Below are 122131 nucleotides of genomic sequence, written 5' to 3'. Positions count from 1 at the left end.
TATTTTTCTATATTTTTATCAACCAATTACATGTTGACACGTGTGCAAAAAAAATAATTCACAAATTTTTACCTGATTTACCGGTTGCAAGTCATTTGGGTGCAATAGAAATTAATACCCCCTAAAGTTGGGAGTGATAGATAATAAACGAAAGTTGGGATTAATTTAGGCGGACGATGCAAAATTCAGATTAATGGGAGCAATTTTTCCAATTCTAAATGGTTTTATTATTTTAATCTCTTTTGTAAGTAGTATAATAGTGTTGGGGAAAATGAATTACCGGGTCACAAAAATGACACGAAATTGGATAAATTAACACTTCGAGGCCTGAACAAAATCAGTTTTCCATAGTAATATTTCGACCCTGATTAAACACACCAGGTATCACGAAATTACTAGGAGATACAACGAAGACAACCACAATAGTGTGTAGTATATTTGTGGTTAAAATGTAAAACAAAATTAAGAAATTATGATGATGACAAATTTGTCTTGCAATACGGTTTTGAGAAAGAAAATAAAGGAAATAAGTTTTTCATTTCTCAAAAAACTTCCTGACAACTATGTTCCCCCATGAACATATTTATACTAAAGCAAATATAAACCACAACCCATGCAAAATAACTGCCATGTTGAAGGAATAACCGTCTATAGATTAACTGCCATATCATACAACATATGGAAAACCGTCATATATGGAATAATTGCCATATTTTGCCAAGCAAAACCGTCATATGGCAATAACTGCCATATTAACATAACTGCTATTTTAACGTTTAATGGGTTTCTCGCTGCCGAGAACAATCTTAAACTTCCTTCAACATATTATTTGCTTTAATAATCTTTTATTAATTAATTTACAACACCTTTGCCTAAGTAAACTAATTAATTAACATGAATTTTGTCTAAATTCTCAAAATTATTCAACAATCCTCCTCCATTTTGAGAATTAAACTAGACACATTGCAACTACATCATCATCATAAAAAACAATCTCGTGCATAAATGAAAGTGTACAAAGACTTGAACTTCCACTTAGTGCAATACACATTTCAAGAATCTGTATCCATTCGGTGTCGTAAAACGATTGAACCAAAAGCAATACATATTAAATTCATGAAGATATTACACACACAAGATAAATTACTTGATTACATTTATACTTGACACGTAAAGCCATGTGTCCCTATCTTTTCATAAGTACTTCAAAACTATGCCCAAATAGCTTCTTGAAGCGGCTAAACTTTGTACTTATATAGGTAGACTTCCAACATGCTCCTGTGACCAAATCACTTTATCAGGAATTCTATTAAGTTTAAAACAACCTCTTTACATCACAGTAAACCGGAACTTTACCTTGGATGATTAAATAAATTCCTAATTACCAAATAAGAAAGTTAATCTTATTGAACTTAAGACCCAACGTCTTATTGGGCGTTAAGTTAAGACTCCCTCATTGGTAATTAATTAGGGCTCTAATCCCAAATTGATTGCCATCCTATTATTCACATCTCTAGCCAATGCCTTGGTGAAACAATCGGCTAGAATGAAATCTGTTCGAACATAATCAATAGTGATCACACAATTCTTGATAAGCCCTTGGATGTAGCTATGCCGCACTCCAATATGCCTTAACTTACCATTATAAACTTGGCTATATGCCTTAGCCAATGTAGCATTATTATCGCAATAATGTATCACAATTGGCGATATTGGCTTTTGCAACAATGGTAACTCATGCATTAAATACCTGAACCATTCTGCTTCTTTACCAGCGGAATGTAATGCAATAAACTCCGATGTCATTGTAGAATCAGCGATGCAAGTTTGCTTCTTAGATGCCCATGAAATGGCACCTCCCCCATATAGGAATACCCATCCACTTGTGGATGAATGATCTCTATTTGAGATCCAACTTGCATCCGAATAACCTTCAACAACCGAAGGGTATCCAGTATAGTACAAACCATAATCCATGGTTTTCTTCAAGTATTTTAACAAACGACGAATCGCTTGCCAATGGAGCATACTAGGATTACCAGTGAACCTACTCAATTGACCAACCGCATAAGCGATATCCGGCCTAGTACTTGTCATGGAATACATCAAACATCCTATAACTCTAGCATATTCCAGATGTGAAACTGCATTACCTTCATTAGGTACCAACTTTATGCTAGGATCCATAGGTGTTGAATAAAGAAAGGTTAAACTTTCACTAACATTGAACTTCTTGAGCACTTTCTCAATGTAATGAGATTGTGACAAGATTAACTTCCCTTATTCTCTCTTTATTCTTATGCCCAAGATGACATCTGCTTCTCCCATGTCTTTCATGGAAAATTGAGAACTAAGGAAGGATTTTGTCATCTCAACTTGTGACAAATCCGTTCCAAAGATCAACATGTCATCTACATATAGACAAATTATGACACCTTGACCGTTGTCATCAAATTTGCTATACACACATTTGTTAGAATTATTCAACTTAGATCCATTAGACAACACAACCTCATCAAACTTTTAATGACATTGCTTAGGTGCTTGTTGTTTTAGCCCATACAGTGATTTAATTAACTTGCAAACTTTTGCCTCTTGGCCTTCCACAACAAACCCTTCAGATTGTCGCATATAAACCTCTTCTTCCAAATCTCTATTCAAGAAAGATGTCTTGACATCCATTTGATGGATCACTAGATTCTTAATTGCCGCAAGTGCAATTAACAATCTTATAGTTGAGAATCTTGTTACCGGTGCATATGTATCAAAATAATCAATACCAGGTTTTTGTGTAAAACCCTGTGCCACTAACCGGGCCTTGAACTTTTCAACAGTTCCGTCATTCCTCAATTTATTTTTAAAGATCCACCTGCACCCTATTGGTTTAAAATTAGGCGGTAAATTAGCTAAAACCCAAGTGTTGTTTCCCATGATTGAATCCATCTCATCATTAATTGCTTCCTTCCAAAATGGAGCATCCTGAGACTTCATAGCCTCTTCATATGTTCAAGGATCATCTTCCACATTAAAAATGTATGGATGTTGTATTGGAACTTCATACCTTGATCCTTCAACCAAGTACACATGAAAATCCGGGCCAAAAGATTTTTCTTTCCTTGGCCTCTTACTTCTCCTTGGTTGTGATGATGATGTAGATGCCTCCTCTAAATGAGTTTGGTCATCCACCTCTTGATAAATGAAACCTTGATCAGAACTTTGAGCATTGGTATTTGGAGTTATATCCTTTGGTCTAGGAATTGAAGAAAATCGATTTTCATCAAACAATGCATCCCTTGACTCAATGGTGGTGTAAACCGACCAAAAGTCATTTTGCTCTATTACATAGAATTTATAGGATTTGTTATGATCCCCATATCTTATACATTCAACTCCTTTTTCACTTAACTTTTTACGTTTAGGTTCCGGCACTTTTACAATTGTCCTACAATCCCAAACTTTGAGATGACTCAAGTTTGGTTTCCTTTTGTACCATAGCTCATATGGAGTAATATCTTTCCCTTTCATGGGAACATGATTTAACACGTAACAAGTCGTTAAAATGGCTTCACCCCAAAATCCATCACTCAAACCTGAATATGACAACATAGAATTTATCATTTCTTCTAGTGTCCTATTCTTCCTTTCCGCTACACCATTTTTTTGTGGTGTATATGTCGCGGTAGTTTTATGTACTAAACCTAAAGATTGGAAATAACTTGGGTCAAAGTATTCACCTCCTTTGTCGGTTCTTAACTTTTTAATCTTTCCATTATTTTGCAATTCTACTTCATTTTTGTAGATTTTAAATTTGTCAAGGGTTTCATCTTTAGAGAATAATAAATAAATGTAAAAAAATCTTAAAAAATCATCAATAAAAGTTACCAAATATTTCTTATTCCCTAAATAAGGTGTGTTGTGAAAATCACACAAGTCACTATGCACTAAATCAAGCAATGAAGTATTTTTCTCAACAACTTTAAGAAATGGTTTACTTGTGATTTTGGTTAACATGCATGTCTTACACTTCTCTATTCTTGGATCAAACATGTGTATCAAATCATGCTTAGACATAAAATATAACTTTTTATAATACACATGACCAAGTCGCAAATGCCATAGAGAAGAATTGTCATTAACAACATACACAACATCATTCAAAGTATTACAAATACTTAACCTAAACATACCATTACACAAATAACCAAGTCCTACAAATTTACCTCCTTTAGACAAAATAAACTTATTTGACTCAAACACCATTTTAAAACCTAATCGATTCAAGATCGCACCGGATACAAGATTCCTCCTAAGTTTGGGAGCAAACAACACATCTCTTAAAATAAGAGACTTTCCCGAACTTAAGACTAGCTCCACTTGACCCTTTCCAAGCACCTTAGCGGTAGAGTCATTGCCCATATAGAGAATTTCTCCATCAACAACCTCCAAGAAGGTCATGAACAAAGATCTATCCTTAAACACATGCCTCGATGCGCCCGAATCGATATACCACGAACAATCAGCCCGTACACAATTGATTTCATAAATCATACACACATAATCCATAAATGAATTAAATGAAATTTGTGCGCAAGATTTACCTTGTTTGTCTTGAGATTGGATTGCATTTCCATTCCCATCTTTAGCCTTCTTCTTGCTCAATTTTTTCTTCCAGATTGTGCAATCCTTCTTGAAATGTCCGGGTTTTCCACAAACCCAACCAGCACGTGACTTTGTACCATCACCGCTAAAATTAGGCTTCTTTCCCTTATTTTTGTTTGAGTCATTACCTCTCTTCCTCTCATTTAGCTTGACATCCTCCACTACATTTACCGTAATGGAACTTGGATTTGCATCCTTACTTCCCTCTTGTACCCGGATTTCTTCCTCAATCCGAATGTGAGAAGCCAAACCCTCAAGATTTACATCATCCTTTCTATGCTTTAAACCGTTTTTGAAGTCTTTCCAAGAGGAAGGCAGTTTGTCAATAATAGATGACACTATAAAGGTCTCATCAAGATTTATGTCATGTTGTCTAAGACTTCCTTTTTTTTTTCCTTTATTTTTCTATGCTACCCCTAGTTAGAATTCCTGGATCCGCCACTGTACAATATGCTTTTGTACACTAGTGTACCCTTAGCTTTTACCATCATAAAATAGTTTATTTGCTAGACATACTTATATTTCAGAACTTTTTTTTTTGTCTTTTTTTTGTTATTTTTTTTTCATGTACTGAATTGAATGTTAATGCTTAAGTTTCTAAATTGTTAGTTATAAATACGAGTACGCTTCAATTAAATAACAACTACCTCTACAAGCTAGAAATATTTTATCACATATAACAAAAAACTAGTACCTCAATTTTTTTTTTCTACACACTGCATATGGACAAAGTATGAAAAGAGTTTGATCATCATTATATAAGTTTGTAAAACAAATATTATCATGGGAGATTTTGCTGGATCCTTTTCAATATAAATGATAATATACTTTATATATATATATATATATATATATATATATATATATATATATATATATAATTTTACTATTGTATAATTAAATATATTAATGGTTAATAAATGGTGTGCATTGTAGACCATGTAAAATGCAAGTGAAATAAACAGAGTCAGTCTTAGACATATTCCAAATTAACTTCAAGCTAATTATCGATGTTTCTTTTTTGTAGTTACAAGTGCTGAATTCCCAAGTGTAGCACTCAAAATGATGCAAGAACGGGCAAATGAGTTTAACCTAGATAGTCATTGCTACAATGGACATGCTAGAAATGGACGGCTTTAAATTCCTTAAAATTGCGAAAATGGTTTCAAACCACCCTGTTGTTTTGAAGTTTAGACTTTCTAAAGTTTTAGTTCAATTAACAGATAACATAATTAGAAATGGGTATTGCAATGAACTTCGTCTTAAAATTTCATTGTTTGTAGTGACCAACAGAAGCATGATCCATGGCTTTTGAAGCTATGGAACAAGGAGCTTACGAGCTTTGCACAAAACCTATAAAGCGGGAAACTGCTCAATATTTCAGGCAATATGTGTGTTCAGAAAAGATAGAAATAAGACTCAAACTGATATCAGGAAAACTATAAAAGAGTTATCTCTTAATGAGAAACTAACAGGCATATCTATAAGAAAAGGCAAAGAGATCACGATTGAGCTCCTTTGAGTAATTTAGCAGTTGCAGTTGGAGCTAGGCATACAGAGAACAAAAAAAAACACCCAGAAGAGGAAAAGAGTACAGTATGGTAATTAGAATGCATTGAACAACAATACATGAAACTCGATAGGTAGATCAATACAGTACAAGAAAATTATCAGGTGGAATACTGGGATTCATGCTAAGTTTATGGAAGCACTTATAAAGGGAATTGAAGAAGATAACACACAAAATATGTATTAGCTATAGAATTTACTTAATAAAGACTTACATTCACTTGATATAGACAATATCCTAACTTTTAATTTTTTAAAGGCGATTATACTAGCACAACCAGGGCAAGAATTGCATACTTAGTTACTTTAGCTAAGGTAACAAGCCATCTTTTTTTTTATTTTCACTCATTCATTCTTTGGAAAATTAAAATGACATAGTTAGTCATTGATTTTTGATAATGTTATATCTACAATCAACCATGAATGATCCTTAATTATGAACAATTCAAATAGTTTTCACTCACTAAAACTTGCAGCTGTCAATCCCATATAGTTATCTATTTCAAGTATCCTTGAATCGGCCAATATTATAACACATGTTGAAGTTCAAACTGCATTCTCCTTTCCCATCTCCTCTACCCCCCCCCCCCCATTTTTTTTTACATGTTATCGTTAATCCTCTATGTTCTCTTGTTTTTAAGAACTTGTAGAGTAGTTAAGGATTTTTATTATTATTATTATTACCTCCCTTAGAAAAACAAAGAACGTGGTGATAATCCTTCTACCAATATAGTAGCAACTCCAACAAGTGCTTCTGATACAATACAAGTTCAAAGTCTTTCGACTTCTACCAATATAGCAACTCCTATAAATGCTATTAATACAATACAAGCTCTACCAGATGCAAGTTATGCTATCATCAATGCTTAAAGGTCAGGAGCTACTCCAAGGTAACAACCACAAAATGCACTCAGCAATGTTGCTGCTATATCACTTTCTTCAAAATCATGGTTAAAGTCTACTGAGTACTAGAGTTTTAAGCGGCTTTAGAATTAGACAACGACTCTATGGAACCACTAAACTTAACCTTAGGAATAATGTCAGCCAAATTGGAATAATGAATGGAACAAGCTCTATGAACAAAACTTCACATTTATTCAACACCAATAACAATTGGCAGTTAATGAGAACACTAGCAATCAGTCGCTTCTTAGAGGAAGGATTGATTAAATTCGACAAGCATATATGATTAAATTCGACAAGCATATATGACTAATATTGGCACAGGTGTGTTTACATATTAAAAGCATATATAAGTGTTTTGAGTTGTAAGATCGAGTACATAACAAGTATAAATTTGGATATGAAATAGAGAATACAAGTTCCATACCAAACTTATAGACTAAAATAGTTGTGCTTTCACCATCAAGCTACAACAGAAATGCGGCCTCTTAGTCTGAAAATTTTAGCAATGGATCTTTTAGAAGTATAGGCAAGTTGGTGAGCAGACAGGCTAATGTTGAGGGGAATAACACTGTTTTGAATTATGGATATAATGGATCAAGCATTATTAATCCAGGGTCTTCTCTTTTACTAATTTCTTGAGCACCATACCTTAACCAATTTCCAAATTCATCATCAGAGAGTTATATTGAATCTTTTATGCAAAATCCTAGTAACTTACACAACTTACAGGTTGAAACAATAGGATTCCTTCATACTCCAAAATCTCCCAATTTAAACAGTAATAACAACAACCTTTTTCCGTCTTGTAGTTTAGAAAATCGGGCTATACAACCTACAAATGATTTAGTTGAGAATATCCTTCAAGATGCTATAGTTATAGGTTCTGTTGAAGAGATCCCGAATATTGCAAACCCAAGCCGCACTTATCAGCTTATTGATGAAGACAAATATCTTTAAAACATTTTAAGCCGAGGTTAAACATCTTATTAAAACTTCCCATTGCTTATATATATATATTTTTAAGAGCAGTAATATATTTTTTTAGTGATTCATTCATTTAATTTGTATAACTTATCAATTGTTACTGTTGGGTGTTTATGGATAAACAACAATCCAGGGTAGTGATTTCATGAGCTTGGGCTTCAACACTTGCAATGATGCATGAAGTGGAAGATACTTCATTGGGATAGAATTGATATAAACCTTGATGATACATGCTTAAAGAATAGTTGGACTTTTTCTTTATTTGTTTTGATTGTTTAACTTTATTTTGCGCATTCAGAAATGTGCACCACAATCTTGACTTGTTATTGAGACAATATAATTAGACCAGTTTATTTACTGTATTTGGTGCTGATGAACCTTGTGCTTATTCTCAAGTCGACGATGCATTTACTACTTCATTATATTGTGCTGCAGATTGTTCTACAAAATAATCATCTATCTCCAGACCAATCCAATATAAACTAGTTACCTAAAAATAAATTAACAATAGATCTTACAAAGTTATCTTCTTCTTTCACATATAGGATGTTGAACAATAATATAACCAATCTAATGGACCTTTAATGAAAGATGATGCAAAAAGAAATAAGAGAAATTGTATATTTTCAAATTTATTACTACATATGTATATTTTCATATTTATCACTCTAAAATAAAGAATGAATGTCACCTTTATACCTTGCAGGTCCAACAATGCTGGTTAGGTTATTCTAAGAATGATGCTCTAGATCTCAGATGGCTATAACACTCCATTTGCTATTAGAAATTCAACATTTGATATTATAAGGCTCATTTGGTTATATCATCTTTCATTGGCGGTGGGCTATCACATCTAGTGTGGATTTATCTCTGGTAAAGCTGATTTAAGTTACCATTCTACTTAGCATGGTGGGAAAAATGGTGGTGGTTATGAGGCATCCAAATACGGTGTAATTGGTTTCCATGACAGAGTTTTACTTTTACATGCTATCTTGAACAACCTTCCTATTTCATGGTTATCATTCTTGGGGCAGCTTGCAGTAGCATGGAATTTTTCTTTCTTTCCTTGTTCTTCTTTATCTCTTCTTATGTTCTCTTCTTTTTTCTCCTCAACTAAATTTTTTTCCTTCTTTTGCACCTTTGTACTCTTACCAACATTCCCAGCCTTAATAATAGGGTATGATACTCCACTTAACACAACTTGACCATAATTTCCTTTTTCAAGGCTTATTCTTTTTTTTATTAACTCATCAGTCCAACACCCAATCAATGGCAATGAACTATCCAGTACATTGCCTTGAATTTGAACCCTATGGAAATAATAAATCTGAAGAAACAGTACACACCCAGCAACATATCTCACTGAATCATTGTAACTTGACAACTTATCACATAGATCGTCCAAAACATATTGACACCAATTATACCTACCGATTTTCTGAACATCCTCTAAAGCTAAAACTAGTTTCAAATCAGCTTGTCTATTTGTTGTGGGAGCAAGTAATGTAATCATGGCAAACATCACAAAACATCTTTTGAATTCATCATTGCCTTTTAACATACCCTTATCACTTTTCATCTTGTTAACCAAAAGTGGAACAGTGATGTCTCTATTACCACCGGTATACTTTTTCCTCCAAGAAACCTTCAACTCAGAATCTTGTCGTCTACCAGAAATGGGAACAGAAAAAGGACCCATGGGTATATTAAAAACATCATGGACATCAACAGCTGTTAACTTATAAGTTTGTCCAGAAGGTAGCTTAAAAGAACAAGACTTTGCATCAAAGTGTTCACAAAGCCAGCGAATCATTTGCCTTGGAAATATTTGTAACTTGATTGATGCCAAACTACCAAACCCAATAGATTCAATAGCTGTCTTTTGTTTATCGGTTGTCTTTTTCATAAATTGAACAACACCAGCTGGTCTACATCGCACGACAACTTCATCATCCCTGAACCAATGCAAAAAACAAATCCAAAATAGAAAAAATAAACAAGTCAGCCCTAAACCAAAACATACCCAAATATTAGCACAAAAACAAGTATCCCTTAATTTCAAGTAACTCCCCCTAATTTCAAGTATCCCGTAATTTCAAGTAACCCCTAATTTCAAGTAAACAATATTACAATTATCTAACCCCTAATTGTAAGTAACCCCTAATTTCAAGTAACCTATATTATTGGTAACCCCTAATTTCAAGTAACCCATTTTATAACACACCAAAACAGAATACAAAAACAAGGAACCTATATTACAAGTAATCCCTAATTTTAAGTAACCCATATTAAAAATCTTCACTAATTTCAAGTAACCAATATAATAAGTAACCCCTTAGAACTAACCCCACAATGAAAAAAGTAACACATAAACAAGTAATTCAAAGCACAATAATTAGTATAAAAGAAAACAAGAACAAGTAAACTAAAGAAAGGTAAAAAAGCACGATAAATATGAAAGAAGAAATGTAAACATACCATTCTTGGCCTTTCCGTTCAACGTTTACAACTTCAACTACTTGACTAGAATCAGCAGCAGCTTTACGACCTCTTTGTTTCTTTGCAACGACAGTCACATCCTCAACATAAGGCTTTACATCAGCTTCTTGACTAGAATCAGCAACAGCTCTATGACCTCTTCGTTTCTTTTCATTAACAGATTTGACAACTTCAGCTGGAATATCCTCAGTAGATTTGACATCTTCAATAGGAATATTCTCGGTAAATCTAACATCTTCAGCAGGAATATCCTCAGCAGATTTGACATCTTTAGCAGGAATATCCTCAATAGATTTCAAATCCTTAGTAGATAGCAAATCATTCAAATCCTTAGTAGATTGCAAATCATTCAAATCCTTAACATCTTCATTATCCTTTTCTATTTTCTGCTTTTTTCTAGAACGAGCAACATCCTGAGATACATCAACAACATCATCCTTCGATTTGTTTTTTAGCTTTTTACTAGTCTCAACAACACGCTCATTCCCTAATGATAATCAGATTTTAGATTTAAATCATTAGATTCATTATGTGCTGTAATAGATATAGAATTAAGTAAATTCAAATAACCTAACCTTGAGTGCCCGATATACAACTAAATAAGCCTATAAATACTACTCTCTCCGTATTTTTTATTTGCATCACTTGAGAATGCACAAAGTTTTAAGAGGGTAATAAAATATTGTAAGTGGGTGAATAAATTATTATAGTAAAAGTGAGATAGTGACCATGAAAGAGAAGGTATGTGAGAGAAGATAGATATTTTTATAATTTAAGTGGGGCTATGGAAGAGAGAGGAATGCTAAAATAATTTGAGTGGGGTTTAAAGTAAGAGAGAGAAATGACAAAATATAGTATAAAGTTACTAAATATAGAAATGATGCATTTTTAAAAAAATACCCATAAAAGGAAAGTGATGCAAATAAAAAAAACAAAAGGAGTAATTATATACAAAGAAACTAACCCTAAAAACCATTAAACAAATAAAAAAACCTTAATTAACTATGTTACTCTAATCAGCAACCACAACCATAACAACAACGTAGCTTAAACCAAAACTATGTTACTTTAAAAAGAACAAATTCACCCTAAGAAAACCATCACATGGGTAACACCTACATAAACAAGTACAAAAAAAAAAAAAAAAAAAAAATAAATAAAACTACAAAATAGGTAACCCCTACATAAACTAGTGCTAATAATACATAAAAAAAATTATGAGAAACTACATATATTTACTAAGATTGACAAGACTAAATTAAAATAATTCACACTCAACAAAGGAATCAAAGTAAATAAAGAAATATAAGCTGAAAATTAACAACAACAAAAAAAACAGCAAAATAATGTAAAAATTACAAAAAAAACATCAAATATAATGAAGAAAATCATTAAAACACCAAAAAGTAGAGATAAATTCAAGTAAAGAAAGAAGGGTCATAAAAAAATTGTTAAAACGAAAAAAATAGGGTTTCAAAAGTACCTGAATCGTCAGCAATTATACATGTAGACAACCCTTCCTTTCCCTTGCGACTGATTTTCTTGATTTTAACCATTGTTGGCACAATTGAAATGAAAAAAGAAGCAATTTAGAGGAGAGAGAACGAATGAAATTGCAAAGAGAAAATTAAAGAAAAAGTGAGAAGAAATAGAATTGCAGAGAGCAAATTAAAGGAAAATAAAGAGTCGAAGTGAGAGAAGTAATGGCGATTTTGAAAAAGATGAAGGAAACTGCTATGAAAAACAAGTTTGAGAAATTCAATTCAAATCAAATGGTTATTTTAAAACACTTTAGATCTCGAAATCCCAGCCCACCACTTGCTTTGGGTCGACATAAAAGCTCCCACCTTTGCCAATGCATTTTGCTAATCCTATTTTGTTTCGTTTTCTTATCTTATATTTAGCGTGCGAGTAATACTCTAGCCCATAGTGTTGCAAGATGGGACGTTAGAGATTGAAAAGAATTTGTATCTCTTGGTTCTTTTCCCCAAAGCTTGATTACTTCGCAGAAATTGACATCATTTAATGAATATCCCGCAACTTGTTTTAAAAATAAATGGTTATTTTAAAATAGCATAAAACGGAATTAGAAGAAATTGGGGTCTGTTATGTTTTTGGGCCTTATTGAAGGTCGTTGGATCATGAATGTAAGATGGCCACATCATGTGGCCAGCCACATACAACAAACTGTGATTGTGAAATCAACACCACCCATACAAATATAGCACTAAATCATTAATCTCATTACATTTCGTGAGATGAGATAACTTATCACCATCGGCAAACGTATATCTTTCCTAACAATACATGGGGTATAATTTTACGGATTTGATCCATTGTCAGACCCAAATAAGAAAATTAAAAAGATTGAGATATTTTCAGTCATGAGATTGAGATACAATAAATTGATTACAAAGGTTCTAGCCTTCTAGGAAATAAAGTGATCATAAAAGAAGGTATATATGATATATATTACCTCCGTGTTTTTTAGTTGACACGTTTTGACTTTAGCACTATTTGCACACTTCTTTTTTACCGTGTTTTGTGATTTATAAGTAATGAAAAATATAATCATGTGGGGTCTACTTAGATTCATCATGTTCTATATTTTCAAAATATCAACTTTTTATAATTTTTGGTAATCGATAATTAAAGATATTAACGATTGAATTTGTGCATTGGCTAACGTGACTAAAGATACGTATCAACTAAAAAGAAACGGATGAAGTATATAGTTAGGTGGCAGTAGAAAAGATGAAGTAGCTGGTTAATCTGACATTAAACTATTCATAGAGATACGACGTTAGGTAGCAAAGGCATTAAAGCAAGATATTAGTGCAATTTCTATTATGCTCCCGAAGTACCGTACACATGGTATTCCGGGTTAATTATACAACTTTTTATTAAAATTTAAAAAATATAAAGGGGAAAAAAAAAGAGTGCGTGCGATAGAAATTAGGGAAAACAGAGCAAGAAACTTAAAAATCATATTTCAATATCATTAATGATGGCTAATTGAAAATTATGTTGAAGTTCTGGAAAAAAATACTGAAAACGACGAGATTGCTAGATTGTGATGAAGAAAACTGAAAGAAGAGGTGAAACAGTAAAATAAAGCAAACAAAAATTTGACAAATTAAAATAACTTAATTTTTAAACAAAATAATACAAGCTTTAAGTAAAATAACACAATTTTTCAAAAAAAAAAAATGATATATATATATATATATATATATATATATATATATATATATATATATATATATATATAACAATATGTAAACAAAAATAACATTATATTTGAGCAAAATAACAGAAGGTATATATAATCTAAAATAACACCATGCTTAAACAAAATAACAAAGGAAATAAATAGCACTATTTTGAAGCACAGTAACATTAAATCATAAGAAGATTAATATAAGGTTATATACTAATAACATAGCATAAAAATAAAAATAACACAATTATAGTAAACATAATTCAAATTTTATTAAAATAACAAATCCAAATTAGTTTTTGTAAGATAACACATGGTTTTAACAAAATAACACAAGGTGAAAGTAAAAATAACATTATATTTGAGAAAAATAACATAAGGTATAATCTAAGCTCAACAATAGCAGATCAGATTCAGTACCACTACTTTAACAGTATATTTGAGTAAATTAAATGCAACAATTCAAAATTTAACAAAAATTAAACCCTAACTAACAAAATAATTTACAATTCTTCATATACTTCTCTTGATGCCATTGAAAGTATTTTAGTTTAATTTTGGACATGCTTGAGGAGAAATTTTATCTTAAAAGGATGCAATTGAAGAATTTTCAACCATTTCAAATGGTGAAATACAGAGAGAAAAAAGAAGAGTGAATTTCGTCATCTTGTTTTTGCAATTGAAGAGTTGATCTATTTTTCATCCTTTATATATATGTATATGTGTGTGTGTGTATGTGTGTGTGTGTGTGGAAAAATTGACTGGAACAACACCAACTGTGACAAAGGTGCGTGTAGCAGCACAACCATTTGAGGGTGCACTCAACATCACAAACTATGCACTTGGGTGCACATAACAGCGTAAATGACATTGGCAAAATTTAGATTTCTTATGAAAGTGAAATCTTGCTATTAAAAAAAAAAAAAAAGTGAAATAATCTTAAACATTTTTAATGCTTTTTTGTTTAAATATATTTTTGTTTAATTCCATTATACTTAATTTTCCATCTCATGTAATTAAGTAACCATTAAATCGAATTATTTCAAAAAACAAGTTTTTGCCATTATTTTCTATCGTTCGTTTCTTCAATTTATTTACATCTCATGTGATGATTGACTTAGTTTCTCTTCCATTATAACTAATTTTTACCTTTTAAATTATTCTTTCTCAACCTCCACAATTTAAGTGTTGTACATCAAAAACAAGAAAATCAATTTGGCATATCCTAAAATCCAATTCTAAAATTATTTTTTGAATTAAATTTTTAAAATTATTTTGTGGGGTTTGGTAATAGAAAGTTACCTATGTATCTTGAAATCTTATAGAATAAAGGTATTCAAATGATTTTTTTTTAAAATTATCAATAGTATTTAACTAAGTGAAAAGGGAAAGGAAACTAAGTCAATCATGTGAGATCAATATTAGAAAAAGTAATTGGAGAATCGAATAAAGGAAAATAATAGCACAATTTTTTTTTTGAAGGAATCCGCTAAATAAAATGGTGGAGGTTAAGAAATGCTTAAAAGAAAAAAAAAATAGAAGGTAAGACTAATTTAGTCACACATGATGGAAAATCATATAAGTTTAAATAATGTTTAAACAAAATAATAAAGATTACACTTTTTCTATGGAACCTTAGTTCATTAGTGTCATTTATGCTAATATGTGCATCCAATTACATAGTTAATAGTTTGTGTTGTAGACCGCACCCTTGAAAGGTTGTGCTGCTACACACACCTTCATCATAGTTGGTGTTGTTGCAACCAATTTTTCATATATATATATATATATATATATGTGTGTGTGTGTGTGTGTGTATATTACATTCTGCTTACTTGTTATTTCATGAAATAAATCTTAGCGCACTTTTTTAATTTGGGTTTCTAGCCCATTAATTGGATTGGGCCTGGAGTACAATACTAGATAAGAAAGGATTACCTAATGTTTGGGTCCAATTTAGTCAAAATTGGGCCTGAGCACTAAATGATCCAATTAAAAGCCCAAGGTCAAGGTTCAACTCTCCAATTGCTCAAAAGTCAAAAGTCAGCCCACAAAGTAAGCCAATTGGGCTAAAGCCCAACCTCTCCAAGTATGATGAGGTATAAAAGCCCTCATATTAACACATTCAAGGAGAGAGGAGATACATTATCACATATGATCAGTCTTATTCCAATTCGTATGCTCATTCTTGCATTCAGAAATATTCCACAAAAGCCTCAAGCTACAAACTCTCTTGCATAGTGTCTTCCTTTTACACATTATACTGACTTTAGCATCGGAGGGGCCTTCCTCGGAAACACCCCCGAGGCTAGTTTACGTGTGTTCACTGTGCAGGAAACCTTCGGCCCAACACAGCTTGGATCGAATCCAGTCTTCTCCATTTCAGTGGACCTTCGGCAAGGTCCCATTGTTTTCAACCGAAACAATTTGGCGCCGTCTGTGGGGAAGACTTTCAAAAATCTTTAAGCCGAATTCCTAACCAAGATCATCTTGCAATTATCTTAGCAGCCATGGCTAAGAACCGCAAGAGCAAAAGCCTCCGTCAAGGAGCGGGCGAAAAGCCTAAAACCCCTACACCATCGCCCACGCCGGACCGGAACTCTCCCAAGGGTGCCGGCTCGGGGGGAGGATCACACAAGGAGGATTCCCTATCTCCTATAATGCATGACTCTCAATATAGGCCGGACCACTCTCGGTCTAGCAGGGGTCAGTCTGATCATAGGACATATTCAGTGTCCCGAAGCCAACCATCGGCTGCACGGCCTCATGCCCACACTCGGCCGGGGACCCCTTTGACGGGGCCCAGTTCGGAAGAGGTGGCAAGAGCGCTGGCAGTACTCATGGAGGCAATGAGGGCACAGAATATGCCACCGCCTCGTGATCGAACTCCTCCGCATACCCGGCATCAGCGGAGGAAGTTAGACCATGACGGTGGGAAGCTTCCTTCCTTCCGGGAACTGGAAGAGTGGGAGGAGGATTCTTGGAAAAATGAAAAACAGAGGAAAAAGAACTCTCAATTATTTAAAGGATCCTCATCCTCAAGACCAGCAGCGCATAAGAGCAGCAGCTCAGCTTCTCGGCCAGAATCTACTCGCCGGGAACCTGAGACTGCTCGCAGAAGCGTCCTTGACCGACTCGGCGGCCAGGAACCGAGCGTGCGTAGTCGCCTCTCGTTCCCTGCAGCCGAGGCCCAGACTTCCCAGCCAGGGACGAAAACCACTCCTACCTCTCTAAGAGGGCGGAGCGCGGTCCCTTCGGCCAGGAACAAGGGCAAGGCCATTATGCTTCCCGCTAGTTCACCATTCGAGCAATGGATACTGGAAGAGCGCGTACCCACGGTTAAAATACCGTCGCATATCACATATGACGGGACCACGGATCCGAAGGACCACGTGGCCTCGTATGAGACTCATATGCATCTTTGCCCCAGATCCGAGGCGACTTGGTGCAAATATTTCCCAACCACTCTCAAGGGGGTCGCGCAAGCGTGGATCTCCAAGGGAGTAAGGCAAGGCTCCATAACAGGTTGGGATGATCTGTCCTCCAAGTTCAGGAGCAAGTTTTCCACGGCAAACCGCCGAGAGAAGACTACCGCAGAGCTCATGGGTCTGCAACAGGGGGAAACTGAAAGCCTCCGAGACTACCTGACCCGTTTCAGTAACGAGTCATCAAGCGTCTCCCAGCTGGACCAGGGGCTAGCTGTTTTTGCAATGCAGAATGGCCTTCAGCCAGGAAAATTCCTAGACTTTATGGTCATGCATACCCCGCAGACCTTGGAGAAAGCTCTTAGTGCTTCGGATAAGTTCATCCGAGCCGAAGAATGGAATAAAGCAAAAACCCAACCTCAATCCGGGGGAGGGAAACAGAGGCAAATACCCTTGTCTGAAGGCCAAGGCCATAAGGCAAAGGGAAAATCAAAGGCCTCGGAGCCATCTTCGGCCAGCGACCTAAAGAAGGACAGGTTTGCCTCATACACAGGCAGATATGAGTCCTACACTCCGCTCTCTCTTCCACGCGCCAAAATTTACAGTGTGACGAAGGAGGAGCAGAGTTACCGAAAGCCGAGACCACTCCCAGAGTGGTATCAGCGAAAAAATAAAAATCAGTGGTGTGAGTTCCACGATTCTTCGGGCCACAACACTGAGGAGTGTATCCAGCTGAAGGACCAGATAGAAGACATGGTCCGGAAGGGATACTTGAAAAAATACATCGCGGATCACCGCGAGAAAAAAGAATCCGAAAGGTTAGCAAAGGACCCTCGGCAGGACCTTGATTTCCCTCGGAAAAACAGTAAAAAACCGGAGGGGAAATTCCCTCCGATCAATGTTATCTCGGGAGGAATATACTCTCGGAGGGAGCACAAGCGTCACCTTAGAGCTTTGACTCACCAGGTGAACAACGCTGACATTCAATCTCCCCAGTCGCCGGTGCCGAACATGACGTTCACAGCCGCCGACTGCCGGGGGATTACGTTTCCTCACGAGGATCCGTTGGTGATCATCGCCACGGTGGCCAACCACGACGTCAGTAAGGTCCTTGTTGACGGTGGCAGCGGAGCAAACATTCTGTTCCGAAAGGCCTACAACCAAATTAAGCTGAAGCCCAAGCACCTTACGCCGGTACCCTATCCGGTATCCGGGTTCAATGGGGCTTCAACTTATCCAGATGGGAAGGTGACACTTCCTGTCACCATCGGTTGCGATGAGGCAGCCCGGAACGTCATGATTGAGTTTTTGGTCATCGACGCTCCTTCAGTGTACAACGTGATTTTGGGGAGACCCATAATTCACGAGATCCAAGGGGTCGTCTCAACTTATCATCAGCTGATGATTTACGTCTCAGACGCCGGCTTCCCCGAAAGGATACAGGGCAACCAGAAGGACGCCCGAAGGTGCAACTACCTCAAGCCATCCAGTAGTCGCCCAGATAACGACAAGGATGAGGAGGAGAAAGAAAAAGAAAGAGAGCCAAGCACAAAAAAGCCGAAAGGCCTAAGTGCTTCGGCCCAAGGATCAGTGCCCAGAGAAAAAGGTCCCGAAAGGGAAAAGGTTGACTCTTCATCTGAGCCGAAAGACTCAGAGAGCCAGCCGAAGAACACAAAGACTGGGACACCTGCTGACATTGGCAGCAGACCAGATTCTGAAGAGTCCAGTCCATCGGCAATGGACATGGACCAACAGACTGAAACAGCAGAGTTGGCCGAAGGAGATGCTGAGAAATGTGTAACAATCGGGATGGACCTTGATCCTAACACCCGTTGTGAACTTATTCAGCTCCTGCGGGATAACAGAGATGTGTTTGCTTTCTCGGCAGCTGATATGCCCGGGATAAGTTCAGACCTCATCTCCCATAACCGAAGGGTCCATGCAAGGCCTCTCAAAATTGGGGATCTTGTCCTTCGGAATGCTGCTGCAGTTCAGAAAGGCCGAATCCATGGGAAGCTCTCAGCTACATGGGAGGGACCTTATGAAATTTATGATGAGCTTCAGCCAGGGACATACCGACTTCGGCAGTTGGATGGAACTGAGTTGAAGAATCACTGGAATGCTGATGTACTGAAAAAATACCATGTGTAAACCCTTCGGGGCAGAACAATCTTTGTAAGTACATTTTGAACTAATGACAGGCCTTGGAGCCGCCATTTATATAAAATTTACAACTTTTTATCCTTTCAAAATTTTCTTTGTTCTATCTACTCTTTGAGGGTTTTTTTATTCAGCCTCGTCTGAAGCCTTCGCCTTCGGGTAACTGGGTTTCAGATTGCTGACAAAACCTGTCTTTTTAAAGAACACCGGTCTTTCAGCTGAAGTCAAACTTCAGTAAGACTTGTTCTCCAAAGACATGAGTCCATGGACAATTCTGGGATATTGCCTTAACTGAGCCTTGTATCCCAGAGAGCCATTATCCGAAACATTGCCTTAAGTTGGCCCTGTGTTTCGGGTATCCATTTTTCAAAGATAGACAGAAAATCAAGGATAACAGCAACAGTTGAAAATTTTTAAATCAGCCTCGTCTGAAACCTTCGCCTTCGGGTAACTGGGTTTCAGATGGCTTACAAAACTCAGTCTTTTTAAAGAACACTGGTCTTTCAGCTGAAGTCAAACTTCAGTAAGACTTGTTCTCCAAAGACATGAGTCCATGGACAATTCTGGGATATTGCCTTAACTGAGCCTTGTATCCCAGAGAGCCATTATCCGAAACATTGCCTTAAGTTGGCCCTGTGTTTCGGGTATCCATTTTTCAAAGATAGACAGAAAATCAAGGATAACAGCCTTTTTAAATCAGCCTCGTCTGAAACCTTCGCCTTCGGGTAACTGGGTTTCAGATGGCTTACAAAACTCAGTCTTTTTAAAGAACACTGGTCTTTCAGCTGAAATCAAACATCAGTAAGACCTGTTCTCCAAAGACATGAGTCCATGGACAATTCTGGGATATTGCCTTAACTGAGCCTTGTATCCCAGAGAGCCATTATCCGAAACATTGCCTTAAGTTGGCCCTGTGTTTCGGATATGCGTCTTCTTTAAGAACGCTGGTCTTTCAGCTGAAGTCAAATTTCAGTAAGACTTGTTCTAAAGAGGTTAGTCCCAGAAAGCTAATATCCCAAGCATTGCCTTCAGTTGGCCCTGTGTTTCGGATATCCAACTTTCAGACAGTCAATCTTCAGTAAGACTTGTATCCCAGAAGCATTGCCTTCAGTTGGCCCTGTGTTTCGGATATCCATTTTGAAGAAGTTCAGAAATTGCTTATTCAACTAAAGTCATACTTCAATTTCTGTGGGGGCAAGAAGCACGCAGTGCAGCTATGTTCGGCAGAGTTGAAGAAAAGAAACAGTAAAGCATTCAAAAATAAAGCAACTGAAGAAAAAAAATTGAGCTACAAGTTCAATAATTCAGTATCGGCAGCCGCCCACAAGCGGAAAATAACAGCTGCCGAAATACGTACATAAGCAAAAAAATAAAACTGCTGTACGACAAGGCAAGCTGAAGCAAAAAACAAGGCAAAAAACTCAGAAAGCGGCAAGTCTAAAGTTAAGCACATGATGAACCGCAAGATTCTGAAGACGACTGCCCGAGTTCCTATGCTTCAGCCGGCGGATCAGACTGATCAGCGTTGAGTCCCATGGTGGCCTCAGCCCCAGCAGCAGAAGAGGCGGGCTTTGCACTTTGCCGAGCCTCCCTTTCCCTCTGCTCAGCTTCCAACTCCAGTCTTTCAGCTTCCTCTTCGGCTTCCTCAGCCTTAAGAATTTCAGCTTCAGCTGGAGTTGCAAACTTCATGTGAGGGTCTTCGGGATTCTGGACCCACTCAGCACATTTAGACCAGTCCAGCTTCGGCTCAGCATGAAGGCAGACTCTTCGGCATACTCGGAATCCGTTTCTGAAACCCATCTCATATTCCTCTTGGGTATAAACACGGACCTTGAGTAAAGCCTCAGCATCAGCCAGCTTCTTCTGGGTCTCCTCCAAGTCTTCCTTGGATTTCTTCAGCTCATCAGCGACTTTGGAGGAGGAACCCTTCAGCTCATTCAGCTCTTGCTGAATTTGGAAAGCCTTTGTCTGAGCTTGGGCCACTTCAACTTTCTGGATCAGCAGTTGATCCTCAGCCTTTTGGAACTTAGCTCTTTGAGCTCCAGCAGCAGCAGCAGCCTCTGAGAGTTGGACGTCTTTGGCCAGGAGCAACTCTTCAGCAGCCATTCGGCTGGCTTCAAGAGCCTCTAGACGCTGCTGTACTTCAGCTTGTGCAGCAGTTCCTTCTTGAATTCGGCTCTCAATAGCAGCCTTGAATTTGGAGACGTCCACTCCCATATGCTCCTGGAGGAATTTTTCCCCTTCCATCAGTGGGGGAAAAACCTCCATCTCCATAGCATCGCAGAAGGTTTTCAGAGCTTCGGCAGCTTTTTTACCGTACTCCTCAACCTCCTGCTGCTTCTCTTCAGCTGCTGCTTGCTTCAGCTTAGCAAGCTTAACTTCCTCTTCAGCCACCTTCCTTTCGTGCACAGCAGCGTCTACCCTATCTTGTAGGGTATCTATCAGCTCTACAGTGAGAGTCTGATTGTGCACGAACTGAAAACAGGAAGACAAAAAAAAAATAAGTAATAAGAAAAAAATAGAGCTGAATTTCGGAGGAAATGAAGGAAAATTACCTGCATCATCAGCAGTTGGTTAGACCTGGCTGGGTCAGGAACTGATCTACTGGATTCGCCCATCCCAGCAGTGGCCTTCAGCGACCAGATCCTTGCCCTGTCTACTTCGGACATGCCAGCAAAATTGCCGAAGTAGGCTGCAGCTCCTTCTCGGTTTTGACCCCATATGAGGTCCCAGATGTGATCTGGGATTGGAATTCGGGGGGCCGAGAAACCCATTTCTCCAGAATGCAGAGTCTGGAAAGAAGGGAAGGACGACGATGGAGCTTGATTAGCCTTGGTTGTCTCAGCATCGTCCTTCTCAGAGGAGTCAAGTACTATGACCTCCTCTTCTTCAGGGGTGAGGACGAAAGCCTCAACCTCTCTTGCGATATCTGCCGTGAAGCCTTCAGCACTTGACATCACGACATCTTTATTTTCGTGCTCAGCAGCACTCTCCTTGATTTCTTCTTGGACCCCTCCCTTAGGTTCGGGAGTTCTCTGATCCACCTCCATCTCAGGAGGTGGCGGAGGGGTCTTTTGAGGAGATTGGGGTGTTGGCTGGGGAACCCTCGGCGATCCATTGCCTTCCTCAGGTTCCCTTATTGCGACGCCGATGGTCATCGGCCTCTGCTGAAAATCATGAGGGCCGATGATGGCCATCCTTCGGCGCCTTTTCAGAAGGGGCTGCTCGTCCATATCTGAGTCTGAAGACTCTTGTATTTGATCTTCGGGACGAACAGGAGCTTTGCCTTCTCTGTGTCTGTTACTCTCTTCAGACTGTAACAGACAGGGGGGAAGAAGAGTGTGAGTAAAAAAAAAAAAAAAAAAAAAAAAAAAAAAAAAAAAAAAAAAAAGAAAAAGAAGAAATGAAAAAAAAAAAAAAAAAAAAAAAAAAAAAAAAAAAAACTCACCGAGGTTTTCAGCAAAGCCTCGTCTTCTTCAGCTGCTCTAGCTGCAGCTTCGGCTTCAGCAGCTCTGGAGGACCCTTCTCCTCCTTCACAAGCCTCAAGTACCCGTGCAACCTCTTCGGCTGTGCGGGCAGCTTCAGCTTCTTCGTTCAGCAGCTGAAACCAAGGGTCTCTCTTCTTCCACCAAGGCTTCTGCCTCTGATACAGAGCAACAGCCTCAATTTGGAAGTGGGAAGAGTCCAGATGAACTTCCCTATGCCTCGGCTCAGTGATAGACGGGGCCCGTTCAGTTACAACTCGCTCTCGGTTAACACCAAGACGAGCGTAGTTAATACCAACGTTGGTCTCGTCCCGCTCTGAAAAAAGGAAAGGGAAAAAGTTTAGCTCAGATATGTTGGCACAGCATAAAAAAGCAAAGCGAGAGAAGAAAAAGAGGTAGTTAAAAGCCTCGGCCCCAGCCGAAGAAGCTTACCATCCTTAAATTTTCGGCTGAGGCCAACAGCTGCTAGCATATTCTCTTGGAAAACGTAATGCGTATCGGGGAGCCAAGTCTCCGGGATATGCTGCATTCGACCACTCCCCCCCGGGTTCGGCAGCTTGCCGAAGATATGTTGCTGATCCAGGTTCGGATCCGCCCCGTTATCTGCGGGGGGACCTAGACTTCCCATTTCGGGATCAGGCTCAGCTAAGTACCGGGGAGCGCTGAAGACGCAAGGGTGGCCCGGATCTATGGGTGCCCTAACCCAAATCCATTGACCTCTCCAGTCCTTGTCTGAAGAGTCATTTGGCCACATGGTCAAGTATTGGGGCCGGGACTCAATCCGATACCACCCAGAACCATGGCTTCCGTGCCCACTCTGAATATTTGGCACTAGCCGATGGAGCTTTCTGAAGCAGTGCAGGTTCGGCACGTATTTGAAGAACTTGCAGACCCATAAGTATGTCATCACCCTTCGGATGCTGGTGGGGGTTAGCTGACATAGGGAAATGTTGTAATGGATCAGCAAGTCTCGGACGAAAACGTCCAAAGGGAACCTCAGCCCATACTGAAGCTGTCTCGTGTACACCCCCACATACCCCGGGGGTGGACGATGGATTCTATCGGATGCTGAGGGCATTCGGCACCAATATCCATCAGCTTCAAAAATGCCGTAGTGCAACTCAATTTGCTCAGCAAATCGATATTGATCGGCGTTCTCTACCCACCATGAGTAGGGGCGGTTCTTTATCATGGCCGAAGCGACTTCGGCATTCTCCCACTCTGAAAACCCAGGGAGGATATCCCAAAGGACAGCGGGAATTTCATCGTCCAGTCCAGAAGCACTCGGCTCATCCGTTCTTTGAGGAGGAGCCGAGGAAAGGGGAGTCGCCCTAATCCCTTCAGCAGGGTCAGACTCCGGCCTTTGACCATTCCAGGTCCCAATCCTATTCCTAGGATCGGGAATCGGCCTTGCTCTTCTTGGAGCACGGGCTCTACCTCTAACTCCTCTTGCCATGGATTATTTCGAAGAGAAAAGTCGAAAGAAAAGGGGAAGGAGTTCGAATTCGAAGAAAAATAAACTGAAATCAAAGGAATTTACCTTAATCTGAAGCGAAAGTTGCCGATTTACGAGTTCGTAGTGGCAAGTCTCAGTTTCTAAGCTCAATGCTCGGGGGAATTTGCGAAGTTTTGATGCGGGTTCTTGGTTTCTCTCTCGAAGAATTCTGGGTTTGTGTTGGTGAATAAGTGAGGAGAATGACGCGCCTCTGTTTATATCTCCAGGTACGGGATACGAAGAGTCTGTGCTTTAATTTCTCTTAAGTACCCACTAAGTAACCATTAAACACATGTCTTGTGATTAAACTGCCCATTATCCGTCCAACTTCCGCAAATCATTAACCGTTGTTATCTCATTAATTACGGTTTAAATTCAAATTTTTGGATCAATTAAATCATTTACTTCCCTCCTTTTCTGAGTTAAATCAAACCCGACCCGTCATTCTTCCAAATCGGGTCTGGGGGGCAAGTTGTTTGGGTCCAATTTAGTCAAAATTGGGCCTGAGCACTAAATGATCCAATTAAAAGCCCAAGGTCAAGGTTCAACTCTCCAATTGCTCAAAAGTCAAAAGTCAGCCCACAAAGTAAGCCAATTGGGCTAAAGCCCAACCTCTCCAAGTATGATGAGGTATAAAAGCCCTCATATTAACACATTCAAGGAGAGAGGAGATACATTATCACATATGATCAGTCATATTCCAATTCGTATGCTCATTCTTGCATTCAGAAATATTCCACAAAAGCCTCAAGCTACAAACTCTCTTGCATAGTGTCTTCCTTTTACACATTATACTGACTTTAGCATCGGAGGGGCCTTCCTCGGAAACACCCCCGAGGCTAGTTTACGTGTGTTCACTGTGCAGGAAACCTTCGGCCCAACACAGCTTGGATCGAATCCAGTCTTCTCCATTTCAGTGGACCTTCGGCAAGGTCCCATTGTTTTCAACCGAAACACCTAATACCAATTGGATATTAGATAGCAAAGGCATTCCATAATCGTTTCAATGGACGTCCCCTCAAAATAATGAGCAACTATGATAATTAAATAAAATAAAATGTAAAACAAGGGCTAAGTTTAATTTTCAGCTTCTATAATAAAACATAGAATCACCATAACGAGGACTCATATATATATATATATATATATATATATATATATATATATATATATATATATATATATATATATATATATATATATATATATATATATATATATATATATATATATATATATATATATTTTATTTCCTCCTAACCGGCTAGTCCCTCCTTATCTTCTCAGTCATCCCCTACCAAAAGATCCTTTCACTGATCTATTCATGTGCACAGATAGCGCACACGCACACACACATATGTATTTTATACTACTCCCTCCATTTTTAGATTTTTGCTCCATTTCCCCATGCGCGGAGTTTTAAGAGAAATTAGATAAAGTAATAAAATATGAAGGTAATGGGGTTGGTGGAAGAATAAAAAATTATAGAAAACAAAAGTAGTGAAGAGAATTAGAGGAATGGGAATATATGTTGGGACCAATAGGTGAGAGTAATTGATTAAATATTATAAAAGCTTTCCAAATAAGAAATTAGAGCAAGTATTTAAAAACGGCCGCAAATGAAAAAGTGGACCAAGTATTTAAAAACGGAGGGAGTACTAGAGTAAGTTGTTTTAGTAGTATTATTTATTAGTCATTAAATACAATGGTACAATATTTGTACAACTAGAAAAAATAATTCATTATTTTTTTGTTTTATAGCTGCTATTTACTTCCCATATAAATAATAGTTATAATCAACCTATCTTTGTCAAACTCTCTTTACCAAACAACACCAATGGAGTGCATACTCAAATCTTGCTACTCTACTAGGATATTCAATAAAATAAATTAATAAAAAATATTCTAGGAAACAATTTGACCATTAAAGAAGGTATATATAATTAGGTGGAAGTAGAAAAGATGAAGATGTTAATTTGACATTAAATTATTCACCCTCCAAACCTTACTCTACCGACTATCGGAAACAAACGAAGCAAGGAACGTATTGCTTCTTTCAATAGTAGTAGTTGGTCATCCAAAAGACCAAAATGATCCTTAGTCCCCAATCCACCTCTCTTACGGAAAAAAGGATGACTTCACAAGTACGTAACCTTACCCTAATATAACATTGACAGCTAACAACCTTACCCTATACGGCACCGTTCCACGTACTTTTCCACTTCTCTTCCAAAATAAAAATCCTATGAGAGAGTAAGAGATAACTCAAGTGGTTAGAGCTCCCCTTTTAATTCCAAGAGATATTGAAATTGATTCTCATAGCTAAAAAAAAAAAAACTCATTAGATTTGTTACTATCAACATGAAAGCAGTAAAACCGATTCAAAAATTTCATTAACCTTTTTTTTTTCCGTATAGAAATTTCACTAACCAGAAGTTAATACAGTATATGCCAATGCCAATATGCTATTAATCAGATAATTTCTACAATTAAGTGAGCACAAAAGTATAAAGTTTGAAATACTTACAGATGGAGTAATTTGACATTTAAGCCCTTCATAGCCATTATCCAAAGCATTCATTGATTCATCATCCTCATGATCACAGAGCCAGAGGTCTTCATCCAATCTGCTATAATCACCCAATAATTGCCCAAATTGATTAATAACACCCAAATCCAACAATTGCCCAAATGAAACATGGGTATTGGGAATTGGATCAACCCCATTTTTCTCATTCCCAGAAATTGCAACACCCTTATTTTCAGGGGTAGCCATTATTATAAATCAAAACTTTGATATAAAATCAGATTCAAAATGCTCACATAGAGCTTTAATGGGGTTGATGCAAGATCAAATGAAGATTTTGGATTGCTCCTTAAATCCAAAATCTATTTTCGCCGGAAAAACTCTCGTCTTCACCAAATCCTACTTTCAGCACCCAAGACAGAGGAAACAGAGCATCGACTAAATCCGACCTTCCGTGAACCTCATCTTCGATAAAATCTATCTTGCTTTTTCTTTCTTTTTGCTTTTTGAGTAGTTACTTGGTGGTTTTGTAATGGAATGTGATCCTATCTTTACTCTTTCGGTGGTTTTTCTCAAAATATTTCCAACCCTATGATAGGTGGAGTAAAATACTGGTTCATGACTGAATTGGTATATCAGGGGATATATATCATTTTACTCATTAGATTAGGGATAAAGAGTGAAGCTCACAACAGTCATCGAACCTTGAACCACTTGTCAATATTCTTCACTGAGCATTGAGCTACCTACAAAGATTCTCAATAATAATGCTAGCTTATTTGTTATATTCTTAAATTGATATGAGGCCCTATTAACTTTTGGGCCCTGTGCAATTGCTCACCGTGCACACCCTAAGGGTCGGGCCTGTCCTTCAATAGGATGTACCAAGACTACCACCATAGCTATATGGCTTTCTTTCTCCACACAAACAAACTGCACACCACACCACTATCATAGGTGGTGGTTAAAATTGCTACCGCAAAAGAGATGCTTCTCCTAGGGGTTAATTGACAAGCGGTCGCACACCTAACAAAAATAATAAAAACCTAACTAATCCTCTTAAGGTAGTATCAATATTGGGTTCCTATGAATTATAAATAGTTGAGTCAATCAAAGGGTTGAAACTATTTCTTGAATAATTTTGAGAATTTAGAAAAAATTCATGTTAATTAATTAGTTTACTTAGACAAAGGTGTTGTAAATTAATTAATAAAAGATTATTAAAGCAAATAATATGTTGAAGGAAGTTTAAGATTGTTCTCGGCAACGAGAAACCCTTTAAACGTTAAAATGGCAGTTATGTAACTATGTTAATATGGCAGTTATTGCCATATGACGGTTTTGCTTGGTAAAATATGGCAGTTATTCCATATGACGGTTTTCCATATGTTGTATGATATGGCAGTTAATCCATAGACGGTTATTCCTTCAACATGGCAGTTATTTTGCATGGGTGGTGGTTTATATTTGCTTTAGTATAAATATGTTCATGGGGGAACATAGTTGTCAGGAAGTTTTTTGAGAAAGGAAAAACTTATTTCCTTTATTTTCTTTCTCAAAACCGTATTGCAAGACAAAATTGTCACCATCATAATTTCTTAATTTTGTTTTACATTTTAACCACAAGTATACTACACACTATTGTGGTTGTCTTCAATGTATCTCTTAGTAATTTCGTGATACCCGGTGTGTTTAATCAGCTAGGGTCGAAATATTACTTTGGGAAACTGATTTTGTTCAGGCCTCGAAGTATTAATTTGTCCAATTTCGTGTCATTTTTGTGACCCAATAATTCATTTTCCCCAACAATCCAAATTAATAATTTAGCAAAAATGTCAACGGTGAAAGAATTAATGTCAAACTTTCAAAAGTTGGACAAATTTGAAGGAGTTGATTTTCAAAGATGGCAGAAGTGTAGGAGTTTATAGGTACTACGCAGCGTAAAAACATGAATCATATTCATACAGTACCTAATCCCAAGATCTAATGCATAACACATAAAAAACATATAATCGTACCTTTGAAGCGTGATTCCACGTGCGATCGAGCAAGAACAATGGGAGATAAAGAACCCCGAGCGTGAATCCTCTACTTGGTCTACAGGCACAGATTAAGACCTTCACTAATGCTAGTTAGTTGCAATTGAACCCTTCAATTTACCTTCTATGGAGAAGTGTGAGCACCACGAACCACCACACGCGCCACCAAGGTGGCCGACCGTACGGACGAGGGGAGGAGAGAGAAACCCGTGAGTTAGAGAGAGGAATTAGGGTTTTGGGATTGGTTGCCTTGATGTCAAAATTCACTGTGTGTGAATTATGACTGCTAACATGCAACCCTAGGCATGGATCTTATTTATAGATTTCATCTGTAAATAAGAGCCCATGTCAAAAGTCCAAAACCTAATTCCAATCTAACTATGCTAGCCCAATCCATTTCATGATTAGTTAAATGCTCATGAGGCCCATTAATGGGCCTCTAACTTGCTTAACCCAATACCCTTGTGTGTGACCTCATAGGATCCATTCTAGCGGGTTTTGGACTATTTGACTAGTCTAAAGATCATCTCTCATAGTCTAGCAACAGATGATGACGCCCCAAGAGAACGAACTTATTATCTCCATAATAGTGATCCTTGATATATCTAGTAATTGCACTTATCGAAGACATTACTCCTTCAATCTCCCACTTGTCTGAGACAAGTGCGCAATATTCAAATTCCTTAAGTCAATGTGTGTCGATTTGATAATATGATTGCATCTCATGTCGTGATCATATTAGTCTACAAATCTTTTTTTGAAAAACTGAGTTAGATTCACAGAACAAATGATTACTATGTAATGCATTTGAGCACGACCATGCATTTTCTGAATTCCCCCTCTTCAAGGGGCCAAGACACATTCCTAATTAAATAGGTAGACTCAATCCAATCTTGTGGCAACCAAAGCTCCCACTCAACTTTTGAAGTAACCGGGAAACATCCTTTATAATCTCCAGTTACGGGCAGACGTTTGAATGTACCACAGTCAAATCAGCCATTGAATGGAATCAGTGTTCCACTCATGTCAAAGGAATCCACTAATATATCCGGAAGCTCTGTACTTGAACTTCAAAGTAGGTCTATATTTTGATCATGCATCATTCATGCATACCCATGTGATTGACCGAGTTTCACTACGCTCCTATAGCCCATGAAACTGCGCTATCCAATCAATCTTACATGCTAGTCCATTAATTGAAATCATTTATGTCCAGTTTAATGACTCTGAACTAGGAACTTAAATTATATGAATTTAGTTCACCTGTGGGGTTTCATTCACCAGGTCATCAATCTGATGAGCCCAGCAATTCATAATTATTTTGGACATTTTATTTAATATTGAAACCACGATTAAATAAGATTGAAACTTTGTTTCAATTGATAAACATAATTCTGCAAATGAATGTATTACACATGTAACTTGTTTTTCTCCAAAAACAAATACAACTTCTAATTACATCATTTGCCTCAATCCAGTTTCATTAGCATGTTTCTCATGCTTTGGAAATGGAAGGGGTTTATTAAGTAGAGTTCATGAGACATTCTCATAAACATAAATTTTGCAATTTCTAAATTTTAATAATATTCATCTCCATACACTAAGAATCTTCTTTCATCCCTTTACTAGGAATTTTGGAATTTCTAATTTGTATTCCAACGTTATATTGGATTTCGATTGTAATCTATTTTCACTTGTTTTTTAAACGCGTGAATCAAATAGACGAGTATAGTCCATGACATGCATGATGCATCTTTTGCATATTGCATGAGGATCATCACTCAAAACCTTTATTTCATCAACCTTTCTCAAAGCATTGAATCATTACGCAACGTGTCATGTTACATGGGATTGAAACTCCTTTTCAATATAATGTTGAACCTTATAAGAATCTTATCAATATAATCTTCTTAACCAAACTCAAACATCCTTCTAGATCTATCACTATAGATCTTGAATCCCAAATGTACTCATCATCCTCTTCAAGGTTTTTCATACAAAATGCACTACCAACCACTTGACTCTTCAAGCAATGAATAATTTGCTCTTTATACTAGACCAAGAAGACTTCATAGCTCCCACTAAACATCTTGTACACACAAGACCTTTTCTTCATTTTATGAGAACATCAAACGATTTGATTAACTCACAAAATTAAGAACACTAACTCCATGATGCTATGCATCCCTAGGATTATTGGATCTTCAAACTTTTGATTGTATCATATACAATTCTTCTCTCATGAAAAATTTCAAGAAAGTGTTTTGAAATCCATCTACCAAATCTTATAAGGTAGAAATCACTAAAACATCTTTAATAGATCTTTGCAACGTGACTAATGTAAAGGTTTCATCGCAATAATAGTCATACTATGAATTTGTTGAATCCATTAAAAAGTCTTTGCTTAGATAGAAAACATTTTTCTTTCTTGTCTGCTTTGCTTATAATGGGTCTCACCCAATTAGGCAAATTATTCAAGTGTCATAACTTGCTTACAGACTTAGAATCTATTTTATATTTCTTGGTTTTTAAACCACTTGGAGTTATAACTTGTCAAATTATCTTTGTTACTTGTCAAATCATCATGTTCCAAAATGAATATTCTAGAACTCTTAGTCAACATATGCTAGTCATCATTGTGGGTTTTTATGCAACAATTGAAACTCATACAACAACTTTGTTTAGTTTTCAATGAGAAACGGCAATAGAGGATGTGCACTTGGAATGTACTACCTTCGACACATGGTTATTATTCCCATTACACTTAATGAGACCATGCGTTGTCATTTGTAACATGAGGTGAATCATGCTCATATTGTTGCTTTTATTCGATTACTTCTTGAATTTCTTCAGGACTTTTGAAATCACTTTTCTTGAACTCTTTCAAGGCTCTCAAACTTTTCGAGATTCTTATACTACCACTTGCCTTTTGAGGAGGAACATTTAGCATAGGGTGAACCAATCATGGTTTGAACCACGTTTGTTTGTTGCTTTTCTTTAACTCTTTTGAGATTTATACTACTCCCACTTGACCTTTTGGAACAATTTCCATAAAGGCACCTACTTGAGCAACAAACATTTTGTGCTAAGTGTGATTTGTGTAGTAGTACCTCGTGCTCTGTATAGGAATCAGACGTGCATAAAACGATTTAATACATCTCTTATTCCTTGCTTTGTAGAAAGACTTAATATGAATTTTTCTTATCCATATCTCATATGAAACCTTTGCTACAATTTGTTTTGACCTATGTAGTTTGTTTAGTTTTGTAGCTTATCTTAAAAGTATATCCCCTGAATAACGGTTGGAATATAGGTAATTTTATCCATTATCAAAATATATCTCATATAGATTGATAGCTCCCTTCATAAACACTTCAAAAGGTTTTCTTTCGGAGTTTTTCGTAAAACGATTTCACAACTCTTGGATGTTCATTAAGGTCTTGGCTTAAATTCTCATTATTACGATCATATCGCAATACTTTGAATGTGTTGCCAAGTATATGTCTTGACTTAAATTTTCACAATTACAATCATATTGTAATGCAATCATTATCTTGTCAAGTTGATACTAAACTTCATACTGAACATTTTGAACTTTTCAAAATTTTCACTCTTATGCTTTAACTAAGCACATGTGATCATATCATAAATGAAGTTTCATTGTCCATCTCTAGCCTTTGAACCTGTGGTTCTCTTACATCGATATGTATTCGACCTTGAGTTCTCATCATCATTTCTCTAAATGGTGACTCAGTCAAAATTTCAAATTAGAATGATAATTACATACATCAATGGATTCATAATCCAATGATATTGAAAGTCCATCCCTTTGGCTCTTCCACATGCAATGTTCATTTTCATTCGAATTAATTGACATTTTAGAGACAATTTATATATATAGAAATGGTTTAGTTATATCTATCATATAGAACTTTGAACCTATTTAGCAATCTCAAAAACACATTATGACTCAATGAAGCACAAAATAACATTTATTCCATGTATTTGAATCTTCGATGCTTAGTCATTACTAACATTGAATGGTGTTTTGATAATGGCAAGAATGAATAACATTTATTTATTTCTAGCCAATTACTAGGTAAGGTGAAATATAGGTTCTACTTGTAAAGTTGCAACTTTTGCTTCCAGACTTGTAGATTCTACTTGTGACGTAGCAACATTTGCTTCTAAACTTGTAGATTTATTTCTCCTTTAGCCATAACTTCTTCCTTTAGTTCAACCACATTGTGCAATGAGTGATCTAAACAAGACATCATATGTCCAAGAAGTAGCAATATGCTAAATCAATTTCTATAATACAATTCTTAAACTTGGAACATTTCCATTCTTTTACCTTCCAACTGTATGAGGTAGTTTCAAATCAATTGGAATTGGTCCATTTAATTTGAAACATTTGTTGTTCATAACAACTTTTAACATGTAAGCAGTTCTAGGTTTGAGAAGTATCAACTTGTTTGCATTTCTTGGCCTATAACTTCTTAATGAAATCCTCATATATTCCTAAACCTTTCCCATTTGAGCCACTTAGAACATTTCTCTTAGGTTCAAAATGATGCTTTGCTTAACTACTTTAAGCATTTTTCATGATTTTGCTAAGTCTATTCAATCATTATTTATAATAGGGTTTAATCAACTATTTAACTCTTATATAAAGTGGATGAAGAATAGCGTCATTTGATCAACTTTTGATCATAGAGATTTCCAATCACTTTCTTATATTCAATCATATTGAAGATAAGAGATTTTATTGGACTTTTATACTTGTCTTTTAGAGGGTTTGTACCTCCCATCTCATTATATCCCTTGAAACACTTTTCAAAATGAAGATGTGTTGGCATTTTACTCAAACATTTTGAATAAAACCAACCTTAGACATGTGACATGGATTTCTAAAACTTGCCTTTTAGAACCATCTTAGCAAAATTGGAATATAGGTTTATGGATTATCTTTTAACCTTTTGAGAACGTTTCTCAACTTTATTTTCAATCGAGGAGATTATATATAATAATAAAATTAGGGCGACATGTTACTTGTAAGTAAACGCAAAATTCAATTATGTTAAATAAAATTTAAAGTGCCATAAGCGAATTAAATTGGAAAATTTAAAGCATTTATTTAATTTTAATTGATCCCTATTGAATAAAATGATTCCAAGATCCTTTATTTGTGCAATAATTGACCGGACTGAGGCCCTACCATCAAGTATTACATTTTCAAGGTGAGTAAACTCTTTACTGATTACAACTTTTTGTAATTCTTGGTTAAATAATTAATCATCACATGTTTAATTATTACCCTTAGCTTCAAGGTTCTAAATGCTTTAGGTAACCTTGTTGAGTATAACCAATTAAAATTGTAAAACGTGATTTACCCCCACTCCCCTAAGATATAATATGACACCCAGTTGAGGCATGACCTATCATAAATATCGAAGGTTTCATCGGGTTTTTAATTGGAAAAGCAACCTCAATATTACTGGGACCTAGATTTATTATGTTGTGATTAAATAGTGAACTCTAGCGCATCATCACAAAACATCAATAAAATCTAACATGCATAAAAAACTGAATGCATAAATAAGACATAGCATGGCCCCTAATCCTAAGAAAACTAACAAAGTAAATGCTCCCACTTGACTCATCATGGATCTCATCCACCTTACTCCTTTGGGCCTTCACTTTATGGGCTTCTTAGATTAACTGCAACCTGTAATTTTACTCTATTCTATCTACTACTTAAATAAAATATAATAAATTACAAAAATACTTTATCGGTACTATAGACACCCATTTGTGTCTCCCCAAAACCAAACCCAGTGATGAGTGCCTTTCACGCCGAATCATAATCGAATAAAACGAAAGTGTGGAAAGGTCTAGTGTTGCGGAAAGTTTTATTTCTTTTCTTTTCTCTTCTCTCTGTTTTTGAAAACTTTATTTTAAGAAAACAGCCAATCCAGTTTGGTTGGTCCATGATATGGGTCCAATAGTGGTATATTTAGATGGGGCTTGCAAAGACCTTTCCAACGATATATTATAAGCCCAATTCCGATGAATATTGAGGAATTTATGGTCAATTTACTAAACTGGGCCCGGTTTGAGTTTTAAGTACGGCCCAATGATCTAGGGGAGGGCCTACTATGATTTATCATTCCTAATGTAATTAGGAATGGTTTTGGTCTTCTAGAACATTCTAGAAGGTTCTTATCATTCTTAATTCAATTAGGATTCTTTAGAGTTTTAATTAGATCAAATAGCATTTTCGACTGAAATTATATTATTTTATCTTCCAATACGGTAAAATTATCAGATTTTCGAAAACGTGTGAAAAGCCGGTTTGGCGTCCAACCCCAGGCCTTGGCGCCTGGAACCAGGATTGGCGCCAGACGCTAGCCATTGGCGTCTGGCGCTAGCCACTGGTCCTGGCGCCAATGAGCCAGGGCTAGCGCCAAGTTGTTTTTGCGATCTTCAGACTCTGTTTTGATAAATTATCTTTTTTGGCTGATTTTCTCTATAAATATCGTATCAAAAACTCCGTTTTGAGAAACGGATTATCATCTATCATTCACCACTTCTTTTATTCTTGAGTTTTAATAAATTCCATTTTCATTCATCATCTACAATCTTCAATCGTGAACAAATTAGTTTATGAATCATTAATCTTTCATTCATTCTTTCTAAACTTTATTCTTTAACACAAAATTCCGCATTCACAAGATCTTGATACACCTAGCCATATTCGAAGTTGCCTTCGCCCTAGACGTGAAAGGTTTTAATTTCTGAGGGTTTGGTCCCAAATCTCTATTTCAATTATTTAATTTAATTACTTTGTTTATCATTTTCCTTGAAGTTACTAACGTGTGTATTTTGTAATTAGAAAGAGGTACGAGGCATCCAAGTAAGTACTTTATTGGTTAATTGATTTTATGATGTAGACATCATGTTTATATTATTATGATTCTTAGTATCATGTCTAGAGTGTTTTTAATATTAAGCGTGATTAAAAATATGATGCTTCATATGTTCTTTCTAACATTTATGATTATGATTGATGATGATTATTCATTATGTTGCTTGATATATATTTTATATTGTTATTGCTTGATCACCTTTTATTGCAGGTTAAAGGGAATTTGTACTTGCAATCGCGCTTAATAAGATAATTAGTAATCTTGTTAGGTTAATTGTGATTTAAATTCAAGTGATCGCCAATAATAGTTTATTTGTGCATTAAATTCAACCAACATAGATAAACAGGTTTAGGGTTAATCCTATTGATTGCATGTTAATCAGAAAGCGCACATGAATACGATCAGAATAAAGTAGAGGCCTATTATTAGGGCAGGTTCAATCTCTTTTAGGTTGGATTTGTACCTTCATCCGCGAACCCTATTTTGGTTCATGACCTTATGGAGTTGACGATCTCTTGGATTGTCAAGGGGTGTAACCTTCACCTCGTGAACGGTTTACAAGTTCCTTAAAAACTTGTTGGCGACTCTTTTGCTCTATCTTCTTCCCTTTTGGACGCCACCCTACTTTAGTGTATGATCACGGTGGGGTTCAAGCTAGTAGGATTTTTAAAGGCTTGAAACTATTCCCTACAGTTTTTGGCGACTCCACTGGGGAGGATTTCTATTTTAATTCCTGAATTTGTTTCGGCAATGATTTAGAATGAGTGGATGAGACTCGAAAAGTTCTAAGTATTTCATGTGCGTAATTTTGATTAACATTATTGTCATATGCATAAAAAGGTTCTCATTGGAAAGACCATCCGTAATGATTCAAAAACATAGGATTTTACACGTAGGAAATTTGAGAAATGTCTTTCACAACTAGGACTGAAATAACACCGCGCGAAACTGGATGATTTTATCGAGCACAGAAAGCTGCTGAGGCATGTGGGAAGTAGCGTCAGGGGCCAGAGCTTGGCGCCAAGTTTTTAGCCGTAGCGCCAGACGCCAGTATTGGCGCCAAGCAATACAGTTAAAAGTTGGCGCCAGTCTCTGTTTGCTGGCGCCAATTTTCCCCAATACCGAGCCAAAAATATGCGTTCTAATTTCGACCGGTTTTTCGTATTGTTTGCTCGATCCTACTTCCTGATTGAATTTTTTCTCATTTTTCTGAAACCATTTGTGTTCTACATATGGACATAACCCTCTGGGAATTTATGCTCTATCTACCCGATTGAACGCTCCTGGCAACAAAGGGTACATCTGAGAGGTTGAATTCACCAAACCATGGAAGCGAGTTTTTTCTAAAAAACTTGTGGTGTTCTATCCACACGCGTTAACCCTTCACAGTTAGGCTTCTACGCGGTGCATCTGGACAATTAACCATGGACCCTGTTTGACTAAACCATATCCCGAATTTTAGAGAACTAGCGCCATGGTTAGGTTGCGAACTCATTGCATCATATTGTGCCTACTTGACTAATTGTGCATTATTTGTTGTGCATATATATTCTATGCTCCTCCTAACCGTTTGTTGATTTGTGTTGAGATTATAATTAATGACTTAAAGAACTTTGCCTAATTAATTAATTAATTAATTAATTCGAGTCAATAAAATTTTTCTTCTTTTAATCGGAATTGACCTAGTACGACTTTAGGCATACCCAAGTTGACTAATAATATCGAAAACAGTCCCAGACTGAGGCTCCAATGTTGGTGCCAAAATCTGGGTTGTAGCGCCACTGTATGGTGTGTAGCGCCAGACATTTACTAAAAAGTCTGGCGCCAACCACCATATTGCGACGCCAGTCCTGTCGCTTGGCCGACAGTTCGGATTATTTGTCGAGTCATCACCTAATGTCTAATTATTCAGTTTCCTGTTTAATTCGGTTAATTTTGCTTAATTGAATCAATATTCGAGTTTAGGCACTAAGTCCCATGGTCTTACACAAGAGTCCAAGCATGTCACTTACACTCAATACACACACTATTACACATGTCTTGACCATGATTAAGGGAGTCTTGTGTGCGCGCGTTTTTTTTTTCGTCATTTTTTTTAGGGGGGTAAGTCGGATATTAATCCTCCAATAAATAATAGTACTTAAGTTCCCTAAATACATGTTCATTATTTCTCCCTAAAAATATGCATACTTTTTTTTAAAACAAAAGCCATAAAGTCAAACTGATTCGAGTTAAGTAATTAAAATGCAAACTGGCTTAATTTACAGCGCGTGGTCAAGAGAGGAAAGACGATTAATCAAAGATAACCTCTTCGTACAAATCCAACTTTTCGACAAACCTATAGCTCGCAAGAGGAAAGCAAGAGTTCTAATGGCAACTCAGGAAGAAGTTAACGATCTCAAAAACCAATTGGCTACTGTAACTGAGACACTAAAGCTTCTCGCACTTAAGATCGAGGATCTCGCGAAGCAACAACAAATGGACCTCATGCAAGAAAGCCTAAGCAAGTTGTCCAGCGACTACAAGTTTCAAGAACTCACATCCCAAGGGGTCTCGGTGGATAAGGATCTTCTTCCGCAGAAGTTCAGTGCCAACGACATCCCAAAGTTTAGGGCAATCGACAACCCCTACTTCCATCTAAGGGCATTTGAAACAATAATGAGTATCAAGGGTATCGATAAGAAAATTTTCCCTTCTCTGTTCTCACTATCTCTCGAGACCGTTTGCCAACAATGGTTCTTTTCTCTTGAAAAAGAAAAGACCTCTACCTGGGAATCCATAGCAAACGCTTTCGTTGATAGGTACAAGTGCAACGTTCAAGTCGAAACTGACCATAGAGAACTTGAAATTCTCAAGCAGAAGGAGAATGAAGGCTTCACATCTTTCTTTAACAAGTGGAGAGAAACCTCGGCTAAAATGATTGAGGTACCAAGTGAAAAAGAGTCCGTGAGATTGTTCATTAAAAATCTCCAAGAAAAATATTCAAAACATCTTAAATATCAAAATAACCTTCATACCTTTAAGGTTGTTTATGATATTGGGATTAATATTGAAGATGACTTAGCTAAATCTAAAGCTGCCAACAATAACTCCAACAGTGGCTGGAAAGGAAAGAAGAACGACAATCCTTCTTCTTCCAAAACCGCCCACTCAAATAATGTTAGCGCCTTTAATCTAGGAGAAGTCCTTGCCATGAACAACCAAGGACAAAAGAAACTGTTTAGGAGAAACTTCACTCCTATTGGCATGAGTTATGACACCGCGTTTGATCGGCTAAATGCAAAAGGTCTTATAACTCCCATTGGACCATTCGGAGATCCACCAGTCGAGAAAAGGTCGCCTAATTGGAACCCCAATGCACATTGCAAGTATCATCAAGGTAGGGGCCATTCCACTGAAAGCTGTTGGAAACTTAAGGAAGCTATCCAAGACCTGATTGACAGTAATAAGCTGTCGTTGCCTCCTGCCAGTAAGAAACCGAGTATTGATAATGCACCTCTAGCTCACACATTGGTTATCTCCGATGAAGAAAGCGAAGTTGACCCCTCATCTCTCATTAAGCCTGTCAAAGTGACCAAAGAAGAAGAAGAAGAAGAAGAGATCTTTTTCGATGTCGAGGATAATCCTCCAGAACTAGCAAATGAGGTAGAGATACGAATACTCACACTATATCTGAGGGAGACATCACAACTGTTACATGAAACTCTTAAAATTCTGAATGAACTTCGCAAGGAATATGATCAAGAACCTAAGAGAGAATTCACACCAGTAAAAACGACTTATGAGGCAAAATACTTTCCCTTACAAGTCACCGAAAGACCCAAGAAGAGCAATAAAATTTATACTCCAATTGGGATCCCGTATGCACAAATGTTTAAAATGCTCTCCGAGAGTGGCAAGGTCAAACCTCTCGAACCGAGACCATTTGAATCATTAAAAAGAACAGATAGATATTACTGTCAATACCATCAGTCAGGAGGACACACCATAGAAAACTGCTTCAAATTCAAGGATTTGGTGTAGAAAATGATTGATAGAAAGGAATTAGTCGAAGTTCAACAAGAAGAGGATATAAATGTTAATGGAGTATGGGACAGTGATGAAGAAGATGTCTATCTAAAAGACATATTAGAACCTTCACCTTCCATATCATACACCATAGACGACATTTGGGCTGAAGAAGATGCATCAATAGACGTCCTCACAAGATCCGGGAGAATACAACCTCTTGTTTCAACACAACCCATGCCTACTGTACAACAAATTCCCATACCTATTATCGAAGACAATGACATTGTTAAACAATTCAAGAAGACAAAAGTTGAGATGAATGTATGGAAGCTTCTAGCAACATCTCGAGAACATAGGTTGGCTGTGATGAATGCCTTGGATAAAATCGGGATAGATTCTGACACCACTCCTGAGGGACTAGCTAAATTCCTCACGAGTGATCTCCCTAGTCCAATTAATCTAATCACCTTCTCTGATAAAGATTTACCCCCGGAAGGTGACAAGCACTACAAAGCGTTAAACCTCACAGTAGTCTGTAAAAGAATGAATGTTCCCATGACGCTTGTAGACAATGGATCGGCTATTAACGTCTGTCCACTTAGGACTGCGAGGATGCTCGGCATAAAGAATGATGATTTAACTCCGTCCACACAAGGAATAAGAGCTTACGATAATACTCGACGTCAAGCTCTTGGCAAAATAACCCTAAATGTGACGGCAGGAGCAATAGAACATACTACTTTTCAAGTGGTAGACATCAAAGCCTCATTCAATCTGTTGTTAGGACGCCCTTGGCTCCATGATCTAAAGGCCTTCCCTTCATCTCTCCACCAACAAGTGAAAGCTATAGTTGGAGGAACCCCCATCACCATTGATGCTTCGTCAATGAGGATCAAGTCAATAGAGAATCCAATAATCAACGTGGAGCACGACGAAGATGATGAAGACCTATGGGGCTTTAATGAAGAAGTCTCCTTAATCCAAGAGGATGAAAGGACATCTCTTTGCCACAACCCCCATTCCAACATGATTATCAACACTATGCTTGGTTTCGAACCGACTCGGAAGATCTCAAGCGAGCCCAGGACAAATTGAAAGCACGTAGGGACGCTCGCATTCAAAAGAAAGCAATTCCAATGGATCAGTACCCTCTTACGCTTAATGGTCAGTTTATAAAAGAAGGAGAGGACTATCCATGCTATGAATTTCCCGAACCATTTGTTGTAAATGGCATACGACAACCAGGATTCGAGATTTTCTTGGATTGCTATTTCACTGATGAAATCCCAATTCTCGTCCATAAGGAGAAAGCACCTCCATGCTTTGACTTTAACGTCATGGGATTACTGTTTGGGCGAGAAAAGAATGAGCCAGTTTATGAGGAAGACAACTCCTCACTCATTCAAACGGTCCTACAAAGCGAAAACTTCGATCCCTCGAAGCTAATTACTTCAGCTGAGTCAGAGTCTTTCCCTTTAGAATCTTCTAAGTCTTTAGCTATAACGCCTTCCCTTCCTGTTTCTTCTCCTAGGATAGTTAGTGATCTAGTCCCCGAGGACATATCACTCTTTGATGTAATGATCTCAGAGTATAATAATATCGCTCATTCTCCTTACTTCTCGTGTTCTTCCCTAACCCAAGATGACGAACATTGCTTAGCTAACGATGAAAAAGATAAAGAATTTATTAAAGCAACGGAAACACTTGAAAAGAAAACACCAGTAATTGAAGAGACTGAAACAGTTGACATCTCAAATGATTCAACTCATAAAAGAGAAGTTAAAATCGGACTAACATTGAATAAACAAGAAAGAACCGATTTAATTAACTTGCTTAAAGAATTTATCGATGTATTTGCTTGGTCATATGAAGATATGCCAGGCATTAACAGAGAAATAGCTCAACACACCATACCATTAATTCCAGGAATGAAACCTGTAAAACAAAAGCTACGTCGAATGAAACCCGACGTAGCACTTAAAATAAAAGAAGAAGTTCAAAAACAAATAACTGCAGGTTTCAATCAAGGTATCTAAATACCCCGAATGGGTCGCTAACGTCGTCCTAGTTCCAAAGAAAGATGGAAGGGTAAGGATGTGTGTCGACTATCGAGATCTAAATAAGGCAAGTCCAAAGGACGACTTCCCTTTGCCACACATCGATATTCTGGTAGACAACACAACAAATCACGCGCTCCTCTCATTCATGGACGGATACGCAGGGTACAATCAGATTCTCATGGCGGAAGAAGACATGGAGAAGACAACTTTTATCACACCATGGGGCACTTACTGTTACACGGTAATGCCATTTGGGTTGAAAAACGCAGGTGCTACTTACCAACGTGCCGCAACTGCCTTGCTCCATGACATGATGCACAAAGAAGTCGAGGTATATGTAGACGACATGATTGTGAAATCAAAAGACCGTCCAGGCCATCAAGTAGCCTTAAGGAAATTTTTCGAAAGGCTAAGAAAATATAATATGAGGTTAAATCCCTCAAAATGCGCTTTTGGAGTCACCTCGGGCAAGCTCTTGGGATACATCATAAGCTCTAGAGGAATAGAGATAGATCCAACCAAGATTAAAGCAATCATGTCAATGCCACCGCCCAAGACCGAGAAACAGATTCGAGGATTCATTGGCCGGTTACAATACATAAGTAGGTTCATATCAAAACTAACAACGATATGTGAACCAATTTTCAAAAAGCTCAAGAAGAATGTATAAGTAATATGGGATGACGAGTGTCAAAAAGCCTTTGACCGGATCAAAGCCTATCTCGCAAATCCTCCCGTATTAGCGCCAGCACTTCTCGGAATACCTCTTAGGTTATATTTGACGGTTACCAAAGAGACAATGGGAGCCATGCTAGCACAAGAGGTAGAAAACAAAGAGAATGCAATCTATTACTTAAGTAAGAAGATGCTCGAATACGAAACACGCTATACACCACTTGAGAAATTGTGCCTCGCTTTGGTGTGGGCCACAACTAAGTTGAGACATTACATGTTTGTGCATACCGTTTTCGTGGTATCTCGATTGGATCCACTCAAATACTTGTTCGAGAAATCAACGCTCAATGGACGTATTTCAAGATGGATAGTCAACTTAGCCCAATTCGATGTACGGTTTATGCCACAAAAAGCTATTAAAGGATCCGTGGTGTCAGACTTTCTGGCAGACTTTCCAATAGAAGACTCGACACCAATACAGGACAGTGAATTTCCAGATGAAGATTTGATGGTCACCGAAGATGATACTTGGACCTTGTATTTTGACGGAGCCTCAAACCAAAAGGGATGTGGTGTCGGAGTGCTACTAGTATCACCTAAAGAAGAACACGTCCCAATCTCAATAAAGCTTGATTTCGACGTTACCAATAATGCTGCTGAATATGAAGCATGTGTGGTAGGCCTTGAAACAGCCCTGGCATTGGGAGTAAAGAAGTTAAGGATATTCGGAGATTCCTCTCTAATCATCAATCAAATATCTAAAAGGTGGAAAGTAAGGAGTGAAAGCCTAGCTCCTTACCAAACTTATCTGGAAACTCTTATCGATCAGTTAGAGAAGGTTGAATACACGTATCTACCTAGAGAAGAAAATCAATTTGTTGATGCCTTGGCAAGATTAGCCTCAATGGTTAGGATTCCCACGGATATCGAGCAAATGCCTCTAACTATCAAAAAAAGGCACAAACCGGCATATATACAGGCTATAGAAGATGACAATCCAGTCCAAGACGAAGGTGAAGAACGAGAAGAAAAACCATGGTACACAGACATTCTCAACTATGTCACCAATGGAGAATACCCTCCTCATGCTGACAAAAGAGCTAAGCGAGCCTTGAGACTTTTGGCTTCTCAATATGTACTCATAGACAACGAGCTACATAAAAGGGTACCTAAAGGTCGAGCCCTCCTATGTGTAGGGAAGGTGGACGCACAAAGAATAATGAGAATGGTCCACGAATGAATCTGTGGAACTCATATAAATGGCAAAATGTTAGTCCAGAAAATAATGCGAGAAGGGTATTATTGGACTACCATGAATAGGGATTGCCATCAATATTAAAAAGATTCCCTAAGTGTCAAATTTATGCCAATTTACAAAACGTTCCTCCATCTTTTCTCTACACCTACACATCACCATGGCCATTCTCTACATGGGGAATTGACATAATTGGCAAGATCGCTCCTCCAGGGACAGGAGGCCATGAATTTATTCTAGTAGCGATTGATTACTTTACGAAGTGGGTTGAAGCACAATCATATGCTAGAATCACCGCAAAACATGTAGCACTTTTTATCGAGAGAAATATCATTTGTCGATATGGAGTCCCACATGAAATGATAAGTGACAATGGAACTCACTTTCAAGCCGAATGTGAAGAATTGCTACATAAATATGGTATCCAACATCATCATTCATCCCCTTATAGACCTCAAGCAAACAGAGCAGTCGAGGCAGCTAATAAAAATTTAAAGACTATCATCGAGAAAATGACAGAAAATTACAAGGATTGGCCTGACAAGCTTCACTTAGCATTGTGGGGTTATCGTACGTCAATCCGTACGTCAACAGGAAATACACCATTTTCTTTGGTATATGGAATGGATGTCGTACAACCTGTCGAACTAGAAATACCATCTCTACGTATTGCGCTAGAAAGTAAACTCGATGAAGTCGAATGGACTAGGGCACGATATGAAGAATTGATCCTACTCGACGAAAAACGACTAGAAGCTCTACATCACACTCAGTGTTATCAAACTCGTATGGCTAGACATTTTAATAAGAAGGTCAAGACAAGAAATATCAAAATAGGAGATTTGGTATTAAAGGCACTAAGGAAAAATGTTTTAGATCCAAGGGGAAAGTTTAGACTTAATTGGTCTGGCCCCTACATTGTCAAAACAATCCTGTCAGGTGGTGCCGCAAAATTAACTGACATGGATGGCAACGAATTCTCAAACATGACCAATATTGACCAACTTAAAAAATACTACCCATAATTACTTGAGTAGGACACTCAAGAGAGCTATGTTCGGCCTGATTCCTTAGGAAAGGATACGTAGGCAACCCATTACGGGTGCGGCCACTTTATTTTTCGACATCTCCGCATTCCAGAATCAACAAAAAGTCAACAAAAGTCGGAAAAGCAACTGGCGTCGCAGAACAGAGCCTAGCGTCAGCAAAAAGCCATTAGCGCCAGACGACAGTATTGGCGCCTGGCGCCAGACCTCAATATCTGGCGCCAATTCGCAATTATTGGCGCCAATTCAGTAATAAAATCTGGGCGAATTTCGGCGTTTTTCGGAAAATTTTCGATTTTCGTACTCGAAGAATTTCTGGAAAATCAATTTTCTCGGTTTTTCATTGCTTTAATAAAACAAATTTAAAGTAACAATTTAATTGAAAGCTGAAATTTCATTAATAAAATAAAAGTGCATTGTTAATGGAATTTAAATAAAGCTGAAATAAATTAACTTTAAATAAAAACTAAGAATCTAATCAAAAGCTAAGCAATGTTCAAATCTTTCTTCTCCTTCTTTGCTCTTTACCAATTCTTTTCTGCCTCCTCCTCTCCATCCATTACTTTAGCTATTAGGCATCCTTTTGAGGACCTACATTCAATCTTAGAATAGATTGTTTCGCCTTCAGCTAGCACCCCATGCTTCTTTTCCACCCAAACCTTTTTGTCTGTAGTGGTAGCTTTCCTTTTCCCCTTGTCTTTAGTAGAATTCTTCTTCTTAGGCATTGTAGGTGTTTTGAACTCAATTCTTGCACCTAAGCGTTCCTTGGCCGGTGTCACCCTGTCACCTAGACGATTCTTCTCATCGGTCCTACCCTGATCAATTGAAGACTTCTTCAGAAACCACTTCTTTACATCATTAGGCAAAGAAGGGGGAACCTTTTGGGTAATCACTTCCCATAAAGGTCTAGCGCTTCAGTACGTGTCAAATTTATCTACTTCTTGAGATATGGGATACTCATAGGGAGGACGAAGATCCCCGGAAGGAATATTTTGAAGCTAGCTATATTGTCTCTTTACTCTGCAGGGATAATAATATGTCATGAGAGACAAGCTTGGAAGACGGCAGAAAGGTTGCTTGTTAACACCAACCATCCTTTTTATTTTCCACCATGGGATGACCCACTTGATAGTAAAGTCACGTGATTCAAAGACTTTCTTCCACCCATGGCGCCCAATTTTAGGGATGCGCTTCTTTCTTCTTACAAAGCAAGTGGGCGTACAACTTTCAATGTCGTCCAGAGGGCTAATTAATCCTAGCCTTTCCGTTAGCCCCATCTGAAAAAAAAAAAATTTGCAAATAAATCAATATTACAATACAAATTTTTTTTTTTTTAATTTCTGCAATTAAAAATATTATTTTTCTACCTGTAATAAAATTGGAGAACCGCGAAGAGGTGCTTTCGGGTCCCTTTTTAACTCATCTAGACTAATCATAGTCTCTCCAACTATTAAAGGCATCGGATTTCTCTCTGATTCAATTTGTTCTAGCACAGTGGTTATAATTGATCGACCCTCATTAATTTTACCACTACTAAGACAATATTAATTAAGCATGCAGAATAAGAACGCCCTTCTTCTATATATGTGAAGAGATTCAGAAAGCAGTTTATCAAAATAATAGCGTGCGAATTCTTTTAAGTTCACCACGTTGCCATTTACTATCCTTGATAAATACCTTTCCTTCAAATTAAAGAAGCGCTCAAAATCCTTATAGTAATATGCATCTACTCTAAGGATCACTACCAGGTCTATTGCAGGAAAGCCTAAAATAGCACCAAATTCCTCTGGCAAAGGGCTAATTTCGTCATACCCTATTCTAAAACAATGTGTGTCAATGTTCCAATATTCTAAAGCGGTATGAATGAAGTCTATGTCTAGATCTACCCCTTTTATGCCATATATTCCCCCCAAGTGAAACAAATCCAATTCTTTTCTTTCTCTAGCATTGAGAGATCGACACCATTCATGAGAATATTGGGTGAAGGTTTTAGTGGCTAGAGACATGATTATTATTTTTCCTAAAGAGAAGAATAATTTTTTCGCTGGAATTATGTGAATAATCGACTGAGCATGGGGCTATTTATGCACAAATTGTGTGGAATTTCAACCTGACTGGAATACGTAGTCAGCGTCAATTGACGTCACACACCCGAAATTGGCGCCACACAATAGCTCTTGGCGCCACACGCTAGCAATAGCGCCTGGCGCCACGCGCCACAGGCTGGCGCCAGCTGGCGCCAAGTTAGTAGGACAGCCGCGCGTGCTCAGTTTGCGTTTTGATATTAAATTGGAGTCGGTTAATGACTTTATGGCCCCGTTTTAATTTTCTTCTAAATAACTTTCTATCCTTTTCTTAATTAATTAAATATAGCAATTATGTTTAGTTAATTTTTTTTTTATTCTTTTTTTTGGATTTTATATTAAAATTCAAAAATCAGCCTTTCTGTCCGTTTTATTTTTCCTTTTTATTTTTTCCTTTTGGGGGAGAGAGTCGGATAATACCCTCCATCAATAATAAAAATGACGGAATTTTTGCGCAAAATTGTTATCACATTTGCACACACTAACATACACTAACATAATAATAATACATAATAATAGATTTACAGAACAGAGTGTCTAAGTAACAAGTCAAAGGCAAAGTTCTATAAAAAGTCAAAATAAAATGCATATACATAAATAAACTACGGCGCCTGAGGACGTAGTCCCATCATGCCATAAAACTGCGTCGTCCGAGGAGTCACCTCCCCGCCAGCTCCAGCCTCAGCACTAGTTCCAGTCTCCGTAGGAGGAGGGAAATTCAAAACAGGACCGCTCCAGCCAAGGCCAACCTGAGGCTGAGACCACGGAGGCTGCTGCGATGACGAGCCAACCTCGTACATCCCACCACCTCTGAAAGCCGAGGTAGCCTCTCCTAACGGTGCAGTCGGAACCTCCTCAGAAGAAGACCCTGAGCCCTCAGCAACGTCGGCTCGAGCAGCCTCGGAACGGCCACCTCTACCTCCTGACGAAGTGCGACGACGTCTCGAGCTAGACCTCGCCGGCTCTCTTCGCCCCTCAGGCCTCATACGGGTGTGAGAAGAAATTGGTTGACCCTGCAAAAAGAAATAAATCAGAAACAAGGTGAAAACTGAAGCATAGTGCAGAAACAATAAGTAAAGAAAAGTTACCTCTCGGACATACGGGGTGGCACAAACTTAGTAGGACCATCCTGATAAAACAGAAAAGAAATCAGTAAGGTGTTACTTGGGGGCTACTCAGCGAAAAACAAAAAGCCAAGAATCTTACCCTCATATCCTCGGCCGGCACGGGGGCTAGAGCTAACAAAGGAAGTAGCTCCTCAGCATAACTCCGCCCAAGGATCACATGGGACCGCCAAAGAGAACCAGGCTCCTCAGCCATGCTCAACAACTCTCTCTCGTCGAACATGTGGCGTGGTGGAGGAGCAGGAACGACAAAGACATCGAAAGAGTGCTGTCTAGCAACTCTCTGTCCTAAATACGCAACTGCTCCGTAGGTCCCCAGAAAGTAACGGCGCTCAGCAGATTACTGTGCAGCTAATCCAGGGACTGTCCAACCGACCCATGGCCGGTATACTACCTCAGGTCCCTATAAAAATACCAATCGGGTAAGAACATGTATAAAACGTCGCAGAAGAGCAAGATAATCGCCAAAAATCGCACCGAGATGATCCGACTCCGGATGCGTGCAGTAGACAGGTCCACATGGTGGCCGCCCCAAGAGGCGCTCACCGGATACCCCCTCGGCGATGGTCTCGCCGGCGCAATGGAAGAAAAGTATTCATAGAACCAGATCTACAAAAGGCTAAAGCATGAGTAAATGCTAACTAAACATATAGGGCTAAATTTTATAGGGAATAATGTTTACCTCTACAACTTTCCAGAAAGCGGACAAAGCAACATTCGTCCTAAGAGACCGGTGGCGACATGAGTCCCTCAATGCGCGAACAAAGTCAGTATAGGCCAAGCTGGCCCAGTCATAAGTCCCGATCCGCCGGAGATCGCGAACAGCAGGGAGATAGTAAAGCAATGCCCTAGTACCCCTATCAGGGGAGAATGTCCCTAACAATAACATCAGCACAAAGATGCGCACCCGCTGCTCTCGGGTGGTCGCATCGTCATCAAGAGCCGCTGCCAGCGTCGAGCGGCGAATCCCTCTAGCACTAAACTGAGTCATCTCGACCTCAGCTCGGGCCCGAACAGCAATTGGCCCCAATAGTTCCTCGACCTCTGGAGAAAAGACGTCGATACCGCCGTCGAATGGCAGCGACACAGAAGATCACTCCAGTCCTGTCATGAGACTAAAGTCTGTAGGAGTGACCATCATCTCACCCCATGGAAAACGAAATGTGTTAGTAGTGTCCCAAAAGAACTCCACCAGAGCGTGTACTACGTGGTGACCCCCGCTGGAGGTGACCATAGCCTCGGAGGTCTCAAATAGGGCAACCAACCCGCAAGACTCCCATAGGAGTCTCGTCTCTCGATCTCTGGCGATATGCATCCTATACAAATCGCCGAGACCATCGCAGCCAGAGCCGTGATGTCGTGTCCTTCCAGGCTCGGTTCCTCGTCTCACCCTCTCAGAAATATGGTGGACAGGGGCAAAGAACAAGGTCTGCTCATCCCACTTTGGGAACTGACCAAGCGAAGTGGACGGTGTAGTGTCGTCCTCCACGGGCTCATGCTCCCGTCTAGTGTTTTGGGACCGTGAACCGGAGCCTCGTTGTCTAGCCATGCTACATTGTGCAGAATCATCATAAATCAAGGTTCTATAGTATCTAAAGGTTTGCCTAGCCGCATGATACTATGTTCGCAAAAACAGAGTACGTAGTACTAAAATAGAGCACAAATTCGAATTGATCATGATAAGCATTTTTCAAGCATGATAAGCATTATTGTGACAAATTGAACAAGAATTGCTAGCAAAAACATCAAGAACGAGCCACATTGTTTTTCACGACCTTAGGAGGTCCAACAATGGCGGATTGCTCATTTCTTTGCCAAATTGAGTCAAACAAGTCTCAAATTACACCCAAGGAAATATACAAACATAAACAAGCAATTTCATGGCCTAAAGTTTATTAAATAAAGCAAATTGAGCATTATAAGTTTCAAATTTTCATGAAATTGGTGAATGAACATGCCAATAATTCATAAAAACCGGTGTGAGTTGGAAGGAAACTTACATAGATCGGGAATATGGATGAAAAGATCTTTGATTTGCAACAAATTTGAGCAAATTTGGTTGAGAAACGAATGAGCAACGATCAATTGAAGTTCCGACTTCTTTCGAGCAGCGTTCGCAACAAACCAGAGCACGAAAAGAACTGAAAACGGGAATTTAAAGTGATTTCCGTGCTGGCGCCAGTCCCTAGGCATTGGCGTCACATTATGTGCTTGGCGCCAGACGCCAATTTCAGCGCATGGCGCTAATGCCATAAAGCTGGCGCTGATCGATTTTCAGCGACGCCAAAGCAGCCAGCCACCTTTTGGGGTAGTGCTAGCCTTCTGCAATATATTTTGGGTTCCTTGGTACGCCAGTTAGCCCCTCTGAGAAATTTGACATGATTAGGTAATCGGCTTGATTACATGAAGTGATCGACCTGATGAAAAGATCGTCTTACTAAGCTTAAAGCGCCTAAGCATTGGTTCATTAGCAAAAGGCACCGACATACAGGTTCATTAGCAAAAGGCACCGACATACAGGTTCATTAGCAAAAAGGGCACCGACATATAGGTTCAAGAGCAAAGAGCGCCGACGTACAGGCATAGCAAAAAAGCAAAGTTCAGGCGAACTTTTAAAGATCGACGGGCGTGGATCTTCGATATTTTTCCTTTGGGAGATTATCGCATCAAATGAGGATAACTTCAAGAGAAGATGCCTTCGGCATCATTCCCTAGCTTGCGGAAAGTTGTCACAAACAACTGAAGGTAATTTCGGGCGAAATTGTCCTCGATCATAGTTCCTGAGGCATGGAACGTGATCATAATGCAGATGAGAATTATTTCAAGAGAAATAATTTTCGATGGTATTCCCTTGGACGTGGAATATTATCACAGCGGAGAGGATAGTTTCAGGCGAAGCAATCTTCTAATTTGGAAGCAGTTACAAGGCGTAGCGGTTTTCAAGCGGGATGACATTCTCTAGCTTGCAGGAGGTCATCAAAGCAATCGGTTACTTTCAGAGACGTGTGCTCGACGGTGCAGGATACGCGTTTCTTAACTCTTTTATCTGTTTAACTAACGCTAGTTTTGCAAGTATCGGCGTTACAAGATTGATTTAGGATCGCAGAACGTTCTGAATCATTCTCCGTCCCTATCGTTACTTTGACTTTCGTTTTTCGAAACTTGCGTTTCTCCAAACTCAGTCAAAGTGGGGGCTTTTGTAGACACCCATTTGTGTCTCCCCAAAACCAAACCCAGTGATGAGTGCCTTTCACGCCGAATCATAATCAAATGAAACGAAAGTGTGGAAAAGTCTAGTGTTGCGGAAAGTTTTATTTCTTTTCTTTTCTCTTCTCTCTGTTTTTGTAAACTTTATTTTAATAAAACATCCAATCCAGTTTGGTTGGTCCATGATATGGGTCCAATAGTGGTATAGTTAGATGGGGCTTGCAAAGACCTTTCCAACGATATATTATAAGCCCAATTCCGATGAATATTGAGGAATTTATGGCCAATTTACTAAACTGGGCCCGGTTTGAGTTTTAAGTACGGCCCAATGATCTAGGGGAGGGCCTAATATGATTTATCATTCCTAATGTAATTAGGAATGGTTTTGGTCTTCTAGAACATTCTAGAAGGTTCTTATCATTCTTAATTCAATTAGGATTCTTTAGAGTTTTAATTAGATCAAATAGCATTTTCGACTGAAATTATATTATTTTATCTTCCAGTACGGTAAAATTATCAGATTTTTGAAAACGTGTTAAAAGTCGGTTTGGCGCCCAACCCCATGCCTTGGCGCGTGGAACCAGGATTGGCGCCAGACGCCAGTCATTGGCGCTTGGCGCTAGCCACTGGTCCTGGCGCCAATGAGCCAGGGCTGGCGCCAAGTTGTTTTTGCGATCTTCAGACTCTGTTTTGATAAATTATCTTTTTTGGCTGATTTTCTCTATAAATATCGTATCAAAAACTCTGTTTTGATGAACGGATTATCATCTATCATTCACCACTTCTTTTATTCTTAAGTTTTAACAAATTCTGTTTTCATTCATCATCTACAATCTTCAATCGTCAACAAATTAGTTTATGAATCATTAATCTTTCATTCATTCTTTCTAAACTTTATTCTTTAACACAAAATTCCGCGTTCAAAAGATCTTGATACACCTAGCCATATTCGAAGTTGCCTTCGCCCTAGACGTGAAAGGTTTTAATTTCTGAGGGTTTGGTCCCAAATCTCTATTTCAATTATTTAATTTAATTGCTTTGTTTATTATTTTCCTTGAAGTTACTAACGTGTGTATTTTGTAATTAGAAAGAGGTACGAGGAATCCAAGTAAGTACTTTATTGATTAATTGATTTTATGATGTAGACATCATGTTTATATTATTATGATTCTTAGTATCATGTCTAGAGTGTTTTTAATATTAAGCGTGATTAAAAATATGATGCTTCATATGTTCTTTCTAACATTTATGATTATGATTGATGATGATTATTCATTATGTTGCTTGATATATATTTTATATTGTTATTGCTTGATCACCTTTTATTGCAGGTTAAAGGGAATTTGTACTTGCAATCGCGCTTAATAAGATAATTAGTAATCTTGTTAGGTTAATTGTGATTTAAATTCAAGTGATCGCCAATAATAGTTTATTTGTGCATTAAATTCAACCAACATAGATAAACAGGTTTAGGGTTAATCCTATTGATTGCATGTTAATCAGAAAGCGCACATGAATACGATCAGAATAAAGTAGAGGCCTATTATTAGGGCGGGTTCAATCTCTTTTAGGTTGGATTTGTACCTTCATCCCCGAACCCTATTTTGGTTCATGACCTTATGGAGTTGACGATCTCTTGATTGTAACCTTCACCTCGTGAACGGTTTACAAGTTCCTTAAAAACTTGTTGGCGACTCTTTTGCTCTATCTTCTTCCCTTTTGGACGCCACCGTACTTTAGTGTATGATCACAGTGGGGTTCAAGCTAGTAGGATTTTTAAAGTCTTGAAACTATTCCCTACAGGTACGTAGACCGTACTAAGATTACAAAAATACATCACGATGCGCAGATCGTATTTGGCAATCTACTGGGCCATACTAGTCATTATATAGCAGTAAATAATATCATATATTATAAAGTGCCACATAATAAATCACTCATCATGCTTTCCTAAACTACAACATCGAATGTTCACAATTAAGGAAACATGGCACCAAAATATCTCATATTTTTAATTAATGTAATTAGATAATATCATATATTATTCATGACCATCAATAAAATATCATATATTCTAAATTAGTCATGATGTAGAATCAAATCTTATTTTAATCTTAAAAGATAAATCATATTTATCCTCAAAGATTATCCTAACAATGTTAGGAAATTATATCCTAATTACTAGCCAATCACAAAATTTTAAATCAATTATATCCAATATTTAATTATGGGATAATCACATTATTTAAATCAATTATTATCCTTTTGGAATATGCTCAGAATATCCTAACAAATCTTATCCAAAATTAACCACTTTAATTATGGATAATTACCAATTTAACAACTTTAAATATGAATAATATCAAATATAACAACTTTTGAAAGATTTGATTTTATCCTAAATTAAAAGATTTTATCTAAATAAAACCGATTTTATCTTTCAAAATAAAAGATCATATTTTCAAAATATTTTATCTCATCCAAAATAAATCATATTTACCTTGAAATAAATAATAATAATAATTTTTTTGAAAAACGTGCACCAAGCCACCGTGGTGTGGCCAGCCAAAGCCGGCCACGGTGGTCGTACACCGTGAGGTGTACGCTGCTCTGCAGCAGTGCACAACAGTAGCAGCAGTGCCGCGCAACCCTTGCACGGTGTTGTTGTTGCTGCCTTTGCTAACCCGTCCTTCTGCCCCACCTCGCCCCTCCCTCCGGACCACCTGCAGCGGCAGCCGCCGTGGCTGTGCCACCCAGCCACAATTGCCGCTGCTAAAAACCTTTGTTTTTTTTTAATTTAAATAAAACAAAACATATTTTGTAAAATTAAATTAATGTTAATGTGGTCCAATTAATTTCAAAATTAAATCACATTCAATCTTGAAATTAGGGTTCTTCATGAAATTAATCCCCAATTTAATTTAACTCTTAAATTAAATGATTTGATAATGAAAAATTCATAATTTATCATGAAATTAAATAGATTAAAATCATTAGTTACATAGTAAACGAATTAAATCAAAACCAAAACACAAATTTTACAAATTACGGTTTAGGGTCTCGAAATTTTCGAAAAAATAGGGTGGGGTTTTCGAAATTTTCGAGTGATTAGGGGCAAAATTCAGATCTCTTCATGGCTATTTTGAGCATTATTAAATCACATTTAATCAATTCCAAGAATTAAATCACATTTAATATAATAATTGACCCATAATTAAATTATTCTCCCTCCTAATTGAATTAAAATTGTGCACTATCAAAGAATTATAGTCAATATGCGTAAATGCAATAGGCTAAGTGATACCACTCTAGGAGTTTATAGGTACTACGCAGCGGAAAAACATGAATCATATTCATACAGTACCTAATCCCAAGATCTAATGCATAACACATAAAGAACATATAATCGTACCTTTGAAGCGTGATTCCACGTGCGATCGAGCAAGAACAATGGGAGATAAAGAACCCCAAGCGTGATTCATCTACTTGGTCCACGGGCATAGATTAAGACCTCCACTAATGCTAGTTAGTTGCAATTGAACCCTTCAATTGACCTTCTATGGAGAAGTGCGAGCAACGAATCACCATGAACCACCACACGCACAACCAAGGTGGTCGACCGTACGGACGAGGGGAGGAGAGAGAAACCCGTGAGTTATAGAGTGGAATTAGGGTTTTGGGATTGGTTGCCTTGATGTCAAAATTCACTGTGTGTGAATTATGACTTCTTGCTTGCAACCCTAGGCATGGATCTTATTTATAGATCTCATCTCTAAATAAGCGCCCATGTCAAAAGCCCAAAACCTAATTCCAATCTAACTATGCTAGCCCAATCCATTTCATGATTAGTTAAATGCTCATGAGGCCCATTAATGGGCCTTTAACTTGCTTAACCCAATACCCTTGTGTGTGACCTCATAAGACCCATTCTAGCGGGCTTTGGACTATTTGACTAGTCCAAAGATCATCTCTCATAGTCTAGCAACAGATGATGATGCCCCAAGAGAACGAACTTATTATCTCCATAATAGTGATCCTTGATATATCTAGTAATTGCACTTATCGAAGACACAACTCCTTTAAGAAGAAGATGCATTTCTTCTTGACTTCGATTGGGTGGCTTATGTTCTTGCTACTCCGAAGCCTGCGGAGAAGGAGGATGAATCTTTGGATGAAACTAGGAAACGCAACAAGTGGGAGAATAACAATTACATTTGTTGTGGCCATATTCTCAATGGTATGTCTAATGAACTCTTTGATGTTTATCAGTTTAATGATTCCGCTAAGTCTCTATGGGATGAGTTAGAGGTTAAATATATGGCTGAAGATGCTTCTAGCAAGAAATTTCTTGTTAGAAAATTTAACAATTACAAGTTTGTTGATAGTAGGCCAATTATGGAGCAATTTCATGAAATTCAAAGAATATTAGGAAAACAAAATTAAAAAACAAAAAGTATACTAGTATAGCAGTATTATTATCCTTTAATAATTAGTCATTAAATCTTAAAACAATTATTTTGGTAGATAAATTTTCATTTCACAAATATGGAATAAGTCATATTCTAGTTATCAATATGATCAAAATTAAAAAGAATACCATAAACATTTAAAAAAAAAAAACTACCATATATGATAATTTATATTAGTATATTATAAATAAAAATAAAATATAACTTAAATGAAGGTCTTTTTAAAAAAATATAAATTATACGTACAAAAATAAGTAAAAGAAATTTTTCAAAAAAAAAATAATAAGTAAAAGTATTTTGTTTTAATTTAAAAAAAAAAACAGAACTTAAGAGACTTGTTTTATATAAAACAGGTCTCTTTTATTTGAACATGAAAAACAATAAGAACTTAAGAGACCTGTTTTTATATAACAGGTCTATTTTATATTAACATAAAAACGGCGCTAGATTTGCATTTGTTTGTAACAGCCTCTAAGAGACCAGTTATTTGAGATAACTGGTCTCTTTGACCTAACTCTTTTTTTTTTTCCAGGGGTAGCATGTGCTACCCCTTGTGCCTTCATGGGTCCGCCACTGATATTGTACACCATCAATAAGAAATTGCCAACTCAGCATTAAAGTTAGGAAAACTAAAAAAAGAAGAGGGAAGCAAGGGCGGCAAAAATTTCACTCTAGGCGCCATTGGGAGGAAGCTAAGAGGGAAAATTTTCATTGGGCGCCAGCCATTAATGCACCATTTAATGGATAATACACAATTAAGTTTTCAATTAAGTGTCAAAATTTCCTATCTTCTTCCTATCTTCTCCCACAAAATTTCATCTTTTCCCCCAAAATTCCTTGGCAAAGAACATACCAATTTGAATAAGGGGACGAATTGTGAAGAAAATTTTCAAGTGTGGATATCAATTTTTTCAATTAGTTACAAGTATTCGCAGGTAATCTTGTTTGTTGTTGAATTATTTCGTTTAAGTATCCTAATTTGACGATTTTGATAATTTAGGGTTTTCATTGTTTGATTTTGAAGAAATTGATTTTGGGTAAAAATTAGAATATTTATAAAGATTAATTTGAAAGGGTAAATCTTTTAGATTAATAGATTGATTTGTATGTTGGCTTTGGTTTTGTTTATTTTATAATTGTTTCTTGTGAAATGTTTTCTAGTTGAAGGAGTGTTTCTGGGATCCACTGTAATGGAAGCAATTGTTGAATAGAATTGAGATTTATTTGCGGTCAAAAATAAATTATTTTATAGGATCTGTTTGTTATACTTAGGTTGATTTTATAAATAATAAATTAAAAAATTATTCATAGTATATTTTTTATTTTTTAGAATCTGAAATAAAATATAGTAATGTGTTTGTCATTGTGACAGTGAAATGGAAAGCAAAATTTGTTAGATTGATAGAACTACAATTATTCTGGTTTTATACTGGTTAATTCTTGCTATCATTAAGACCCTTTTTTTTTAAAAAAAACTATTCTATGTTTAGCAACCTGAGGATGAAGGTGAGGGGGATAATACTTTTGACAATGGTATGTTTTGTGATGCAAACCAGTTTTATGGAATGAATCCGCAACACCATACTAGTAATTTCAGCTCTGTTACGGTGGTCATATCCACTATGGATCAGTTAACTCTTGAGGCATTTACCAGCACAACCCATACGAAGGATTAAATCAAAGCCCCCGTGGTCAAGTATATCAACAGTCTAGAACAATTTTGAACCTACGTAGTTTTGGCAGAGGCATTCCCAGACAAGTCGTCATGAGTTCTTAGAATAGTTCTCAACAATCGAATGTTAATCGATCCCCACATCCATCCAAGGTTTTTGAGTTGAATGACTAAGTATTATGTTAGATATGAATAAGCAAGCAAATATTTTTTAGCTTGTTAATACCTTTTTAGACTTTTTCGACGCTAAAAAGAGTCGCAAAAATATTTCTCGACGCTGCTTAAAAGCGTCGAGAATACGTGAGTCGATAATTTTGAGGGACACAAAAAAGCGTCGAGAATACGAGAGTCGAGAATTTTGAGGGACACAAAAAAGCGTCTAGAATATCGACGCTTTTATGTGTCCTAACTAATATACGAAGTGTCGGAAAATACTTATTTCGCGCATTATCCCAAATTTGTACAGTTTTTTAGCGACGCTTTTACATGTCCACATACTCAAATATAGAGACGCTTTTTGTTATCTTGCGTTTATTCGTGTCAGCCTATGGTATGGAGAAAAACTCTTGAAATATGAAAATGTGCAAAATATGTAGACATTAAAAAGCGTCTAAAATTTTTCTAATTTTTTTTCTTTTTTTTCCTTTTATTAAATTATTACCATCATACATACATTATAGTTATTTAAATTTATCTTAAATTAAATTAATAACATTAAAATTAAAATAAACAAATATTCTATATAACTAGATAAAAAAAAACAATAATTAAATTAATCAACAATAATAAGAGTATATAGTTAATTACCAAATTTATAAAAGAAAACATCAACACAACTAATAAAAATAATAAAAACGTCACATATTATAGTAGCTTATCTCTAAACAAATACATCACTAATATAAGACTAAAAACCAAAATAGATAAATGATGGCCTTATAGACGATATAGTCTCTTGTTTTGATGCTCAAGTGTCCGGCCTATTCTCTTGTTGCACATACATTGCCTTTTCCATTCTTCGAAAAAAAAAACAAAGTATAAATTAGCACCATAATTATAACATGATAAATACCAAAGCATAAGATAAAACAATTTAAATTAGGTTCAACAAGTATATAAGTAAAGATAAACAGCGACAAAGCTAATAAAAAGGATAATTAACGCTTATACACACACACACACACACACACACACAAGCTCTGAATTTCACACACACACACACAAGATTTTTGAATTTCAGCTTTGATTTCAAATCTGATTTTCAATTCTGAACTTTATATATGTATTCAGTTATGAAATTCAGCTCTGTATTTAGTTACGAAATTCATCTCTTAATTCAGTTCTGAAATTCACCTCTGAATTCAGTTATGGATTTTAGCTCTAAATTCAGTTCTGGATTTCAACTCTGATTTCAAATCTGATTTTCAATTCTGAACTTCAGAACTGAAATTCAGCTTTGAATTCAGTTCTAAAATTCAACTTTGAATTCAGTTCTGGATTTCAGCTCTGATTTCACAAACTAGAAACTGAACGGAAAAAGTGTGAAGAGTACATTAAGGTGGACAAGTTTGTGGCACTCTTAATATTTGCTTAAGCAATTGTTTTTCAAAGTATTTTCTCGAATAAACCAAGTTGAAATTGGAGTTTTGAAAATTTAGTTCGAAGCAAAAAAATAGGTGAATGTAATATGAAGAGGAAAATTGGTATGAAGTTGAGAGATGCCTCACTAGGTAGGGTGAATTCATCATGGACATTAATCACTAGGTAGGGTGAAACCTAAGATCAGAGCTTATACATCTACATTACCTAGCAACAAGACCTGCAGCCATAACAAAAAAGAACTCTTCGCTCGTCTTCCCCCTTTCTCGTCTCCACACCAAGTCATAATGGAAATTGCTTGTTAAAATTTAATCAAGACAACCCAATAACCACCCTACTGAACATGACTTTGGCTTACAAAGTTTTCTCCTCTCCGGGAAATAATACTAGAGATTGATAACAACTAAAAGGCAAATGACTTGGAAGAATTTAGCAATTTGTAGATGCCTCACTAGGTAGGGTGAATTCATCATGGACATTAATCCCAGCGGTTGATAATTTCAGGATCCTTATGCCTCAGGTAATAGTCAAATGTGAAATCTACTCCTTTCTTGTGATTTGTAATCTAAGATAATATAACCATCAATATGAGCATGCAATTATAAGACTTTTGGTCCACAATAATGTATACAACCACAGAGAAAAGCAAGAAAATGTCTATAAAATGTCTCATTATGACTTTAGCACAAGGCCACAAAGATTTCATAAAACCAAGATTCAATCTAGTTCTAGGTCAATCTATTTTTCATCAGCTTAATAAAGCAATTACTCAATTCAATACGTACCATACAAAGATATAATTCATCAAATATAAATAGGGACTCTAGCATCTAAGCACAACACATCACTAGTACTTTGTTATAAAGAGAAATGCGACTTTGTTACTCGGTGGTTTGCCATTTCTAAGAATTCAGATGTTTTTTTTAGAAGAATTGGAGATTTATTCCCTTGACGAACTACACCTACAATCTCAGAATACTGTCCAACAAGTACTTTAAGAAGAAAATTATTGTGTCCAACTTGTTCTTTCAACTTTTCATTTTCTTGATATAGTGTGTCATTTTTTTTTTTTTGTGCAAAGCAGTCACTTCTTCTTTAACACCATCCATTACAATAGCCCTCCTTTGAACTTTTCCATACCCTTCCTTCCTTCCTTAACACACCACGCACCCCATAAATGTCCCCTTTTTTAACCCCTAGTCCGTAACCCACAAGACGATTGGGAATCTCATCGCGATACATAGTTTGCTGAAACGCTTCATCTTCGAGTTCTTGTTCAGACATCTTAGGGTGCATCATCCTCAGCTCTTCAACCTTAGCTTTAACATCATCCTATACCAACATTTAGGATTAATGTAAGACCATAAATAACACAAAATCACACCACAAAATCTGCACAAAATCATACAAGATATCTGTCACAAAACTATACCAAAAAATCTTCAGTGATTGTGTTAGAAAGAAAGTTTACTTCTTTCCTCGTATGGGTTTTAATCCACAGCGCTAACAAGCTCATTTTCTGTCCATGTTCATATTCCTATAAATAATAACGTAAAACAAGAATTTAAGATATGTACAATAATATATACCGCACATAACCTGGCTTTGCTCTTACTAACATACTAAGTAAATATAAAATGACATATATATTCCATACATAGTCAGCTTGTTGGTTTGCAAAACTTTTAGAGCCAGATCTATGAAAGTGATTTTGAGAAGCTCGTGCTTTTTTTACCGCATGCTGACACAGTCTGCTCTCACACTTTCAAATTTTTTGTTAGAGATTAATTAACATTTAATAGAGTAAACAATAAGCTAAATATTGTCCTTACTTTCTCGTAATCCGAATCCCAATATTTCACTAACTTAACATTACTAATGGTAATTCCATGTGGCGCATGATTACAAATCTCATCCAATTTCTTCTCTAATGGCTTGTTATAAATATGTTTCAGAGAGTATTTGAACTGCCTCCAACATTTATTGGCACACTTGAGAGCTTAGTTGTCATATTCCGCACTAGGTGAAATCACAAAGCAGTCCTTCAGTAAAGTAAAATAATTAGTTAAAAATATAAATCAGTATGTAATCTATGAGAAGTAAGAGACCGACTAAGTACGTGTGTTTAGGAAATGACAGGGGATGTCTTAGGGACGAATATACTTACTTTTACGTACGTCTGTAATTATCTTCCCTTTGAAATGCTTGTCGATTGTACGCCAATCTTTTTCCCCAACTGGACAATGTGACTCCATCTTCGCAATCATACTAATGAATTTAACCAAAATATGTCCACCTTTCCTAATTGGATTGCATAAATCATTGAATTTGACATAGTATTAGGCCTCGTTATTACTCCATAAGTTAATTGGCAGAATAATACCACTTACTAATGTAGTATTGCCCTTGGCATAGTGAGTTTAATACATAAAAGCCTCTTTAAGAAACAAGAAAAACAACACTTATTCTCAGGAATATCAAGACATTGACAATATTGTGAACTATTGCAAGATGAAAGATTAGGAAAATCCAACACTAAAAGTTATAAACAAATTATTCAGGTACATTAAACAAGTCCCTAGGCTTAGTCTTCACAACATGACACCATCCTTTTTGTATCTCATCCTCAACATAAAAAACTTGTTTTGCTTGAGATGAGAAAACAAATGGATCATCATATAAAAATCGACCAGTTTGTATCAATTTTGAGAAATTGACACGAACAACTCCATTCCAATTTGTTTTGACACCCTTACAAATATATATCGACGCAATCACAACGAAACATTACAACCTTAAAAGAACCATAATAATTTAATTCAAAAATTTCTTTGAGTTTTCCATAGTGTTCTTGACCCTCGGCTTCCACCATGACTCCCGAATTTTGAGTTGTTCAAAATCGCTCACGATCTGCAATATCAGATTTGTAACCATTGATAATAACACTTTTCATCTTTTTCTCGCAGTTACTCAAGCCACAAGCTAAGGCTTTTCCTAACTTTCCTTCTACTGTGCTATCATCTAAATTATGAACCTATAATTCGATTATAATAAAGTTAGACTAACATAGTCGTATAAATGAAATTAAAAAAAAAAAAACCCTAAATGTAAAAGCATATAACCTGAATTTTCAACCAATATGCGAATTCATTAATTATCCACTGGTTTTCAATAAAATTATTATCTTGAGATCCTCCAACATCCTTCTCTTGCCGTTTTTGTTTTATAAACTCACTATTGAGATTGAAAATGTTATGTTAATGACCAGTAAATATCCAATGCTTTAAAGAAACACATAATGCTACTTACTCAAGCATCGGTGTCAGTTCATCAAAATGAAGAAAAACATAGCGATGTGCTTGCTTTAAAATTCTATCATCTAAACGGATATTTTCTTGTTTTCCAATGACACGACCACCAGAATTATACATATAGTTGTCAATGTTTAATACACCATCTTCATTCTTTCTAGGTCTATTGAATATAATATCAACACTTTCTAAATATCTCGAACAGAATGCAATTGTCTCCCACAAAAGGTAACCTTCCGCTATAGACACTTCTGGTTGTGCTTTAATGCTTACATGAGATTATAAAAAGGCAAAGTACCTTGAATTATAATAATGATTATGTATGTGAGTGTGAAAGAATAAAGAAATTTTGGGAAAATTATTAATTAAAAAATAAGATATAATAATAATAATAATAATAATAATAATAATTATTATTATTATTATTATTATTATTATTATTATTATTATCTCAAAAACAAAAGTCATACAACCTACAATAAATTAGTGGGAAGTTGAGATACAATCTAGGCCCCCACTCCGATCCTCTAGCTATAGCAAAGCCTACCTTAGTGAATATATGAGCTGCAGCACGAGCCCCAATGTCTTGCGTCATTGAGAACCTTTGAATCCGCTTCAGCAACGCAACAACCTCCTTCTCTAAATCCCCAAGCGAAGAAATGGAGAAGGGAATGAAACTGTAGACACCCATTTGTGTATCCACAAAACCAAACCCAGTGATGAGTATCTTTCACGTCGAATCATAATCGAATGAAGTGAAAGTATGGAAAGTCTAGTGTTGCGGAAAGTTTTAATTTTCTTTTCTCTTCTCTCTGTTTTTGAAAACTTATTTTAAGAAAACAGCCAATCTAGTTTGGTTGGTCCATGATATGGGTCCAATAGGGGTGTAGTTGGATGGGGCTTGACAAGAGCTTTCCAACGATATATTATAAGCCCAATTCCGATGAATATTGAGGAAGTTATGGCCAATTTACTAAACTGGGCTCGGTTTGAGCCTTATATGCGGCTCAATGATCTAGGGGAGGGCTTAATATGATTTATCATTCCTAATGCAATTAGGAATGGTTTTAGTCTTATAGATTCTTCTAGAAGGTTCTTTTCATTCCTAATTCAATTAGCATTGATAAATTGACTTTTGTTGACTTTTCAGAGTTTTAATTAAAATCAAAAAGCATTTTCGAGGAAAAGATACGATTTTATCCTCCTAAACGGAAAAACTTATCTGATTTTCGAAAACGCGTCAAAAACAGGCCTGGCGCCTGACTCTAGGCATTGGCGCCTGGAGCTAGGTCTGGCGCCTGGCGCCAGTTAGCCAGGGTTAGCGCCAGCTCTGTTTTAGCTGCGCCAGCTCTGTTTTTCGTGCGCCAAGTGCTCTGTTTTGATATGTTATCTTTTTGGCTGATTTCTTTATAAATAACGTATTAAAAACTCCGTTTTCATTCACCTACAATTAGTTTTCATTCGCTAACTCTCATCAAGATTTCCCTAAACAATTCATTCATTAATTCATCTTTCTCTTTCTTTCTCAAACCTTGCTTTTCACATACAAAATTCCGCATTCACAAGATCTAGAAACACCTAGCCATATTCGAAGTTGCCTTCGCCCTAGACGTGAAAGGTTTAATTTCTGAGGGTTTGGTCCCAAATCTCTCTTTCAATTATTTAATTTAATTGTTTTGTTTTATTATTTTCCTTGAAGTTACTAACGTGTGTATTTTGTTATTATAAAGAGGTATGAGGAATCAAAGTAAGTACTTTAATTGATTTATTGATGTTATGATGTAGAAATCATGTTTAAATTGTTATTATGATATTCCTAGTATCATGTCTAGGGTAATTTTAATATTAAATATGATTGTTACGATGCTTCCTATGTTCTTCCTAATATTTATGATTGTTAGTATCATGTTAGGGTTAAAGATTTGATTTTTATTGCTTAGTGACATGCTAGGGTTTGTTATTAATCTTGTTAGTATCATGCCTTGGATCTTGCTATTATTAAGCTTTAATATTAACATGAACATGATTATGATTATAATTGTTATAATTTATGATGATTATGAATATTATTATTATTATTATTATTATTATTATTTTGATGATGATTATTTTATTTATGATGATATTATTATTATTATGATTATTATGATGATTGATTATTATAATTTATTATGTTGCTTGATGCTATTTATTGCTATTGATTGATCACACCTTTTATGCATGTTTAAACGGAATTTGGTACCTGTAATCACGCTTAATAAGATATTTAATAATCTTGTTTAGGGTTGATTTTGATTATAATTTCAAGTGATCGCCAATAATAGTTTATTTGTGCTTTAATATTCAACCAACATAGATAAACAGGTTTAGGGTTAAACCTATTGATTGTATGTTAATTAAAAAGCGCACATGAATACGATCAGAATAAAGTAGAGGCCTATTATTAGGGCAGGTTCAATCTCTTTTAGGTTGGATTTGTACCTTCATCCCCGAACCCTTATTTGGTTCAAGACCTTATGGAGTTGACGATCTATTGGATCGTTAAGGGTTGTAACCTTCACCCTGTGAATGGTTTACAAGTTCCTAAAACTTGTTGGCAACTCTTTTTCTTTATTCTCTTCCCTTTTGGACGCCACCGTACTTTAGTGTATGATCACAGTGGGGTTCAAGCTAGGGGTTAACGCTTGAAATTATTCCCTACAGAAACCATATCCAATTGCCAGACAACGAGCTTCATACCTAACCCGCTTCCGATGAGTCGCATCAGCCATAACCCGTCCCGGAACAAAGTCAGATAGCCCTGTTTGTGTCAAAGGAGAAGACCCTGTGAAGTCGACACATACATCACGACCACGATCCCATGAATAAAGTAACACATCGGCAAGTCTGAGGGCCCCGTCATTCCCTCCAGACAATCCTATGTCAACCTCCTTTCTTGCTGAAATCCCAGATCTGTAGCAAATATCAACAAATGTATCCTGAACAACATTTTGCCGATGTTTAATACCAACAATGCCAGCACACGACACCGCATGGTCGCCGAATACATCCCCAGTAAAAACCCGAGAGCAAGCAGAGCACGGTGTCGAGACAAAGAACAATGGAACACCCATCCGATACATCCATCTTTAATGAACCGGTCCAATAAGTCTGACCTCATCCACTAAATGAATTAGATGAACCATGACTGTAAAAAATGTTGGTAAAAATTCTTTCTCTAACTTGCAAAGAGTCAACACGAGCTTTGATTAAATGGTATCTAATTTTCTCTATCTATATTTCTTAAACATATCTTTTTAAAAAAGTCTGACAACTCCTCAAGCAAGTCAATAACTTTTGTGGCATTTGACGCCCTTAAAGTGACCGGCAGGATATCTTGCATGAGAATATGATGGTCGTGACTTTTCATATTAATAATTTTTCGCTGCTTTAGATTGACACATCTTTGGAAATTAGATCCATATCCATCAGGAACTTTCATATTTTTAAAGACTTTTAAAAATTGTTCTTTCTCATCATTAGACATGGTGTATGCAGCCGGCGGGATGTAACCTTGAGGGTTGATCCATAGATGAGGCTTTATATTCAACTTCTTTAAGGTTTCTCTGCCACTCTCATCATCTCTACTATTATTTATATATAAAAGAGTTCCTAATAAAATATCGGACACATTCTTTTCGATGTGCCTAACATCTAAATTATGTCTAAGAGGATTATGCTCCCAATACTCTAATTCAAAAAATATACTTTTCTTTTTCCATAGATTATCATCACCATCTGGATCCCAATCATCATCAAGTTCATTGGAAGCTTTCCTAACCTTTTTTTAGGAACCTTTTTTTACTTCCCATATACATACTCTACCCCTTCTTATTGCTTTAAACTTTGGCCCCGCTGGTACGAATCGGAGCAATACCATATTCTTCTTCCCCATCAACACAAATTAGCTTGTGAACGATATGGGTGATCGATAGGCAGCCATTTTCGATACCCTAGGTAGATAATTTTGCCACCAAATCTATCTGAATACGTGGAATGCGTGCAAGAAGGACAAGCTTTGTAGCCTTTTTTACTCCAACTTGAAAACATGGGATACGCCAGAAAGTCATTAATAGTAGAGTGTAGGGCTACTCGCATTTTAAAGTTTCTTCCACTATAAGAATCAAAAGCATCAACACCTTCCCAAAAAAAATTCAATTCACGGATTAGTGGTTGCAAGTACACATCAATATCCATACCGGGACCAAATTTACCAGGAATAATTATAGAAAGAATAAAGGATGATGATTTCATGCAAAGCCATGGTGGTAAATTATAGGGAATAATGACCACCGGCCATGTGCTATAATTTATATTCATAAGACGACATGGATTAAAACCGTCACTCGCTAGGCCCAATCTAACACTGCGAATATCAACGGAAAACTCTGTATATTATTTATCAAATTTTTTCCAAGCCTCACCATCAGCAGGGTGTCGTAGAATCTTATCATCCTTACGATTAAAGTGACATCTCATGTCCTCTTCTGTTTTAGATGACATGTAAAGCCTCTTTAATCTAGGGATAAGGGGAAAGTACCGCATTACTTTAGCTGCCTCGCCTTTCTTACATGCTTCTTTTCCTTTCTCATTTACATCACCCTCCTTTCCTTTCACACTTTTCCACCTTGATGTATGGCATACATGACACTCACTTTTATCCTCAAATTCGCCCCAATATAACATGAAATCATTTGGACATGCATGGATTTTCTCATATCCTAAACCCAAATCATTTATTATCTTCATGCCTTCATAATAAGACTATAGAAATCCTTAATAATTGGAAATGCGTCAATTAGAAGTTCAAGCAATTTATTAAATGACTCAACAAACCAATGAAACATAAACTTTAGCTGAAACAAGTGCAATAGAAATAATAGTTTTGAAAAAGTAGTATACCCCTCATACAAGCCTTTTTCAGAAGCTTCCATGAGATGTTTATACTTTGCCTGTTCTTAATTTGAGAAAGTTGATTGATACTCATCATCTACCTCGCGATTTATGGTAAAATCCTCATCCATGCCATATGAATTGTCATCTTCATTAATTGGTTCAATTGAGGTTTGTCGGTTGGTTGTGTATTAACTCTAACATCTACTTTTAGTAACCCGTCCATATCATCTCGACCTACTTCCTTTGCTAGATCATTACTTAGATCGTAGGTCTTACTCCATATTTACAATGAAATATCCAATTTCTATAGTTTTTATAAAAACCATAAAATAAAATATGCCCTCCTACTTCTTCTACATAATTCGCTTTATTTAACTTGCACTTATTACATGGGCATTTAGTTTCCCATGAATTTGGTAAAAGAGTCTCTTTAGCAAGTTTCAAGAATTTCATGCAATCTTTATAATAACTAGGATCACCTCTTGGTAAATCAATCCAACTAGTATACATGTCTACAAAGAAGTATATAGTTAATTATAAACAATGACATTATATAAAAAAATCATTTTACAAGCATCCATCACTACTACAAAAAAGGCCTTAGAGAACTGTTAGGATAGGCTTTATAGATCGCCTTAGGGGCGTTCTTCCGCTAAGCGATGTATAAAGTATAGAGAACGGGTCGTGTAGGGGTTTTATATAATAACAAATAGAGAATGGTTGTTAGTCACAACCGTTCTTTTTTCCCTTCTTAAATTCGTACACCAAGGAAGGAATATAGAACGGTTTAGGCCACTTAACCATTCTATATTGCATTACAATAGAGAACGGTTAAGTTAGATAACAGTTCTCTAATTTGTTTTTTAAAAAAAAAAATCCGGCCATATGTATTTTATACCGTATTATTCTTGTATTTTAATAATCTAACACCAAACACTAGATTAAAGATCGCAAAATATAGAACGGTTATCAAAGATAGGCGTTCTCCAGAAGAATATAGAACGTATTTATATAAGAGGCGTCCTGTATGTAAATACATATGGAACGGTTAGCATAGTTAACCGTTCTCTATTTTTTACTCTAAAATATCTTTAAAAAATAATTAATTATTATAGATGATATAGAACGATCCCCTTGACAACCATTTTGTATTGTATTAATTAATTTTTTTTTATTAGGAGGAAAAAATATACACAGTAATAATTTGCCCAAATTAATTAAAGCGGCTAAAAGGAATTGAAAAGCGCGCTCCTCTTTTCACTTTCAGTTTCACATTCTTTTATCGATCACTTTCACTTTAACTATAGCTTAAAAAAATACTGCTTGTTTATTGCTTTCGTGAAACCTCCACCACTATCATAACTTCAGCTGCTGACTCACCGCCGCACCACCGATTGCCGCACAACTTCTGAGCGCCGCACCACTCCTCTGAGGTAGGTTCGAAGCTTCTTGTTATAGAGTAATTGAATTTTCATTATTTGTCAATTGAACTGCATGCATCATTCGAAATATGAAGGAAACATAATTAAATTCATAGTTTTCATCTATTAAATTAATTTGCAATTTGAATTTTAGGTGATAGAAAAAAAACTTAAAAGTTCTAATTTTAGGGTTAAATTCAATTGATTGTTTGTATGCAAATATTTCAGTTGAATTGCAGTAAGTTCAATCAAATTCCCCTTAATTTTGTCGAATTACATTTATTTCAATAGTAATCAAAATAATTATAGCCAAATTAATCATACCTAAGTTCAATTTAGAACCCTAATCACATAAAGAAAGAGGGGTAGGGGAAATTGATTACCACTGGATTATTGAATTGTGCTCTATTAATTTCAAATACTCTGCAATAAATTTTAGAAATATTGATTCGCTTTGCTTTTTCTTTCATAAAAGGGTTGGTTATGAGATCTTGTGATTGAAACTATGTGATGATAAAATCTGATTCTAGTAATGTATAAGAGTAGTCATGGTTTTCACTATGCTTGCAATGATGAGTAAGGAGTGTGTTTTTGTGGAATTTGTGTAGCAGATTGTGAAGAGAGAAGAGAGAGGGAATCATAATACGTGGACTGTGGTACTGAATTTATATTATTGGCTTTTTATGGGGTTGTTGCATGTATATTAAATATTGGTAAAGGTGGGGCCTCGTATCAATATATCTTTCACTTTAGAACAATGTTGGGCACAATTGACTTGATAAAGTTCGCATAACAAAGATGGTCCAATAATTACATTATATGAAAACACATTATAATATTGTATCATTAATCTGCACCAATAAAAGAGATTCTTATACTTTAGTAGTTGCAGAGCTTAAATAAATTGTTATTTACATGTAAAAGTGAGTTTATTAGGTTGTTTTTATTTATATTGTTGTAGGCATTAACTATTGTAGTGTATGTTAAAATTATATCCATAAGTATATAGCAGTTATGTTTGTGACTTGTGTGTGTTTATTTTTATTTTTAACTTTCTAGATTGTAGAAATGGACCGAACTTGGATAACCACAAAAAAATTAGGGGATCCAGAATATGAAGCTGGAGTTATGGAATTTATTAAATTCGCTTTGGAAAATAATAGTGAAGGGCGTGATAAATTGCCATGTCCTTGTTACATCTTCCATAATCTTATGTATCACAAAGCTGATGTGATACTTAATCATTTGAGTAAAAGGCAATTTGATAGAACATATACTTGCTGGCATCGTCATGGTGAAAAAAAGGAAGAAATTTCAAGCAAGGATGCTCAAGGCCATAATACCGATGAGGGTAACGAATTAGAGGACATGACGAGTCAATTCGTACACAGAGTAGATTATGATCCCAATGCGATGGAAAATTGTTGAGTGATTCTGAGAAGCCTTTATATGAAGGGTGTAAGTACCCAAAGCTATCAGCTTCACTTCAGATATACAATTTAAAGGTGGGTCATAGTTGGACAGATAAGAGTTTTACAGCATTACTTAAGTTCTTGATAGATGTCCTTCCATCTGATAATGTTTTGCCAAAGAATACATATAGGGAAAAAAACATTATGCACAATGGGTTTGCGTTATGAAAAAATTCATACGTGTCCTAACGATTGCATACTTTATCGAAATGAAAATGAATCAGCAATGAGTTGCCCAGAGTGTAATCTCTCAAGGTACAAGAAAAAGGAAAGAGTGCCGGCTAAGGTTTTGTGGTATTTTCCAATTATTCCTAGGTTTAAACGGATGTATTCAGACCCGGTAGATGTAGAGAAGTTGACATGGCATAAATTTGGTCGGAAAAAGGATGGGTTACTTAAACACCCGGCTGACTCACCGCAATGGAGATTTATTGATGGACAATTCCCTGATTTTGGTAGTGAAGAACAAAACCTACGCCTTGGGTTGTCTACTGATGGTATGAATCCATATAGTTCCTTTAGTAGCATCCATAGTACATGGCCAGTCATGCTAGTGGCTTATAACTTACCTCCTTCGCTATGCATGAAAAGAAAGTACATTATGTTGTCAATGCTTATTTCTGGACCTAAAAAACCAGGAAATGACATCGATGTGTATTTGGCACCTCTCATTGACGACTTAAAAGTTGTTGTGGGAAGAAGGTGTAGAAGTGTTTGATGCTAATCGGAATGAAATGTTCAATTTAAGAGCAATGTTATTTTGCACCATACAAGATTATCCAGCATATGGTAATCTTTCTGGCTATTCTGTAAAAGGGGAAGGTGGTTGTCCTATATGTGAAGATGGTTGGAAAGGTAAATGGTTATTGGCATCTAGAAAGACGGTCTACTATGCTCATCGTCCATTTCTTCCTTTGGATCATAAGTATCGTTGAATGAAGAAAGCTTTTAATGGGGAACAAAATTTCGAAAGTCGCCCAAAAGTCTTTACTAGCCAAGAAGTATTTGAAAAGGTGAAAGACATTCAACTTACTTTTGGCAAGTTAAAGAAAAATAAAGATGCCATTCCTAAGAAAGGGTACAAGAAGTGTTGTGATTTTTGGCGTCTTCCTTATTGGAGATTTCTCTTTGTCCGACATTCTCTGGATATTATGCATATCGAAAAGAATGTGTTTGATAGTTTGATTGGCACACTATTGAATATCTCAGGAAAGACAAAAGACGGTGTTAATGCTTGACTTGACTTGAAGGAAATAAATATGAGAAATGAGCTCCATGCCGTTGAGACTGGAAAACGGGACTATTTTCCACCAGCTGCTTATACACTGTCTAAGAAGGAGAAAGTTGAGCTTTGTGCATCCTTAGCCGGAGTTAAAGTGCCTGAGGGTTATTCCTCAAACATTTCTTCTCTTGTTTCAATGGAGAATTTGAAACTCGTGGGTTTGAAGTCTCATGACTGCGATGTTCTTATGCAAGATCTCTAACCTATTGCTATTCGTTCTATTTTGCCATAAAATTTACGATATGCCATTATTAGGTTATGTCTTTTCTTTAAGCCAATCTACAGTAAAGTCATCAATCCAAAAGATTTGGATTCCTTAGAAACTGAAATTGCTGTTATTTTGTGTCAATTAGAGATGTACTTTCCCCCGGGTTTTTTTTTATGTAATGATACGTTTGTCGGTTCATTTGGTAAGGGAGATTAGATTTTGTGGTCCCGTGCACAATAGAGCTCAATGGGCCTTCGAAAGATATAAGGGGTATGTTAAGAATGCTTATCGACCTGAGGCTTGTATCGCTGAGAGAATGCTTTATGAGTTAGCTATGGAATATTGCCTTGAAAGTTTAGGAGATATGAGGACAGTAGGGATTTCTACTTCTCGACACAGTGACACACTTTAGGGTAAGGGAACCATAGGTCGTAGAGAACTTGACTTGTCTCCTGAAAAGTGGCACATGGTCCACACATATATTCTTTTCAATGAAGATGAAATTGCACCGTATATTAATAGACATATGACTTTTTTGAAGATGCATAATCGAAAGGCTAGCTCCAAAGCTTTGGCTACTGAACAAAGTAAAACATTTCATCTTTGTCTCAAGGATCAAGTATTGAAAGAGATCAAAAATTCCCCACAAAATATTTCTGACCGACTTAGGAGTTTAGCTAATGGTCCTGATTTCTCTGCCTCATTTTTCTCTAGTTATGCCCTTAATGGCTACACTGTTTATACTAGGGACCAAGATGATAAAAGCACTATGCAAAACAGCGGGGTATGTGTTGAAGCAGAAGCGATGCATTTGTCTAGTGCTAAAGATAATCGACTTGTTTATAGCAAAATGCAGTATTATGGGGTAATTGAAGAGATATGTGAGTTGCATTATATGGGTTTTTCGATACCTATTTTTGGTTGCAAATGGGCTGACAATAATAACAATGTTGTATGCGATGGTTTAGGGCATACTACTATGAATCTCAACAAGATAGGTCATACAGAAGATCCATACATTTTAGCTAGTCAAGCTAAACAAGTGTTTTATGTTACTGACCCGTGTGATAAAAGGAAATCAGTTGTTGTCACATCGAAACCTCGATATGTCATTGATGACAATGATGACAATATTTCTTATGAGGAGAGGTCTACCCCTAGTGAGGTACAAAATGTGGATGATAGTCTTGATTATACAACATACATACGTAGTGATCATGAGGAAGGGACTTGGCATGACAAAAAAATAGTGATGCTAATAATCGACCTAAAATGCGACGTCGTACAGGTTATTATGCTACTAAAAAATCTTATTTTTGTGGTTCTTGTATTGAAATTTATAATCTGTTCTTGATATAAAGTTTTTAGACAGATGCTTTATTTTATTTGGTTTTAATGACAATTCTTAGAGATGATTTCTAATATATTTTTATGTTTGCAGGTTGATGTCGAAAAAGAGAAAGCAAGCAAGTGCTAATGAGGCCTCTGAAACTGGCGAGGCTGAAGAATCTGCTGAGTGTGAGAATCGAAGGGGTCGTACAATTGCTGTAGTAGTTGGAAAAGCAATTCTGAGTGGCGTCAAAATCCCCTTGGAATGGAATCACAAAGTGCCAATTGGGGAAAATAGATATATCTTTTCATCATACATTGGTGTAGTTGTTTGTGAAAGAGTGAATATAAATTATCGCGACTGGGAGGAAGTTCCGAAAGAAGTTATTGATGACCTCTATAAATTCATTACGGTAAGATTAAAGGCTTTTTTATTACTTCCATGATCATGAGTTAGTTGCAGAATTGGAGAATACTTTGTTCTGTTGTTTGTAGACTGTGAATTGAAGAATCTGGTAGGGTTGGATTTCTTTTTTTTTTTTTTTTGTTTTTCCCCATGAAATTCCCATATCTTCTTAATGCTAACACATTGATTTAAACTTTGTGCCTTTTTAGTGAAATTTTAAAAAAATCTGGTTCATTTCAATGCCATTGCCACCATTGAGACTGACCGCATGTAATGACTGGTAGCTAATAGCCATTGTGATGTTCTTTCTTAACTCTTGACTAGAAATACAGTCACATGTGCCATGTTTGAATATAGCTACAAGTACATGTGGTTTCTGTTCCTGCTCTAATAGCTTGCCAACAATAAGAGCTCCCTCCACACCAACTTTTTTAGCAATGGTGTAAACAGGGGTCTGCAATATAATGATAAATAGAATCATTTAGGATGATAGTATTGATAAAATCTAATCTGTCAGAGATAATAACATATTCAGCCATGCTCCAATTGTAGCAGCAACACGAGGAACAGGCCTTTTATCCATGGCAAGCAATTTTAGAGCATATGTCCTGATAGAAAACTCCAATTTAAATTACTCACCACAACAGCAGAAGCAAAAGTGAGGGATTTATCTGATGTATCAAAAGCTACATTTTTTTTGAAACCTATCAAAAGCTACATTACTAAGCCATTCAAAAACAAATAAAGTAAACTTGTAATAACAAATTACAAGTATTACCAGTTTAAATCTGATGTTCTGACTCACAAGTTTATCTAATGTTCTGACTCACAGAGTGAAGGATTTTTGTGCTTGTTTGTGTTCATCCCACTTGTATGCTTATATGTAAATAAGTACAGGAGGCTATTGTGCATACGCATGCTGGGATGATTCTTCCCACTTGTTTGTCCAGTGATGTGATAGGTGGGAACTGAAGGCTGTTGAAGATATCTGGTGGGGTTTAAAGCTTGCTAGAGAGGCTGGCTGATGAAAATAATCATAGAGTGATTCACAGTTGGTTATCCAGGCTTTGAAAACAGCTCGGAGGGAAGGTTCGTTCCATTTAATCATTGATGAGATTCTAGTTCGTTCCATTTCATCATTGATGATATTATTGATGTAGCTGAATCTGATTTATCTACGTAATTTCTCCTTGATGGGGTTCCTAAAACAAAAAGATGAAAAAAAAAAGAAAATCAAGACTGCATTGTGGCTTCCAGAGAATGATCAAGCCTCAAAAAAGCTTGTTTATTCGAATTCGGGTATTGTTTTGATATATGAATTTAGGTATTGTCATATCTAATATCTTTTATTTGAATTGTGCAGAGAGGATTTATAGTGCCGGAAGAACGTAGAAATTATGTATTAGGGAGAGCTTCAATCCGGTGGAGAGCTTTCAAGGCCAGATTAAGAAAGGATTGGATGTACGACACCAAGGGAGTAAATCCAAATGTGATAATAAAGAAGCCACCTTCGATATATCCATTAATAACACAAGCTGATTGGACCAAGTTCATTGAAACATATACTGATGATGCGTTTAAGGTAATCTTTGAATTATAGCCCATAACTAATCATAGTTATGAAAAAACCTTTGAAAACTGGGAATTAATTGTATGTACATTATTATATTGAAAGGAACTAAGTGACAAGAATCGAAAGAGGGCGAAAATGAATACTTCAAGATATCGAGGAGGTCAAAAAGGGCACTTGTATTATGAACAAGAGATTGTAAGTTTAGAAATGATTATGTCAGATTTTTTTGTTGATTTTTTGTAAGGAATAACAGTAAATAATCAATTAATGGATGACTTTCCGTTGTTAAATGGCGTTGTGTTATATGTATTGTCAGGCTGCTGAACTGAAATGATTATGTCAGATTTTTTGTTGAACTTTTTTAGGAATAACAGTAAATAATCAATTAAGGGATGACTTTTAGTTGTTAAATGGCATTGTGTTATATGTATTGTCAGGCTGCTGAACTTCAGAAACAAGGAGTGCAAGTTAGAGACGTGCCTCGACATTTGGTTTGGATAAGAGCTCATTCCAAACAAAAAGATGGTGCAATGACCTTTGACAATCCTGCTGATTTTGAAATAGCTCAAACAATTGTGAGTTTGTTTCTACTTTTGAATCAAATAAATTATTTGGCTATAATAGAGTACACTACCTTAATTAGGTTGTTTATTATTGATGTCAGAAAGTATTGGAGGCTCAACAATCCAAGGAGAAATTGAGGCCACTGGCCGGAATGATATCCTTGCGAGAGCATTAAAGAATCCTGAACATGGTGGTTGTGTTAGGGGCGTTGGGTCGGGTGTTACAAATAAGTTGTACTTTTGCTATAACAAACCATTACCACAAAGTCAATTGCAATCAGATCTCAAGTGTCTCAAATCAAAATTAGAAAATGTGGTTAACACACAAAATTTGCTGTTGTCTTACTTAATGTCAAGTGGTCAGGTTAACGTGGAGCAATTGATAGAACTTGGTGATTCAAATGGAAACCAAGTTGCCCATCAGTTAGCGGGTATCCAAGCTGGTGGATCTGGTGGCCAAGGTTTAGATGGCCTTGGCTTGGGTCGTGACAGTTGGCTTCAAGGTCTTAGCTTCCAACTTGCCTCAGAGCAAAACAAAGTTACATACCCATCAGTTAGCAAGTGTCCAAAAGGGTGGTTCTGGTGATGAAGAGTTAGATGATCATTTAGATGTCTTTGGCTCCAAAGGTGACCAAGGGTTTCGAGGTTTCAACTTCCAAGACCAGAATTTTCAAGCATGTGAGGTTCAACCCGAGCCATACCATGTTGCGTGGCCTGAGGAGGAATATGTGCTAGAAAATGAGAATTTGGAAACGCATGTACTCAATAATGAACAAGACATTACTGGCCAACCATTTCCAAAGGTAACATTATTTCATAATACTTATATGTTTGATGTAAGTATATATATCCTAGATTCTTCTGATGGTGTTAAATTATAGACTACTACATCTTATCAAACCACAAAAAGTTTATTAATACCATAATCCATATTTAGGGAGTTGATAGTCTTTGTTCCTTGGCAATTAAGAGTGACAAAGGGGTCGATATAGTTGCTATTGGAGAAGTGTTTGTTGGGATGGAAGGATAAGTTGTCAAGCATCATTTCAAGCCTGTCCCAAGTGGTCATTATCGAGTTTGTGTTAAAGAAGAAATCAACCCAAATGCACCTCTGCCATCTCCTGAAAGGGAGATAAGATTCATTTGTCAAACTTTAAATTATTATTTAATATGGCCTTCTCACTTGGTTTTTCCTATAAAGAAGGTAAAATTCAGTTTTAAATTATAATTATCTGTCACATTATGAAAAAACCTTTGAAAACTGGGAATTAATTGTTTGCACATTATTATATTGAAAGGTACTAAGTGACAAGAATCGAGAGAGGGCGAAAATGAACACTTCAAGATATCGAGGAGGTCGAAAAGGGTACTTGTATTATGAACAAGAGATTGTAAGTTTAGAAATGATTATGTCAGATTTTTTGTTGATTTTTTAAGGAGTAACAGTAAATAATCAATTAAGGGAAGACTTTTAGTTGTTAAATGGCATTGTGTTATTTATATTGTCAGGCTGCTGATTATGTCAGATTTTTTGTTGATTTTTTTTAAGGAATAACAATAAATAATCAATTAAGGGAAGACTTTTAGTTGTTAAATGGCATTGTGTTATCTGTATTGTCAGGCTGCTGAACTTCAAAAACAAGGAGTGCAAGTTAGAGACGTGCCTCGACATTTGGTTTGGATAAGAGCTCATTCCAGACAAAAAGATGGTGCAATGACCTTTGACAATCCTGATGATTTTGAAATAGCTCAAACAATTGTGAGTTTGTTTCTACTTTTGAATCAAATAAATTATTTGGCTATAATAGATTACACTACCTTAATTAGGTTGTTTATTATTGATGTCAGAAATCATTGGAGGCTCAACAAATCCAAGGAGAAATTGAGGCCACTGGCCGGAATGTTATCCTAGCGAGAGCATTAAAGAATCCTAAACATGGTGGTTGTGTTAGGGGCGTTGGGTCGGGTGTTACAAATAAGATGTACTTTGGCTACAACAAACCATTACCACAAAGTCAATTACAATCAAATCTTAAGTGTCTCAAATCAAAATTAGAAAATGTGGTTAACACACAAAATTTGTTATTGTCTTACTTAATGTCAAGTGGTCAGGTTAACGTGGAGCAATTGAAAGAACTTGGTGATTCAAATGGAAACCAAGTTGCCCACCAGTTAGCGGGTATCCAAGCTGGTGGATCTGGTGGCCAAGGTTTAGATGGCCTTGTCTTGGGTCGTGACAGTTGGCTTCAAGGTCTTGGCTTCCAACTTGCCTCAGAGCAAAACAAAGTTACCCATCAGTTAGCAAGTGTCCAAAAGGGTGGTTCTGGTGGTGAAGAGTTAGATGATCATTTAGATGTCTTTGGCTCCAAAGGTGACCAAGGGGTTCGAGGTTTCAACTTCCAAGAGCAGAATGTTCAAGCGTTTGAGGTTCAACCCGAGCCATACCATGTTGCGTGGCATGAGAAGGAATATGTGCCAGAAAATGAGAATTTGGAAACGCATGTACTCAATAATGAACAAGACATTACTGGCCAACCATTTCCAAAGGTAACATTATTTCATAATACTTATGTTTGATGTAAGTACATATATCCTAGATTCTTCTGATGGTGTTAAATTATAGACTACTACATCTTATCAATCCACAAAAGGTCTATTAATACCATAATCCATATTTAGGGAGTTGATAGTCTTTGTTCCTTGGCAATTAAGAGTGACAAAGGGGTCGATATAGTTGCTATTAGAGAAGTGTATGTTGGGATGGAAGGAGAAGTTGTCAAGCATCATTTTAAGCCCGTCCCAAGTGGTCATTATTGAGTTTGTGTTAAAGAAGAAATCAACCCAAATGCACCTCTGCCATGTCCTGAAGGGGAGATAAGATTCATTTGTCAAACTTTAAATTATTATTTAATATGCCCTTCTCACTTGGTTTTTCCTATAAAAAAGGTAAAATTCACTTTTAAATTATAATTATCTGTCACATTATATAACTACGATCATCCTGATTTTTTTTTTTTACTGATTTTTTTTCCTGTGATTATATGACAAGGCTGATAAGCAAGTCCCTAAAGAAATCACTGCACCATCTCCACACTCGCCATCATCACAATCATCATGCACTCGAAAGTACACAATAACTCATGCTGATAAGTTGAAGTTGACTTCTAATTTGGTTTGAGTATTTAAGGATGTGGCTATTGCAATGAAAACGAGCGGTAAAACTAAATCTTTTACAGTTTTGGCTAGAGTGTTTCAAAATGAGCAATGTGTTACCCTTGATTATGAAGACATGCTTGACTGGTGCTTCCAAAGAGAGATAAATTGTCACACATGTCAATTTTAATGATGTAAGTGTTGTATCCTTTGCCATTTCTAGGTTAAATTTAGAACGCTTTTTGATTAATGAGCTAATAAATTTAAATGAATATTTGCTATGCAAGGTATATGAGTGAGATTGTTCATATAGAAGGTATCTCAGGGTTGTATGGATTTTGTGATTGCAACTATCTATCCCCGTATGCTCCAACGGTAGAAAAAGACGATGATCGATGTGACTATCTAGCTAGGCTATTTTCATGTAATGATGCCAAAAACAAAAATCAGCTCTTCTTTGCCCCGTTTTATGAGGAGTAAGTGCATATGAGTCTATCACATATTTTTTATTAGTTTTATTTCTAATTCCTTTTAAACATTCATTATTGTATTTGAATTTATTGTTTTAATCAATATAGTGGACATTGGATAATGGCTGTTATTTGTCCATGGGTTGGTTTGGTGCATTGGCTAGATCCCACGGGAGTAAAAGATGAACCTCCCAAATTTGCTCAAACAATAATCAACAATTATGTGCTAGATTACTTATTTTGTTACATGTTAACTTCTTTTTATGAAAGTATTTCAATACTATTACTCTAATATTTTGATAATTACTTAGGGAAATGATCAATTTTAGCGCGGAACATCGAAAGGATATCACAAAAATAAAGAAGAAACCTTACATTAAATGGATAAGCATAGAGGTATTTGTATCTTTAATATAATTTTGCAATGCTTAGTACATAATATATGTTGATACATTATATATAACTAGGTGTTTGATTTAACCATCCCCTTTTTTTATGGTTTGTATTAGTGTCCTCGTCAAGCTAATGGCTCTAGTGATAGTGGATATTACGTTTGTCGCTACATGATTGAGACAGTTGAATCTAGGCAAATGATCATCCCCGACAAGGTACGACATTTAGTTTTAATCTATTTTAAGTAGCTGATGCACACATCTGACTATACTCTCTAAAATTTGTAGTTTTTGCACAATTATCACTACAAGAAAAAGGTGAATTAGCAACTGATTTTGCGACTACCATAATAATTAGTTGCAAAAATAATTTTAGCGTCTGAATAAGACAAGTAGTCGCAAATTTTGCAACCGAATTTGTAGTAGTTGTTATGCGGTCGTTAATTAGCAACTAATTTTTGCAACTACAATAATAATCATTTGTAAAATATATTTTTGCGACTGAAAAAAACGAGTTGTCGCAAAATTTGCAACCGAATTTATAATAGTTGCTATGCGGTTGCTAATCTACGACGCTCTTATAATAATTTGCAACTAACACGGTAGTCGCTACTATTATTTTTAATATTTATTAAAAAGAAATAATAATAAAAAACCCTTAGTATAATAAAAAAAACCCTTATTCCTCCAAAATAAAAAAAAAAACAAGTTATTGCCGCCAAAAAACAAGAATTATCATCCGTATTCACCGTAAAAAAAAGAGTATCATACTCTTCCTCAAAAAAAAAAAAAGTTTAGAACCTCAAAGCAAGCCAGCCATCACCGTCGTCTTCCTCTGCTGCTGTTGCGCCACCACCACTTCACCCAGGTTAGTACGCGTTCTTCTTCTTCCTACCTTCCATTCAATCTTTCTCTTACTGCATTATGTCAATTGCAAATTTTAGGTTTATCTTTGAGTTTTTTGTCCAATTTTTTATTTTAATTTTTTTTCAATTGCGAATTGATATTAATCTGATTATTGATTGAATTGCAAATTGGTTTTAATCTGATAATTTCACAGATTCGAGAATTATTCTTGAAAGTTTGGTCGAATTAAGTAACTAGAATTAGGAATTAGTATTTCTCATTTATGTTTATGGGTTATTAGGGGCTATTCTTGAAAATAATACGTAATAAGTTAGTAGAATTAGGAATTGCGAATTTTAGGGTTTATTGAGTTTTTTTGTTCAATTTTTTATTTTAATTTGGTTTCTATTGCAAATTGCGAATCCAGAAATATAATAAACTACTGGAAAGTCCATACTTTTCACCAAGCAAAACCCCCCAAATGTCTATTGTTCACCTGCAGTTTGATTTTAGTGTTACAGTGATCTCGGCCTTTGAATCCTCCCAACACCATAGCAACAAATATTTGATTCAAAACATGGTAATGCAGACTAGACTTTATGGTGGAGCCTTGGAGGACTGGAATTCTTCGATTATTGTTGTCAAAATTTGACTTAGTAAACAGACGAACAATTGCTTTAAGAATATATAACCTACATAATTCTTTTTTTTATTATTATTATTATTATATACACCTGCATAAATCATTTGCATACTGAGGAACCTAGTTCTATCGAATACATGAGTTCTTGCTTGAAAGGAGGCGAATCATATGCAGATCTCTAATTTTCCAAAGAAGTTCCAGTCTTGTATGCATAAGGGCTTTGTAGTTTTTGTCATTTCAGACTCTTGCCTTAACAAGTTAGTAGGGAAGGAACAGAGAAACTTGTGGAGAGTGACAATAACATTGGGCTAGCTTCATGTCTTTTTATGTGTTATTTAACCATGAATTATCTTGTTTAGTTTAGGAATTCTTACTCTGTGTTTTCGAAAAAAAAAAATTATTATATTTTTATTAATGTATATGCACATGTATGTATCCAAGTACACGTTGGCTCTCTTTATTACCAAAAATAATAAAAATCAACGTATCATTTGTGGAATAAAGTAGAAAACATCAGTATAGATTTATTGTACATATTCACTGCAGGCCTGCAGCATTATTACCCCGTACTCTTGCAGTTTTGGTCTTGCTTTCTCACTTTCTGTTTTTGAAGTCAAAAACTTTGTTATGTACTTTCCTACTGTAATTATTCAACTGAAGATTAATGCTGTTGTTTTCCCTTTTATTTCCTAGTGTAATTATTTAACTGAAGATTAATGCTGCTGTTTTCCTTTTTATTGTTTTTTGTTTTTTTTTCTTACATACTGTCTTCACATTAGAGTTACAATTAAGCTTAGAGATTCATCAGTGTTCTCACCTCTTTCTCAAAACTTCAAGGAAAACAACCCACACTAGCATACTATTTTTTTATGTGGGGTCATGAATCAAAATCTGTCACATTGTTATCAGCATTCCTAGTTGTTATCTTCCATACTTTAGTGGCTGGTATTGGTTGAAGCTTTATTGAAATGGAAGGAATGGGCATTTAGGAACCAATTTATTGCTCGGTCTTAGCATTTTTGTCGTTGCAGTCTTTGTATTTGTCTGTTCTTCAGTAGCTTCAGTGGTCTAATTCAATTCATCTCTCTTTCTCTCAATGGCTTGTGTACATCAGGAACAATGCAGATATTGGTTCACAAATGTAGCAGTTAGATACTATAGATAACACAACACCTGCTACTTCAAATAAAAATCCAAATGTCTACATAAATTAATTTGAATACATATAATAACTTATGTTTCAGAATTTAGGCCTTTAAATAGGATACAGTTGTGTGAGTAAAATGTATAAAACAGAACAAAGAAATTGCATAAAACTTCAAGGAAAACAACCCTTACTAGCATACCATGTTTTTTAGATTTTTTAGTTGTACCCCTTGACAAAAACTGACTTAAAACCCTATATAATATTTTAAGATTATTTTTCTTATATTTTTCCTTAACACTAGATATCCTATTCTCATATATATAATGCTTCATATTGATGTATGTAGTTTCCGTTGTTCCGAAATTTTGTTTCTAGATTTGGTAAAATATATTGAGTTATACCTATCATTGTTTTGTTCTGCTTGTTTCACTATAAGCATATGCATATCGTGGATATCATACACTGATGCATTAAGTTTCTTTTTTTTTTTTTGTTCCTATTAAGTTTATTTTTTTTGTTTCTCTCTATTTATGTTGTCCCACCAAATGAATATTGAACACTTCTTTTTCCATTGTTTCAAAAATAAAGAAAAAGGATTGTGTATACACTATATGACTTAACTGCTGCACCTTTTCTTGCTTATCTTTCTTTTGTCTTCTAAGTAATTGCCTAAATAACAAAGTAACGTATATAATAATTAAGAATAAATTGCATATATAAGAAGACTATATTACATATGTGTGTATGATTAACAATGTCGTTTAGCAGTTAGGATCATGGAGAAACTGAATCGAAAATGGATGTATGAGAGATTAGAAGGTCGACTACTAAGAAAGGAGTTCACAATTGGCGTGCGAGGGTTTATTGATTTTGCTAAACAACACCGTTATTTTCAAGAATCTTCAAAGATCAGATGCCCTTGTTCAAAGTAATCTTTCATTTGTGAGTATAAACTTAGGTTACAGCTTACTAGAGTATTGATTCACAAGTTGCCCATGGTTTTCGTCATGCCAATATTTTAGTGTATCTTAATGAGATAGATCGTTAAACTTTGGTAGTTAATTGAGCTTTGGCTTATTATAATGTGTTGTGTAATATCCTGCACTCCTGTAGCCATATCAGGTTGTAAATTAGAAATAAAATTATTTATGTATAATATGCAATTTTGAGTTAAATTATAAACTTTACATGTTAATTCTAATGCAGCGTACATATACTTGGAGACCTGAGTTCGATGCTAAGGCTAGGAGAGAATTTGATAAAAAAGCTGGGGACTGACTTAGGGGCACATTGAACTAAGTTTACAAAATGGCTCTCCATAAACAAGTTAGTTTCATGACTGACACTGTTCGAGCTGAATTCATAAATAAGCGTAAGCATTTTGATTTTGTAAAACGTTCTAACCAAGCAAGTAACCGACCAAACATTAGAGAAGTTTGACCCTGGCCATCGCCAAGGTAGCGTATATACTCCTTAAGTGGTTAAAAAAAATGGTAAGTGTATGATTTTAGCAGCAAACTTATGATTTTTAATATAAGATAGAAGCAAGTAGAAACTTTTTAGCCACTAATATAGATGACTATAACTGGTCTTTATTACAATTGCTCTGTAGTATATGTCCCCCTATTTTTTGTTGTTTTTCTTTAAGTGCTAACAACTTCTTCTAATACAAGGCAAAGAAAAAGGATGGAATTTTACCAACTGCTGCTGAAGTCTATGAGAGCACTCATTCTGTTTGTGTGGGCAATGATGAAGTTGAATTGATGGGTGACAAGTCTCAAAAAGTCATGGTATGAGTATACTTCTATATTTTTCTAAGATTACAAAAAAATATATGGTAGTTAATGTTTGGAGATATTATGGATTGTTTATTTGTTTGTGTGATTGAGTTGGAGGATGAGAATGATTTGCCGGCATTAATCATATGATTAATGTGGTATGGCATAATGTGAATTGAAACAGGTTTATTTTGAAGTCATACCCTATAGGAGGGAATTCTTCAATTTACAAAGGAGACTGTCGAAATTTTTACTAATAACTGCTTACATAAACTATTTTGCTACAAGTGTTGCATCTTTTATTTTAAAAAAACAACGATAATAAAAATACCCCTAATCCTCTGTTCCCTAATAGTTGTACCTTTGTAATTTAGAACATCTATTAAGAGGTAAAATGACACTTTTACCCCTGATCCTCACATTCAGGAATTTCCAAACTATCACCACCCACCCTCAAATTAAATTAAATTGTGTTTTAGAAGTCCAAACTAGTTTTAGGCCCGGACGATGTCCCAAGTCATTGCTTGTATTTTTATTATAGTTGTTTTTATTTAAATGTATTTAGTTTATTTAAGTTTTAACATTTGAGATCATAGTTACTAATACATATCTTAATGCAGGGAGAATATATGGAAAAACTTGAGGAATATAAGAACAAAGGAATTGAGATAAACCCCGACAAAGTCTACTTGGAGGTTGTAGGTGGTCAAAAGAAAGGAAAAGTATACGGTTTAGGGAATGCTTCACAAATGTATTACAAGAGCGATCCTACTTCTCAATCTACTGCATCATCTTCCACTCCTTCCATGATTTCTCAATTAAGTTCTCAAGTTGAAGAACGAAAGAAGATGGCAGAAGAAAACAATAACAAGGTGGAGGAAAGCCAAAAAAATAGCGGCAGAGAGCTTAAAATGTGCTAAGGAATTCGTCGAAAATCATGAGATCGAAAAAGCTACATGGAAGAAGGAAAAATTAGCTATGCAAAAAACATTGCAGGAAATGGCATCACTTGTAAAACAAGTTTACCGTCCTTATAAGCCTCCTACGCCTGCAGTCACCCGCTCTCGTGATACAACTAAATGATTTTTATTTCTTTGGTGGTAATTTTACGAACAACTGGTCTTTTACATTGTCATTAGTTCTTATTTGAAGCAGCTTTTTTTATATGGGAAGTGACTTTTGGAACAATTAGTCATATGAGTTAAATATTGTTTTTTAATACATTGATACAAAATTGATTATATTTTGGATATTTGAATAAAATTAACATTTTGGTTATTTGAATTTATGCGTGGGTACCTTTTTTGTTTTGTGATTAATATTGGTAGTTGCTTGATTATGGTCTCAAATATTGATAGTTAGTCGCAAATATTTAGCGACTTCAAATTTGGTTTAGAGACTAATTGGTTAGTTGCAAAATCATTAGTCTTAGTAGTCGCTAATCTGTCACAAATAATTAGTTTTGTAGTCGCAAAAATTTGGTCTCGTATGTAGTTGCTAATCCGTCGCAAAAAACATTAGTCTCAATAGTCGCAAATCCGTCACAATAATACTAGTCTCCGTACTCGCAAAAGTTTAGTCTCGTAGCCGCAAAAATTTTGTCTTGCAGTCGCTAATCCGTCGCAAAAGTAGTCTTAAAACATTGATCTCTGTAGTTGCTAATCCGTTGCAAATAAATTACGACGGACAATAATTTAGTTGCTAAAATTTGAAATTTAATCGCTAAATGATAGTTGCAAAGGCATTGCAAATCTGTCGCTATATTTGCGACTGTTCAAAAATTAGTCGCAAAAATGGATTTGCGACGAGGTCTTTGGCAACGAACCAAAGTAGTTGCAAATCCGTCGCAAATCCATTTTTGCGACGGATTTGCGACTACTTTGGCCGTCTCTAATTACCCTTTTTCTTGTAGTGATGCTCTCTAAAATTACTGTTGGGCTCTACAATGGTGGGTCTAGGGTTGTTTTGAGATTTTATTTGTTGGGTTTTGATGGGAAATTTGTGAATGTACCTCAGTTTGTTTGTAGTCAAAATGGGGTTAGTTTTGATAGGAAATTGGGTGTGATTGTGGATGTAAGTCATGGGATGAAGGTTATGATTTCTGAAACGATTAATTATTTGGCTTTGTACTCAGCTTCAGGGGGGAAAGTATGGGTTTTTGGGGTGAAATTGATTAGGGATGGGAGGAGTTTGAGGTTTAGTGAAGTGTGCTGTGATTGATTGTAGGTTTGCAATTTCGTCGATTTGACTTTTGTTTGGGTTTTTGATCTTGGGGGAGATGAGAGGGGTTTGGGTTTTTGCATGTCTCAAACTCTTATAAAGTTATAGAAGGGAAACATTTTGGGATGTCCTACATTATCTTCACTTCCTCTGCCCTACTGAAATTCCAATCACTAGTACTGATAATTTGCAACCCCCCTTCCCTGAACAACGTTTTTTCTACTTGAACTACCCTCTAATAAGAATAACTTTCAAATAAGGGGTTTATTCATGTTGGTTAATAAACAGTTGTATTCGTTGATCCCCTCGATCGATCATTGCTCTCTATGATTTCAGTTCTTTGAGAAAAGTACGTGTTGTAACTTCTACTAATTATTTATAAATCATAATATTATAAATTCATGGCTTAGCTAGTAAATTAGAGTATATTAGTAAGTATTAGCATGAATGTAGTCTAGTTTATTCGAATGTATGTATCTCTGGTGTACAAAGGTTCCACCTGGCATTTCATGAGAATTTATCCTAGTGATTATAAAGCCTGAATATTGGATCACCTTTTTTTTGTTTATAAAGGTGGTCATTATTTATTAGGCCTCTATCTTTTGACCTGAATTCTCCATGTTTAAACGTATGTTTGAATGTATCTAATGAGAATGAACTAATATGTTACCTTCAACTCATAAGCTTCTGGACAGTTTTGAATAGGATTATGGTTGATTAACAACTCATAAGCTTCTGGACAGTTTTTGTCGTCACTAGACTCTAGCATTAGTCATTTAAACCTATCTATTTTACATAATAAGTGCATATAAACAAGTTAGTTTTGTAGAACAAAAATATTTTATTGAAAATTAATGGATCATAGAACTAACCTTCAAATTTCCCAGTAAAGAAACTCCAATGTCTTTACTAGGTGAGATCTTCCTGATTAGTTGATCAGAAAATCTTTTTCCCTAAAAAGATAACCTACTTGGCTGCATTCTTCTAAGATTTTGACAGTGCATCGATAGAAGATTTCATATTTGCTTGTTTTTTGTGTCAAATTCATGTAATTTAGATTAAAACATTGTAGTGCAAATAAGCTTTAGGAATTAAATTCGGATTGCACTCTTAGCTTTAATTTCTCCCTAATGCTTCCTGCTTCTTGAATGGACTCACTAGCTAACTGGACCCTAATCACATGCCATTCTAATTCATTCTATTCTATATATACTCAGCCTCCCTCATACAAGGACTATCATACTTAATTGAATTTGTCTTGTATTGCTGCCAAAACAGAATAGCTACCACAACACACACACTACACTCCATAGTGGGTGTAGTTTGTTCCAATGTTTTCCCCTGCTACAGTGATAATGCTTAATGGAATTTGATTTTCTTGCTCACCACTTTATTTGTGCACTAACTATGGCAAGTTCTCCTTTATCTCTTTTTGAAAAGTAGGCTGATCCTTCTGCATTTTCATGCTTATGAGACACTGGTAGAAACTATTATGCACATGGCTGTTATGTGTATTATGAGCAGCCTTTTTGGTACCTGTTGTTCTTATGAACTTAAACTTACAGAAACTTCTGATGTAGACTCTTTATTAGCTGGTTGGTTTCTAGGTTCTTTAGGTGAAGTTTCTTGCTTTCTTAGGTCTTTTGGATTTTGAGTAATGTCAGTTGCAACTGCTTGAGGTTTCTTTGTGGGGGATGAGTGCTTTGCAGAAGATGTTGGAGGTGACCCTGTTGTGGCTTTTGTCTAAATTGGCTTGTCACTTCCTCGTGATAGAGATAGTGACTGTGGTAGTGAAGGAGATGGAGATGGTTTGGGCTGTGCTGGCGCCACTCTTGCTGGATGGAAAGGGGGCCGCTGTGTAGGTGGCTGAGATGGTGCTTGGGTCTCTTGGCTGGGACGTGGAGCAGCAGGTGCTTGCTGAGGTGGTAATAGGCTGATATGGTGCTTGGGCCACTTGGCTGGAACTGTGTACTAATATGTGCTACTCTGCTTGCTGCGTTTTGTCAAAAAAGAAAAAAAGATATACATATTTATATTTAATTAGATGAACTTATTTTATATAATTAACTAATATGTATGTATTTTACATTGTTTTGTAGTATTTTAAGCAAGTTCCTCCAACATAATCTCAACAAATGATCGACGAGCTTAGGGAAATGTAGATTTCATATGTTACTGGATACAATCAACCAAATGACAACGAAGATGATTTATGTGAATTGTAGATCAATATGGTATTGGTATATCTAAGCATAGTTTTTTATTTTCATCAACATTAACTAGAAAGGTTTTTGATATTTAACTCACGTATTTGTTTGTATAGAACAAATTTTGTATGAATGATTCAATTTAATTGTGGTTGGATGTTTTAAATTATATATATGAATTATATTTTGATGGCTTTCGTAGTATCTGAAAATATATTTTTTAATTTTATTATACAAAAAGTTATATTGCACGTACAGGATCTTGGATTTATTTTACATATGAAATGTGAAGATTTTCTTACAGGATATATAAATTTACAAGATATAAAACATGAATACAGGTCTAAAATGAAATACAAAAATAATTCAGATTATTAAAATACAAGAATAATACGGTATAACATACGTAGAGGGGTAATTCGAATAATTAAATACTTTTGGCCGGATTTTTTTTTAAAAAAAAAACATTAGAGAACTGTTATCTAACTTAACCGTTCTCTATTGTAATGCAATATAGAATGGTTAAGTGGCCTAAATCGTTCTGTATTCCTTCCTTGGTGTACGAATTTAAAAAGGGAAAAGAGAACGGTTGTGACTAACAACCGTTCTCTATTCGTTATTATATAAAACGCCTACACGACCCGTTCTCTATACTTTATAAATCGCTTAGCAGAAGAACGCCCCTAAGGCGATCTATAAAGCCTATTATAACAGTTCTCTAAGGCCTTTTTGTAGTAGTCGCGCGGGATCTGAATTATTTTTGTATTTCATTTTAGACATGTATTCCTGTTTTATATCTTGTAAATTTATATAGCCTGTAAGAAAATCTTCACATTTCATATGTAAAATAAATCCAAGATCCTGTACGTGCAATATAACTTTCTGTATAATAAAATTAACAAAAATATTTCCAGATATGACGAAAGCCATCAAAATATACTTCATATATATATTTTAAAACATCCAACCACAATTAAATTGAATCATTCATACAAAATTTGTTCTATACAAACAAATACGTGAGTTAAATATAAAAAACCTTTGTAGTTAATGTTGATTAAAAAAAAATTGATGCCCCAAAATATACTAATACCATATTGATCTAAAATTCACATAAATCATCGTCGTCGTCGTTTGGTTGATGGTATCCGGTAACACGTGAAATCCACCTTTCTCTAAGCTCGTCAATCATTTGTTGAGAATATGTATGAGGAACTTGCTTAAAATACTACAAAACAATGTAAAATACATACATATTAGTTAATAATATACAATAAATTGTTCTACATTTAAGGATATTGCACAATGATACATAGAATCACTAAACATTGGTGGATATTGCCATTTTTGCAAATCAATCAGAATGGATGCTGAATAGATTAACAGTTTGTCGCGGTGATACAAAAAATTCAACAGAAGTTCAAAATAGAGTGTCACTGTGGGGCATGGATAACAAATAAGCCTCAGTTAGTAGTTAAGGCTCGTTAGACACAGGGGAAAAGTCATCAATAGCATTAAGAGCCTGGTCAATCTCCATATTAGTCACTGCCTGAATAAGCAAATTCCTAGCTTGGAAGCTTAAATGACTACCTGCTCTCAAGAAGCTGACTACCAGTGATGGTTGCAGTGAAACAACAGCTTCTCAGCATTATGATGGCCTCCTGGATCCAACTGATGATGAAGTACTGGAAGGGAGTGAAGAGTTTTCTCACCAGGGTTATGATTCTCACCAGGGACATGGTTCTATCAGTCTAGACAACAAGCACCTGTTATCACAAATAGCAATCTAGGGTATATATTATGTTTCCCGTCGTTCATTTCATCCCAAAGGACCTCTTCTTTAATTGAATCGTCCTCATTCAAGATTGTTGCAACACGTCTGTCATACATAACTGCTGCCTCCAGAATGATACCAAAATCTTCATCTTGTGTCCAAGCAGTATGTATTGACAAATCAGCAGTAATACAAAATATCATAAGCTGATCATTCTCTAACTAAGGGGGTTTCTTTCTTTTTCCATTTGAGCCACATTACATTTCACACTCTGGTTTTGCATCCCCAGGATTACCCACGATTACTCTCATGAGATGAAACATAGGCCAAAGGGAATAGCGTTAAGCATTTTAGTCAGCTTTTAACATCTTTCCTAGCTGTTTTGTAAATAGAATAAAATCCTCTCCAATCACTTCTAATATCAATATGGCACATTGTTGTTTGTTTATGCATTCCTAGACCATGTACAGAACCCAATTACCAGGAAATAAAAAAAATACTTAGTACTGAATTTTAAAACTGTTTACAATTACAATCAGGTAATTACATAACCAAATGTGAATTTAAGAGCCCGTGTCAGGATTATAAAACACCAGTGACCCTCGTGTCTTTATTTAGAGTTAAAACCCTTACAAACCCATATAGATCTTCCTTAATTTTCTTTTCCTATTACATATTTAGGTGGGTTGGGGGGTGGTTCCCATGGTATTATTATGGTATAGCAATAGTCAAATACCTCCAATGTTCTCATTTTCTCTGAAAAACCTTCAAATCACAATATGTAAGTTTTAACAATAGTGAGTGTTTTGATCCAAAAATTGATAATTTTTAGAGCCAATCTCAGCATTCGAATTCTCAACCTTACCTCTCACTACTGTCAACCTCTTTTTACTCCCAACCCTCCCTTTCACCAATACACGCAATGGAAAAACCCAAACCCCTCTCATCTCCCACAAAATAAAAAACACAAACAAAAGGCAAATCGACGAAATTGGAAACCTACAATCAATCGCAGCACACTTCACTAACCTCAAACTCCTCCCATACCCAATCAATTTAACCCCAAAAACCTATACTTTCCCCCCTAAAGCTGAGTACAAAGCCAAATAACTAATCGTTTCAGAAATCATAACCTTCATCCCATGACTTACATCCACAATCACACCCAATTTCCTATCAAAACTAACCCCATTACTTAGCCAGCCCAGCAGTAATTTTAAAGAGCATAATTGTACAAAAACTACAAATTTTAGAGAGTATAGTCAGATGTGTGCATCAGCTACTCAAAATACATTAAAACTAAATGTCGTACCTTGTCGGGGATGATCATTTGCCTAGATTCAATTGTCTCAATCATGTAGCGACAAACGTAATATCCACTATCACTAGAGCCATTAGCTTGACGAGGACACTAATACAAACCAAAAAAAAGGGGAGGGTTAAATCAAACACCTAGTTATATATAATGTATCAACATATATTATGTACTAAGCATTGCAAAATTATATTAAAGATACAAATACCTCTATGCTTATCCATTTAATGTAAGGTTTCTTCTTTATTTTTGTGATATCCTTTCGATGTTCCGTGCTAAAATTGTTCATTGCCCTAAGTAATTATCAAAATATTAAGAGTAATAGCATTGAAATACTTTCATAAAAAGAAGTTAACATGTAACAAAATAAGTAATCTAGCACATACTTGTTGATTATTGTTTGAGCAAATTTGGGAGGTTCATCTTTTACTCCCGCGGGATCTAGCCAATGCACCAAACCAACCCATGGACAAATAATAGCCAACATCCAATGTCCACTATATTGATTAAAACAATAGAATTCAAATACAATAATGAATGTTTAAAAGGAATTAGAAATAAAACTGATAAAAAAATAAAAAATATGTGATAGACTCATATGCACTTACTCCTCATAATACGGGGCAAAGAAGAGCTGATTTTTGTTTTTAGCATCATTACATGAAAATAGCCTAGCTAGATAGTCACATCGATCATTGTCTTTTTCCACAGTTGGAGCATACGGGGATAGATAGTTGCAATCACAAAATCCATACAACCCTGAGATACCTTCTGTATGACAATCTCACTCATATACCTTGCATATCAAATATTTATTTAAATTTATTAGCTCATTAGTCAAAAAGCGTTATAAATTTAACCTAGAAATGGCAAAGGATACAACACTTACATCATTAAAATTGACGTGTGACGATTTTATCTCTCTTTGGAAGCACCAGTCAAGCATGTCTTCAAAATCAAGGGTAACACATTGCTCATTTTGAAACACTCTAGCCAAAACTGTAAAAGATTTGGTTTTACCGCTCGTTTTCATTGCAATAGCCACATCCTTAAATACTCGAACCAAATTAGAAGTCAACTTCAACTTATCAGCATGAGTTATTGTGTACTTTCGAGTGCATGATGATTGTGATGATGGAGAGTGTGGAGATGGTGCAGCGATTTCTTTAGTGACTTGCTTATCAGCCTTGTCATATAATCGCAGGAAAAAAATCAGCAAAAAAAAAATAACAGGTATATAATGTGACAGATAATTATAATTTAAAACTGAATTTTACCTTCTTTATAGGAAAAACCAAGTGAGAAGGCCATATTAAATAATAATTTAAAGTTTGACAAATGAATCTTATCTCCCTTTCAGGAGATGGCAGAGGTGCATTTGGGTTGATTTCTTCTTTAACACAAACTCGATAATGACCACTTGGGACAGGCTTGAAATGATGCTTGACAACTTATCCTTCCATCCCAACAAACACTTCTCCAATAGCAACTATATCGACCCCTTTGTCACTCTTAATTGCCAAGGAACAAAGACTATCAACTCCCTAAATATGGATTATGGTATTAATAAACTTTTTGTGGTTTGATAAGATGTAGTAGTCTATAATTTAACACCATCAGAAGAATCTAGGATATATATACTTACATCAAACATATAAGTATTATGAAATAATGTTACCTTTGGAAATGGTTGGCCAGTAATGTCTTGTTCATTATTGAGTACATGCGTTTCCAAATTCTCATTTTCTAGCACATATTCCTCCTCAGGCCACGCAACATGGTATGGCTCGGGTTGAACCTCACATGCTTGAAAATTCTGGTCTTGGAAGTTGAAACCTCGAAACCCTTGGTCACCTTTGGAGCCAAAGACATCTAAATGATCATCTAACTCTTCATCACCAGAACCACCCTTTTGGACACTTGCTAACTGATGGGTATGTAACTTTGTTTTGCTCTGAGGCAAGTTGGAAGCTAAGACCTTGAAGCCAACTGTCACGACCCAAGCCAAGGCCATCTAAACCTTGGCCACCAGATCCACCAGCTTGGATACCCGCTAACTGATGGGCAACTTGGTTTCCATTTGAATCACCAAGTTCTATCAATTGCTCCACGTTAACCTGACCACTTGACATTAAGTAAGACAACAGCAAATTTTGTGTGTTAACCACATTTTCTAATTTTGATTTGAGACACTTGAGATCTGATTGCAATTGACTTTGTGGTAATGGTTTGTTATAGCAAAAGTACAACTTATTTGTAACACCCGACCCAACGCCCCTAACACAACCACCATGTTCAGGATTCTTTAATGCTCTCGCAAGGATATCATTCCGGCCAGTGGCCTCAATTTCTCCTTGGATTGTTGAGCCTCCAATACTTTCTGACATCAATAATAAACAACCTAATTAAGGTAGTGTACTCTATTATAGCCAAATAATTTATTTGATTCAAAAGTAGAAACAAACTCACAATTGTTTGAGCTATTTCAAAATCAGCAGGATTGTCAAAGGTCATTGCACCATCTTTTTGTTTGGAATGAGCTCTTATCCAAACCAAATGTCGAGGCACGTCTCTAACTTGCACTCCTTGTTTCTGAAGTTCAGCAGCCTGACAATACATATAACACAATGCCATTTAACAACTAAAAGTCATCCCTTAATTGATTATTTACTGTTATTCCTAAAAAAGTTCAACAAAAAATCTGACATAATCATTTCAGTTCAGCAGCCTGACAATACATATAACACAACGCCATTTAACAACGGAAAGTCATCCATTAATTGATTATTTACTGTTATTCCTTACAAAAAATCAACAAAAAAATCTGACATAATCATTTCTAAACTTACAATCTCTTGTTCATAATACAAGTGCCCTTTTTGACCTCCTCGATATCTTGAAGTATTCATTTTCGCCCTCTTTCGATTCTTGTCACTTAGTTCCTTTCAATATAATAATGTACATACAATTAATTCCCAGTTTTCAAAGGTTTTTTCATAACTATGATTAGTTATGGGCTATAATTCAAAGATTACCTTAAACGCATCATCAGTATATGTTTCAATGAACTTGGTCCAATCAGCTTGTGTTATTAATGGATATATCGAAGGTGGCTTCTTTATTATCACATTTGGATTTACTCCCTTGGTGTCGTACATCCAATCCTTTCTTAATCTGGCCTTGAAAGCTCTCCACCGGATTGAAGCTCTCCCTAATACATAATTTCTACGTTCTTCCGGCACTATAAATCCTCTCTGCACAATTCAAATAAAAGATATTAGATATGACAATACCTAAATTCATATATCAAAACAATACCCGAATTCGAATAAACAAGCTTTTTTGAGGCTTGATCATTCTCTGGAAGCCACAATGCAGTCTTGATTTTCTTTTTTTTTTCATCTTTTTGTTTTAGGAACCCCATCAAGGAGAAATTACGTAGATAAATCAGATTCAGCTACATCAATAATATCATCAATGATGAAATGGAACGAACTAGATTTTGCATCAAACCAGGTGGCAGCTTACTGCTGCAAAGCTGGACTTTTTACACTAAGACGTTATGCTGGCTGGCAGAAAAACTCTTAGAGCAGACTACTTCTGTCTGTCAGATCAGAACATGAGCTTTTACCTCCTTTGTACTTACGATCATTACATCATAGGGGATCAAGTATCGCTTTGACATTTTATCAAACAATAAATATACTCTTTCTTCTGCAAAAATAGCTATTGAAAGAGGTATAAATTCTTGTAAAAAGAGTTGATCAGAATTTTGTTTTGGCAAGGGAAATTCCCTTTGTTTTGACAGGACACACTTAGCATCACAATTGGCCAAACCACTTTACCAAAGATTTCTCGATATCATCCAAATTAAGCAAATAATTTGAGCTATAATACCCTTGGCATTTTACAGTCTTGAGAGCCCTTGTTGTTATAGTAACTCTTTATAAAATCAGCATATGAATGCTTAACCTCATCAGAATTACTGCGGTCTCGCTTAGTAGTATAGCTAATTTATTTCAAGAACTGTATGACCATCGAAAACAAAACAAAGACATCCTCCAGCAAAAAAAAAAATGACCAAACCAATATTAAGATTTCAAACCAAAAAATTAAATAGCTTACCATAATGAATTTAAAGAGGTCATCAATAACTTCTTTCGGAACTTCCTCCCAGTCGCGATAATTGATATTCACTTTTTCACGAACAACTACAATGTATGATGAAAAAATATCTCTATTTTCCCCAATTGGCACTTTATTGTGATTCCATTCCAACGGGATTTTGACACCACTCAGAATTGCTTTTCCAAATACTGCAGCTACTGTACGACCCCTTCGATTCTCACACTCAGCAGATTCTTCAGCCTCGCCAGTTTTAGAGGCCTCATTAGCACTTGCTTGCTTTCTCTTTTTTGACATCAACCTGCAAACATACAATTATATAGAAATCATCTCTAAGAAGTGTCATTAGAAATCAAATAAAATAAAGCATTTGTCTAAAAACTCTACATCAAGAACAGATTATAAATTTCAATACAAGAACCACAAGAATCAGATTTTTCTAGTAGCATAATAACCTGTACGACGCCGCTTTTTAGGTTGATTATTAGCATTACTATTTTCATTGTCATGCCAAATCTCTTCTTCATGATCACTACGTATATATGTTGTTGTATCATCAAGACTATCATCCACATTTTGTACCTCACAAGGGGTAGACCTCTCCTCATAAGAAATATTGTCATCATTGTCATCAATGACATATCGAGGTTTCGATGTGACAACAACTGATTTTCTTTTATCACACGGGTCAGTAACATAAAACACTTGTTTAGCTTGACTAGCCAAAATGTATGGATCTTCTGTATGACCTATCTTGTTGAGATTCGTAGTAGTATGCCCTAAACCATCGCATACAACATTGTTATTATTGTTAGCCCATTTGCAACCAAAAATAGATATCGAAAAACCCATATAATGCAACTCACATATCTCTTCAATTACCCCATAGTATTGCATTTTGCTATAAACAGGTCGATTATCTTTAGAACTAGACAAATGCATCGCTTCCGCTTCAACACATACCCCGCTGTTTTGCATAGTGCTTTTATCATCTTGATCCCTGGTATAAAAAGTCTAGCCATTAATGGCATAACCAGAAAAAAATGAGGCAGAGAAATCAGGACCATTAGCTAAACTTCTAAGTCGGTCAGAAACAGTTTATGGGAAATTTTTTCTCTTTCATTACTTGATCCTTGAGCCAAAGATGAAATGTTTTACTTTGTTCAATAGCCAAAGCTTTGGATCTAGCCTTTCGATTATGCATCTTCAAAAAAGTCATATGTCTATTAATATACGGTGCAATTTCATCTTCATTGAAAAGAATATATGTGTGGGCCATGTGCCACTTTTCAGGAGACAAGTCAAGTTCTCTACGACCGATGGTTCCCTTACCCTCAAGTGTGTCACTGTGTCGAGAAGTAGAAATCCCTACTGTCCTCATATCTCCTAAACTTTCAAGGCAATATTCCATAGCTAACTCATAAAGCATTCTCTCAGCGATACAAGCCTCAGGTCGATAAGCATTCTTAACATACCCCTTATAAGTTTTCATTTATCTTTCAAAGGCCCATTGAACTCTATTGTGCACGGGACCACAAAATCTAATCTCCCTTACCAAATGAATTGGCAAATGTATCATGGGAAAGTACATCTCCAATTGACACAAAATAACATCAATTTCAGTTTCTAAGGAATCCAAAGATGACTTTAATGTATATTGCCTTAAAGAAAAGACATAAACTGATAATGGCATATCGTACATTTTTTGACAAAATTGAACGAATAGCAATAGGTAAGAGATCTTGCATAAGAACACGGCAGTCATGAGACTTCAAGCCCACGAGTTTCAAATTCTCCATTGAAACAAGAGAAGAAATGTTTGAAAAATAACCCTCAGGCACCTCCGGCTAAGGATGCACAAAGCTCAACTTTCTCATTCTTAGACAGTGTATAAGCAGCAGGTGGCAAATAGTCCTGTTTTCCAGTCTCAACGGCATGGAGCTCATTTCTCATATTCATTTCCTTCAAGTCAAGTCGAGCATTAACACCGTCTTTTGTCTTCCCTGAGATATTCAATAGTGTGCCAATCAAACTATCAAACACATTCTTTTCGATATGCATAATATCTAGAGAATGTCGGACAAAGAGAAATCTCCAATAAGGAAGACGCCAAAAATCACAACACTTCTTGTACCCTTTCTTAGGAATGGCATCTTTATTTTTCTTTAACTTGCCAAAAGTAAGTTGAATGTCTTTCACCTTTTCAAATACTTCTTGGCTAGTAAAGACTTTTGGGCGACTTTCAAAATTGTGTTCCCCATTAAAAGCTTTCTTCATTCGACGATACTTATGATCCAAAGGAAGAAATGGACGATGATCATAGTAGACCGTCTTTCTAGATGCCGAGAACCATTTGCCTTTCCAACCATCTTCACATATAGGACAACCACCTTCCCCTTTTACAGAATAGCCAGAAATATTACCATATGCTGGATAATCTTGTATGGTGCAAAATAACATTGCTCTTAAATTGAAAATTTCATTCCGATTAGCATCAAACACTTCTACACCTTCTTCCCACAACAACTTTAAGTCATCAATGAGAGGTGCCAAATACACATCGATGTCATTTCCTGGTTGTTTAGGTCCAGAAATAAGCATTGACAACATAATGTACTTTCTTTTCATGCATAACGAAGGAGGTAAGTTATAAGCCACTAGCATGACCGGCCATGTACTACGGATGCTACTAAGGGAACTATATGGATTAATACCATCAGTAGACAACCCAAGGCGTAGGTTTTGTTCTTCACTACCAAAATCAGGGAATTGTCCATCAATAAATCTCCATTGCGGTGAGTCAGCCGGGTGTCTAAGTAACCCATCCTTTTTCCGGCCGAATTTATGCCATGTCAACTTCTCTGCATCTACCGGGTCTGAATACATCCGTTTAAACCTAGGAATAATTGGAAAATACCACAAAACCTTAGCTGGCACTCCTTCCTTTTTCTTATACCTTGAGAGATTACACTCTGGGCAACTCTTTGCTGATTCATTTTCATTTCGATAAAGTATGCAATCGTTAGGACACGTATGAATTTTTTTCATAACGCAAACCCATTGTGCATAATGTTTTTTTTGCCCTGTATGTATTCTTTGGCAAAACATTATCAAATGGAAGGACATCTATCAAGAACTCAAGTAATGCTGTAAAACTCTTATCTGTCCAACTATGACCCACCTTCAAATTGTATAACTTAAGTGAAGCTGATAGCTTTGCGTACTTACACCCTTCATATAAAGGATTCTCAGAATCACTCAACAATTCTTCCATCACATTTGGATCATCATCTACTCTGTGTACGAATTGACTCGTCATGTCCTCTAATTTGTTACCCTCATCGGTATTATGGCCTTGAGCATCCTTGCTTGTCATTTCTTCCCTTTTTTCACCATGACGATGCCAACAAGTATATGTTCTATCAAATTGCCTTTTACTCAATGATTAAGTATCACATCAGCTTTGTGACACATAAGATTATGGCAGATGTAATAAGGACATGGCAATTTATCACGCCCTTTACTATTATTTTCCAAAGCGAATTTAATAAATTCCATAACTCCGGCTTCATATTCTGGATCCCCTAATTTTTTTGTGGTTATCCAAATTCGGTCCATATCTACAAACTAGGAAGTTAAAAATAAAAATATATACACTCAAATCACAAACATAACTGCACTTGCTATATACTTATGGATATAATTTTAACATACACTACCATAGTTAATGCCTACAACAATGTAAATAAAAACAAGCTAATAAACTTAGCTTTACATGTAAATAACAATTTATTTAAGCTCTTTAATTACTAAAGTATAAGAATCTATTTATTAGTGCAACTGAATAATACAATATTATAATGTGTTTTCATATAATGTAATTATTGGACCACCTCATAACCTGTTTGTTCATTAGTTTTCTTTAATCAAAAATAAGCTTTGTTATGCGAACTTCTCAAGTCAATTATGCCCAACATTGTTCAATAGTGAAAGAAGGCCCCACCTTTACCATTATTTAATATACATGCAACATCCCTATAAAAAGCCACAAATTTGAGATATTATTATTATTATTATTAAAAGTAAAGTTATAAATAATTCAGTACCACAATTATGACTCCCATCTCTTCTCTCTTCTCTCTTCACAATCAGAGACACAATTTCCACAAAAACACTGCACACCCTTTACCATTTTCTTTCTAGTAGAATATTTAGCCCCACTTCTTTGTTTTGCTTTCTACTTACCATTTTCTGTTCCATTGGGCATCAAACTCTATATCTAATTTTGTCTGACCTTAAAAACCAAAACATTTTGTTTTTAAACAAACCTCATTCACAAAATGGGCTCAGCCATATCCTCATCAATTTTACCAACAGCATATATTACCTCGCTAAACCAAAACCAAAAATTGTATGTTTATCTCACTGTTTTAAGTCCTATCTTTATGTTCCTTTTTTAAAAAAAAAAAACAAAATCTGATTAGGGTTCTAAATTGAAATTAGGTAAGATTAATTTGGCTAAAATAATTTTGATTACAATTGAAATAACAGTAAATTTGACAAATATAAGGGTAATTTGATTGAACTTACTGCAATAATTCGGCTTAAAAATTTACATACAAACAATCGATGAATTAATCCCAAAAACAAGAACTTTGAAGTTTTTTTCAATCACCTAAAATTCGAATTCTATGAATTTAATTCTGTTTCCTTCATAATTTGTATGATTCATGCAATCAGGTTGACAATTATCAGAATCAAATTACTCTACCACAACAGAAATTCGAACAAAAAAAAATTCGAGCCTACCTCAATTTACTGCAGGTGGCTCAGCAAACAAGTGTGGTACGCCGGTACTGCAGATAGACGTGGAGCGGCAGTGGAGTAAGCGGTTGATGAAGGTTTTTCTATGGATGTTTGATGGAGGTTTAACTTTTTTATTCCTGATGAATTGAATGAGAAAGAGGTTTCACTTTTTTATGAAAGTGAAATTGATGCGCGGGCTTCAATTTTACCTTTTACTCTTTTAGCCGCCTTCGTTTGGGTAAATTATTACTCCGTATGTACGTATATAATTTCCTCCTAATTTAAAAAAATTAATTAATTAATATAATACAAAACGGTTGTCAAGATGACCGTTCTATATCATTTATAATAAATAATTATTTTTTTTAATTATTTGAGTAAATTGAAATACAGAATGGTTAACTAGCTAACCGTTCTATATGTTTTAACGTACAGAACGCCTCTTATCTTAAAATGATCTATATTCTTCTGGAGAATGCCTACCTTTGATAACCGTTCTATATTTTGCGATCTCTAATCTAGTTTTTGGTGTAGTGCATAAAAAAATAAATAAATAAACTACAAAAATCAGATTAATGCATCTAGCTACTCTATATAACATTCCTTTTTATCATGGCATTTAATAAGGACTTAAACTAAGTAAATAAATTTAGAAAACACAGTAAGATCATCCATTATGCAAGTCATTTGCTTTGGTCAACAATTCATGAATAGGGTATCTAAGTATTATAGTATGTCAAAAGCTAAGGATTTTTAAAGAGTATCTAAGATAAAGTACCTTCTTTTGCCGCAAAAATACACTAAGAGCAGACAATCCGTGGGAATCAAGCTACTGTACAAGGCTGGAAAAACAGATTAGGTTGTGTTAGTAAACTTTAAAATTTTATAGGATGCAAAGTCTTTAAATATGAATGCACATACAATTATGTATGTCATATGGAAAGCTTTTGGAAGTGCATTATACAATATTAGTGAACTAATAATATCTAAGGTATAGTGTACCTTCTTTTGCTGCAAAAGTACAGTATGAGCAGAAAATCGTGCAAATCCAGCTCCTAAACAACGCTGGAAAAACAGAAAATGTAGTGTTAGTAAACTTTGACAGTTTAAAGGAAGCAAAGTCTGAGTTAAAACTGAGTCCAAAAGATAACATAGCAACATCATAGCAATTTAGCTAGACAATAAATTTTACTTATAGCACACAAAAGCTAAGGCCTTACAAGGAACCGTCATATTTTTCCTTTGATGCAATCAGAAACTTACATACCAGGATAATAATAAACAAGTAAAGACTCTGAGTTCTGTTTTCAAAGGTAATAGTCTAATGCAACCATAATTTTCCTTTGATGCAATAAAAAACTTACATATCATATATTAATAAATATGATAACCTCTTGACTTTGCAATGAACTTGAAGAAAGCTAAAACAGGGTAACAATGTATAAACACTACACAACTTGTACAACATAAATACAAGAGTGAAGAAGTGGAGGTAATTCTATTTACTTGCAATGTAGAGAAATTTCACAGAATAGATGTAATGGAAGACATCAGCCTATGACTCAATACTCGAACTCCCCTAGTTCAAATCAACTACCCATGTAAAAATATTATGCACGACTACACGCATGACATGTCATTTTGGGCTATAAACATGCAAGTACTTTTATACGACATCCAATTTTTGACACTATGACTTGTTAAACACTTGTGGCACGCGAATTTTGATAAAAAAAAATAAAAAAAAAAAGCCTTCCGGAATCAATTTGATGAAAAGAGTACAATTAAGTCATCAATATACCTTCTTTGGGTTCAACAGGTAGTCGTACAATGTATCTTCTCCCCACAAAACGACCTTATTCTTGTAAGCAGAAGAGTAAGAATATCCTGCAGTTGAGCCTAACTGCCTCCCGATAAGACCATTTAGATTTGGACCTATACTGTCATAAATCTGAATAAGAATAGCTATAGTACTGAGGTAGCCAATATATTCAGCCACATTTATTTCATAACACCAATGACGGAAGAAGCATACATCAGACAATTAAGTACCAGAATGTACTCCTTAAAATAGTAGTAAGGTGATTAAGTGCCAATCGGCATTTCAGATAAAAATTCATAAGCATTCTCAAATAACTGTCAGACACAACACGACATTACCAAGAACATAACAAGGTCACAAATCACAGAAAAGAATTTAGTAAAAGATACATGACCATTACAATAGACATCTTACATGATCATGATTTACCACTAATCACTAATGAGGGCAATTCCCCCTGCCAAGTATATTCAGCCTTCTTTCTGCTTACTCTATATCTGAAGTTACATTGTTAACAGAAATCATGTTATAAACATGATCTTTTTATGTTAGTCCTTATTCTCTTTAACTTACATAAACCAATTTAAAATCAGTAAAATCAGATTTGATGAATGTTGGTGATTGCATACTACAAGACACTTGTAAATCATCAAAATTTAGTTTTAAAAAGTAAAAATCAGTTTAATCAATATAATTATATAAATCAAGTGAAGGGAACAAGGCCTTGCAAGTTTATAGAACAAAAACAAGTACACACTTTTATTGTACTGATAAATACAAAATCAAACTCTTAGGTTTCTGTCAGCTATAAATTCATGTACTTTCACAAACAGTTTTGCCATACTAAATTTAACTAATTCATATACTAACAACCTAAATATTGACAGCCCTCTAAGGATAGGGAAGAGGAGAAATCCAAGACAAATTTCTGCCAACAGACCAAACCTAGTCGAAATCCTCAAGAACTTTAGCAAGCAACTGAAACACCAATTTTCAATTCAGTCAGTTATTCCAACCTAGTTAATTAATCCTCAAGCCTTGTTTAGAGATTGGAAGCCTAAAGTTGCTAAGGACGGTGATAACCTTGTCACTTGCTTAGTTGGATGTTGTGTTTATAAAGGGTATTATATCCAAACAATTCAAGGCAATCTTCATCAAAACAAGAAAGTGTCATTCACAACAAAGCTAGAAAATTCAAAGCCTATAAAATTCATTACAAAAACCCAAATATTCCAAACTAAAACCCTAGAAAACGCCATAAAATTCATAACAAAATCCCATAAAAAACTACTTTAAAAAAAACAGGGAAACATCAAAATTGTAAGCATAATTCACGAAAAAAACAACATAAAAAGAAATTAAATCATCTAATTAAGGGAAAAAATTACCTCGGAATAAGAGACCGATTCTTATTCTACTCCAACTCAAAATCGTAAACATACAAAGAATAATTCCCAATTTTAATGAAATTTAGAGAATTGTGAGATATTAGGGTACCAAAAAACGATAGATATATACCTAGCAACAAAATTGTATAGCAAATTGTAAATTGATACCTGAAAATTATGAAAGAGACGAGCAAAAACCCCCCAAATTCGTTCAATTTTAGCAAGAAAAACCCAGAAATTAACCACAAAAGGTTAGATGTTGTATGTTGTCGGTGATGAGTGAAGTGAAGGTTAGAGGAGAGAAAAATAGTGGGCAATTTAATTGGGAGTATTATTTTAATACAACCCGCTAATTTTTTCATTAAAATTTTTCAAATTGCGGGCAGCAATGACTCACGTGTATAACACGTGATTTTCCCTACGGTTTACAATGTCGAGACAATCTTCGACCACAAAAAGAGTCGAAAAAAACGGAATCCAAAACTGTACGCTGACGCCACAGCAAAGGTCTCGAAGCAAAAGCGTCCAAAATACACTGGTTTTGTAGTAGTGTTGATATTCTGAAATTTAGAATGATTTTGGTTTTGCAATGGGAGTCTCATAATTTCAGATTTAAAGAAATTCGACCTCAAAAAAAAGTAAAACTGGTGTAGTTAAGATTCAATCACAGATCACTTATGTATAATAGGAAAGCATTGACCAACTACACCAAGGGGTATCAACACATATGTGATATATTGTATTATTTATTAATTTGTACCATTTATATTTATGTCAAATGATTGTATGATTCTATTAAAAATAATATGATTCCTTAAATGTTAATAGGTAGCTTATTATTTAATATATTATGATAATTACTATTGAATAAAAATGTTGTTAGGGTTGGGTGTAGGGTTTAGGTTACATGGTTTAGGGTTAAAATTTTATTGAGCAATAAATGTTAAGATAATGTATTGTTTGTTGTTTTTTAGTTTAATAATGTATTTTAACAAGAATATGTATTAATAAAATGTATCAATAAGAAGTTTTGCACAATACTTGTTTTGTTATGTGCATCACTTTCTAAATGGATTAGCTTACTGATATATCAGTTGCTTTTATAGATTGTGATGATTTCTTCTATTTGATAAGTTAATACTAGTATATTGTTTATATTTCAAAAAAAAAAAAGAAAAAAAAAGTGTGTTATTCGTATTGTAACTTACATTTGTACATTTTAATTTATATATTACCACGAAGTTTAAATTGTAAGTTTTTTAATAAAATATATTAACATAGAGGTAAATTGTAAATATTCCTTATATAAATTCTGTGTTATCCATTACTAAGTTAGTTTTTATTTATTTAAGTTTGGTTTGAAATCAAACATGTATTAAATTCATCATGTTCAATAACATCCACTAAAATGAACTGTTTATATTAATCATTTGAGCTGAGAATTCATATAATCGTTTTTTTTTTTTTTTCAGAATCATATCCATAAACATGGGTATACATTTATTGTAAAGTTGGGTACATCTTAAGTATTAAGTTCTTTTTTTTATATAAATATTTACAGAAATATTAAGATAACACATATTAAGGCAAATTTTTGGGTTATATGTGGTTGATTTTTTTTTTTTTTTTTTTACCAAAATCTGGTACAGTAAGGTTTCGAACACGGATCACTTTTGTACATTAGGAAAGCATTGATAAACCGAGTCAAGGGGTATTAGCATTTACGTTTTTAAATATTTAGTGTTTTGTACCATTTTATTGTGATGTCAAAATGAATTCCATGATTCTTTTAAAGACAAAATGATCTCTCGAATTGTTATTTTGTCCGTTATATTTTGTAAACCCTAAAATTATTTTGGGAAATTCTCTTTGGTAGACCTATAATAATAAACATTCTCAGTGGTAAAATGCAAAAAAAGTTATTATCCTTGGTGAATCATATTTTAAAAAGTTTAGTCATTGGTAACATTAAGCAAGGTAATTAGGCATTTCTTAACCATGGTTAACCATTCTAAGTAAAAAAAAGTTGTGATGCCTAAAATACCCCCATTTTAAAATTAATTAAAAAAAAATAAAAACCACCACCTTGCCACCACCTTCCCCACCATTCTCCACCATTCCCTCACCCCCTCCTCTGCTCGCAGCTCCCCTCCCCCAGCCCCTATTCCCTAACTTCCCCATTCCCGCCGGCAACCTTCGTCCCTACCCCGACACGCCAAGTACCCAACGCCCCAACCCATTTTCTCTCCTCAAATTTGCTGCTACAAAACCCCCAAACCTCGCAACTCGCCACCAAGGCAGCCCCCGCCACCAGCGAAGTCGAGTCGGCGTCAAAATCCCAGCAAGTACCTCAAATCGCGCTCTTCACCTTCTGGAAATCACATCTCTACCCCTTCGACACCCTTCCCCATCTTCTCTCCTTTCTCGCACCTCACCACCATTGAAAACGATAAAAAAATTGAACTAAATTTGTGAATTTCTGGTAATTGAAACCCTAATTCCTCACAATTGAACAAGAAATTATGTAAATTACAAATAAATTGAAATTAATTTGATGTTTGTTGAAGCAAAAGGTGTAGCCAGTGGGGATTTAGGGTTTAGGGTTTGTCGTTTCGGGAAAGGGTGTGGCTGGGGGCTGGTGGTGTCTAGGGTAGGGGAAAGGGGAAGGGGGATGGAGTCGGCAGCAGGGGAGCTGTGCGCCGGTTGGTTAAGGGGAAAGGGACGTCGGTGGCTGGTTGCTGGTGAGGAAGGGGAGGTTGCTTTTTTTTTCCTTTAAAAAAATCTAAGAAGGGGAAATCAGGTCTGCCATTAGGGTCAAATTAGTCATTACATCATTAGTTAACCATAGTAACGCTTAAAATGCCTAATTACCTTGCTTAATGCTACCATTGATTAAACTTTTTAAAACAGTTCACCAAGGATAATAACTTTTTTTGCATTTTACCATTGAAAATCTTAATCATTAGAGGTCTACCAAAGAGAATTTCCCAATTGTTTTTATTCAGGAGAATCTATGGCTAATTGTTTTATTCTAACCGTTTTTTTTTTTTTGTATTTTTTTTTTGTATTGTAAACTCCTTAATTGGTATTTAAAAGTCTATTTTAAATTAGATACATAAAAAGGAATATTTAGATAGAGCAATTGTTTATTCAGGCAAATCTATGGCTAATATGTGATTTTACGTAAAAAAATTTAAAAATAAGAAAAATGGATATAGTTAGGTATCGAACACAGATCAGTTATGTACAATAAGAAAAATGGGTATAGTTAGGTATTGTAGACCCGGGTAATTTTCTCATTATTTTTTGCTCATTTAACAAATGAGCAAAAAATTTTGCTCAATTATTAAATGAGAAAAAAATAATGAGCAAATAAATTTTGCTCATTTGTTACATGAGCAAAAAATAATGAGCAAATTACCCGGGTGTACAACAGAATAGGCTCTTGGGTATCATCACATTCCTTAGTTCTAAACATTATTATATAATATTAAATATGATGGTACCAAATGAATAAATTAAATATTTTTATTAAAGATTATTTATAGTTACACATCTAAAAGTATAACTTTGTTCCCTTAAATAAATGACTTTGTTATTTTGATATTTTTAAAAAATATGATTCCATAAAATAGAAAAGTTATTAAACAATTTTTTTTTTAAAAAAAATTTACGCATTGTCATAGGGTTCAAACTCAAGTAAACTATACAAATTACACACATAACTTGTATACTAGACCATTGGACTAAGGGGTATCAACACGTTGATTAGATGAAAAGAAATTTATTTATTAAAATGTTTTTGTGTCTATTACAATTCCACCAAAACTTTGGTGTCTAATTACAATCCTGGCAAACTTTGGTGTCCATTAAAATTTTGACAAAATTTTGTCTATCCAATTATTATTTCAACTACAACATTAAACCAATTTCCAACTACAAATTCTACGAAAATTTTACAACATTAATCCGTATCAACCAAATTTGTATTCCGCAAATTTATCGTTCGCTTGTTTATAACTAATAAGATTAATTTTGATGTTAATAATTTTTGAAAAATAAAAAATTTGCCACACCGAGGACAAAAAAAATCAACGGCGAAGTATTCCGTAACAATCGCAGCGGGGAAAACGATCTCATGATGCAACTGAAAATAATACTGAAAAGATACGATAAAATACTGAAAATAATATACTTCGTTGTTATTAAACATGAAAGACGTATGCAGATGTGAAAGTATTACTTTTATTCATTTAGATTTTATAAAAAGAAGAATGATTCTTTAAAATGAAAAATGTTTGAAAAAAAAAGTTAAAATAGTTTTTTTTTATAAAAAAAAAAAGGTTGCAAGGTTCGAACAATGAATGACTTTGCATTATACGCAATTTCAATAATTGCTACACCATTCAACTAAGGGGGTATTAGCACATTCATTGGATTAAATATTATTATTTAATTTTAAATCTGTTGATATTAAATGAAGAGGTTCTCTTTTTTAATTTCTAAAATTTGAAAAATTGTTACTTAAGAAAATACTTTTTTTGGGAAAAATAAAATAGTTATTTAAGATTTAGGTACTATTTTTTATAATAAAATAAAAAAGTAACACATCTAAAAGTATATCTTTGTTCCTTTAAAGAAATAAAATAAAAGGTATGTTTTTGTTATTTTGATATTTTAAAATAAAATATGATTCCGTAAAATTGAAAAGTTATCAAACCAAAAAAAAAAACTTATGTACAGTCACAGAGTTCGAACTCAGGTCAACTATATATGGACTTTTACACACAAAATTTGTATTCTATACCATTGCACTAAGGGGTATCAACACGTAGATTAGGTGAAAATAAATTTATTTATTAAAATGTGTCTATTACAATTACGACAAAACTTTGATGTCTCCAATTACCATTCTGGCGAAACTTTGATTTCCATCACAATTCCGGTAAAATTTTGGGTGTCCAATTACAATTCTGGCACCAACATTAAATCAATTTCCAACTACAAATTCTACGAAAATTTTACAAAATTAATGTATCAACCAAATTTGTATTCAAATAATTTATTTTTCAAAATTATTAACATTAAAATTCATCTTAATAATTATAATTAAACCAGCGGTGAAAACAGCTGGAAAACACGCCGTGGAAAAAAATTCACCGGCGAAGTAATCGGTAACAATTGCACTGGGGCAAATGATTGCATGACGCAAGTACGTAACTAAGAATTCCATATTTCTTTTTTTATTTGAAAGGAAAAAATTCCAGATTTCTTGAATGTTCTTTATTTGTTATTGCTATGAAGAGAGAAAAAAATTAAAAAGAGAAAAAATGAGGGGAAAAAAACCAAAGACAATTATTGGAATCTATCTATCTATCTATCAATCAATCTATCGATCTATCTATCTATCTATTATACTAAAAGACAAGCGCCTCAATGTGAGGATGACAAATGTCACTCTCTCATTGGCTTATCTTAAGTATAAAATATATCTATATAATTACTGTTTACATGTTCAAGCATAGTTATTTTTGTTAAACTTCAAATAATAAAAGAAATTTCTATACATGTATAAGATTTTCATGATTTCCTAACATAAATATTGATTTAATTTTTTTTATAATAAATATATACTTTCCAATACTAGAAATAATCCATAAAGTCTTTCCAATCTTTATTTATAGTCAAGTTAAAGAATAATAACTAATTTGAAGCAATATGATTAAAGTGGCATAATTAAGGAAACAAATATTTTGTATTTTGAAAGGCTAATATTGTTTTTTTTTATGAAAATTAAATAAAATCGATAGAATTTAGTTTGACGTCAATTATGAAATCAATACAAACATTTAAAAAAAATCAGATGTACAATAAAATATTGTGCACCTATTATAAAAGCTACCCTGTAATGAATGAAAGTTATTTATGCTTTATTGATAAAAGTTACCCAAAATAGTCTACAAGTTATCCTAAATTCAATTCAAATAATCGGTTGAATACAAAAGTTTTTGATAAAGATACAAAATAGTGTAAAAATTACTTTTATCGTCTGTTGTACTCCTTGACAAATACTGAATGCTGAGCCGAAATGTTGTCTTGGAAAAAAATACATAATCTTGAACAAAATCTATCTATATATTATACTAAAAGACAAGCGCCTCAATGTGAGGATGACAAATGTCACTCTCTCATTGGCTTATCTTAAGTATAAAATATATCTATATAAGTACTGTTTACATGTTCAAGCATAGTTATTTTTGTTAAACTTCGAACAATAAAAGCAAGTTTCTATACATGTATAAGATTTTCATGATTTCCTAACATAAATATTGATTTAATTTTTTTATAATAAATATATACTTTCCAATACTAGAAATAATCCATAAAGTCTTTCCAATCTTTATTTATAGTCAAGTTAAAGAATAATAACTAATTTGAAGCAATATGATTAAAGTGGCATAATTAAGGAAACAAATATTTCGTATTTTGAAAGGCTAATATTGTTTTTTTTTTATATTAAAATTAAATAAAATCGATAGAATTTAGTTTGACGTCAATTATGAAATCAATACAAACATTTAAAAAAAATCATATGTACAATAAAATGTTGTGCACCTATTATAAAAGCTACCCTGTAATGAATGAAAGTTATTTATGCTTTATTGATAAAAGTTACCCAAAATAGTCTACAAGTTATCCTAAATTCAATTCAAATAATCGGTTGAATACAAAAGTTTTTGATAAAGATACAAAATAGTGTAAAAATTACTTTTATCGTTTGTTGTATTCCTTGACAAATACTGAATGCTGAGCCGAAATGTTGTCTTGGAAAAAAATACATAATCTTGAACAAAATCTATCTATATATTATACTAAAAGACAAGCGCCTCAATGTGAGGATGACAAATGTCACTCTCTCATTGGCTTATCTTAAGTATAAAATATATCTATATAAGTACTGTTTACATGTTCAAGCATAGTTATTTTTGTTAAACTTCAAACAATAAAAGCAAGTTTCTATACATGTATAAGATTTTCATGATTTCCTAACATAAATATTGATTTAATTTTTTTATAATAAATATATACTTTCCAATACTAGAAATAATCCATAAAGTCTTTCCAATCTTTATTTATAGTCAAGTTAAAGAATAATAACTAATTTGAAGCAATATGATTAAAGTGGCATAATTAAGGAAACAAATATTTCGTATTTTGAAAGGCTAATATTGTTTTTTTTATATTAAAATTAAATAAAATCGATAGAATTTAGTTTGACGTCAATTATGAAATCAATACAAACATTTAAAAAAAATCATATGTACAATAAAATGTTGTGCACCTATTATAAAAGCTACCCTGTAATGAATGAAAGTTATTTATGCTTTATTGATAAAAGTTACCCAAAATAGTCTACAAGTTATCCTAAATTCAATTCAAGTAATCGGTTGAATACAAAAGTTTTTGATAAAGATACAAAATAGTGTAAAAATTACTTTTATCGTTTGTTGTACTCCTTGACAAATACTGAATGCTGAGCCGAAATGTTGTCTTGGAAAAAAATACATAATCTTGAACAAAAATTTAATTTTAATCGGCCTTTCATTTTCTATACAATGTCTTTCACAATGACCTTTTGTTTTTCTTGCAAAAAAAAAAAAAAAAAAAAAAAAAAAAAAAAAAAAAAAAAAAAACTGAACCAATAACCAATCTAAACAAGAAGAATACAAGTTAAATTGAATTAGACATTTGACGGAAAAAGGATAGATATAAAATGTATTATAACTATTACTCGTGTTTTAAATTGTAATATTCGTATTAACAATGCTATTACTTATGAATTTTTTTTAGAAAAACTAATATTTTGATTCAAAAATCGTGCATTGCTCATGTACTATACTAGATATACAACAATCATGTGCAATAATTTATGTTGTTTTATACATAATAATACTTTTAACTATAATAGTATGTGTATATAATATAATATAATATTTTTTATAATATAAAAAAGTATATGTATATAATATAATATTTTATAACACGTGTCCTCCATACCAAGTGTTTGGTTGTTGGTGTAGTGGTGATTGAGACTACACTTGGTATGAAGGACCTGTGTTCGCTCCCCTGCAACAACAATCAGAAGGGGAGTGGAACCTAATAGCCTAGAACAGATCCTCAAATCTGGATTAGTCCAAAGGGTGAACCGGATAGAACACCCAAAACTCAATGCATATATGATGGGAATTAACTTATCCTTTATCTATCTTATACAAAACTCCAAAGTCTAAATTTTTTTCAAAATATAATAATAACATTTGTAAATTTTTGTTAATATGGAAGATATAAACCTATCAAAATGTATATATAGTTAAATTGTTTAATGACTTATATCGAATGCGTATTTTTATTAAAATTATTTGCATGTAATCATTAAATGTGTTGGATGTTGTGTAGCTATGCAATTCCAAAACTTTAGTTGAGCGACTTTGATTTAGTGATTGTACGGTAAAAAGATATTGACTTCGATATTGAAACCTAATAGTCTAATAAATTCTAAATAGAAAAATTAAAACAAAAGGAAATGAAAATAGTAAATGGCTTTAAATATTGAAATAAACATAACCTTTTAAATCAATTTAGTGAATTCAAGAGACAATTTTAAGGCTTTTAAAATTAAATGCGGGAAAAATATGTGTAAAAAGAACATTTTTAGATATATAAATGTCCATGCACTATTATAAGAGTTTTGTTAACCATTTTATAATTAAGGTAGGGATAAATCTTAGTAATATATACTCCGTATATTTTATTTATATAAAATTATCAGTATCCATACCTATATACGAAGTATTTGTGTTGTATACTATATTTAATCAGCTGTTAGTTATATATATGACTATTATATAATATATAGTTTTTGGCACAATGCTTAACTTAGGAAAATATATGTTCTGGTAGGTCAAATATAAGGTTATTATTGCGTTTATAGATTTAATGAGTGCGACGGGTAAATAAAACATGTATATATTTGTAGACACCCATTTGTGTCTCCCCAAAACCAAACCCAGTGATGAGTACCTTTCACGTCGAATCATAATCAAATGAAACGAAAGTGTGGAAAGGTCTAGTGTTGCGGAAAGTTTTATTTCTTTTCTTTTCTCTTCTCTCTGTTTTTGAAAACTTTATTTTAAGAAAACAGACAATCCAGTTTTGTTGGTCCACGATATGGGTCCAATAGTGGTGTAGTTGCATGGGGCTTGCAAAGACCTTTCCAACGATATATTATAAGCCCAATTCCGATGAATATTGAGGAAGTTATGGCCAATTTACTAAACTGGGCTCGGTTTGAGCTTTAAGTACGGCCCAATGGTCTAGGGGAGGGCCTAATATGATTTATCATTCCTAATGTAATTAGGAATGGTTTTGGTCTTCTAGAGCATTCTAGAAGGTTTTTATCATTCTTAATCCAATTAGGATTCTTCAGAGTTTTAATTAAGATCAAATAGCATTTTCGACTGAAATTATATTATTTTATCTTCCAGTACGGGAGTTTTATCAGAATTTCGAAAACGCGTTAAAAGCCAGTTTGCCGTCCAACCCCAGGCCTTGGCGCCTGGAACCAGGATTGGCGCCAGACGCCAGCCATTGGCGTGTGGCGCTAGCCACTAGTCCTGGCGCCAATGAGACAGGGCTGGCGCCAAAGTGGTTTTGTGGTCTTCAGACTCTGTTTTGATAAATTATCTTTTTTTGGCTGATTTTCTCTATAAATATCGTATCAAAACTCCGTTTTCATTCACGGATTGTCAACACGAATACACCAACTATCTTCATCATCTACATCTATTAATCAATTCTCATCAATTTTCTTCATTCATTAATCTTTCATTCATTCTTTCTAAACTTTATTCTTTAATACAAAATTCCACATTCATGAGATCTTGATACACCTAGCCATATTCGAAGTTGCCTTCGCCCTAGACGTGAAAGGTTTTAATTTCTGAGGGTTTGGTCCCAAATCTCTCTTTCAATTATTTAATTTAATTGCTTTGTTTATTATTTCCCTTGAAGTTACTAACGTGTGTATTTTGTAATTAGAAAGAGGTACGAGGCATCCAAGTAAGTACTTTTATGGTTTAATTGATATTATGAAGTAGAAATCATGCTTAGATTGTTATTATGATATTCCTAGTATCATGTCTAGGGTATCTTTAATATTAAGTATGATTTAAAGTATGATGCTTCCTATGTTCTTTCTAATGTTTATGATTATTTATTATGTTGCTTGATGTGCATATTATTATATATTGTTATTGCTTGATCACCTTTTATTGCAGGTTAAAGGGAATTGGTATTTGCAATCACGCTTAATAAGATAATTAATAATCTTGTTAAGGTTAATTATGATTATAATTCAAGTGATCGCCAATAATAGTTTATATGTGCATTAAATTCAACCAACATAGATTAAACAGGTTTAGGGTTAATCCTATTGATTGCATGTTAGTCAGAAAGCGCACATGAATACGATCAGAATAAAGTAGAGGCCTATTATTATGGCAGGTTCAATCTCTTTTAGGTTGGATTTGTACCATCATCCCCAAACCCTTATTTGGTTCATGACCTTATGGAGTTGACGATCTCTTGGATTGTTAAGGGGTGTAACCTTCATCCTATGAACGGTTTACAAGTTCCTTAAAAACTTGTTGTCGACTCTTTTGCTCTATCTTCTTCCCTTTTGGACGCCACCGTACTTTAGTGTATGATCACAGTGGGGTTCAAGCTAGTGGGATTTTAAAGGCTTGAAACTATTCCCTACAGTTTTTGGCGACTCCACTGGGGAGGATTTTCTATTTTAATTCCTGAATTTGTTTCGGCAATAATTTAGAATGAGTAGATGAGACTCGAAAAGTTCTAAGTATTTCATGTGCATAATTTTGATTAACATTGTGGCATATGCATAAAAAGATTCTCATTGGAAAGACCATCCGTAATGAGTAAAAAACATAGGATTTTACACGTAGGAAATTTGAGAAATGTCTTTCACAACTAGGACTGAAATAACACCGCGCGAAACTGGATGATTTTATTGAGCACAGAAAGCTGCTGAGGCATGTGGGAAGTAGCGTCAGGGGCCAGAGCTTGGCGCCAACATTTTAGTCGTAGCGCCAGAAGCCAGTATTGGCGCCAGGCACTACAGCTAAAAGTTGGCGCCAATCTCTGTTTGCTGGCGCCAATTTCCCCCAATACCGAGCTAGAAATATGCGTTCTAATTTCGACTGATTTTTCGTATTGTTTGCTCGATCCTGCTTCCTGGTTGAATTTTTTCTCACTTTTCTGAAACCCATATGTGTTCTACATATGGACATAACCCTCTGGGAATTCATGCTCTATCTACCCGATTGAACGCTCCTGGCAACAAAGGGTACATCTGAGAGGTTGAATTCACCAAACCATGGAAGTGAGTTTTTTCTAAACACTCGCGGTGTTCTATCCACACGCGTTAACCCTTCACGGTTAGGTTTCTACGCGGTGCATCTGGACAATTAACCATGGACCCTGTTTGACTAAACCATATCCCGAACTTTAGATAACTAGAGCCATGGTTAGGTTGCGAACTCATTGCATCATATTGTGCCTACTTGACTAATTGTGCATTATTTGTTGTGCATATATATTCTATGCTCCTCCTAACCGTTTGTTGATTTGTGTTGAGATTATAATTAATGACTTAAAGAACTTTGCCTAATTAATTAATTAATTAATTAATTTGAGTCAATAAAGTTTTTTCTTCTTTTAATCGGAATCGACCTAGTACGACTTTAGGCATACCCCAGTTGACTAATAATACCGAAAACAGTCCTAGACCGAGGCTCCAATATTGGTGCCAAAATCTGAGCTGTAGCGCCACTGTATGGTGTGTAGCGCCAGACATTTACTAAAAATTCTGGCGCCAACCACCATATTGTGACGCCAGTCCTGTCGCTTGGCCGACAGTTCGGATTATTTGTCGAGTCATCACCTAGGGTCTAATTAACCAGTTTACTAATTAATTCGGTTAATTTTCGCTGTCAATAACACATTGTCAAGTCATTAATCGAGTCTTGGTCACATAGTCTAGCCACATGGTCATCACACGAGTCTTAACATGTCACCTACACTCACTAGTCTTAGCACACACTTTGAGTACACATCACCATGGCCATGTCTTAGGTTCATGCATAAGTTGGTCTTTTCCGTCATTTGAGTTGGGGTACATTCTACTTTTAATCCTTCATATCCCTCCATCTAAATCTTTCTTCACATTCTTCCATCTTTCTTCACCTCCTCCATCCATTGCATGTTGAATAAAGTTTGAGTCAAATAATTAACAATAAGTATCCCCAAATTCCTTTCCCATAGTACTTGGTCGAGGAGAGAAGGGCGATTAATCAAGGACAACCTCTTTATTCAAGTCTCGCTTTTTTATAAACCGATTCGTCAAAAAAGGAAGGCTAAGAAGATAATGGCAACTCAAGAAGAAGTCAATGAGCTTAGGAACCAATTGGTTACCATGACTGAAACACTGAAGCTACTCACCCTCAAGGTTGATGATCCCGTGAAGCTACAACAGATGGACCTCATGCAAGAGAGCCTAAGCAAGTTGTCTAGCGATTACAAGTTTCAAGAGCTTACATCACAAGGGGTCTCGATGGACAAAGATCTTCTTCCACAGAAGTTCAATGCCAACGACATCCCAAAATTCAAGGCAACAGATAACCCTTACTTCCATCTAAGAGCTTTTGAAACTATAATGACCATTAAGGATATCGATAAGAAGGTTTTCCCCTCTCTGTTCCTACTATCTCTTGAAACCGTTTGCCAACAATGGTTCTTCTCCCTTGACAAGGAGAAAACCTCTACCTGGGAATCGATAGCAAACGCTTTCGTTGATAGGTACAAGTGCAATATCCAAGTTGAAACCGATCATAGACAACTTGAGATGCTAAGACAAAAAGAAAATGAAGGCTTTACTTCTTTCTTTAATAAATGGAGGGAAACTTCCGCTAAGATGATTGAAGTCCCCACCGAAAAGGAATCTGTGAGGATGTTTATCAAGAATCTCCAAGAAAAGTATTCGAAGCACCTAAAATATCAACACAATTTGAATACTTTCAAGGCCGTTTATGACATCGGAATTGAAATCGAAGATGACCTTGCAAAGCAAAAAGCTACTAACAATAGTAACCACGGTGGCTGGAAAGGAAAGAAGAACGACAATCCTTCTTCTTCCGAAAACGCCCACTCTAGTAACAATGTTAGTACCTTTGATCTCAGTGAAGTTTTAGCCATGGATAACCAAGATCTAAGAAGCAACTAAGGAAAGACTTCACCCCCATTGGGATGAGTTACGATACTGTCTTCGATCGACTCCATGCCAAAGGACTCATTACTCCCATTGGACCTATTCAAGATCCCGTACCTGAAAAGAGATTGCCTAGTTGGAATCCAGACGAACACTGCAAGTACCATAAAGGTAGGGGTCATACTACTGATAGCTGTTGGAAGCTAAAGGAGGCTATCCAACATTTGATTGATAATAACAAGCTTCCCATGCCTCTAGTTAACAAGAAGACTTGGTGATGATAAAGCAAATGACACAAGACAAGAGGCGAGCTGCAACGACAAGATTTCGTGACCTCTTTTTTCTATTTATTTTTCATCTTTCTTTCCCCAATAAGTCTAGCATAGCACCTTTTCTTTTCCTTTAGATTAATTTTGTAGATTTTTCCTTTTTTCTTTTAATAAAAATGAGCATTTAATTCTTTGTATATGATTACATTGCACAAAAAAAAAAAACAAAAAAAAAAATCCATGTCGAGCTAAGCACAAGGTATACCAATGATTTGAGGCACCCCTTGTAGCCACATCATATCTCCTTTCACCTTTCGAATATACAATCCTTTCTTCATAAACCACTTTGAGCCTTGTCTAACGATAGACCCTTCTTTTTTCAACCTACATCTATCTAACCTTGGGATGCGATGGTGTGTAACTTATGCAATTCTAAAGAAATCTTGAGCAAATTCAAAAGAAAGCAATAGCAAAAAATAAGAAATAACAAAAAAAACGGAAACAAGTGTACAAAAGGGTAAGTGTTCCAATGTCTTTGATGTGAAAATATCTTCGATAAGAACACGTCTCAGATTACGTCTCTTATCGAGTGCTCGGTACCGTGCCTGAAAAACATGAATGCCAAGAGAGTGATAGACCGCATGATCGGGATTGCCCACACTTATAAAAATAAAATAAATGCTAAAGCAAAAAGAGCTAAAAAAGAGTAGAAACTCAAGCATAAAATTATAAAGATTCAAAAGTAAGGTTGCACACCTTGGGGGCTTGTCTAGGGTCTTGAGCCTTTATCCCCTTCTTCTTTAGCCTTTAGCCTAACCACGTCACAACCCTTAAAAAGACCTTTTTGAGGTATACACACTTGTGCGAGGTTCGGCTAGAGCTACGTTCGGCCTGATTCCTAACGGATACGTAGGCAACCTCACATTGAGGTGCGGCCGCAATAAACATGCATTCATATTCACATTCACACACTTGCACCATGATCATATCAAGGAATTCCCTATGCTCATCCCTATTCGTTTAGAGCTAGACTTGGGGGTTTGGTCCCTACATCATTAGCTTACCTAGCCTAAGAGTCACCACCATTTGACTTTTTTCAATATATTTTTCCACACACTTAGCTCTTGCGGCCTAACTTTAGTGTCACTATCACACACATCACGCATACATGACCAAATATACTTTCGCTTAGGAACCCTTTGTCATGAAATCTTAACGCTGAAGCATGCTTCGTCAAAATCACTCATAATTGTCATTACATAGAAGTATGAAGTGCTTAGCCTCCGTGCCTAAGTTACCCAAATACTTTCATCATGGAGTCAACAGTTGAGATAGCCTAGGATGGATTAATCCTTGCACCTTGAAAGATAGTATCAAACAACATTTGACTAAGCTTATTCAACATGCATCTTCAAACTTCACTTTTGATTTTCTTTTTCATGTCTTTCTTTTTCGGGAGAAAGTCGGTACCCTCCACAAAATTGACGGAAATTTTTTGTTTTATCGAGTCGCACGATCACATTACAATGCACACATGATTCATGTAAACATTGAGTCATGTCGTGCCATATCACTTTGATTTGAGTCACACGTGTCATTTCACTTTGAGTCGAGTCAACCTCGAGTCGGTCAATCACATCGATTCAAGCTTATACCTTGAGTCGTGTCAAGTCAATGAGTCAAGCAACGTTAATCCGTAGGTCAACCCTAAGATGATTAAAGAGATTGGCAAAGTTCTATAGTCAAAATTAATACAGGTGCAGCAGAACAGGGAAGACCCTGTCGCAGCGTTCGCGACGAACAGAGAAAGAAATAAAACGGAAAATTGAATTTAAAGGAGAATCCGTGCTGGCGCCAGTCCCTAGGCATTGGCGTCACTTTCTGTGCTTGGCGCCAGACGCCAATTCCAGCGCATGGCGCTAATGCCATATGTTTGGCGCTGATTGATTTTCAGCGACGCCAAAGCAGCCAGCCACGTGTTGGGGTTGTGCTAGCCTTCTGCAATATATTTTTGGGTTCCTTGGTACGCCAGTTAGCCCCTATAAGCAATATTGACATGATTGAGTATTCGATTTGATTACAACAGCAAATAAGTGATCGACCTGATGAAAGATCGTCTCACTTATCTTAAGGCGCCTAAGAATTGGCTCATTAACAAAAAGCACCGACATACTGGTTCATTTGCAAAAGGACACCGACGTATAGGTTCAAAGCAACGAAAGCGCCGACGTACAGGCATAGCAGAAGCAAAGTTCGAGCGAGCTTTAAAGATCGACAAGTGTTGGTCTTCGCTAATTTTCTTTGGAATATTATCGCAACATTGAGGATGACTTCAAGTAAAGATATTTTCGACAGCGTTCGCTAAGATTGTGGAGGTTGTCACCAAAGATTTGAGAAGATAGCACGAGATGTGCGGCCTTCGACGGCATTCGCTAAGATTGTGGAGGTTGTCACCCGAGATTTGAGAAGATAGCACGAGATGGGCGGTCTTCGACGGCATTCGTTACGATTGTAGAGGTTGTCACCCAAGATTTGAGAAGATAGCACAAGATGGGCAGTCTTCGACGACTTTTGCTATGATTGGTAAAGTTGTCACTATGATTCAAGAAAAGGCTCAAGATGTAGCAACATTGATCGACGGCGTTCCCTAGATTGCGGAAGATCGTCAAAACAAACAGCAAGACGGCGTTCCCTAGATTGTGGAGAGTTGTCACAAACAACTGAGGATTGTTTCAAGGGAAGCAATTTTCGATAGTATTCCCTTGGACGTGGAATATTATCAATGCGGATGAGGATTGTTTCAAGAGAAATAATCTTTGGTGGTATTCCCTTGGACGTGGAATATTATCAATGCAGAGGAGGATAGTTTCGGGCGAAGCAATCTTCTAATTGGAAGCAGTTACGGGCGTAGCGGTTTTCAAGCGGGATGGCATTCTCTAGCTTGCAGGAGGTCATCAAAACAGATCGGTTAATTTCAGAGACGTGTGCTCGACGGTGCAAGATACGCGTTTCTTAACTCTTTTATATGTTTAACTAATGCTAGTTTTGCAGGTATCGGCGTTACAATTTTGATTTAGGATCGCAGAACGTTCTGGATCATTTTCCGTCCCTATCGTTACTTTGACTTTCGTTTTTCGAAACTTGTGTTTCTACAAACTCAGTCAAAGTGGGGGCTTCTGTAGACACCCATTTGTGTCTCCCCAAAACCAAACCCAGTGATGAGTACCTTTCACGTCGAATCATAATCAAATGAAACGAAAGTGTGGAAAGGTCTAGTGTTGCGGAAAGTTTTATTTCTTTTCTTTTCTCTTCTCTCTGTTTTTGAAAACTTTATTTTAAGAAAACAGACAATCCAGTTTGTTTGGTCCATGATATGGGTCCAATAGTGATGTAGTTGGATGGGGCTTGCAAAGACCTTTCCAACGATATATATAAGCCCAATTCCGATGAATATTGAGGAAGTTATGGCCAATTTACTAAACTGGGTCCGGTTTAAGCTTTAAGTACGGCCCAATGATCTAGGGGAGGGCCTAATATGATTTATCATTCCTAATGTAATTAGGAATGGTTTTGGTCTTCTAGAGCATTCTAGAAGGTTCTTATCATTCTTAATCCAATTAGGATTCTTCAGAGTTTTAATTAAGATCAAATAGCATTTTCGACTGAAATTATATTATTTTATCTTCCAGTACGGAAATTTTATCAGAATTTCGAAAACGCGTTAAAAGCCGGTTTGGCGTCCAACCCCAGGCCTTGGCGCCAGACGCCAGCCATTGGCTTCTGGCGCTAGCCACTGGTCCTGGCGCCAATGAGCCAGGGCTGGCGCCAAGGTGGTTCTGTGATCTTCAGACTCTGTTTTTGATAAATTATCTTTTTTTGGCTGATTTTCTCTATAAATATCGTATCAAAATTCCGTTTTCATTCACGGATTGTCAACACGAATATACCAACTATCTTCATCATCTACATCTATTAATCAATTCTCATCAATTCTCTTCATTCATTAATCTTTCATTCATTCTTTCTAAACTTTATTCTTTAATACAAAATTCCACATTCACGAGATCTTGATACACCTAGCCATATTCGAAGTTGCCTTCGCCCTAGACGTGAAAGGTTTTAATTTCTGAGGGTTTGGTCCCAAATCTCTCTTTCAATTATTTAATTTAATTGCTTTGTTTATTATTTTCCTTGAAGTTACTAACGTGTGTATTTTGTAATTAGAAAGAGGTACGAGGCATCCAAGTAAGTACTTTTATGGTTTAATTGATATTATGAAGTAGAAATCATGCTTAGATTGTTATTATGATATTCCTAGTATCATGTCTATGGTATCTTTAATATTAAGTATGATTTAAAGTATGATGCTTCCTATGTTCTCTCTAATGTTTATGATTATTTATTATGTTGCTTGATGTGCATATTATTGTAGACACCCATTTGTGTCTCCCCAAAACCAAACCCAGTGATGAGTGCCTTTCACGCCGAATCATAATCGAATGAAACAAAAGTGTGGAAAGGTCTAGTGTTGCGGAAAGTTTTATTTCTTTTCTTTTCTCTTCTCTCTGTTTTTGAAAACTTTATTTTAAGAAAACAGCCAATCCAGTTTGGTTGGTCCATGATATGGGTCCAATAGTGGTATAGTTAGATAGGGCTTGCAAAGACCTTTCCAACGATATATTATAAGCCCAATTCCGATGAATATTGAGGAATTTATGGCCAATTTACTAAACTGGGCCCGGTTTGAGTTTTAAATACGGCCCAATGATCTAGGGGAGGGCCTAATATGATTTATCATTCCTAATGTAATTAGGAATGGTTTTGGTCTTCTA

General features: G+C 35.6%; 4 protein-coding genes across 15 annotated transcripts; 1 reads left to right on the top strand and 3 right to left on the bottom strand.

Moving 5' to 3' along the window:
• Positions 1–8168: 8168 nt before the first annotated feature.
• On the bottom strand, positions 8169–27650 carry LOC110719346. The gene is made up of 4 exons (XM_021898262.1): positions 26930–27650; positions 12101–12158; positions 10597–11104; positions 8169–10073 (listed from the first exon to the last, which is right to left on the bottom strand). The coding sequence occupies exons 1-4, from the start codon at positions 27176–27178 to the stop codon at positions 9047–9049; spliced, it is 1842 nt and encodes a 613-aa protein (XP_021753954.1). The 5' UTR covers positions 27179–27650; the 3' UTR covers positions 8169–9046.
• A 40913-nt stretch (positions 27651–68563) lies between these two features.
• LOC110719316 lies at positions 68564–85316 on the top strand. Of its 6 annotated transcripts, XM_021898242.1 has the most exons (14): positions 68566–68778; positions 73170–73470; positions 74827–75045; positions 75139–75231; positions 75474–75611; positions 77448–78146; positions 78649–78946; positions 79040–79228; positions 79534–79618; positions 79732–80482; positions 83019–83192; positions 83457–83743; positions 83924–84040; positions 84649–85316. In XM_021898242.1, exons 2-7 carry the CDS (start codon positions 73174–73176, stop codon positions 78775–78777), a joined length of 1575 nt encoding a protein of 524 aa, XP_021753934.1. In that variant the 5' UTR covers positions 68566–68778; positions 73170–73173; the 3' UTR covers positions 78778–78946; positions 79040–79228; positions 79534–79618; positions 79732–80482; positions 83019–83192; positions 83457–83743; positions 83924–84040; positions 84649–85316. The 6 variants fall into 6 exon arrangements, with proteins under 6 accessions (XP_021753945.1, XP_021753925.1, XP_021753934.1 ...); XM_021898246.1 differs by lacking the exons at positions 79534–79618; positions 79732–80482; positions 83019–83192; ... (1 more) ...; positions 83924–84040; positions 84649–85316 and adding an exon at positions 79331–79435; XM_021898233.1 differs by lacking the exons at positions 75139–75231; positions 75474–75611; positions 79040–79228; ... (4 more) ...; positions 83924–84040; positions 84649–85316 and adding exons at positions 76898–76990; positions 77221–77358; positions 78279–78545 and having other exon boundaries at positions 68565–68778; positions 78649–78737.
• A 4050-nt stretch (positions 85317–89366) lies between these two features.
• Positions 89367–103989, bottom strand: LOC110719273. Of its 7 annotated transcripts, none has more exons than XM_021898191.1 (18): positions 103854–103989; positions 103686–103711; positions 102277–102410; positions 101478–101540; positions 101254–101317; positions 100479–100751; positions 95670–95970; positions 94580–94798; positions 94394–94486; positions 94014–94151; positions 93223–93661; positions 92822–93088; positions 92434–92730; positions 92153–92340; positions 91931–92041; positions 91753–91837; positions 91542–91640; positions 89367–89683 (listed from the first exon to the last, which is right to left on the bottom strand). In XM_021898191.1, exons 7-11 carry the CDS (start codon positions 95964–95966, stop codon positions 93440–93442), a joined length of 969 nt encoding a protein of 322 aa, XP_021753883.1. In that variant the 5' UTR covers positions 95967–95970; positions 100479–100751; positions 101254–101317; positions 101478–101540; positions 102277–102410; positions 103686–103711; positions 103854–103989; the 3' UTR covers positions 89367–89683; positions 91542–91640; positions 91753–91837; positions 91931–92041; positions 92153–92340; positions 92434–92730; positions 92822–93088; positions 93223–93439. The 7 variants fall into 7 exon arrangements, with proteins under 7 accessions (XP_021753883.1, XP_021753862.1, XP_021753874.1 ...); XM_021898170.1 differs by lacking the exon at positions 103686–103711 and having other exon boundaries at positions 100479–100612; positions 100685–100751; XM_021898182.1 differs by lacking the exon at positions 103686–103711 and having other exon boundaries at positions 102277–102415.
• Positions 97503–99045, bottom strand: LOC110732470. Its single transcript, XM_021912446.1, has 2 exons — positions 98727–99045; positions 97503–98656 (listed from the first exon to the last, which is right to left on the bottom strand). Exons 1-2 carry the CDS (start codon positions 99043–99045, stop codon positions 97503–97505), a joined length of 1473 nt encoding a protein of 490 aa, XP_021768138.1.
• Positions 103990–122131: the final 18142 nt, after the last annotated feature.

This window comes from Chenopodium quinoa, unplaced genomic scaffold, assembly GCF_001683475.1.
Source record: "Chenopodium quinoa cultivar QQ74 unplaced genomic scaffold, ASM168347v1, whole genome shotgun sequence".
NCBI classification, from domain to species: Eukaryota; Viridiplantae; Streptophyta; class Magnoliopsida; order Caryophyllales; family Amaranthaceae; genus Chenopodium; species Chenopodium quinoa.
Note: the sequence above shows the minus strand (reverse complement) of the source record. Positions and strands in the feature narration are given on the sequence as shown.

Coding starts and splice junctions, on each gene's coding strand:
- LOC110719346 (XM_021898262.1), bottom strand. CDS start 27,178: ATGGCTACCCCTGAAAATAAGGGTGTTGCAATTTCTGGGAATGAGAAA. Junction 12,159..26,929: donor AATGTCAAATTACTCCATCT/GTAAGTATTTCA, acceptor GTTAAAATCAAG/AAAATCAGTCGCAAGGGAAA. Junction 10,074..10,596: donor GAACGGAAAGGCCAAGAATG/GTATGTTTACAT, acceptor GCATTGGTTCAG/GGATGATGAAGTTGTCGTGC.
- LOC110719316 (XM_021898233.1), top strand. CDS start 73,174: ATGTCGAAAAAGAGAAAGCAAGCAAGTGCTAATGAGGCCTCTGAAACT. Junction 77,359..77,447: donor TTGAAATAGCTCAAACAATT/GTGAGTTTGTTT, acceptor TATTGATGTCAG/AAATCATTGGAGGCTCAACA. Junction 78,147..78,278: donor CTGGCCAACCATTTCCAAAG/GTAACATTATTT, acceptor ATCCATATTTAG/GGAGTTGATAGTCTTTGTTC.
- LOC110719273 (XM_021898191.1), bottom strand. CDS start 95,966: ATGTCAAAAAAGAGAAAGCAAGCAAGTGCTAATGAGGCCTCTAAAACT. Junction 94,799..95,669: donor ACCTCTTTAAATTCATTATG/GTAAGCTATTTA, acceptor TGAATTGTGCAG/AGAGGATTTATAGTGCCGGA. Junction 94,152..94,393: donor TGTATTATGAACAAGAGATT/GTAAGTTTAGAA, acceptor ATGTATTGTCAG/GCTGCTGAACTTCAGAAACA.
- LOC110732470 (XM_021912446.1), bottom strand. CDS start 99,045: ATGACAAGCAAGGATGCTCAAGGCCATAATACCGATGAGGGTAACAAA. Junction 98,657..98,726: donor AAAAACATTATGCACAATGG/GTTTGCGTTATG, acceptor AAAATGAATCAG/CAAAGAGTTGCCCAGAGTGT.